Below are 144179 nucleotides of genomic sequence, written 5' to 3'. Positions count from 1 at the left end.
TGTGTATTACGGATTGGTCTGAGATAATATAATACAATATAACAGAAATGTAAGTGTGCGTTAAATAAAATAGAAGTCAAGCTCTATTTCATAGAACTTGACTTCCCTTTTGAGGTGTGGGGGTGTATTTTCAAGGGTCTAATACCATCAATAACACCAGAGCCCAAGGTGACTGCTCCAGTTCCTACCATCATGTCTGTATCCCAGACAATGGGAAAAGGGAAAGACACAGAGGAGTGCATGCCATTCCTTTTAGGAGCGTGACCCGGAAGTGGCACACACCACTTCTGCTCACACTCAACTCGCCAGAACTCTATTGCATAGCCACACCTGACTACAAAAGGGGCTGAAAAATGTAGTCTCTACCTGGGCAGCTGTGTGCCAATACTTGGGATCTGATTGTTAAAATGAAGAAGAGAATGGTTTGATGGAAAACTTGCAGTATCTGCCACAATATATAAAACTGAAACAACATTTTCATAAAATGGTACTTACTCTTAATACAAAAACTGTTACATCTTTCTGTTTTATTTTAGTCGACTCCATTCAATTTCCTTTCCATTTTTAAAAGTACTGGTCTTGACCTACTAAATTGACTCTACCATACTTCCCCAGAGCAAAGTGCCAACTCCTCCTTTGGCACAGCACGGTGGTCTCTTCAAGACATGTCTGCCACTCACTGCAGCCTCCTTGCTGGCTGCTGCCCACCAGCACTGCAGAACCCCACAGAGCTCCCACCTCCCAGACACACCATCGTGTTCCCAACCTCTTTGTCTTTGCACTTGCTGTTCCCTCCATGCGGGATGCCTTCTGCCCTCCCCGGTTTCTTTGCCTCCCCCCTCTACCCAAACTATTGGCCAGGCAAGCCATCTTTATTGTTCAAAGCCCAACTTGTGTGTCCTCTCCTCTAAGAAGCCTTCTCTTACCGGTCAGTCACCTGCAGAGTCGATCCACTCCTTGGTGCTGAAGCCTTTATTATGCTGAATCCCACATCCAAATTAAAGTTCTTAGCTGTCAGCTTCCCCACCTATTCCATGAGCCCCTTAGGGCAGGAAAGCCGGTCTCATTCATCTTTGCATCATTAGCACCTTTCTCAAGGCCCTGCACAAATCCAGATCCCATGCATGTTTGCTGAGTTGACCAGAAGATGGGCGATTTCTTTCAGAGGGGGGAAGCCTGCCCTGATTCCCTTAGGGAGAGTCACTTTGGTCTTTGCTTTGCTCTCCTAATGCCCGAGACTCACACACTGCTTGGTTGTGATTAACTGTAGGGGCCCTTGAGCCGGGCTGCCTGGGTTCAAAACCCAGCAGTGCCACCTTATGTGTGACCCTAGAAGAGTGACTTACATTTCCTGGGTCTCAGCTTTCTTATCCATAAAATGGGGTAAACAATGCAATGTATTTATTTCCTAGCATTGTGCGAATTAAATTAATTCACTCATTTGGAGTAGTACCTAGTAAACACTCGCTCAGCATTAGTTATTACAGTCTATCTATATATTTCTCTCTTACTAGACTATTAGGCTCATCCTAGCTCTCCAAAAATGTTGACTTTAATTGGCAAGTCACCTGGAAATCCAGACCAGTATCATTTCCATATCTGGCTAGCCTGTGGGAATTGTAATAAAGGGCAGGTCAATGAACATCTAGCCAAGTGTAACCTACTCAGGGAGAGACAGCCAGAGGAAACCACGCCTGCCACATCTACTCAAATTCTTTGAGCAATTCAACAAGCATGGCAGACAATGGGAAACTTGTAGACTTGTTTATTAAGACTGCCAACAATTCTCTGACCAAGTTTGAAGTACCCTGAGGTAGTGAGGGGAAATGATTTGTTATGAATAGGGAGTTGGCTCTGTCCTGGGAAACAGAAGGTAAGGTTACACTGGTACTTCTCTGTTTAACGGTGGGTATCCCAAAGGTGAGAGGTGGGTCTCCCAAACCCCCCTACGACTGAGGAACAGCTGCAGGAAACCAGAGACCATTCCAGGTATCTGAGGAAGAAAAGGATTGAATATAAGGAATTGGTTCCTTCCAATGGGGCTTTGTCCTGGGCCTCAGACTGACTCCTGGATGACATGGCTGAACTTGTCTGCCAGGAGAGCTGCTGCCACTACCCCCGTCAGGAAGGTGGGGATCAGGAGGTCACCTTTGGAACTGTTGATTTCCAGAAAATACCACCATCACAGCAACCCAGGGATCAGGAAGCTACAGCTGCCCACAAAGTTAGTACCGACCACTGGAATGTTGCTGCAGAGAAACAGCGCGACTTGCTGACTTTGTTTGCCAGCAGCCGTCAAAGGTGGCGAGGAAGACGGCCTCTGCTTCACTTCTGCCTTCCCAAGGTCACACTCTATGGCCAGTCTCTGGGACCCCAGCTACAAGGGAGTCTGTACCGGTTGTCCACTCTGAGACACAGGACGGTACATTAGAGGGGCTGTAAGGGATGCCCCCCCCCCCAGGCTGACTGTTCCTGGAACACACCAAACTTGCTCCTTCTGCTTGGAATGCCTTTCCCATAGATCTTCCCAGTCCTGTTAAGCGGCACCTCCCCAGAGAGACATTCCTTATGGACGTTCCTCCTAGATCTCCCTCCTAGATGTCCCTCTCCACTGGGTCTTGGGCCTGTTCCTGAAACAGTCAATTACAAGAGGATGGAATTATTAGGAATGGCTAAGTCTCACTATCTGGGCTAAAACTTTATTATATCCCTTTGCTTCATTTTCTTCTTTACACCTATCGCTAGCTGAAATTATGACATATACGCATATGTTTCCTTGCTTATCATTTGTCTTCCCTGTTTACAATGTAAGTTTCATGAGAGGAGGGCTTCATCTGTTTCCTTCACCCCTGTAGTTCCAACATTTAGAATAGAACCTGATGTATAGCGTGTGCTCAATAAACCTTTGTTGAACGAACCACTGAGAAATAGAGATAACGTAGCACTTTGGACTTACCTCTGTTACTTGATTTATTTATTATATTGTAATTACTCCCTCACAGGCTCCCTTTTTGATTCAGAGCCAAGGCTGCATCCGGTTTCTTATTTTTGTCTCACTTCTTAGCTTAATGCCCAGTAAATAGTTGACAAGTCATGCATTTTGAGGAATGAGTAAATGAAGGGAAGAAAGAAGGCATGAATACACATGTTTAAGAAGCATAGGTGTGTTCCAGGATCTCAGAAGGTGGGGAAGGAGGGTGGTTATTGTGCAAAGGTGATCAAATGCTAAATAAAATCATCTCAATCAGGCCAGAAAATGCAAGAGATCCTTAGGTCGGAGGGTAGGGCTGAGGTCAGGGTCACAGTCAGCAGGTTCAGCCTGGGAATCCTTGAAAAGGAGCTACCAAGTATCTGTTTGCAGAAGTGATTGGATCCCTAGTTGCTTAGGTACTTCTTACAAACTTTCTCTCAATCCCTCTAAAGGGATCCTTTGTCCCTTTAAAACTCTGAGAAGCAAGATGGCTTCAAGTTTCATTCTCCACTTCACTCAGAAAATACATCTTGTTAGTGTCATGCTGCTGGGAGGAGAGAAAAACCAAACATCCCTTTAAATAAGATGCATTCTAGAGTTGTCCCTCTTGGGATATATTTCTGAAGGGAAAAGGCAGCCTTGGTAGGAGGCAGAAGGAGATTTGGAAAAATTTTTGACTTTTTAATATCTTTAATATTGAAGTTATTTCTAGTAATCACCAAATAATTGTCTAACTCAGCCTTTTACATATACACAAACATGCAAACACACACATACACCCACAAACACAACATACACAAATCCACATATTCATGTACACAAACATATACAATCACACACACACACACACACACACACACACACACACACAGTCCTTATTTAGGAAACAAAATTAATACAGTCTGAAGGTATTTGTAAAGCCTACTTCCCAGGGAAGAAAATCCTAATTCATTTATGAAAACAAACATTTAAGCATTTACACAAGTTTCTGTTTTTCTAACAACCGGGGAAGGGACGAAAGGCAGACAAGGGGAAGGAAGCTGAGGAAGGTTTCATGAGTGGCTTGCCCAAGGGAAAGGTGTCTGGAGAGTCGGGAGACAGCCTCAGCCAGAGCCAGGTTCTCAGGGGCCTGCGTGAACCACTTGTTGGATGGGCAAATTCATTGGGGGGATAAAAGCAAAGCATCAGTCCACATGTACAGAACACTAGTCAGACAGGACCAAAGCAAGGCAAAAAGGGCTTCAAAGGCCAAGAACAGTAGCAATGGATGTGGGGAGTTCTGGGGGAAAGGCAGAAGGGGAAATGGAGACCTGAGGCCATGAGGAGAAAAGAAGTACAACAGACAAACATTTATCCATCTCGAAACCAATAGGGAGAAGTGAACACAGAATAAAGTCTGTCCTCAGTGGGACAATGACTGCTAGAAGAAATTTGGAGTTGCAGGTGACAGCAGTGAGGTGGGAAACAGTCTCAAAACACTCAGGGATGCATACTGAAGGGCAAGCACCTCCTGGGAACAGCCAGCAGGGGCCGTGGGAAAAGGGGAGCCGCTCTCGTCTCTGGGGAAGTTACTGCCTGCTTGCTTCCTCTTGAAAGCATCAACCCTTGCACAGAGCCCCTTCCTTCACCCTGAGGTGGACATGACAGATAAGAGTTTACAGCGTTACTTTCCCAGGGGTATTTGCACCTTCTCAGGCTCCCACCTGTCCATTGCCTTCCCTCCCTTCTCAGGGCTAAATCCTACTCTCTTCCAGGACTCCGCTTTGTTAGAAGAGGGTCACTGGGGCCAGCCCACCTTTAAGGGGAGGTGATGACTGTGAATGCCAGTTGGCATCATCGGGAACCGTGTTAGAGGCGCCTGCTATAGCAAGGAAGCCATTGGATCTAGTGCCCAGTTCAGGGGACAGGTCCAGGATGGAGAGGTCATACGGCAGTCATCACCACGGGCCTGGGCGAGGAGAGCTGGGAGTGAGTGAGACACAGGAGAGAAGGGGACCGGCGATGGAACCCGAGCACTGCAATGTTTAGAGCTCAGGGAGATGAGAAGGAACCTGCAAAGGTGATGGAGAGGGAAGGCAGGCAAAGGAGGTGGAGCACGGAGAGTGGCAGCCTTGGTGTTCTACAGGCCAAAAGAGAAAACTGTTTTCAGGACAGGGAGGGATCAGCCGGCCAAAGGCCACTGAGAGGCCTGGCAGGAGAAGTGGGGGACTGAACATAGTATTGGGAAGTGTGGAGATCACCGCACACAGTGGAGTGAAGGGGGTTCTAGAGAGAATGGGAAACCAGGAAGTGGAGGCAGGTGCAAACACGTCCGAGAAGTGTTGGTGTAAAGATGCAGCCTTGTATCTGAGCGTTTCAAGTTTTCCTGCATCAGGAAGCTCTTAGCTGAGCTGAGTCTTGGAAGGCGGCTTCTTCCTCCACCTCTTCTATTCACAGGTCTCCAGTATCACAGCCTGGCCCCCACAACCTCAGCTGGGATGGGGAATCGGAAGGAACCCTGGTGTGCTCAGGTTTTATTTTTTGTTTCTGGTACCAACAAGTCACAGTAATGCCTTGTGAGACTAGGGCAGGGACCCACACTATTAGTCCTCAGTCATCAGCTTGAGGCTCCCTGAATCCCAAATCAGCCATCCCTAGAGGACCTGGCCAAAGCGGCAAACAGCGCTAAGCAAAAGCTTATTGCTGACTGCCATCTGGTGGTCATTTTGGGAATTGGCCTGGATCCAACTCGCACAGGGTGGTGGGAAGAATCGAGTGAACTGTTAGAATAGTACCCGTCACTAATTAAGTGTTCAGTAAAAGTGGGTTACTGCCATTATGCTCATGATTGGGGGGAGTGTGGTCAAAACACTGTCCTTTGACTTCACTCCCAACATTTTTGAATGAAAAGGAAATATCCTAAAAGGAGGTCCCTCTTTTTTATCTTGGTAAAAGTAAGAGTGCTTCAGGGAACCAAGTAGGACATTGGTGTATGAAGTCAGATGGTCTGGATTCAAATCCTACTTTTGCTACTGTGTGACCCTGATCGCATCACTTAGGCATCTTGAGTCTCAGTTTCTTTTTTTTAATTAAAGATTTTATTGGGGAAGGGGAACAGGACTTTATTGGGGAACAGTGTGTACTTCCAGGACTTCTTTCCAAGTCAAGTTGTCCTTGCAGTTTTAGTTGTAGAGGGCGCAGCTCAGCTCCAGGTCCAGTTGCTGTTGGTAGTTGCAGGGGGCACAGCCCACCATCCCTTGCAGGATTTAAGGAGTTGAACTGGCAACCTTGTGGTTGAGAGCTCACTGGCCCATGTGGGAATTGAACCGGCAGCTTTCGGCGTTAGGAGCACGGAGCTCCAACCGCCTGAGCCACCGGGCTGGCCCTTGAGTCTCAGTTTCATCAAACCATAAAATGGGAACATCAGGATCAAAACTACACAAGGTGGGGAATGTAAAGAGCTCTCAGTAAAAGATGCTCTTCATCAGTCAACAGCAGTGACATGCCAGCTCTCAAAGCTGGGATGCATTGTTTTAAAATAATCATTCTCGACTGGGGACAATTTTGCCCCCCAGGATACATCTGGCAATAAGATATTTTTGGTTGTCATAAGGATGGGGGTTGCTTGTGGCATCTCATGGGCAGAGGCCAGGATGCTGCTAAACATCCTACAATGCGCAGAACAGCCCCCCCCCCCACAAGACAGAATCATCCAGTCCAAAATGTTAATAGTGCTTAAATTCAGAAATTCTGGAGCTTTCTTCTTGCCATGTTATGAACCAACACGAAGGAACTGCTTTCTGAAAAGTATGAGGGACACAGAGTGAGGCATGATGCTGGAAAAGGGTTCTTTCAGAGGTTATATGCAGAAGTCAAAGAAGGATCCAGGGGAGGCCGGATGGCTCAGTTGGTTAGAGCGCGAGCTCTGAACAATAGGGTTGCCGGTTCGATTCCCACATGGGCCAGTGAACTGCGCCCTCCACAACTAGATTGAAGGACAACGACTTGGAGCTGATGAGCCCTGGAGAAACACCCTGCTCCCCAATATCCCCAATAAAATTTATTAAAAAAAAAAAAGAAACAAAAACCAACAAGGCTCCATATTACATTACTGTGTGTCCAATAGGATAGCTATGAGCCAGCCAGCCAAAGGTGGCTACTGACATTGAAATAAATGAAAATGGAATCAAATTCCTGGGTTGTAATAGCCACATTCCAAGTGCTTAGTGGCCACATGTAGCTAGTGGTCGGCACAGAGACAGAACATTTCTATCCACACAGAAAGTTCTATCGCACAGCACTGCTCTAAAAGGACTCAGCAAGACTCAGCAGAACCAGGCAATTGTGGGCAATCAATTCACAAGAGAAAAATTAGAAACCGAGGACGTGCAGAGAGGAGGGGATCATGAGAGACAACAGCATGCACCAATGAGCTGGCTAAGCAAGCCAAAGGCAGTATATAATTCAATGCGAAAACAAGTCACAGACACACACATGCACAGTAATTGGTCCGCGCAACACTCCCACCCCCAAGAATCACTCTTACGTGCATAAAACTCGAGAACTCCCCCCCCCCCAAAGCAAACAGAATCAATCAACAGAAGGCAGCCGGGGAAAGGGGGACTCCGTTGTTGGAGAGCACTGTCCCCTTCTCTTTCTTTTTCCTGGCACGGTTCAGTTTAACTTGCGGTACAACGTTCCCAGCTCGACAGCTGACCACGAGTAGTCACTTGTACTGAGGGAGGAGCGTCTGTGGCGGCCGATCTTGCCGGAAGTCTTGGGGGCCTTATAAAGGGTGTACGTGTATTTGATGATAAAGGGCAGACAGGAGAAGTGCAGGAGCATTCGGGAGATTTGGAAGATTAAGTGCACGTAACTCAGCTCCTTGAACTGCTCTTTGATGTTCTTGTTGATGAGCAAGACCATGGAGAAGCTGGTGAGCTCGTAGGCGATGATCCACAGGACGTAGCACAGCAGCCCCACGTAGTTCCTGGTGTGGCTGCAATACAGGAGCAAGAAGCTGACCATGATGGTGGAGGTGGACAGGCCAGTGCTGATGGTTTTCTTGTGAATGAGGACCCAGGAGCCTAGCCCAGGCTTTGCGTCCATGTAGATGCTGAACTGGGCCTCGTAGTCAAGGATTATAACCTCGTTCAAGTCAAAGATGAGGAACTGGATGGTGCTGAGGATGGAGAAGATCCCCACCAAAAGGGAGAACATCTTGTCATTCATTTTATACTTGTTCTACCAGACACTCTCCTGCAGAAAGAAACAAAAAACATCGTGGAGATAGGTAACAAGATGGCAGAGCCAGCCCCCAAATTCCCCAAGCCACTGGATATAAATGGGGGAGCTCAGAGTAATCATGGTATGTGGACAGGACATTGGATGGGGACGTGGGGTCTGATCCTTGCTCAGGTGACCACATCACCAGGAAGCTCCCAGCTCTGCTGCTCCGGCTGGCGCTGTGCTTTAAGGGGGCAAGAAGGGTGCTCCTGTCAGCATGGGAATTAGGAAGCTCCTGTATCTGTAATAACGATAGTCAGTCCTGGGCTCCTCTCTGGGATATTTGCCTGTCTGAAGTCAGAAAACTAGCGTGGCTCCCCAGGGGCCTGGAATCATCCCGACCCTCCCCCAGACGCCCTGTCTTTCCTTCCAAGCCCTCAGGAATGAAATTTCCCTGCTTTGTTCCCTGGGCCTGACCCAGACTTGTCCCAAGTCAGGGTTCAGCCAGCAGTGTGCAGAATGGGGTAAGGTTCCGACATTCTATCTTCTCTGCCCAGGGCGAAGGTGCCTTGACAATAAGCCACCACCGCAGAAGTGAAGACCCAGCAGGCAGACCTCGAGCTGCAACCTAGGTCAGACCTGAAGTGTAGAGGCTGGCTCGAGCCATGAGTTCACGGAGACCTAGAGCCCAAGCAGACCCTGCCGAGAGCATGTCTATTACAGAGGGCCCCAACCTGGGACAGGCTGGGCCCCAGTGTAAACAGCCCTCCCAGCCCAAATCACCGTACAGGCTCCCACGTCGGAGAACTCCAGAGCAAAGCTCCCTCCTCTTCACTGACCGCGCTGTGAGGGGAGAGGGAAGGGGGACAGTCACACACCAGGAGGACATGCAGTCCTTGAGTTGGCATGCTTCCAGTGGTGGGAGGCCTGACGTGGCCTCTTCCTGAGGTGACTTTGAACAGGGCTCCTGTTCAGTCCTGTCAGAGCTCAGATGGGCTGCCATCAACCTCTCTCCAGCCTTCTCCTCACTCACTCTATCATTCTCAAATATCGTTTTCTTTTTATTTTGTCATAGCAATCTTTTTATTGTGGTAAAATGTACATAACACATTTTACCATGTAACCCTCTTTGAGTGTACAATGCAATGGCATTAAGTACATTCACATTGTGCAACCATCACCACCATCCATCTCCAGACGCTTTTGTATTCCCCAAGAAACACTTTGTACTCTTCAAATACTAACTCCCATTCCTCGCTCCCCCCAGCCCTTGTGAACCACCATTTTACTTTCTGTCTCTGTGAATGGGACTACTCTAAGTACCTCCTAGTAGGAGAATCACACAGTATTGGTCCTTTTGTGTCTGGCTTATTTTTTATGTCTGGCATAATGTTTTCAAGGTTCACCCTAAATATTCTCATACCTTATTCCTCATTATCCTCCCAACTCTGTGTGACTGCAAAGTTTAGTCCTTGACACACAGACCTCTGGCTGCACCCCAGCCCCCGAAGTGTCCCACGTGGGGTAGGAGAGGCAGGGTGCTGGCGGTGGACAGCTGTGTTGACACTGCCCTGTCTCCACCACCTGAACCTGCTCACAGAGCAGCGACTCCCCCAGGGTGCTCTCCTGCACCAACCCAAAACAGGGCCCAAACCACACAGGCTTAATATTGTTGCAGATTTCAAGTCAATGTCTTTATAAATCCCATTGTTTCTGCATCCCTGCTGCCCCAGCCTTGGTGGTGGTCCTGTCACCTCCCTCCTGGGTCACTGTCATAACCACCTAACTTCTCTTTCTGCGTCCTATTGAGTTCGTCTGGTACATTGTAGTCATTCAGTGCTCATTCTGCAAACATCTACTGAGCGTCTACGATGTGCAGGTACTGAGCTCGGTGCTAGAGATACACAGGTAAACGTTCCAGTGAGAAAGTTAGGTCAATTAGAAAAACAAATGAACAAATGTTTTTTTTTTAAAGTTTTTAAGGAAAAGGAAACTTACAATGCAATGTAAGAAATGCCGTGGAGGAAGTAGTGAGTATCCTTAAGATGTAACAACAAGATCTAACCCAGAATGAGACTCAGAAGAGGCTTTTCAGGAGGAGGCAATCATTGAACTTGTGTCTTGAGGGGTGTGGGTATTAACTGAGAAGAAAGAGAGGAACTTCATCCCCGGCAAATGTGTAACATTTGGGGATTGGGGCTATGAGAGGAGGAATGAGAACCTGGGTAGAGGGGGGCCCATTCACTGAGGTGGGGAGCATGGTGGCAAGAGCACACTTAAGATCGGGGTGGGGAAGATGCGGAGGAGGACAGCTTGGGAAACGGGGGGGTGGGGTCTGAGTTACCCTGGGACATCCAGATAGACTCATCTACTCTGAAGTCACCTCCAGCAAACAACGTAGAAACTCAGAGAATCTGAGCCTTTGTTTTTGAAATACAGCTTTGCTGGATATAGGAAACTTGGTTAACAGTGGGTTCTTGAAAGCACTTTCAACATGTTTTTCTGTCAGCTGGCCTCCAGTGCTTTTGCAGAGAAATCAGCTGTTAATCTTACTGGGATTCCCTTGTAAGTGACAAGACATTCATTTTCTTGCTGCTTTCAACATTTTCTTCTTGTTTTTGACTTGAACGCTTTTACTATGCAGTGTCTGTTTGTGGATCTTTTGTATTTATCCTACTTGGAGTTTGTCAGGCTGACTATATGTAGGTAACAGTCTTTCAATAAATTTGGGAAAATTTCAGTCATTATTTCATCAAATATTTTTTCTGTTCCTTTTTCTCTCTCCTCTCCTTCCAATACTACCTTCATGCATGTTTTGGTTGCTATGCTTAATAATGTCCCATATTCCTCTGAGGCTCTGCTTATTTTTCTTCATCTTTTTTCTCTGTTATTGAGATTGCATAATCCCTGTCATCTACCTTCAAGCTCACTAATTCTTTCTTCTGCCAGTTCAAATCTATTGTTAAGCCTCTCTAGTGAATTCCTCATTTCAGTTATTATACTTTTCAACTCAAGAATTTCCATTTGGTTCTTTTCTATAATTTCTATCTCTTTATTGATATTCTCTCTTTGATGTGACATTGCCATTATATTTTACTTCACTTCTTTTTTTTTTTTTTAAAGATTTTATTGGGGAAGGGGAACAGGACTTTATTGGGGAACAGTGTGTACTTCCAGGACTTGTTTCCAAGTCAAGTCGTCCTTTCAATTTTATTTGTGGAGGGTGCGGTTCAGTTTCAAGTTGTTGTCCTTTCAGTCTTAGTTGTGGAGTGCGCAGCTCAGCTCCAAGTCCAGTTGCCATTGCTAGTTGCAGGGGGCACAGCCCACCATCCCTTGTGCGAGTCGAACCAGCAACCTTGTGGTTGAGAGGATGCTCTCCAACCCACTGAGCCATCCGGGAGCTCAACCGCAGGTCAGCTCAAGGTGCCGTGTTCAATCTTAGTTGCAGGGGGCGCTGCCCACCATCCCTTGTGGGACTCGAAGAATCGAACTGGCAACCTTGTGATTGAGAGCCCGCGCTCCAACCAACTGAGCCATCCTGGAGGCAGCTCAGCTCAAGGTGCTGTGTTCAATCTTAGTTGCAGGGGGCACTGCCCACCATTCCTTGCGGGACTCGAGGAGTTGAGCTGGCAACCTTGTGGTTGAGAGCCCACTGGCCCATGTGGGAATCGAACCTGCAGCCTTTGGCGTTAGGAGCATGGAGCTCTAACTGCCTGAGCCACTGGGCCAGCCCCTTACTTCACTTCTTTAATCATGGTTTCCTTTAGTTATTTAAACATACTTGTAATGGCGATTTTAAAGACTTTTTCTGTGAAATGTGATATCTTCTCACTCTTTACAGGCAGTTTTTGTTGCCTGCTTTTTTTTCTTGTATATGGGTCATATTTCCTTTCCTGTTTCTTTGTATGTCTTGTAATTTTTTTTGTTTTGTTAGAAACTGGGTGTTTTAGATTAGATATTATAGCAATGTTGGTTACAGAGACACCCCAACCCTCCACCAGGCTCGTTATTATTATTTTCTGGTTTAGTAAATGGCTGGATTATTTTAGTAAATTAAATTCTACCCACCCCCAAACCCAACATTGCAGTGTGAAGGTTCTGATGCTGCTTCGTTGGAGATGCAGTTTTGGGTATGCCTATAGTCACTCCAGGATGACAGAGGTTTTGGCAGAGCCCTTTCCTTTCTTTTCCTGACCATTTCCCCACTGTTAAGGTCCATAATTGCTGGCTGATTGATGTGTTGTTTTCCATAATGTCCTGGCATAAATTTCTCTACAGACTAATCCAATCAAATTTGGGCTTTTATGAAGGAATAGTTCCAAAAGTCAATATTTGATATTTGTTGTTTCCAGGAGGACCTCTCCCAGTTGTTTCTTTCCCCAGTTCTCCCCTGAAATAGCTGGCCTACAGTTTAGCCTGTAGGATCTTCATAGGATCTACAAATCTCCTCCCAATTGCCTTTTGCCACAACCTTCAACCTTCACTATTTTTTTTATTTTAGAGGGCCTTTAGGTTTAAACTTCTCCATGCTCTGTTGTAAATGAAGCCAGTTCCTTTGGGAAGATATCACAAACTATGTGTTTTATGGCCTACTTCTCCCATGCCCCAGTCAAAAATCTCTGGGCCAGGACTCAGGGACAATTGTTTGCTCTCGATTTAGGAGTGCTCTGTGAGGGAGGGAAGACAGCAGTTTGAGGTCTTCTTGGATTGTCTTCTCTGTCATTGGAACTACTATCTTATAAGTGGGGGGCGTGGAGGGGGAGGTCAAGAGTGGTTGGGGCCTTGGACTCTCAGCGGTGCCATATCCAACATAGTGCCTCTTGCCCTTGAGTAGGCATTGGGCAGCATAGGGTGAGAAATGCCAGTGTCCTGCTCCTCCTGGGAAGAAAACCCTGATGGGGATGAGGAGAAGGGAGCCTTTGCTCTTGGCTGCATAGTTTGGAGTAGAGTTTCTGCCTGGCTGAGCTGGGAGAGGGGAGGGAGGAAGTGGTCTTGGTCCAAATATCACAGAACCTCACTTTTCTTACCAAATCCTCATTGATTTTCTTGAATAGAAAAAAGGGAGGAACTTCACCCCTGGCAAAGTGGACAACATTCAGGCAAGCATAGAAATAGGTAAAAGCCATTTTAGAAATAGCAAGTTTGGTGTGGCTTGAGCAGAGGGGTAGGCTTGGCAGGGGCTAGAAAAGGAAGGCGCCTTACCTGCCACCTGCCATGTGGATGTTTCATTTACTATATTCATTTATTATATGCCCTTAGGACCACTTCCAGAGGATTTACAGGTGTGTGTGTGTGTGGGGGGTGTGTGTGAATAATTTTCACTTGTTTCACTGGGCAGTTGGTCCATGGAGCGCCTCATGTTATCATACCAGAAATTGATCTCCCCACAATGTTTGTGGACATACACTTGGGTTTTTTTGTTATTTTATTTTATTGGGGGAATATTGGGGAACAATGTGTTTTTCCAGGGCCCATCAGTTCCAAGTCCAGTTGCTGTTTTCATTCTTTAGTGGCAGGGGGCGCAGCCCACCATCCCATGCGGGAATTGAACTGGCAACCTTGTTGTTCCGAGCTCGCGCTCTAACCAACTGAGCCATCTGGCCGCCCTACACTTGATTTTTTAAAAATTGCAATGTATGTCCATTTGAATGCAACTGAAAACACAAATTTGGAGGAAGAAAGGAGGGAAAATGGAAGAAAAGTTTTGTCAATTATCTGGGCATGACTTTTAGCATCTCATTTTTTTAAAATTCAAAACAAAAAAATCAAAGCCTCTTACAATTTTTCCAATTATACCTCAGTAAAGCTGGACAATAAAATAAAATAAAAGAGAAGTAAGGCCTCAGCATGATGAATCTGTGAACCCTGGTGTCTATGATGTTTTGATATGTCATGAATGCTTTGTGTCACACGTGAAAATCATACTCATCTTTCAACACGTATCAAGTCCCATCTCCTTATTGAAGTCATTTGTGACTACTGCAACCCTAACTTCTTATGCAGACTTCTCACAACCCCTCTTTTAATAACTCCTATACCATCTGTAGTTTCTTTTATTCATCTTAGCTTTCACAAATAGAAATGTATAATTCTCCTCTCTTTGAGAAGGACAAATCTGTAATTAGAAATAAAAATCTCCATTTAAGAGAATCAATGTGGATTAAGGAAAATTACGAATCAACTTCTTGTACCTTCTATTTATCTGGGTATACTGCAGTAAAGGTTGTCTACTCCAGAATACTTATAACACCTTGTCAGGTACAAAGCCCCAGACTGCCCTAATTGGGCTAAATTCAAGTATCCTCATTCATATTTCAATGTGCTGTACTTTCTTCCTTCTCTTAAGTTTTCAGTCACCTGAAGGCTTCTCACATCTATGATCCAAGAACAAAAATATTGACCAAAACTAGACCAAGCTGTGCTTATCTCTTTTAGGATGTCATTCCTAAACGCTGGTTTGCATGGATGTCAGTGTTTGTGAAACATATTTTAGGTAATCTCAGGAAATTATAAAACAAGGTTAGTATAGAAGACAGTTATAGTTCATAAATTGTTTCTGCTGTCAATCACTTATATCTTAAGATATAAATGAACTTATGATAAATTCATTAGTTTATATTTTTCCTTTTTTATATTCCCACCTTGGGCTGGATTCTTTGTTTGTTTCACTACTAATAAAAACTCAATATACACTGCTGATTCCACCTAAGATAGAGTCATAGGGACCAGATTGACTCTTCTACCTGAAAAAAACAAAAATGCACAAAATATATGGAACATACTGGAAATCAATCAATGAAGGACATTGATCTCCAAGATACAGGAAACAAAGGAAGTGAGCCCCATGATTACTCCAGATTAATATCTTATAAGAATTTTCAGGCTGCAGTGCAGGGAGAAGAAATCCAGGAAGAATTCAAGAAAGGGAGTTGAGAGTCTGGGGAGACCAAGGTTTCTAGAGTTCACAAGACAGAGTGCCAGAGAGAAGAGATATGCGCAGAGAACTCTGGTGATCTGCAGAGGGTCCCCTGTGAGTATTCAACTGAATAATGATCATTAGGTATACGCATACCCAAAGCTGGGGAAAGACTCGCTCAAAAGGATTAGAGGTAACAATCCTTGGTCTCGTGCTCAGACAGAACCAGAAATAGTGCTTTTTCTTACCAGCCAGACTGGAAAACCTCTAGATTCATGGAGAATTATGTAGAGTACACAAAAAGATCTTGCCGAGTAGTGGGGAATAATTAGCCCTAGACTGACCACTGCATCAGTCCTGACTAACAAATATTTAAAAAGCAAGACCTGCAAAGATAGAGACTGTTTGTCCTCTCTTCCATTGAATGGTCTTGTCATCATTGTTGAAAATCGTTTCACTGTATGTATCAGTCTGCTCAAGCTACCATAACAAAACAGCACAGACTGGTTGGTTTAAATAGCAGACATTTGTTTTATCATAGTTCTGAAGGCTAGAAATTCAGGATCAAGGTGCCAGCAAATTCAATTTCTGGTGAGAGCTCTCATCCTGTCTTACAGATGGCTGCCTTCTCTCTATACCCTTACATGGCCTTTCTTTTTTTAAAAAAATTATTTATTTATTTGGATGACAATTGTTAATAAAATTACATAGATTTCAGGTGTATAATTCTGTATTACATCATCTATAAATCCCATTGTGTGTTCACCACCCAGAGTCAGTTTTCCTTCCATCACCATATAACCCTTACCCTCATCCCCCACGCCCCACCCCCTTACCCTCTGGTAACCACTAAACTATTGTCTGTGTCTATGAGTTTTTGTTTCTCATTTGTTTGTCTTGTTTTTTTGTTGTTTTTGGCTTATATACCACATATCAGTGAAATCATATGGTTCTCTGCTTTTTCTGTCTGACTTATTTTGCTTAGTATTATACTCTCACGATCCATCCATGTTGTCACAAATGGTCCTATTTCATCTTTTCTTACCGCCGAATAGTATTCCATTGTGTATATATACCACAACTTCTTTATCCACATGGCCTTTCTTCTGTGTCTCCTCCACCTCTTCTTTTTAGAAATAGTTTAATGTATTTAAATAGCAAATTTGTAGGAACAGCACGGAAACAGACAACATTAAAAACATGTACTTGCATGCAGGACAAATCAGAAAAGTATAGTAAATGGATGGAATCTACTGTATGGTAAAAATGCTACAAACACCATTTAGTTGCCAGTAATAAGAAATTTAGTTGTTTTTAAAAAATCCAAATGCTGGCATTGTCCAGAAAAAGTTAACAGACTCATTTATAATTGTTATAAACTTGAACTGCTGAAACTTGTTTACTGAACATTTTGACTTGCATTAATGCTTTATGTCCCCGCATTTATATTAAAAATTCACATATAAATGAAAACAGAAAAACTGCCAAGACTGGATTTCTGCCCCCGTTTTTCCACTGGCAATCATATAATTAGGTATCTTTTAACCCCATGGAGAAAAATTATCTAACGTTCAGAACTGCCAATAACAGAAAGAAGAGATTTTTTTTTTAAAGAAGGAAATGTTTCCCATCATAGTGGATTCTGAAGCGTGTTCTCCATGTATGCGGCGAGCTGGCTGAATGTCCTTTGGTGTAATTTTTACACATTTGGCATGGATAGCACACAGGTTGGTGTCTTCAAAAAGGCCAAGCAGATAGGCCTCACTGGCCTCCTGCAAAGCACCAGTAGCTGCACTCTGCAAGCAAAGATCTGTTGTGAAGTCCTGAGCAATTTCTCGCACCAGACGCTGGAAGGGAAGTTTGTGAATCAGAAATTCAGTGAACCTCTGATAACATCTAATTTCACAGAGTGCTGCGGTACCAGGCCTGTAATGATGAGGTTTCCTCCTTCCACCAATAGAGGGCACACTCTTGCGAGCAGCTTTTATCGCCAGTCGCTTCCTCCAGGCTTTCCCATGCGTCGGTTTGCAGGCAGTCTGCTTTGTATGAGCCATGGTATAGAGATCTCCTTACCTATTTCTTCTGCTGCTGGAGGTCGGTGAGGTGGCTCTGGCATTAGAGAACGACGGCCTCCTCCTCTTATAAAGACACCAATCTTATTGGATTAGAATCCCACCCTTATGACCTCAAGTAAATTTTATGACCTCCCTAAAGGCCCGATCTCCAAATACAGTCTCATTGGGGTTTGAAGCACCGACATAGGAATGTTTGGGACACAATTTTGTCCATAACACTGCATATGAAAGAGTTTATTTCTGGGCTCTCTCTTCTAGTCCACTGGTCTATATCTCTGCCTTTATGCCAGACACTCATACAGTTTGATTCCTATAATTTTCTTACACATTTTTAAACGAAGAAGTCTGAGACCTTCAACTTTGTTCATCTTTTCTGAGATTGTTTTGGCTATTCGAGGTCTCCTAAGATTCCATATGAATTTTAGAATGGATTTTTTTTAAACAAAATAAAACAAAACAAAAAATGCTGTTGGGATTTTGATAGGGATTACATTGAATTTATAGGTCACTTTAGGTAATATTGTCATTTTAACAATCTGTCTTCCAATCCGTGTCTTTTCATTTATTTGTGTCTTTTTAAATTACTTTCAGCAACGTTTTCTAGTTTTCAGTGTACAAGTCTTTCACCTCCTTGGTTAAGTTTATTCCCAAGTATTTTATTCTCATTTTTTTTTTTTTTAAAGGAGGGCACAGCTCACTGTGGCATCAAATCAGCCACCTTGGTGCTACCAATACCATGCTCCAAGCAAATGAGCTCACCAGCCAACCCTAAAAAAAAATTTTTTTGTAAGAGTTTATTTCAGCCAAACTGGTGACATATGCCAAAGAGCAAGATCTCAAATGCTCCCAAGAATAACAGTTTGCAGCTTCTTTTACACATTTGAAATTAAGGAGGGAACATAAGGAAAATTATATGGAGGTGGGAGAAAGCAAGGCAGGGTGTGGATTACAGAATAGTTAACAGCATTATGTGCTCTCTTGAGGGTTAATACCTCCTGCAAGGGGTATTATTTCTGGTATTTCAAAGGTGAGTTAACCTAGATGCATGGAAACAATGAACAGGACTTGCTTGAGGCAAAGATAAACCTTTTACTAAAAAGTTATACACCTGGGGTGTGTCTGCCCACCATGACCTGCCCAGTTAGGAATTTATGATCAGGTCACCCTGTGAGGTTACTTTCCATAGAATCCCTTTTTTGTCCACAGTTCCACCTTTTGATTACAAATCAATGCAAAGGAGACATTGATGACCAACCAGTTGATAGGATAGTGTGGTCTCACAGCGCTATTCCTAGAATTCTTTCTAGGTTCATTCTAGGAAGTCTCAGTATTGACGTCATCTTGTTGACCACTTGGGATGGGGTAATACTGTAACCATGAGTTCTGGGTTGAGGCCAAATTTTTCCCCCAATGGGTAGGACCGATAAATGGAAAGCTGTCGGGTCTTATGGCCCTCATTGTGAAAAAGCACTCTGGATCATGTCTATCCGGTGAACTATCGTGATCCGACCTTTGCCTTCTGTCTCAGTTTTCTGTATTTGGCATCTAGTATTACATTTACATAAGCCATGAAAAGAATAGGAACAGTTACCTTATAAATGTTTAGTAATCATAAACAGTTGGACTATATAGAAAAACCCAAGGAATAGGTATCACTTTTATTTTGACTAATATCATTAGCAGACAGATAAAGAAAATCAAACAAAACACTGAGTTCACTGTCAATCCATAGAAATGTAGGCCTTGTTGATGTCTGGGGATAGCTGTCTATCCCTGATGTTGGCGGTTTCTTGTCCTTGAGGAGTCTTTGATGTCTGTACACAGGGGTAGATAGATGTCCACTAGCGGTTAGGCACCTGATAAGGTCCCTTCCAGTGAGGTTGGAGTGTGTCTTATATTTGATATTCTTTCCAATAAACAAAATCTCCGGGTGGCAGTCAGCAATCTTTAAAGTCTCTGTCTCCTGAGAGCTCACTGTGAAAGGAAGCAGTTACCAACTAGGCATTTTCTTGAAGTGAATCTATTAAACCTTGGCAATAGTGTAAGATGTCTCCTTTCAATAATGTCAGCTCATCAGTTCCTTCATCTAAGTCTAGCTTAAATGCAGTACCATGTTTCCCCGAAAATAAGACCTAGCCGGACAATCAGCTCTAATGCATCTTTTGGAGCAAAAATTAATATAAGGCAATATAATATAATATAATATAATATAATATAATATAATATAGTATAATATAATACCGGTCTTATATTAATTTTTGCTCCAAAGGACGCATTAGAGCTGATTGTCCGGATAGGTTTTATTTTCGGGGAAACATGATATGATGCATGAAGGAATTCAAAAACTAAAAAATGGGGAGCCAGAGAGCAGGGAAGAGCCAAGCAGCCATCATAGGTTTCCCATAGCCCCAACTATTAGGTTGGTGCAAAAGTAATTGCGTTTTTTGCCATTATTTTAACCTTTTAAACCGCAATTACTTTTGCACCAACCTAATACTCGTTTAATTTACAGCCATTGTTTCTTACATCGACATTTACCTGGCATAGTCAGCAGGATTCTGAAGAAGCCCACCCAGGAACACCCTGCGGTCCTGGACCTGATGTTAGGTACAAACAAGGGCCCATTGTGCCACACCAGCTCCCCACTTCACATCAGGTGAACTTGGGTGTTACTTGGAATTCTGGGGCTCCTTGCTTTAAGTAGCAGGCCATGACTTTATTTGAGCTGTTTTTAGAAAATCTTTAAGGTGGAAAAGTATTGAGATAACCCAGGGAAAGGGAAAAGAAAGGGTTACTATTAGGCATGGCCGGAGGAATGAGTCGCGGGAGACCAAGATTGGTCTGTTAGGATTTATTTGGTGTGTTTGAGCTGCGGGAGGTCGGGCTGGAGCAGAGGGGGCTGGAGCAGAGGGAAAAGATCAGAACTTCCCCGAGCAAAGAGGGGTGTGGAGTTTTATAGGAGGGGTAAGCGCAGCTGTTCCCCCTTCAATGCTTCAGGGGGTTTTCATTGACAAAGGGTTTCTGGGCATGACCAAGCCTCCAGCTCTACACCCTGGCCCCAGGTCACTGTCCAGGCCCACCCAGGCCCGCCCAGGCCTGCTGATCACAGGCCCCCAGCAGATAAAGCAAGACAGGATCAAGACAAGATGGCTTTTAAGATAAGGTTTCTGCTCCTGGCGTAAATATGGCCTAACAGTTATTACTTTAATTTCAGTTTTTAAACTGGATTGTTTACTGAGAATCTGAAATAAATCTTTGCTGGTTAAATAAGAAACTGAACGCTCTTTAGCTTTGAAAGAAAAAGGACACTTGCTTCCCCAACTCGAATAGCCAATGAATGTGGAGTGGTGGAGATGGGCGCCAGGTGTCATCCATTATGGTAGCGCAGCCGATCCCAGAGAAGCTGGCGGGAGCCCTGGGAAGAAAGGCGGACACCCTGGGATGGGTTCTCCCTGAGAGAGGGGCCTGAGAAAAGGGCCTGTGCTTTGGAAAGCATCGAGGTTCCAACGGCATCCGGTAAGCTCTCGGTAAGCTCTCGCTGGCTCTTGCTCAGGTATTCTTAGGTGACTAAGAATCTGCGTGGGGTTGCCTGAGGAGAGATTTCCTCTAAGGCATAAAGCAGTCCTATAGGGATATCCAACACATTTGGTTCATCTGGAGATGTGCACTTAAGGTTTTCCCTAGAAATTTGTTCAGACTCTACAGATCTCAAAATTAATATGGGAAATTGTGTTTCCCAGGCCAAATGTTTTCAAGGTCACGTGATCAAAGATTAATCCTTAGTAAATGAAAGCTAGTTTAAGTTTGTTGGTGAAAAACAGACATATTTATTTTGCCTATGGACAAATATAAGTCCATATTAATAGTCGACTTTTATGTCTATGAAAAATGATTCTGGAGGTTATAAAATGTCCAAGCTAAAGAATGCTAATTTCTTACTTCTTAGTTTTCACTAGACATTGAGGTTTGAAGGGTTAAAATCTCAACTATAGATAAGAAAACTTCTAGGATATATTGTATGGGTACATGATAAACAATGGTTGTAAATTAAACAAGTAGTTGGGGCTATGGGAAACCTAAGATGGTTGCTTTGTTTTTCCCTGTTTCCTGGCTCCCCAGATTTTAGCTGTTGCATTCCTTCATGTGTCATAATGCATTTAAGCTGGACTTAGATGAAGGAACTGATGAGCTGACATTATTGAAAGGAGACATCTTACACTATTGCCAAGGTTTAATAGATTCACTTCAAGAAAATGCCTAGTTGGTAACTGCTTCCTTTCACAGTGAGCTCTCAGGAGACAGAGACTTTAAAGATTGCTGACTGCCACCGGGAGATTTTGTTTATTGGAAAGAACATCAAATACAAGACACACTCCAACCTCATTGAAAGGAAACTTACCAGGTGCCTAACCGCTAGTGGACATCTATCTACCCGTGTATGGACATCAGACTCCTCAAGGACAAGAAGCCTCCAACATCAGGGATAGACAACTATCTCAAGATATCCACAAGGCCTATATTCCTATGGATTGACAGTGAACTCAGTATTTTGTTTGACTTTCTTTACCTGTCTGCTGATGATATTAGTCATAGTAATAGTTATATCTATTCTTTGGATTTTTCTATATAGTCCAACTGTTTACGATTACTAAACATTTATAAGATAACTGTTCCTACTCTTTTCATGGCTTATGTAAATGTAATACTAGATGCCAAATACAGAAAACTGAGACAGAAGGCAAAAGTCAGATCACGGTAGTTCACAGGATAGATATGATTCAGAGTGCTTTTTTCACAGTGAGGGCTGTGAGACTTGATAGCTTTCCGTTCATCGGCCCTACCCGTTTTGGGGAAAAATTTGACCTCAACCCAGAACTCATGGTTACAGTATTACCCCATCCCAAGTGGTCAACAAGATGACGTCAATACAGAGAGTTCCTAGAATGAACCTAGAAAGAATTCTAGGAACAGCGCTGTGAGACCACACTATCCGATCATCAATGGTCATCAATGTCTCCTTTGCATTGATTTGTAACCAAAAGGTGGAACTGTGGACGAAAAAGGGATTCTATGGAAAGTAACCTCCAGGGTGACCTGATCATAAATTCCTGACTGGGCAGGTCATATTTTCAATATAAATGGATTAAATGCTCCACTCAGAAAACATAGGAGGACTGAATAGATAAGAAAACAAGACCCTTAACATATGCTGCCTACAAGAGACTCACTTCAGATTGAAAGACACATATAGATGGAAAATAAAGGGATGGAAAAAGATATTTCATGGAAATGAAAAAACAAAAAACAAAAGAAGCTGGGGTAGTAATACTTATACCAGACAAAACAGCCTTTAAAACAAAGGCTATAACAGGAGCCAAAGAAGGACCCAGTAATCCCACTTCTGGGTATTTATCTGAAGAAACCCAAAATGCTACTGTGAGGGGTGGACAAGATGCAGAGGCAGCCTGGGTGTTCGTCAATAGAAGAACGGATAAAGAGGAGGTGGTACCTGTATATAGTGGATATTGCTTGACCATGGAAGGGAATGGGTTCTTGCCATGTGCGGCAGCATGGATGGACCTGGAGGGTATTGTGCTGAGTGGAGTATGTCAGATAGTGAAAGACAGAACCAATATGATTTCAGTTATATGTTGAATCTAAAGAACAAAATAAACAAGCAAAACAGAAACAGACATACAAAGAACATTTTGATGGTTGCCAGGTGGGAGGGGGGTTGGGGTGAGGGGAGAAAAAGGGGAAGTGATTAAGAAGTACAAATGGTTGTTACAAAGTAGTCACAGGGATGTAAGGTATAGCATAAGGATTATAGTCAATAATATTTAGTAATTATGTATGGTATAAGATGGATCCTAGATTTATCAGGGTGATAGATGGGATGGGGTTGGGGGCAGGGTGAAAAAGGTGAAGGGGTTAAGAAGTACAAATTGGTAGTCACAAAATAATCATAAGGCTGTAAAGTAAAGCATAGGGAATACAGTTAATAATATGGTAAAAACTATTCATAGTGCCAGGTGGGTACTAGACTCATCAAGGGGACCACTTATTAAATTATATAAATGTCTAACCATATGCTGTACACCTGAAATTAATATAAAATAATACTGAATGTCAACTGTAACTGAACAATTAAAAAGGGGAATAAGGTGAAGGGCAATAAGTGGTCCAAATTTCCAGGTATAAAACAAATAATTCTTGGGGATGTAATGGATAGCATAGGAAATACAGTCAATAATATTGTGATAGCGTGGTACGGTGTCAGATGGTTGCTGGACTTATCATTGTGATCATTCCTTTAGGTACATAAATGTTGAATAACTATTGTATACACCTGGACCTAATATAATATTGTATCTAACTATTTTTTAATAAAAATCTTTACAAAAATTTTGCAGAACAATGCCTATCCATGTTACATGTAACACACTCTGATCTCTTCTATTCCTGTCTATTCTATTTCATTAAAGGTACCTACCATGAAATCTATTTCAATTCTTCAATAGTTGACGAATTGTATTTTGAAAAAAGCTGCATTAGAGAAAATTTTGTACATGATAACTTGTAAAAGAGTGTTAACTGGGCACTGTTTGAAATAAAAATAACTAGACATGACAATTTTTGAGGAATAGTTACATGGTGGAACACTACATCATCATTAAAATGGATAAATCTAGAGTGCTATGTAGCAACAGAATGCTGGATGAAAAAAACACCAGTTGCTGAAGCATATGTATAGTGTGATACTGTTTATAAAGTTTCAAAACATGAAAAACATATTGTTTATGGATATGCACATATGTAGTAAAAGTCTACAACATACATAAAAATGCTGAACACGTAACCCAGGATTATGGCTTTCACTGGAGAGAGGGAGGGGAAGAAGAAAAAGGAGGGGCAAAAGGGGACTGTGTCATAAGGTTTTCTTGTTTCTTAACCTTGTTCTTATATGTTATTTATTCTTTATTCTTTAGGGGTTATCAAACTACTATCCATGAACCAAATCTGTTTTTGGATGGCCTGGGGGCTAAGAATGGGTTTTACATTTTTCTATTTACATTTTTCTATTGTTGAAAGAAAATTCAAAGACTAATAACATGTCATGACATGTGAAAATTATATAAAATTCAGATTTTCATGTCTACCAATACAGTTTTGTTGGAACACAGCCACACTAGTTTATTTTCATATTGTCTATGGTAGGTTTCATGGGACAACAGCAGAGTTGAGTAGTTGTAACAGACATTGTATGGCTTGCCAAGTCAAAAATATTCACAATCTTTCCCTTTATAGAAAAAGTTTGCCAGCCCCTGGTTTATTGTGTGACATATATTTCATAATAATTTAAAAAATGGTAGCATTGAAGAAAAATTCCAGAAATAAAAAGATGTATAATTCTACCACTTAAAAAATGTTCTTACCTTTCCTGTTTTCTTGTAGTCTTTGATAAAACCCATATATTTTTATTGAAATCAGGCAAAGACATTGTGCATTCTGCTCCCCCACCCTTGTACATCCCTTGTTCATAAGCTTTTTTGTTGTGCTATGTAGCATTCAAGTTTGCACATTTTAATGGCATGGCGTGGTTTAGGTTTACAAACCATACAGCATAATTTGTGTAATTCCCTCCTTATGTTTACACCTTTATGTTCTTTTCATTTCCCCCCTATTTATTATTGGTTACAAGGCAGGGGACATCTTTGTACACTTTGTACACTTTGTACACTTGACATCTTTGTACACTTTCCCCACTTGACTTATTTTCTTAAAATACATTCTTAGGAAAGAAATTCTTAATCTTCCCTCCCCCAACTCCAGTCCAGTGCAACACGGGCAGTGAGAGAACGAGAAGGGGCGGCGGAGGGTTAAGAAAGAAACAGAAATCAAGAAAGTTATGAACCAGGGGCCGAGGGTCTCACAGCCTTAAAGGACTGAGAGCCCTGAATCAGGCCACTTTGTGGCTCTCATTGATGTACACACAAGGAAGCAGCATTGTTTCTCCACGGTCTGTGAGTCTCATATATCATACCAGAAAACTGATTCAAGCCAATCACCCTTGTCTGAATCGAAAGTCCCAAGATGTCTTAATAATAGTGGTATGTACCTCTCCAAGAACAAAACCTTTCTGCTGAAACTCATTCTTAAGAATACATGGAGAACGGATGTTATCACATCACTGAATCACTTCCCAAGCAGGTTGTGGGGATGAATACAGCCACAGAGGCAGAAGCTCTCCTTAGACGGGGGAAAGTGAGGATGTATGCCCACCTCTATCAAACCTGGGAGTTCTCCTGATGGTCCACACATGACTGTGCCTTTTTTAGGTCTTTCCACTCTTGAGGAATCTTACCCGCCATTGGCTAGCCAGCCATCCTTTGGGGCCAGACAAGGATAAGGCACAAAGGTGAAGCAATGTCCCTGAAAGGAGTAGTCTCATAGACTGTTCTTTCTTTATGGGTAGGCACGAGGGGCCAGAGAGGTAGGCTGCTGCGTGACAACACATGGACAAGGGTAAGACAGCTCCTATAAGGAGAGATAATTCAGATGATACCTTTAAGATAATGAACTCTCAATTGCCAGTATCCACTGAAGAAAGGATCTAGAAGTCACTGTAGATTATTTCTTCAAGACATCAGCTTTTGTAAAGTCCAAAATGCCCGCAAAAGTTCTGGCTGTCCAGAAATAAAGACAAAACTCCAGCTTCAACAAAACCTCAGGAAACCCCTCTTGGAGCTCAGTGTGCAGTGCTGGTCACTGCATCCTAAGGAAAAAAAAAAAGAAAAACAGCCAAAGATAAAGGCAGCTAAAATCTTTAAAAGATAAGAGAAGCTTTTTGTTTGATGGTTTAAATGCTCACTATGTGAAACAAAATAAGATGAAAGTCTACAAAAGCACGAAAGGTGCAGAGAAAGTAAAAACAGCTCTTTTTATACAATCCCATGATTGTGAAATTAGGGGGCAAAAGAAGCTTGAAAATGGGGGTAATGTCTATGTAGAAAGAGGCCACTGGAAGGCATATAAAAAATGTCCTTTGGACAGGGAGTCCTTAAGTATTCTCCAATATGTGGAAAGACAAGTGGTAGCAGTAAACAAGCCACCTCAACAGTCCTTTGTTGGAATAGATACTATTCTGACTGGTGCGTGCTTTCTGCCCACGCCCCTCATCACTGGTGTACAACCACAGAAACTCAAAAGGAGCAAAAAACACCGACAAGACTATTCAAAGGATTTAAATGCTAATATTAAATCTCATTCTGGATTTAAAACTAGATTGAAAATAAAGTCAAGGGTGAAAATCTTATAATAGATTAATAAGAGAAATTAAGTCTGTTTGGGGTTATATCCTTAATCTTTGTGATTCATGTCATGGAGATATGTCCTCGCAAGAAACATTACTTGGAGGTCTGAATTGGATGAATACTTTGTCAGCATCTGGGTTCTGGTCAGAAAGTGACAGTTATTGGTTGAAACAGGGATTAGATCATTTGAACTTCACCCACAGCACACGTCCTTCAATAGTGTTTAATGAACAGAGGAGAGGAAGATTCCTATGAACCAACCGTTACTCACGTGTTAAACAGTTAGGAACCATAGGCTATCGGATCCGTATTGATCTTCCTTCACAGATTAAAAAAATAAGAAAAGAAAAGAAAAAAAACTGGGGTCAAAACGGAAAGGGAAACGGAGGGTAATAACCAGTGTCATTGAGCTGGGTGGGAGATTTTAAAACGGGCTGCAAACAACACATGCGCCCTTATTTTTAGGTCAAGATTTGTGCATATAAATAAATACATATGCTGTCTCTTCCCAAAAATATTAGACTCAAGAACCTCATTCCCCTCAAAGAAAACTGTACCCTTTCCTCTTCCCATGGGTCCTTTACCTGCTCTTCCCCTCTCCAGGTTGAGGAACTTTCAGCCCCGCCTCCCTGCCGGTCCGAGCTCCGCCTTCCCGGACCACCTGTGTGCCCAGCCCCTGACGTCACCATTCGGCTTCAGCGGCTTGCAGGATTCCGGCTCCTGATTGGTTCGTCCGACTACGGCCGGGCAGTCCACCAATGGCAGCGGCGCTGGGTGCCCATATCCAAGATGGCGGTCCCAGCAGATAGGGGCGGGTGACCGGCCCCGGGGGAAACGGCCTGGGCTGGCCCTCCGGTTGTGGGGTCCTGGGGGCATCTCGCCGAGTACCCCCTGGCCCGCCTACAAGGCCTTCCCCGGGCCAGAGCAATGGCTGCGGAGAACAGCAAGCAGTTTTGGAAGAGGAGCGCCAAGCTGCCGGGGAGGTGAGCCCAGGAGCTGAGAGGAAGAGGGGATCGGACCAAACCCTTCCAGATCCGAAGCATGAATCTCGCGGGCCTGGAGCCCCGCAGACCCCGGCAGGCTGGTTTGGGCCACGTGGGCTGGGGGAGCTGGGGCTGCCTGGTGGCGGCAGGGCAGCTGTCAGGCTGAGGCGCAGGCGGCAGGGTTTGGGGGTGGCTGGTGGTGGGAGCAGCCGGGGTCTGGGGGTGGAGGGCTCTGGGGGGGCTGCCCTCAGCCGGGCGGTGGCCGGAGTGCGGGCGTAAGAGACCCTGGAGTGGGATGAGTAGCCTGTGTCCGTCCTGGGTTAGGAGGGCCAGCCCTGGAACTGCTTCTCACTTTAAACAGAACCCTCTCTTGGGGGGTCTCCCCCACGCACAGGTGGTTGTTTGGACAAGGATGGCCCCTTCCCCTGCTCCCCCAGCTCGGCACGTAGGAACCTTTTCCTGGATTCCAACAAGGTTCTGCTGGGAGCTTGGGACCGTCTGCAGGGGGACAGGAGAAATGAGGAAAAGTCTCAGGGCCGACCTTACTTTATCTTAAGTTGGCCTTTTCCCATTAGGGATTATTACGGGGTGACCCAAGAATGAGGTTATTTCTTTAGCCTTTTGTAAGGATTTATTCAACCCCAAGTGGCCCCTTACCCTCCTGCGTTGTATTGTTCTTTTTGTGCAAATGCACTTAATTTTTTCATTCTTCAGTTGATTGGATGGAGAGCAGACCTTCTAAACGACTTTTTTTTTTTTTCCTTTTTGGTGTATGTTGAGACCCTTAGCAATTGTACACCCATCCATCTGCTGTTGGTTTACAGTATTAATTTGTTTGAAACTGTAACAAATTCTCAGGGCAGAGTTCTGAGAAGTATAAGGAGGAGTGTATGTTTCAGTCCTTTAAGATTTCTGACAGCCATAGTGTACTTGGTGATGAAATTCATGTGGGTTGCCCCATGTGCTACCTTTCCTCATTGATTCAGGTCTTTTCTTTCTGGGATAAACCTTTGAACTTGTGACCTTTTTTTTTAATAGCAAGAGAGAAATGAGGATCCATGGTGGCTATATAGCAGACTTATTTTATTTAGGATCCTATTAGACATATGGAGAATGGTGGGAATCAGCTTCTAGTGACACAGTATTAAAACAATGCAAGGGAATGCAGAGATAGCTTCAGATGAAAGTGCTGTGGAATTACAGTGTTAATGTCAGTACTAAAGACTTCTGTGTTTTTAGATAAGCACCACTTCCTGCCAACTGATTCCTTTTCCTTCCTGGTCTAGTGAGCTCTCCAGTCTCACTGTTGTTCTCTGGGGTTTTCCATAATGATATCATTAAATTTTGACATCCTAAGGTTATGATCAGAATCAATGGGAGAACTGTTAAATCAGGAAGCAGTAATTGAGATGTGGGACATGGCATGGTCTTTAGTGCCTACTGAGTGCTAGTTGTTATTAACAGTCTTTTGTTTTTTGTGTTTCCTATTTTGGACTATAGGAACAGTCACCTTTTCTCAAGGCACTACTTTTGCAAGATAGGAAGAGGAATCTTTTTAGTTTTCTCAAGTTTTTGGCTTCCTTTTTCATTTTGAAGAGGAATATAGAGGGATAGAGGAGAGATCATTTCAGTTCAGAAAGACTTGGGTTATTATTTAGACACTTTTACCTGTGTGATTAAGGACAAATGGTTTGCTCAATTTCTCTAGGCCTCAATTTCCTGATCTATGAAATGAGGTTAAAAATACTTTCCTCAGGGTTACTGTGAGGACTTAATTTAACATCCTATTTGTAAACAACCAGGGACAATGTTTATTTAGTACATTATGGTTGCTCAATATATACTAGTAATTAGTACTTCTATTATTCTTAGAGCAAATAAATAAACCTTTACTCAGATCCTTACCCTGGTGCTAGGTATTTATGTTCATTGTTTATCTTGAGACATCAAAGTGTTGCCATGATTGATAGTAGTGTTTATACCTTGCTTGTTGAGGGGAAATATTGTTTAGTTACGTGCTTTTAGCAGGGAAGCCTCCACGGTCCCCTGGTTATGGGGACACTACTTTTAGATAGTAAGAGCTTTGATTTAAGGAAAACGTTAGGGCATTTTCTCAAGAATAGAATTTTTGCATTTTTACTCTTTCCGTTTTAGTGAAGAAACACTTTCTCCTGGTGGGGAAATGACATAGACAACTGTGTTTAGGCCCATTGCAACCTAAAAGTGACACTAGTTTACTTTTCTTTGCAAACTGAAAGGTAAAAACTCAAAGCTCTGGCAGGTTACTTTCAGTTTCTTTGATCGTGATCAACTTTAATGACAAACAAATAGGAATTTTATTTAGTAAAATAGCCTAAGTTCACAATGAATTAAACGTGTTCTTTTTTAAAACAACAGCTTTATTGAAATATAATTCACATACCATAAAAATTCCTCCACTATTCAGTGGTGTTTAGTATATTCATCTAGAGTATGATGGTTTTGTACAACCATCACCGCTAATTTCAGTACTAATTTTTATCACCCCAAAAAGAAACCTCATATCCGTTAGTGGTCACCTCCACCCCTCCCCGCCCTCCTCAGCCCCTGGCTACCACTAATCTTCTTGTTTCTATAGATTTACCTATTCTGGACATTTCTTATGAATGGAATATTGTGATGTGAGGCCTTTTCTGGATTCTTTGATTAAGCATGATATTTTCAAGGCTCATTCGTATCAGTATTTTATTCCTTATTATGGCTAAATAATATTATGTGGCTGTACCTCATTTTGTTTATCCATTTATTAGATGATGGACATTTGCGTTGTTTCCACTTTTGGCTATTATGAATAATGCTGTGAAATCCATGTGGATGTATGTTTTCCATTCTTTTGAGTATATGTAGGAGTAGAATGGCTGGGTCATATGGTTACTTGGTGGAATTAAACATCTTTTTAAGTTCTCTCAGTCATCTGCGTACATAAGAGCCCTATGTACTTAATACCTCACATGGTACTTGTACGAATGCCTAGGAAGATAGGAGGCAATATGTACCACTTGGTTAAGAATCAGGCTTCGGAAACTTGCAGCTAATAGGTAAGTCAGTCCTGGAGATCTAACGCACAGTGTAGGGATTATAGCCAACAGCACTACATTATAAACTTCAAAGTTGCTGGGAGACTACATCTTAATTGTTCTCACCAGAAAAAAGAAATTATAATGTGACATGAGGGAGTTGTTAGCTACCCTTTGGTGGTAATAAATTGCAATACATAAATGTATCAAGCCCACACATTGTACACCTTAAACTTTCACAATGTTTGTCAGTTATATCTCAAATAATAATTTAAAAAAAGGTGAAGGCGTTGGAACCTGACTGCCTAGGTTCAAATCCGAACTCTGCCAGTTCATAGCTGTGTGACCTTGGGCAAGTTACTTAACCTCTCTGTGCCTCAGTCTCCTCATCTGTAAAATGGGGACAGAGTGATTATCCCATGAAGCTGTTATGTGGGTTAAATGAGGTAATGCATAGTAAGTACAGAACAGGTACTCAATAATATAGCTGTTATGAAAATGATAGTTGTAGTTCAGGTGTTCTTTAGCAGTGAGGAGTATGATTTTGAACAATCTCAAACTTCAGTGAGGGCTCATTAAAACATAATTACCAGACCCCACCTCCAGAGTTTCTGATTCAGTAGGTCTAAGGGGGACCTGAGAAGTTGAGCTCTAAGAGGTTCCCAAGTGACACTGCAGCTGCTAATCTCAGGGCTGCACGTTGAGAACCACTAAGAGCCCGAATTAGACTGAAAGAAACCTGTTCCGGTGCTGGGGGCTTTTGCCACATGGAGCTTGAACAATTAATGCATCTCACACTCAACGTGTCAAAACAGAACTCTTGGATTCCACGTCTGCCCGCTCCTGCAAAACTGCTCTTCCCGTCTCACTTAATCGTCCCACCATTCACCAAGTTCCTCAGACCCCAAATCCTAAGGTCTTTGACTCTTCTCTTTCCTTCCTGCCACATCCAATTCATCAGCAAGTCCTGTTGGCTCGTCAAATAAATCCCAAATCTGAGCTGCTCTCACCATTTCTTTTTTCTCCCCCCTTTTTCTGCCTCCTCCCCGTCCCCAACTCTGGTTCAAGCCATTATTTCTAGTGTTTCTCAGTCTAGTTGTGTAGGACACAGCCCCTGGCCCATGCTGGTATATGAGCCTTTGCTCCCCCCCAGGCTGAGGCAGTCAGTCACCGGTCGTTTGTCAGCCGCTCACAGCAGCTCACAGCAGCTCTCGCCAGCCGCTCACGCTGGGCACCGGCTGCTCCTGGCAGCGCCCAGTAGCCCACGCTGACCTCAGGTTGCTCACTGCAGCCCAGCTCCAGGGAGAGCTGTTGTTCACAATCTCAGCTATAGAGGGCGCAGCTCATGGGCCCATATGGGACCCGACTGGCGACCTCAGTGTTAGGAGCACAGCGCTCTAACCGCCTGAACCACCAGGCTGTCACCATTTCTAACCTTACTACTGTGGATCAAACTGCCCTCTCTTGCCTGGACTACTGCTGTAGGCTCCTAATTGGTTTTCCTGCTTCTCTTCTTGCCCATCTTACAGACCTCCTATTTGTAGTTAGAATAAAATCCAAACTCTCTTGAGTCTTTCAGGCCCTTCATGGTTGGAAAGATAGGCCAAGTTATGGACTTTTATCTTTATCTCAAGAGCAGTGGAACGCCATCAGAAGGTTGATGGGGCTGTGACACGATTGGATTTGTGTTTATAAAAATATCTTCCTGGCTGCCCTGAGGAAAATGGCTTGGACCAGTGTTTTCAACAGTTAGGGGTGGGACACATGGTTGGTGTTTTAGGTGAGTTAAGGCTGGGTTGTACCGGACTATAGGATGTACGTATCCCTGGCCCCTGCCCACTGAATGTCAGGAAGGCCCACCAGTTATGGGGACACGCACCCCGTCCCCCACATACACTTACACGTTTCCAAACACTCCAGCTCCCCCCACCCCACCCCTGACTCTCACCCACTCCCTCACCCCTGCTGGGAATCAGAGTGAGTCTAGTTAGGGGGCGACTGCAGTCAGTGGGGAGAGGACACGATGGCTTGGATTAAGGCGATGACAGTGGTCCGTAGAGGTCAAGTTTGAGAGTATCTGCAGGACTTTACCGTCATGGGATTTGGGGAGTGAGGGAGAGGAGGCGCCGAGGAGGTGTGACTCCCAGGTTTCTGGCTGAGGTGCTCAGGGGAGGTTGTGGTGTGATGGCCTCAGAGACCAAGCCCGATTTTAGGGCAAAGGACTTAAATACTCCATGATCAATCTCCTTATCTATGAAATGAGAGGTTTGGATTAAGGCTCTTACCAGTTCTAAAGCTGAGTGTTACGTTTAAACTTACCAACTCCAGCTCCTGTCATTGGCTATTTCTCTTGCTCTGTCACTCACACCAGGCAGGCTTCATAGGTAAAAGCAGAAGACGGGGTGGGGGGGGGTGGGAGGTGGGCTTTTCTGTCTTGTGCTTTTGAAAGTCCTGCCTTGCTGGCCCTGCTGACCATCTGAGCGTCATGAAATTGTAGGATGTTAGACTGGGCGCTAAGACCCCTGCACTGGGGAAGCTGAGGGCACAGGGGAGGTGACTGGCCACAAATCACACTGCAGATTCCTTGACTCCTGGTCCATCCGGGCTCTCTCTGCTGCTGCTTCCCCTTCCCTCAGTCTGTGCTGAGGTTAAGACGCCCTCTGCCAAAGCACCTCATCCATTCCAGGGGTATGCTCACTTCCGGTGAAAAGATGTGGATGAGACGTGAAATAGGAGAGACACGTGTGAGCCAAGGCCTGGCTCGTTTCCCACGTTCTTATTTCCAGTCTTTCTGGAAGCACTTCTTCCTCTTTTTAAGCAAAAGTCTTTGTTAAATTTGAGGAACTCTGTGTAGCATTCAGTGAAGTTGAGAAAAGTGTCTAAACACTTGACTCACTTAGGAGCCTTCTGTCACTTTGGTCATTTTTCATAACATTAATGAATCTGAGAGTAGACTCGGTGTAAGGGTCCCAGCTTATCTGGGCGGTACATTACAACCTGTTCTTACTTGGAAATGTGTGACGGATAAAGTAAGTGACTAGAAGATACTAAATGATCACCAGAACCCCGTACACCCCAGTTCTGGAAGACCTCCATCCCGTGAGTGTGTGAGCCTGCATCAGTTGTCAGCACGTTTGGTTTTCAATCAGGTCACTCTGTTCCCGTATTTGCTTTAGCTCCTCTGTCAGCACCAAGCAAACACCTGTTGGTTTTCCCTACCAAGGTGTTTGCACTGTTCCAACTACATAAACCAGCTGTGCCCGTACGTTCTGTGGTGTCAGTTTTATTAAAGAGAAATGACGGAGGTTGTTTTTGCTCCTTTTTGTCTCCGTTGCAGCCCATCCTGTGGCATTTTCTGTGTGTCTGCAGTGTGATTTCTCTGTGATGCAGCGTGTTTGCCTCTGGTTTTACGTCTCTCTGAACAATAGTCCGCTTAAAACAGAGGCCTGAGTTCTGTGCAGTTCCAATCATCACTCAGTAAGTATTGTTTAGGTGCCTGTTGGTGTGCGTCGTGCTCTGCCAGGCGGTGAGGGGACTACAGAAAAAGACGTGCCCCAGCCCTGCTCTTTAGAAGCTGAAAATCCACTAGGCAGGTGGCTTCCTGGTGAGGATGCTGTGTGTTATTGACCTTCAGAAAAACGTAAAAGTGGAGCTGGGTGAAAACACATTGTTGAGTGAGAAAAGCAAGATACAGAACGGTATGTCCAGTGTGCAATCTTTTATGTAAAGTTTTAAAACATAAGAAATTATTGTATGTTGTTTATGGACACATGCGTACAAGTAAAAGTATGAAAACAGATGGGAGGATTTCATACCCAATTCAGGATAGTGGTTGTCTCTTGGGGAGAAAGGAAAACAGGATCCCAGGACGCATTGGGACTTCAGTCATCTCTCTAATGCTTTATTTTCTTAAGAAAAGAAATGTGGCAAATGTTACCATTTGTTAGATCAGAGTGATGCATTCATGGATATGTGTTATATTTTTCTCTGTCCTTTTTTTTTGTATTTGAAAATGTGAATTAAATGGTTTCTATACTTTTTTGGAGCTAATATTTTTAAAATTTGTGTTGGAGACATCAATTAGCCAGCCATGAAAGTAATATTTAAAGTAGCATTTATAATTTAGAGTCAGAATAAGTCATATGTACAGTGTGATGCCATTTATATAAAGTTTTAAAAACATACAAAACAATACTATACAAATTGTTTAGGGAAATATACCTAGGAAATAAAAACGTAAAAACAAAAATGAGGGTAAAAAATGCCAGATTCAATAAAATGGCTTTCTAGGAAGGGAGGGAGGGTTTTCCTCTCCATAATGCCTTATTTCTTATGTAGGTGATGAACATAAAAAGCCTTATATTATGATCTAAATATAGTTTAATTTTTTTTAATAGTCTATATTTAAAAGCAACATAAGCCCTGATTTATGTATGTTAGGGAATCAGAGAGGGCATGAGTTAGTGGGCGCTGGGTGTGGGGTCAGAGAAAGTCTCATGGGGGGGGACTCGGGGTGTGGAATTTGAAGGGAATGTTTCAGGATGGACACGATTTTGAACAGTGGGTAGTGGGAAGAGCCTGATTTAGTCAGTGAGGTGTTTGGAAGGTGGAGTGGAGACCAGCCTGCTGGAGCGTTGAGTTTGGCTCTGGGGGTAGAGATGGCACAGGCTGATGGGTCAGTTATAAGTGCCAGGACATTGAGCACGTCAGTCCCAGGCTCTTAGTTTATCGTTGTTTAGTCTCTGAGCATCTCGGTTTCTCATCCTTTTCTAGGTTCTTGCCTGTCCTTTCTGAGATTCAATAAACTGATTAATTATATGAAATGTTCCAGGAACAGAAACAGCATAGTTTGGTTCAAGAATATGTTAACAAATTCTGTTTGGGCTCTGATACCTTTGCTGATAAAATCTGTGACTTGGCCTTTCTGGCTGTGTCAGCACTTTGGGCTGACATTTTTAAAAGAAACCGTCTACCATGATTTTAAATTCTCTTTCCTGGATAGTAATTGACGGCCTTTGGCGCTTAGGCTTGCACAGTTAGGATAGCTTTTTGTCTGCTTGGATTACTGGCCAGTGCTGATCTTTCTTCTAAGGAGAGAATCTAAGGATCCCTTTTATTTTTCTACCCCGTCACCTTACCTAACTGGCCTGTTGCGAACTTCCTGCAATTTAGCCTCTGATCTGTATATTTTACTACAAAGAGGCTTGTGAACTTGCAGACTTCAAGTGTACTCATCTTAGAGTATTTACAAACGTTAAATATACATCAGTCGCCCTTTTGGTGTTTTAGTCTGGGTTTTAATTTATGTCTAAGCCTTTTCCCTGTAAGCCAAACTTACCCATTATTCTTTGAGCCTTCTTATTTTCTTTCTCCTTTCCTTTGCCTAAGAAACTCTGTAAACACATTCAAGTAGCATTGTTTGTATTTCTGTAGTTGTATATATAATTTTTTTTTTTACAAATTACTGAATAATCTTCCAGAGAAACTTAGGGAGTAGAGATTTTCTATCTAGAAAGTCAGGGATCGTATCCATAACTAAAGATCTGTACACGGGAACATTCCCTCTGGAATCTTATTAATAGTAGAAGTCAGTGTGAAAAATGATGGAATTAGCTACATTTTATTTAAAAGCAACTTTAGGGTCACATCTTTATGTCAAATAAGTACATGGTAAAGTTGTTCTATTTTCTAAATGTTGGGTAAGGAATAAGTTGCAAAAATGAGAGGGAAAAAGAAAACAGCCATTTCTTGGGCGCTGAGTGTGTGCTGGGTGGCATTCTAGCGTTGGCAGTTCTGCCTCACTGCCTGCTGGTATTGTCATGCACCAGGAATTGTGTGAAAGGGGCTTTTTACGCACTGTCCCATTGAATCCTCCCAACCTTCTTAAGATTGCTTAATTCATGTCTTGCAAAGGTGATACATGTGCATGTTGCTAATTGAGAAAGGTACGAAAAGGTTTGCTATGAAAACTAAGTCTCTGCCACCGGGTCCTTGAGTCCTCCGGTTCCTCTTCCAAACCACTGCTCCTGGTGTCCTGTGTATTCTTTCAGAGGGACTTTATACATAGACCTAATTATATGTGGACATGTGGATATGTTGTAGTTTTTTACAGAAATGGTGGCATATTACACATACAGCTCTACATCTTTTCTCAATGAATGTTTAGTGTTTTTTTTTAATAGATATAGAACTGCCTCATTCTTTTTAATAGATGTACTGTAATTTAACCCGTCCCCTGTTGATAATCTTTGTCTTTTAATAGGTAAGTTCAGCCCATTTATTTTTGTTGGAATGATTCGTATATTTTGTCTTAGTTCTATTTTAAATATTTTCAGTATAAGGACTGACCTTGCTTTGGAAGGTGTATATTCTGATAATTTGGCAGGCTTATCCTCTTATTCTAGTGATTGTGTTTATAATATAACTGTATGCCATATTTCTTCAGAGAATAATCTATTGACTCCCTACCATGAGCAATGATGAAATTAGTAGTTATATTTCCTGTCCTCTCACCTCCTGCTTTTAGTTGATTATTTTATTTTTCTTAGTTTTTTTTTATATCTTAAAACATACTTATGCCTCTATTACTTGAGCTATCAGCCTTAAATGTCTTTTCAGCTTGGCCAGTAAAAGATGAACCCAGTGTACAGACTCATCGTCCACTTTTTCTTCCATCCCATTTTAATATTTGCCAGTTACATTATTTTTACATTTTCTTCTGCAACCATAAAGCCTCAAATTTAAGACGTAGTCTTAAGGTTAAATTAATTAAATGTTCTCCACCAGTCCTTTTGCCATAATTTCTACGTTTATCTCATTGTTAATTGAAGTTTTTCCTCTAGTAGTTTCTTCAGTAAGGAATTAAGGAAACCATATTCTCTGAGTTCTTCTATGTCGAAACATGTTTTTCTGTCACCTTTGTACTTGAACAACAGTTTGGCTTGATATATAATTATTCTTGGGTCACTTTTTGTAGTCACACAACAGCCTAGACAACTGTCCCCCGTGTCTTTCCTTGAGGAAAGAAAAGTCTGTGAGACTGTGCCTTTTTAGGACTTTGCTTATCTCTATATTTTACATCTTATGTCTCTCTGTCTGGTCCCCAAGAGATGGTTTGCAGCCAATGACGAGTAAGATTCCCCACGGGGGGGGGGGGGAGGAGGGAACCCAAGCCAGGCGGAACCGAGTGGGGACCCCCGTGAGCTGCCTTAGAAGATCCATAAAGGAGCCTTGCCTCCCTTTCCCCCCCGCCTGGGAAAAGCCATTGCTAACTCTGGCTTTTCTCTTGCACCTGTTTGTGAGAGAAGTCGTGAGGGCAATAAAGATCAGCTCTCTCCACTTATCTCAACGGAACTGTTGTGAGAGACGTGACCCTGAGACGGTACATGCCGTAATTAAGACATCACGGGACCTTGTGCTTCGGCTTTTGACAAAGGGTGATTGGAATAAACATTTTTCTGCTATGATGTGAGTCTCACAGACCGTGTAAGAAACAATGTTACTTTCTTGTATTTGTATACTTATCAATAGAAACCTCCAGTTGGCTTTATTATGGGCTCCAGTCTTTCAGAACTGTGAGACCCCTGGCCTTCTGACATTTAACTACATTAAGTCTCTCTTTCTTTCTTTCTTAAAACTTAACCCAAAGCCGCCCCTTCTCGTACCCTCACTGCCCGTGTTGCGATGGACGCGACAACTTGTGTGTGTGTGAACTATTACAGAAAAGGACATGAAACAATTGTGTGGTGATGAATAATCACAAAGTGAACAGCCCAGAAAAGAGCACCCACAGGCCAGCTTGTGTCTGTTCTCTATCACCCTCCCTCCTTCCTTCAAGACAAACACGTTCTTTGTTTTAATCTCTCTGCTTTCTTTATGGTGTTGCCACTATGGATGCGTCCTAAACAATACAAATCATTTTTCCAATGTTTGAAGTGTATATAAATAGAATCATACAGTATTTACTCTTTTATCCTGTGGTGGTTTTTTTTTGTTTTTTTTTTTTAACACATGTATATATATTTTTTTTTTCCTGTAAAATGTCCCAGTTCTTCCATAACTTATAAACATGATTTATACCGAGGGATGGATGGGAAAGTGGGTGGGGGCAGACTGGGGATGGGAAAGCTCCTCTTCTTGCTGCCCCCTTGGGGCCCGGGATGGGGCCCAGGGCCCTTTAGGGAGCGGGGATCCCCAACACCTCCCTGAGGTTGTCTGGCTGCCTCTGCCCCTGGTGCTCAGAATCCGGCGTGCCCCTCATTCCTGGAACCCCTTCCAGGACCCCAGGACCCCTCGTGCTCCGAATCCTGAAGCGCCCATGGTTCCAGAATCCCCCCTCAGCTGCTGGGGTGATGGGTCCCCTCATTTCCGCAGCCCCCGGACCCCCGGGAGGGAGGGAAGAGAGGGGGAGGTGGGATCTGAAGGAGGAAGAGCACGGGAGATGAGGGCCAGGAGGAGCTCAGCCGATGGTGAGGCCAAAGCCACACTGGAACTTGTTCTTTCGGTGATTCAGGAAGGCCCCTAGGGCCAGTGTCAGGGGCAGGGGTGGGAGCTTCTTCTCCAGCGTGGCGCCCACAATCCAGTTGCTATCCACAGAGCCTTTGAAGAGGAGATTGGCCTTGGGCAGGTCCAGCTGGTACCCGAAGGAGACACTTGTGTCCTGCATCCGTGTGCTGGCCTCAAACTCCACGCCCACCTGCAGCTGGTTACTGGCTTTGTGGTAGTATGTTGCGTGCATGCCTGCCTGAGCCAAGGTTACTGTTGCCAACCAGTTGTTTAATGTGTATTTCCCAGCTAGAACATGACAGTGCCCTCCTCCCCGGGCCGCCAGCCGCTGATGGTAGACCAGCTCTCCGCTCAGGGCCAGACATGGCGTGATACTCTGGAGGTAGTGGGCCACGAGGATTCCTGAACCCACAAGGACATCTGGGTTCCCCAGGGTGACAGCTGCTGTGAAGTCAGAACCCCGGTACTCCCCGTCTACCTGCCAGTTCACAAACTTCGACTGCTGGGTCTGGATGGCCATCTTGGACCTGAGGCCAGGGCCTAGCTGGTGAATGACCTGAGCATTGAGGCTGCCACTATTGTTCATATCACCCACCAGCACAGGGAATGCCTCTGTTGGACTCAGTTGTTTTGTCCCCACATACGTGACTCTGAAGTGGTAGTTGGACTCCCCGATTGTGCTGAGGGCTACTGTATGGTTCACCTGGAAGTGGTTACTCAACCCTTTGTTGACTGTGAGCTTGCCACCTTCCATCTGAATAGGAAACAGCTCCTTGCACTTCCAGTGGCACTCCTCCAACGTGCCCGGGTTGGGCAGGCAGCCGCAGGCCCCATCGTCCGCGGTCCCTGCAGCGCTGGCCGACGCAGTCCCGGGGGTCCTTTCGGGACCTCGACCCGCACCAGCCCCAGCGCCCAGGCCGCCTCCCAGAGGTGGCAGCGTGAAGCCCGGAGGAGAGGGCGGAGGCGGTGGCAGTCCCACGAGGGCGGGCGCGGGCGCGGGCCGCGAGCTAGCAGCCAACACGTTCCCCATGGTCGCTGGCGGCAGCGCCTGCTCCCGGCCTGGCCTCGGCTCCCACCCCGTGCGCCACGCACAACCGAATCCACTGCCGCCACCGCCACCACCTATCCTGTGTTTTTTGCTCAACGTGACATTTGTAACATTCATTCACATTGTTACTTGCAGCCCTACTTCACAATTTATGTTGCTGTGTGATAGTCTATTGTATGAACATATTGTATGAACAGTTTATTTCTCTGTTGATAGACTCTTGGGTTACTTCTAGGTTGGGGCTAAAAGAAACCATGATGCTCTGAATCGTTTTATGTATGTCTCCTGGTACAGATATGTGTATATTTTTCTTAAGATAGATTTGGGAGTGAAAATACTGGGTCTTAGGGTATACACATTTCGTTCTTCCTAGATATGGCCAAACTTTTTTTGGTTTTTAATTTTTTATTGGGGAATATTGGGGAAGAGTGTGTTTTTCCAGGCTCATCAGCTCCGAGTCGTTGTCCTTCAGTCTAGTTGTGGAGGGCGCAGCTCAGCGCCAAGTCCAGTCGCCGTTTTCAATCTTAGTTGCAGGAGCGCAGCCCACCATCCCATGTGGGAATTGAACAGGCACCCTTTTTGTTGAGAGCTCGCGCTCTAACCAATAGCCATCCAGCCACCCCTCTGGAAGCTCAGCAGCAGCTCATCGTCTTCAATCTAGTTGTGGAGGGCACAGCTCACTGACCCATGTGGGACTTGAACCGGCAACCCTGTAGTTCAGAGCTCGTGCTCCAACCAACTGAGCCATCCTGCTGCCCCAAACTGTTTTTTGAAGTGGGTTGTATCACTTTATACCCCCACCAGCCATGTGTGAGAGTTCCTCGGTTGATACGTAGTGTTGTTCATTGCCTTTTAGCCCACGTGATCCTTTGGGATAGGTGATATTTCCATTTGACAGATAAGAAAACAGGTTCAAAGTGGTCAAGTATTTAGTGCAAGTTTTTAGAGGTGGTGGATGTCAGAACTGGGATTTGACTCAGCTCTCTCTGGCTCTAAAGTCCGTTACCTTCTGTGCTGCCTTCGTTACAGACAGGACCTCCTGACGTACTGTATGTAAGGCACTGAAGCCTCACCAGGGAAGATGAACGTGCCCAGAGACTTTTTTTATATAGTCGTTTGCTATCTTTGGGGGATGGATTGGATATACTTGCTCTCGGAGGGGAGCTGTTTCTCAGTCCCTTCCGAATCTGTGATGTGGATGGTACTCATCCAACATATTTCGTGTCCTGACAGCTTCCTTTGTTCTGCTTTTAGCATCCAGCCTGTGTACGGAGCACAGCACCTGCCTCTGGACCCTCGGCTCACCAAAAAGTAAGTCAAGATGTTTGCCTTTCATGCCGGTACTTCTTCCACCACCCCCAAATCCTCCCCTACTTTGTTGAAATGACAGTTTCCACTGTGATCTTTTCTAGCTTCTGCTCTGCTCTCTTTTGGATCAAAAGAGGAACAATCTTCTTACCTCTAAACAGTCTGTTACTAAGTGAGAAATTAGGTCGGCCGGTAAAGGAATGTGCACGATCAGGCAAGTGAAGAAAGTTTATTAAGAGAAAGTCTAGTTTATTAAGAGAAAGTCTGTCGGGCAGAGCAAAAGATGGCTACGGCCCGGGCTGCGTGTCTAAAGGAGACTTGCAACCCCAAGGAGGGGGTGAGGAGGGTTTTATAGGGGCTGTGCTGACAGGGTAGCCTTGTTTGAACAGAAAACGCTGACTGCCTGCAAGCCAGTAGCTGTTTTGTGGAATTTTCTGTTATCGCAAGTTGCCTGTCTGCAGGTGCAGGCCAACAGACATTCTGCTGTTTTCTGGCAGACACGGCTCTGTCTGTAAGTCGAGGTCTCTGAGATCCAACATTCAGAGACCTAACATGAAGTCAAGGTCTCTAACATTCAGAGACCTAACACATTGGAAATGGGTGTGTGTAGAGTTTGATGTTGAATTCTCTGTCCTGGTGAAAAGGTCTTTATTGATTAAGTATTGTCCTTAAATTGGATGACTGATGACCTTCTTCTAGCAGGAGAAGTGGTTTCTGGGGCCCATTGCTTTTGAACATAGGTAGGTCTCCCACCTTCTCCTCACTGACACTCTGAGAAGTGGGGCAAACAGAATATAACTCTAGGGCTGGTTTCCTTCTGGTCCTCTTTCTGTTCAAGGAAACCCAGCCATACAACAGAGCTAAAAGCTCCCTGGAGCTAGTTCTCTAGTAAAATTCTAATAAATTATCTTCAAACACAACAGAGTCCCTACTCAATCCAGGACGTGTGGATATATCGATCCCCCCGATATCACTTCATCACAACTTCCTCTAACGGGCCGTCACTGAGCCTCAATGAACTTCAGTGAGGAGACGGTCATCTCAGATTTTCCGAGAACTTTGGCCTCTGTCTTTGGCTGTGCTTAATCTTACAGACTTATTTCTATGAAAGCTGTAGTTTGTGGTGAAAACCGAATGATTTGAAAGGTGCAGGACACCTACGTTCTCATCCTCCTGGGGCCTGGTTAATAATGTCCTCCCTTTCTTCCTTCACAGTCATTAGGGAAGTAAAGATACTTACATTGGAGTATTCTGAATACCTAGAGAAATGCTGTTCTAGTTCCTATATTTGTATATATGCCGTACCGGGGTGCTATCCTAGTTGCAGATTACAAAGCTAGTCTCATATGAAGTTACACCGGTTACTGAGATGATTGGATTTATTTGAATGTTGCTAAATTCCCCACTCATTTCACATCCCTTTCCAGTGTCAAACATTATTTTTCTAAATCAATTTGTGTCGTATTTCTATTAAGTGAGGAGCCATATCAGTAAAACAGTGTAGTATTAATCAGCTTACAGAATGATCTTTGGTTTCCTAACCAGTATAACCGAAGCCACTCTTTTTCAAAATATCTGCAGATGTTTGTGTTAACAGTTAAGTAGTTATTATTCACCAAACAACTAAGTTTCTCTCCTAATAAGTATGCCATTTATATGGTTTTGTAAGTTTTTAGTTTCACCTGCGCTTCTCGAATCCCTTTTTCTTGACCACTTACTAGTTCCATGATCTTGGACAAATAACCTCTCTGAGCTTGTTTAGTTTCCTCGTCCATTAAATGGAAATAATCAGACTCACCTCACAGAGTTGTGAGGATTAAATGAGAAAGTGCTTTTTAAGCTCTAATTTGGCGTCCAGTTGTAAGGAGGGATGGAAAGGTGTCCATCAGAGGCCAGATGGGTTGTAACTTTGATACCGTTTGTTTTAATAACCTGGTTAAACTTCAAGCCCCCCTTGGGTTAGGTCGAATTTAGTTGGGAAATGTTAAAATGAGGCGGCCTATAAAGCACAGGCACCCCAAGCTAGAATTACCTAGATCGATTTTTTTTACCGTGACTACTGGGGTCAAAAGGGAAGAGACGTTTCTCCTCCACAGGCCTGTCCCTCCCTACATGTGGCTTCTTGTCATTCTGGCTGCGAACATAAACAGCCCGTTCTGTGTAGACAGGAAGTTGTTCCTACAGGGCCCAGGAGGTTATTTCCACAAGACGAGAGAGGCAGGGCCATCCGCACACTGGGGAGATTCTAGCTGTGCTGTGACCTGCTCAGTGTGCGTGGCTACTCCTCCTCCAGGCTGGGTATCCTACAAGGCCTCATCCTCCCCTCTTCTTTGTAACAGGTTTTCTAGGTAGAGGCGGTAGAGCGTGCGCGCGAGCTCTGCAGTCAGGTAGGCCTGGTGGGTTGGAGCCCAGACTTCGCTGCCTGCCCATTACCTCAGTCAGCCTCAGTTTCCTCATCTGTACATGGGAATAATAATAATAATAATACCTTATAGAATTATGAATGAGCATTAGTAAGAAAATGGGTATGTGTAAATATTAGCACAGAGCCTGGCACCTAGTATATAGCCTATAAATGTTAACATTTATGTACATATGAATTTATATTAATCTCTTTTGGAGAGAACAAAATGAATAAACGTGGATAATCTTCAAAGCCTTCAAACTTCCCATCATTGTCACTGGTCTATAGATTTGCTGCTGTCTCTCATTGGTGACCCCGGTACTTTTCCCTCTCGCTCTCCTCTTTCATTCTTGTGAGTGGTTCTCAGCGACCTTCTTCTGTCCTCAGACTCCCACCCGTGTCGGTGAGACCAGCTCCTTCCAGGAAGGCCTCGTCCTCAGGACACAGCTGACTTTTCTACCTGGTTGGTTGGGTTTGGGGTTTTGTGGGAGTAGGTGTCCCTAAAATAATTTCTAGCAGCCTCACAATGCTCTGCTTTGACTCTTGTCTTTCTGTCACAGAGAATGGCAGCCTTTCCTCCCTTCTTGTCTCTTCATTGTGTTGGAATGTGTCCTTCCAATTTCTATTTGCAGAAGCCTTCATCTGAGTACTTCTTAATCTAGTTCCCTTACACTGAATCTCCATCTGCTTTAAAAATGTGATGAAATACTTTAAATGCATAAAACAAGGTGTAGAGAAAAGTATAGCCAACGCGCATGGACCCAGCATGCAGCTGACTTACCTCCTTCGTTGTGCAGGAAGCTCAGCGGCCGTGAGAACCTGACCCTCAGCACAGCCGTGCCTGGTGTGTGTTTCAGTTCATTCCAGGCTGTGCATGGGCTCCCCCCAGTGTTACACTGTCAGCACCCAGTCAGTTCTTCGACCTGAGTTAGAATTCAGCTTCTCGATTTGATGGTTTATTTAAAGAATCCTCAAAACGTCAAGAGGATTTTTAGGAAACATCAACCAGAAAACCCAGTAGTTAACCTTGCTATCTAAAGCGCTCCCTGTCACTCTGTAGGATTCATTCATTATGTGCAATCTTGAGGTATGCGCGGCCTCCGAAGAGGAAAACAGTAATAATCAGCACGTCCTCCTGCGCAGTATTTCATCGATGACTGGTCATTCTTACACATCTGCCTGTTTGGCCGCGGCCCCTCCGCGGTGTGTGCTGCAGGTTGGGGAGCCTGGGTCCCCTTTACAGGGGAGAAGCAGCCACAGTGATGAGTCCAGAACCTGCGACCTCAGCAGGTCTGCAGAGGAGCAATTTGCCTTCTGGCTCATGGGGACTTTTGACATGCAGATACTTGTACTGCCTTGCCTCAGTTTTATTTTCTTTGATTCGTTTGTTTCCGATTATTCATTCAGTAGCTTTATAAGTACTCTCACTTTGGGAATTGACGAAAGCCAACAAAACAACATTTTCCACTGAATAAGAGAAGTAATAAGCTCATTGTAAAAATCATGAATAATTCCGAGAAGTATAAAAATGGAATGAAATGTCACCTATAATTCTACAGCCCAGAGATAAGCACTGTTCACATTTTGATGCATTTTCTTCCCGATTTATGCATATACTTCTATGCTTATACTTTTCTATAAATACAGAGATCATTAAAAATGCATCATTTGGTTCCAAGTTTTACTTTATCGGGATCGTTTTCTAGTGTTATTAAATACCTTCAGGATGTGATTTTCACTGGCAGTATAACATTCCATCTGGTGGCTGAACCATAATTTATTTCATCATTTCCAATTTCCGGATGTCTGTGTTATTTTCCGTTTTTAACCAAAATAATACCACTATAAACTTTTAGATCATTTTTGTTTGACTTTCTGATTATGTTCCTATGGTCAGAGATTATGAATCATTTTAAGGCTCACGGTGTGTGTGATGCCAGATTGTTTTCCAGAAGGTTGTACAACATACTCTCCCAGCTGCAGGATTAGATAGCTGGTCTCACTACACCCTGGTCAGCTACAGAGAATATGTCTTTAAATCTGTGCTAATTTAGTGGGTGGAAAATGGTATCTTGTTTCTACCATATTTGAGCCGTTACATCTTGTAATCTTGTGTTCTCTCTTGTGTTAATTAGTGTAATATGTTTTCTTTTGCTCTGTGTGATGCTAGTGTTTCAGGATAATCCCTCAGTGATATCTGACTCCTTTTTTGATGTTAATAACAGGGACATTCGGATGAGCTGTGAGTTACCAGTGTGTATTATCAGTGTTAATATTGTCTGTCAGAATAAATACTGGACTCATCTAGGGAGATGGGACAGGTTGTTAGACTACCTACCTCCACCCAAAGGAAGAAACATCCCTTGGAAATGGGGGAACTGCAGCTCTCTGGCAGAGCCTTGTTTTCACTCTGGAGTTGCCCTCCTTGTTGGGGGAACAATGAGGCATTTTAATGATGTTTTTGCCCATTGCATTCCAGTCCCCAGGTGTAAACTTACACAAGGCACATCCTCCGCTTCCCTGTTTGGGGTCTAAGGGATGCTCGGTGAGACCGAGTTAGAAATGTCCCTGCCACATAGTCCCCTGGGGTCCCCACACCTTAGGAGGGAAACACAAAGAGGAAAAGTTCAGGAAAGTAGGAATGGTCTATATGACTCAGGACTAGGCTCTCTTTCTCAATGAGTTAATCTAGTGTTCCTAAAATCTGCACCATTTTTTTTTCTGTACCATATTCTGTACTATTATTTATTAAATGAATTTGAAAAAATAAACTCATTTACTCAATTAGATTTATTTACAAAAATACCTGTGATCACTTACAAAAGGAAAACCAATACCATTTGCCAAAAATAGAAAGTAACCTTAAAAATAAATACAGTTTAAAACAAAACAGTTTTTATAATTAAGTTCTAAGCCAGGTCCTGTTGCTTGCAAATATGTCAGTCCTGAGTCTGCCCTCACTTTTTTAAAAAAAAACCGTCTTGAAGACAGAGTAGCACTGAACTGAAACCATCTCCTCAAGGTCAGCAGAAGGACTTGAACAGAATAGAAAAGGACAGCTTATTGATTTTGGTACTCAATGTTTAATGCTACGTTTGGACTACCTGAAATGACCTCGTGTTCTACCAGTAGTTTATGTCCTACTCTGAGGAATAGTTCAGGTTATGTTGCCTTACCAGCTTAACTCTGAAATCTCAGTGGATTGACACGACGAAGTTTGTTTCTTGCTCATGTTACCGTGTTTTCCCCAAAATAAGACCTAGTTGGTCAACCAGCTCTAATGTGTCTTTTGGAGCAAAAATTAATGGACCCAGTCTTATTTTACTGTAATATAAGATTGGGTCTTTACAATATACAATATATAATATATAACATATAATGTATAGTATAATATAACACTGGGTCTCATATTAATTTTTGCTCCAAAAGACACATTAGAGCTGCTTGTCTGGCTAGGTCTTAGTTTTGGGGAAACAGGATACCTACCCGTCCAGAGTGAAATTGGGTGGGCATGAAGGGCAGCCTCTGTATTGCAGGCTGAGGAGGCGCCACCCTCTGGAGCCTCTTCCTTTCCCACAGTAGAGGAAAGATTCTAGAGAACGCACCTCTGTTCTTTTGCACTTGGGCTTGGAAGTAACTGCCTCACTTCTCTCCTCAGCTCATTGGCCAGAGCGAGTCACATGGCCTTGCCTAAGTTCAAGGGCCTGGGAAGTAGAGGAGCACAGGGAACATTTGGGGAACACTGCTGTCTTCGCCACATCTGTCTCTGCAGCCGAGGCTGGTCTAGATGCATCTAGATGAGGAGTGGATGTGGGTGTGATTTCTCTGGAGAAGGGAATGACTGTAGGTGAGATGCTGCTAGTACTGTTAATAGTACATTAAGCAAGGAAAGTGGTACGAGGGCTCAGACTATTCCTTGGTAATGGTGTCTCCTTTCTTAAAGCTTCAGTAAAGAATGGTCAAAAGTCAGCGCAGTTCCCCTGAAGAACAAGAAGGCCTCCAGTTTCCATGAGTTTGCCCGGAATACCAGTGACGCTTGGGACGTTGGTGATGATGAGGAAGAGGACTTTTCCTCCCCTCCTTTCCAAACTCTGAACTCAAAAGTTGCTTTGGCCACCGCAGCCCAAGTCCTGGAAAACCACAGCAAGCTGCGGGGGAAACCCGAACGGTGCCAGTCAGCAGCATCCGACACCCCTGCCAGCTACAAGGTCATTGTCATGCAGGGTGTCATGCGGGGCCTCTCGTCCCGCTCCTCACATAAGAACACAGGACACGGTGAGGCCAAAAAGGAACACCCACGAAGCCATAGATGGGGGAGTCATATTCTCGCTAGTGGCTGGGTTGGAGACACAGGAAGCAGGAGCCACACAATCTGCAACCTGCTGTCCACTTCTCTGCAATCCGCAACCCGCACTCCGCCGTGCTAACTGCGATCCGCGCTTGCTAGCCACCATCTTCTTGCTAGCCCCCATTTGCTGCTAGCATAGCTAACAGCAGTTATATTCCTGGCCAATGGCTGACTGGTAATAGCTGATGGCCAACTAGCCACAGCTGATGGTCATCCAATCACAGTTGATGGCCATTTACTACCCGAGTGAGCACTTTTCCACGTGAGGCTCTCTGGGGCTCTGTCCCCACAGTCATAAATTCCAGCTGTGACGCCCAACTGTCCAGAAATGCCAGTAAGTCTATCCCGCTGCCCTTCAGAGCCTCAGTGTTCCCAGGGGAGTGCGTTGTAAATCAAAATCATTTGTCTTTAGGGCGTCACTCAGATTTTCCAATGGATGATAAGTAAGCGAGCAGAGCCTCAGGTCCGACCTCAGGGCGCCTCACTGGGCATGAGTGGCCCTTGCTCCTCCCACCTCAGAGGCTGCCTGGCCCTGCGACCTGGGGCTTCCCTACCCGACACTGAGGGGCTGCCTGCCAGTCTCTTCTTCCTTTCCCTACACGGGGGTCCAGAACTTTTGTGGTTTGATTGCTTCCCATTGCTTTAGGCCTGGTCAGGTTAAAGAATATTAACTAATGTATTGAAAGTTGTTAGCAGCTGAATTTCACAAACATTTGGTGCTGTAGGTTGGCCTCCTCATCGTGGGGAACAGCCACGAGCATAAGGGTGTCCTTTTCCTGTTCCTGAGGGACGGAGCAACATGGGCCTGAGGGCCCTGGGTCCCACCAGGTTGGGTGGAGCGGGAGGAGATGCCCCTTCTGTGTGTCTTCAGGACACTGGCTTCAGTAACTGGTTGGAGTGATGGTGGCTTTATCAGATGTTTGGGGCCCCTCAGGGTACTCTTTTAAATATGCATGGCTGTATTTAATGCTGTCCTAAGGGTTTTATGGGAGCCAGTTATACTGAGCTGGAGGGGAAGTGCCCTCGTTCTAGTGAAAGTTACAACAGGACTGGTAGAGGGGAAACAGGAAAGAGAAGCGTGTCAGAGCCCTGGGGCAGGTCCTGGCGCAGGTTCTAAGAGAACGTCTTTTCCAGTTTCACATGAAGCACGAGGTCGTGGAATTTCGCTGTAAGGCTGTAAAGTCATTCCCTGGTCACTTTCCATCGCCGACTGGAGCTCCAGCCTGAAACTTTCTCAGTGCTGCGCCCACGCGGGCGTGGTGTTGGTCACCCACAGCTGCAGGCTGCGGACAGTCCACGTGGTGACCCCGGGTCTCCGGAGGGGGCCGGCGTGAGGAGGCCCGTCCAGGGTCCCTGAGCAGCTGCCCTGTGCAGTCGGGAGGGACCGAGCCTTCCCTCTGGGGTCGCCTCTGTGAGCTTCTGTCTGGGAGTCGCTGGTGTCAGAGGTCACGTCGGCCGGTCTCAGCTCTGCAGTGTGTGGTCTGCGTTTTCTAGGCTTTGGGTCACACTGGGCGTCCGGCCAAGTGCCTGTGGCAGTTGTTTCTGTAAACCTTCTCGTGCTGCTGCTGGTTTCGTGGTCACTGTTTCATTCTTGTTGGGTCACAAGAATGAAATGACTACTGCTTTCCAACGTCCAGGTATGTAAAGGACATGAAACAGTCATGAAAGGACAGTCAGAGATTAAACTGAGTTTCGTTTGGGGTAGTAAAATAAGAGTTTTGGAGTCAGAAAGATCTAAGGTGGCCTCTCGTCTCTCCCTTGAGAATTACTTAACGTCTCTGAGCTTCAGTTCCCACCTCCGCACAGTGGTGATGACGTCCTACTGTGTGTTGTAAGGATCAGATGAGAGCTATGGAAACGTGACCAGCATGATGCCTCATACACAGTAAGCACTCAGTAAACGCTAGTCCTACACTGCTCATTCTCCTACCTGCCGTCTAGGTTAGAAACGTCTAGAAGCAGGCACAGAGTTTAGCTGGAGTCGTGTTCCTGTTATTTCAGTCCCATCCCAGCAGAATTAAAAGCTGGTTCATGTGGTGGGAAGTGTAGGAGCACAGAGGAGCTGCAGCCACCCAGAGCGGGATTGCTTTAGGCCAGGACTTCTCAGCCGGTGAGCAGGGCACACAGGTGGTCAGGGACAGGTTGGAGCTGGGCCAGGGGCAGCTGTGGGGGCTGGGACTTCAGGAGAGCAGCCACCTCCTTTCACTGCAGCACACTTTATAGTGTCGTTTCTTTTGGGCTCCGTGACGTGTGAAGGGAAGGCAAACAGCGCCTTACACTGCGTGGCCCCCAAACTCAGTTAGGTACCAAGAAAATGTCCAGCTTGGGGTAGAAAGAAAATATCTGCTTGCCCTCGGGAGTCACCAGAACAATTTTCAAAGTTGCTGCGGCATCGGAGTCTGCAAGCACACAGGGTGTGTGGTATGTGTGGTAAAAATGCAGCCTGGCCGCTGGCAGACAGTGGAGCAGAGCTGAGTGTCCCTCCCCCGCTGCCCCTCAGCTGGGCGCCGCAGCCTGTCAGCCGTGGCTCTGGGGGAGGAGCCCCGTCCTGAACAGGCCGCTGTGAGGTTTCTCAGATTCTGTGCTCTTCACACAGTCGCTGCTCTTTCTCTTTCAAATGATCTCAGGTGACACATGCCTGAGGAACGCACTCCACAAACAGCAGTCACTCCCTCTCCGACCCATCATCCCCCTGGTAGCCCGGATCTCAGACCAGAACGCCTCTGGGGCGCCCCCGATGACTGTCCGGGAGAAAACCCGCCTAGAAAAATTCCGTCAGCTTCTCTCCAGCCACAACACCGACTTAGGTGAGTCCTGGGAGCCTGGACGAGACAGGACCTCTTGGTGCCTGGGATTCTGAGACCTGGAAGCTACTGCTCTTTATTCTTCCTTCTTTTACTTTTCCAGCATCTCCTGATCTGGTGCCCACTGCAGTGACATGCAGGTATTCAGTCACACGTGGGTTACTAGGAATTAGGGACCCAGTGAGGTGGGAGCGGACTCGGGGGCCTGTAGACCATAGTGCAGCTACTCCGGTGTTGGTCTCCCCACCTCAGGCGATTGGTATGGAAATCCACACCCACCGGCCTTTCTCTTCCCCTCCAGCTCTGATCTCGGAGCTGACCGGGCCCCTGCGGGCCGAGTCGTGTCCTTGGTACCTTGCTGCTCAGGGCTGTTGTCTGGGGCTGTTTCCTGGTGCTTGTCAGTAGCTGGTGGCGGTGGTTGTGGTCATGGTGACGGTGGCAATCCTCTGACTTGAATGGCGGGAGGCATGAGGAAGTGCCGGCTGAGGTTTGTTTTAGGGCATTTGTAGGAAGAGCTAAATCCAACGACGCTGTTATCTGTTTGCAGATGAACTGAGGAAATGCAGCTGGCCTGGGGTTCCCAGGGAGGTCCGGCCTGTGACCTGGAGGCTCCTGTCGGTGAGTCCCGCCCTCTGTAGGGCAGCGGGGGCTCACTCCGCCCTGCTTGGCTGCTGAGGGCAGTCTGGGCCCGTCAGTCTCGCTCCGGAGACTCTGTGTCCTACTGGGTGTTACAGAACTGGGGGACCGTCCTGTTTCTGTGCGTAAACACACACGTCCTTGAGAGTTTTTTCCCACCCGTGTAGAAGGGCACAAGTGTGTTCCTATCGTCACACTCTCACTTTCTCACCCCCGAGGAGAAAGAATCTGGTGAGGCCGGGGGATCCCGCCCTCGTTTGGGAAGCTCCCACGGTCCCAGTGTTTCACTGCTTTCTCGGTAGGAATAAGCCAAGTGGTGAAACCCAAGTGGTGAAACCCGCTTCGCAGCTGTGAGGAGTTAATAATGGGCCTCCCTCAGAAGCTGCTCTAGTCCCATTTCACTAAAGTGCAGAGCGCCAGGCCGGCCACTACGATAGGGCGTGGATTTCCTAAGCCTGTGGCAGTCATCTCTCACCCAGTAAGGATTTATCGAGCGCCTGCTGTTTGCCAGGCACGGTGCCAGGTGCCGGGAGGTAGGAGAATGAAGACACCGAGGCCCTGCCCTCTAGGCACCGCCGTGCAATGGCGCACAGCCGCCTGCAGGAGGAGGGGTCTCTCCTGACGGCTCCCACGTCCCTCTGGCAACCACATAATCAGTGCCTCTGCCACTTCTAGTCAGTGCGAATGCTGTTAGGAGTCGATGTGATGAGAACGGAACAGGAGATGTCAGCAGTGAGAGTGGGCTCTAGACCAGGGACAAGAATGGAAGTTGCCTGGAGCTCTGGCTGGGGGGGGGGGGGGGCTGCTGCCAGTTATGTGTCTGGGCGTCGCAGCCGCTGTGTCACAGCTTCCATCGGCTTCCTAAGCCGGTCATTCTGAGTGTGACCGTGTAAAGAATGGGAAGTGGCCCACACTTACACGGCACGTCACTGAGATGTGCCGCAGACATGGCCCCTCCCCGCGATTCTCTTAAGTACTGCTTTGCGCACACACAGCCCTCGGAGGCCCCGACGTGGGTCCAGTTCCCTCCGACCGACCTGCATTCACTGCCCGACTGCGCCAACTCCCGGAGCTCTGGCGCCACCAGCGGTACCAGCCCGAGGGCAGTGAGCTCTGGCGCCACCAGCGGTACCAGCCCGAGGCGGTGAGGTCTGGCGCCACCAGCGGTACCAGCCCGAGGGCGGTGAGCTCTGGCGCCACCAGCGGTACCAGCCCGAGGGCGGTGAGCTCTGGCGCCACCAGCGGTACCAGCCCGAGGGCGGTGAGGTCTGGCGCCACCAGGGGTACCAGCCCGAGGGCGGTGAGGTCTGGCGCCACCAGCGGTACCAGCCCGAGGCGGTGAGGTCTGGCGCCACCAGCGGTACCAGCCCGAGGGCGGTGAGCTCTGGCGCCACCAGCGGTACCGGCCCGAGGGCGGTGAGCTCTGGCGCCACCAGCGGTACCGGCCCGAGGTGGTGAGGTCTGGCGCCACCAGCGGTACCAGCCCGAGGCGGTGAGGTCTGGCGCCACCAGCGGTACCAGCCCGAGGTCTGGCGCCACCAGCGGTACCAGCCCGAGGCGGTGAGGTCTGGCGCCACCAGCGGTACCAGCCCGAGGCGGTGAGGTCTGGCGCCACCAGCGGTACCAGCCCGAGGGCGGTGAGCTCTGGCGCCACCAGCGGTACCAGCCCGAGGGCGGTGAGCTCTGGCGCCACCAGCGGTACCAGCCCGAGGGCGGTGAGGTCTGGCGCCACCAGCGGTACCAGCCCGAGGCGGTGAGGTCTGGCGCCACCAGCGGTACCAGCCCGAGGTCTGGCGCCACCAGCGGTACCGGCCCGAGGCGGTGAGGTCTGGCGCCACCAGCGGTACCAGCCCGAGGTCTGGCGCCACCAGCGGTACCGGCCCGAGGTCTGGCGCCACCAGCGGTACCGGCCCGAGGGCGGTGAGGTCTGGCGCCACCAGCGGTACCAGCCCGAGGCGGTGAGGTCTGGCGCCACCAGCGGTACCAGCCCGAGGTCTGGCGCCACCAGCGGTACCAGCCCGAGGCGGTGAGGTCTGGCGCCACCAGCGGTACCATCCCGAGGTGGTGAGGTCTGGCGCCACCAGCGGTACCAGCCCGAGGTCTGGCGCCACCAGCGGTACCGGCCCGAGGGCGGTGAGGTCTGGCGCCACCAGCGGTACCAGCCCGAGGCGGTGAGGTCTGGCGCCACCAGCGGTACCAGCCCGAGGTCTGGCGCCACCAGCGGTACCGGCCCGAGGCGGTGAGGTCTGGCGCCACCAGCGGTACCAGCCCGAGGTCTGGCGCCACCAGCGGTACCGGCCCGAGGGCGGTGAGGTCTGGCGCCACCAGCGGTACCGGCCCGAGGGCGGTGAGGTCTGGCGCCACCAGCGGTACCGGCCCGAGGGCGGTGAGGTCTGGCGCCACCAGCGGTACCGGCCCGAGGGCGGTGAGGTCTGGCGCCACCAGCGGTACCGGCCCGAGGGCGGTGAGGTCTGGCGCCACCAGCGGTACCAGCCCGAGGTCTGGCGCCACCAGCGGTACCGGCCCGAGGGCGGTGAGGTCTGGCGCCACCAGCGGTACCGGCCCGAGGGCGGTGAGGTCTGGCGCCACCAGCGGTACCGGCCCGAGGGCGGTGAGGTCTGGCGCCACCAGCGGTACCGGCCCGAGGGCGGTGAGGTCTGGCGCCACCAGCGGTACCGGCCCGAGGGCGGTGAGGTCTGGCGCCACCAGCGGTACCGGCCCGAGGGCGGTGAGGTCTGGCGCCACCAGCGGTACCAGCCCGAGGTCTGGCGCCACCAGCGGTACCGGCCCGAGGGCGGTGAGGTCTGGCGCCACCAGCGGTACCGGCCCGAGGGCGGTGAGGTCTGGCGCCACCAGCGGTACCGGCCCGAGGGCGGTGAGGTCTGGCGCCACCAGCGGTACCGGCCCGAGGGCGGTGAGGTCTGGCGCCACCAGCGGTACCGGCCCGAGGGCGGTGAGGTCTGGCGCCACCAGCGGTACCGGCCCGAGGGCGGTGAGGTCTGGCGCCACCAGCGGTACCGGCCCGAGGGCGGTGAGGTCTGGCGCCACCAGCGGTACCGGCCCGAGGGCGGTGAGCTCTGGCGCCACCAGCGGTACCGGCCCGAGGGCGGTGAGCTCTGGCGCCACCAGTGGTACCAGCCCGAGGGCAGTGCAGGGCGGTGAGAGGAACGAGCCGGGAAGCGGGGTCACTGCCCACAGGTGGAGCTTGTTGTGAGGAGACGGCAGACCCTGGGTGGCCCAAACCAGAGCGGGCTGACCCTTGTCTGCTGGCAGCTTTCCTTCCGTTCCTTTGATGGTTTCCCAGCCACTGCTCAGGCTGAAATGAAAACAGGATCCTGCCCCCAGTGTGTGTCCCCGTCTGACCGGCAGTCCTGTCCGCAGGGCTATCTCCCCGCCAACACCGAGAGGAGGTCGCTGACGCTGCAGCGGAAGCGGGCGGAGTATTTCGGCTTCATCGAGCAGTATTACGACTCTCGGAATGAGGAGCATCACCAGGACACGTACCGACAGGTAGAGTCATCCCTGCTGCCTTTTCCTTCCTCGTCCTGATCTCAGGTGCCCTGGGAGTGGTGTCGGGGGACAGGTGGGCTTTCCAAGTCCTCAGGCTGTGGTGTGCTGCTGTGGAGCTGCATTTCTTCCTGGGGGTACGTGGAGTAGGTGTGGGGGTCTGGAAACAAATTTGTACCCGGACCAGTTCCCCTCTGTCTAATCAGTCTTTCTGATTTTAGCCCTTTTTAAATAGATATTTTATCCACTGGTCAGTGGCCGTGCTTCTCAAATGTAATGTGCATGCAAATCACCTAGGATTCTGATAAAATGCCCCCTGGGAATTCTGATAAAGTGCAAACCCTAATCAGTAGGTCTGGAGTGAGCCCTTTCCTTCCCATGAGCCCCTGGGTGATGCCAGTGCTGCTGTTTCACAGACCTCACTGCGAGCAGAGAGGGTGATGGGAGACGAGGAGAGATGTGATCCCTCAGGAGTGGTCCAGACCCCAGAGTGGGACGTCAGTGTGTCCTTCTGGCAGTGGCAGTACCTGTTCAGCACCCATGTCTGTCTGTCTGTCTGCTGGAGCTCTAGTGAGCAGCAGACTTGTCAGGGAGTGTCCCGTGATTGCCCGTAGTGGTCCCCACAGCCTGAAGAAACATAGAGGGGGCAGAGAACAGTCTGGTGGCTGCAGAAGAGGGGACAAGACGCGGATCAGCTGTCTACAACGGTGCTGAGAACGGAAGTAGCCCCTGCCGCTGCTAGCGTCGTTTCTAGGATTGTTAGATGGGCCAGTGGGAATCCCAAGGCCGACACCAACTGTAGTGACCTCTTTAGTAAGAGGAGTCAGAACTTCCGGTGCCAGTTACTGGAGCTCAGCTCCCCTCGGGTTTTCCTCTCTTCTTACACGTCATGACTTCATGCGCAGATTCTCTGGTTCCTATCCTGGCACGTTTTTGCAGCTGTCAGAGTTCTTTCAGTTCTTGCAAACTTGAAGAGTAAGATTCAGAAAGAGGGGTACATGCTTTGATCATCACACCTGTTAAAGGTACCAACTCAGAGTGAAACACATCAGAGCAATAGGGAAAAACGGGAGATTCTCTTAGGTTGTGAAGCGTATTGCTTTTTGAGAGAAGTCGTTTTGGGAGGGTAGGTTTCCTCACTGTTCAGTAAGCTATTGCTTCAATGGAAACGTATTGCAGATGGGCAGGTAGGTTTAACCAGCCTTTTTTTATATGTCAGTTCTTTTCCAAGATAAATTATGCTCTCACTCTTACTCCCTTGATTCCTATTTCTTATTCAGAAAATAACTGCTCAAAAGAACAAACTGGCATTTTTGTGTTTTTGGACATGGCTTTTCTTTTTCAGATTCACATTGACATTCCAAGGACGAATCCTCTCATTCCATTGTTCCAGCAACCGCTTGTACAGGAGGTTAGGGAAGTACCTAATGTTGTCGGCTCTTTTCCCGTCGTACCTCTGAGGCACCTGTTCTGTGTGGACGCGTGCTAGCGCCCTCCCTCCACTCACGGGCAGGTTCACGGCTCACAGTGATAGTACCCGATACAGAGTTTGGTCTCTTCGGACCACTTTCTGGTGCATTCTCGTTTGATCTGCTAACAAACCTCGGGGCAGAGTAGGGACTTGCCCAGAGTTTTGAGGCATTTCGTGACAGAATGAAGACGAGGACCCACATCTTAGAATTCCTGGTCCTGTGTTTGCTCTACTTTATCAAGTTGGGATAATGATTTTTTTTTCTATTGTGGTCAATATACATGACATGAAATTTTAAATTGTGACCATTTTTAAGTGTACTTTTCAGTGCTATTAAGTACATGCCCTTGTTGTACAACCATCACCACCCTCCATCCTTAGAACTTTTTATCTTCCCAAAGTGAAACTCTATACCCATTAAACAATAACTCTCCATTTCCCAGCAATCACCGCTCTACTTTCTATTGATATGAGTTAATTATTCTCAATACCTCAAATAAGTGGGATCAAACAGTATTTGTCCTTTTGTGTCTGGCTTATGTCACTGAGCATAATGTCTTCAAGCTTCATCCATGTTGTAGCCTGTGTCAGAATTTCCTTTTAAAGACTGAGTGATATTTCATCATGTGTATATAACACGTACTGTTGACCTGTTCATCCAGCACTGGACAGTTGGGTTGCGTCCACCTTTGGGTTTTGTGAATACTGCTGCTAGAAACGTGGGCACCAGATCTGTTTGAGTCCCCGTTTTAAATTCTTTTGGGTGTCACCAGAAGTTGAATTAGTAATGATACTTTGAGACCTAACAAGTTGGCAAAGCACATGGAAGGTCTCGGTGGGACTATCGCCTTTTGCCCGAGCAGTGACTATAATCTCCTTGAGATGAGCGGTTGCCTTTGCGGCTTCACGGTAGCGAGGATGCTGGGTTAGAGTCCTCTTTGAATTTCCCTTTCAGGGATCCTCATAGTAGAGAGAGGGGGGTAAAATAAGTTTTATTAGCTTTAGAGTATATTCATAATTCTGTTTAATCATAGATATCTCTACTGGTGGGATCCCTCAGGACGTACCCATTGCGTAAAGAAGATTTTGAGGGTGACACCATTATTTTAGCTCTAAGAGTCCGCTCAAAGGAAGTTAAAAACCGTCAGGATCCCTCTGTTTCTCCCATACGCTTTCCCAGGGCTCAGCCCTGCTCGTTCCTCATTTCAACGTGGAGATGTTCAGAATCTTCCACCTGTGCAAGCTTACTCTAAACTTGGAGACAGGGAAAGTAGTTTGTTTAAAACGTTTCTCCTGCTGGTGGAACCTGAACACAAAGAAGGAAAATCAAAACTTCCCAGTTTTTCTAGAATCCCCTTTCCATCTAGCAGATGTAAAATGCCAACCAAGGAGCAGAGAACTAAGTACCCTGAATACTAAAGACTTGCTCTGCAAACCTGAAAGATACGTGAGCATTAACTATAGAAGTGAGCATTGCCCGCACTAGTAGAAGAGGTGTAGAAAATCCTTCGGGGATTATCCTCTCCTCCCCTCTCGCGAGGCAGGACTATTCCAGGCTTTTCTCTGGTGAAGATGCCATGGTCCCCTCTGGTACCCAGGCCGGTGCTGGCCAATTCCGTCCCTTTGGCGTCATCTCACTTGTACAGGGTGAGTGTGTCTGCGCTGTGCCATCCTGACTAGGACGTATCGCAGGTCTCCTGGTTCTGAAGGGCTGGTCCCCACCCCTTGGCCGTTGTTAATGCCAGTCAGCAAGGATTGTGTGTTCACAAGGGGTGATCGGTAGTGTGCAGTACAAGCCCTGGCAGGTCCTTCAGAAGGACTGACCTGGAGGAGCCTTTAACAGAGACATCCAGACAGACACGGGCCACAGGAGGTGTGAGGAGACAGAGAGGCGGAGAATCCTTGGGAACTTACTGAACGTGGAGGGTGTAGCTTGAGTTCCACTTTCAAGGGCGGGAGGGTCATTGAGCAGCAGAGAGGAAATGTGTCGGAGGGCCCCACCATGAGAATGTTGGGTCTCACAGAAGTGAGGATGCCCCGGCCTTCATTCAGCCCCAGGGAGCACGTGGGCAGGTCTAGTGGAGGCAGAGAGGCAGCTCCTTCCGGGCAGGGCTTTGTTCTCACTGCTTGGAGGGGCAGGAGTGTAGGCAGTGGGAGTCTCAGCTCTCTGCCAGCTGGAAGGCAGACTCTACCCCAGCTGGGAAACAGCCTTTATTGTCTTCAGATGCTCCGCTTCTCTCCTACACTAGCCAACAAACTCCAAAACCACACAACCATTTTCTTTTATTGTTCTCCATGTGAGCATTTTTGTCCCTCCACCTGACCTCCAGGAGGGCCTCTGCAGTCTGCCCGGAGCCGGCTGGTTGGGGCTCTGCAAAGCCATGTGCTGGGGAGGCCCTGTAATCTCCTGTCCTTGGTACGTAGTCGCCGTCACCTCTGCCACCCCTCTGGGTGGTTCACAGGGACATGAGCAGCCCAGGAGTTGTGGTCAGCAGGATAAGCCAGGGAAGGAGGATTTTCAGGGTGAGAGAAGATGGGGGGAAAGTTCAGAGGGCCCAATGAAAGCAGAGGGGAGTGTAGCTGACTGGGCCAGACTTTGTAAGTGGACCGTACAGAGCTTTTCTCTCTCCCCCTCCTCAGCCTCTGGCCTCTGTGGCTAATACACTTCATTCCAGGGTCTTTGCTGTGGAGGCCCAGGCTGATGTCTCTGTTCTCAGATTCGCAGCTGTAACGCTCCATGGGATCTGGTTTATGTAACTTCTTATCCCCAGCAAATGTCTGGATTGCATCCTGATATGTGAAGAGACTTCCTGCATTTATAGTCTGTCACTAGTTTCTAGTCAAGCTGAGTTAGAACTCAATCTAGATCTAGGTCTCCTTCTGTCTCAGCAGGGAGAGAGGAGAGGATGGTAGAGAAGGCATTTCCTCTCTAAATCCTGTAATGACAGAAAGATATTTAGAAAAGGTGTCAGAACTTAGATGTTCTGACATTTTGCTCCTGGAAATAGAGACACAGTATCTACAAATGCCATCCTGAATTAATGACATCCATTGCAAACCTTTTTCTAACCGTTTGTGTCGCCATCCTTTTCTTTTCCCAATTTTATATCACAGTTACTAGATACTGAAAAGATAAAGGTCAAGAAATATCTACTCCTGAGTAATAACAATTAGGATCTTAGAAACTATGTTTATACACTTCCTTTTTCCATAGTATTTAAAAATTTTCTCTCCAAATCTGTAGCCACCCTGAGATAAATTGTGAACTAGGTAAATGGAGAGATGGAGCATATCCCCATGGTTTAATAGTCATGTCTTCTTTCTTTCTTATTTTCCCAGATCTTCGAAAGAATTCTATTCATTTGGGCCATCCGACACCCTGCCAGTGGGTATGTCCAGGGCATTAATGACCTGGTCACTCCGTTCTTTGTCGTCTTCCTCTCAGAATATGTGGGTAAGAAGCGTGAGTACCAAGTTGAACAAGCTCTCGCTCTTATCTTCAGTCTGTTCTTCGCAAGAGTGCAGCCAGTAGATGTGTCGTGCTAAAAAAGGACAGTGGCTGAAGCGTACACAGCTAAACTTATTTTAACAGCGGTAACAGCCTGGAATTTCCCTCTCGAGGTGGTCGCTGATCTCACCTGAAAAGACCTGCTTTGTCACAAGAACGACCACATTGATATATTATGTTCTGCCATAAACAGGTGGTTTGATGGTTTATTTGAGGTCATTTTAGGATTATTTTGAACTTGTCGGAAAGACAGGAATCTTAGATTGTATTAGGTTGGTGCAAAAGTAATTGCGGTTTTGCCACTTTTAACCTTTTAAGCCACAGTTACTTTTGCATCAACCTAATACATCAGGCCTTCCCACTTCAGTTCACATGCTGTTTCTTAGGAGCGGGGTGTGGACTTGTAGAGGAGGAAAGGATGTGGCCCCAGCATCCAGCTCACGTTGCAGGTAATGGAGTGGACCGAGGAGAGCTCCAGCACCTTGATCTCCCCTCCTCCCTCGGCTCTTACCCCACCGGTTCTCGTCACTTTAGATGGAGTGATTGGATGTCAGGGTGGCAGGTAGGTGTCCTTACGGCCAAAGCCTCCTCCTCTGGCCGTGCCGCCGTCTTAGAAGGACTTGAGGATCTTCCACTACTTTTGGTTTCCTTAATCACTTGTGCTTAGAGACTCACAGGCAAACCCACCTGTCATGGCCTGAGGCTTTGTTCTCTTAGGTAAAGAGAAGCTCATGTGGGAGTAAGAACATGGAAAGGGTCTTAGAAAACCATCCATCATTATAATCCCCTCATTTCTTAGATGGGTTGTAAGATTCCCTGCCTTTTTATTAGTGGCAGAGCGAGGAATAGCACCCTTTTCTTTGGACACTGGGGTGGTGGATTGTCGTGGTTTGTGCAGGAAGCCATTGCAGGGGGGCAGGGCGGTACTGAGAAGTGGGCTAGAGTACAGACCTTGAAGGCGGAGGGCATAGAAAATGTCTCACTTCATTCATCTCCTTCATGTTCTCTGATGGGGCTCAAAGGGGTGGCGTTTGGTCTTTCATGAGGCAGGTCTCAAATGTAAGGCAACCGAGTGTCGTCCCCCCTGTTCCCCTGAAGCAGCAGCAACCAGGGCCGCACTGGGAGTGAGGCTGGGAGGGCCCTCGGCCAACTCTACCAGGTGGTCCTAAGCAAAAGCGGGACTAGTGGCAATTTAGCCACTGAAAGCATATAAATAAAGCTTTCGTAAAGGACTCTTCGTTTTCTCTTCACGTTAATAGGTCAGCTCTTGGAGGCAGCCTAATTCCGTGTGTTTCATTTCATTAACAACAGTGCAGCTGATCTGTTGGGATTTTGAGGTAGCTTCTTGCGGTAGCACTTCTGTAAAATAGTGTTAAGGGATGAGCCTAGAAAGGTGCTAACCCTTCCATTAATCTACATTTGAAGTCTAAATGCTGGCGTGACATCTTGGTAACAGTATTATGCCAATTAGAAATAGTCCTCAGCAGCTGCAGTGCTAGTGGGATCTTTAATTCTCCTTAGCTGCCATCGGTATTTTGTACCAAAATTTGCTTTACTTTCTGTAGGAGTCCATCCCGTTACTGCCTCACCCTTGTCAGCCCCACCAGCGCTGTGCCTTTTTCTGTGGTTGGTGTGACTACTTTCTGATCTCGGCACTTGGTTTGTCAGCCCCACCTGCTGCCCAGTGAAACCATGTGCAAGCAGCGTGGGTTCCTCTGCCCTTCCCAAGCACAGAAGCCTTTCGTGGCACGGCTGCACTCAGTTTCACCTCTGCCACGGACTTCTGATTACCTTCTCCCAGACCTAGGATGATGGGGGGCACTCATTTTTTACAAAAATTTTAATCATGTTAAGTTTCAAACATATGTAAAAGGAAAATATAATACTGTAAATCCCCATATACTTATCATCCAACTTCAACAGCCAGTCTTGTTTCATCTGTATCTCTCTCTATCCATTTTCCATTCCCCTCAGCTTTGTGAATGACTTGGTAGCAAATCTCAGTATCAAGCATCATGTGATTTCATCCATAAATATTTCCATATGTATCTCTAGAAAATAATGATTAAAGAAACCCACAGCCATAATGCAATTATTACATCTAAAAAGTAATAATAGCTCCATAATAGAATCTCATATACAACAGTATTCAAATTTTCCTGATTCTCATAAACGTGTTTAACAGCTTGAATCAGGGTCCAAATCAAGTCCACACACTCTAACTGGTTGACACGTCCCATCAGTTCCCATCCTTCTCTCTTGTCCGTTGAACTTTGCAGTGTTAGCTCTTATATTTCCAGTTTTCAGCCTAGGGCTTTGCCGTACCAAGCAGTAATGTCACCCTGATTTTTAAAGCGCTTCACCATTTGCAAAGTACGCTGACATACCTGGATTCATTTAGTAGACCCCAATATCTCGTTAAGGTCAGTGTATCAACCCATTTTCCAGATGAGAAATCTAAGGCTCAGATTTATCGAGCTTTCCAAACTGAAACCCAGGTCTTCTGACCTTAATACCTGTGATCCTTACGTTACTTGCTGGTATCTCATCGTAGATCCGTGTCCTGGAGCATCTAACGGCTCTCTCTGCTCCATTCTCTGCTCCAAAGCAGGCTGTGTATTTCTTACTGCTCCTTGCCTTAGAAAAAAGAAAACTTGCAGAAAGACATGCTCATTAAACAAATCAAAACAATTTAGCAGTGTTATTACCCTTCCTCCACCCCCCACCACCAGAGATAACTACCACTGTTGACCTTTTGGTGTGTGTGCTTCCGGACCTTTTCCTGTGAGTGGATACACCTACATAGATTATTTTTCTTTCTTATGTTCAGAAAAATGGGATCAAACTATTCATACTTTCTATATCTTGCTTGTTTTCATTGACAAATACTGTGGCCAGCTTTCTAAGTTTGGACATATCGATCCGCCTCATCCTTTTCAGCAGTTAGGTTTATTTCCATAATAAGGCTTTACTATAGTTTATTCAAAAAATCTTCTATAGAAAGACATTTAAATCATCTATAATTTTTAGCTGTTATAAATAGCATTGCAGTGAATATTCTCGTACATATTTTCTTGTGCATTTGGGTTAAAATACATATTTCTCTGAAAGAGAGTCCCTAGAAGTGAAATTGCTAGTCCTACCGGCATGCCAAATAGGCGCTACTAAATTACACTCCAGCACAGTTTGCACCAGTTTGCACTCCAGCCGCTGATGTTGGCGTGTACTTTTCTTCACATCCTTAGCAAAACTGGGCCTCTTAATCAAATAGTTTACCAATCTGGCAAACAAACTACTGTTTTTGTTTCAATTTTTATTTCCACTTGCTCATCAGTGAGGTTATTTTATGTATTAGCATTTGTTTCCTTTCTGATCTGCTTATTCAAACCCATTTTTTATATTGGATTTTTGGTCTTTTTGTTTTGTAAGAGCTTTTTGCAGGTTAGATATATTCATTCTTTATCTGGTATATATTAAAAATAACTTAAACCATATGAAATTGCTATTATTTAACAATTTTTTACCTTCCTCACAGGAATATTATATGGTTCAACCTAATTTTTTTCTCCCAGGTAATCATTTAACTCTTTAACTTTGTTTATTGTGTTCCCTTATATAGAACTTCCTGATTTTTATGTAGTCAAATCTGTCCATTTGACAGGTATTTAATGCAGTCCTACTACGTGGCAGGGAATAAAGTGACTAAGATTTTGGATCTGGTATCTTGCTTAGGAAGTCTTTCCTTCCCTGCCCCAACATTATAAAAAATACTCTCCCATGTTTTCTTCTAATACTCTTGTGGGTTTGGTTTCACATTTAACTTTTTCAATTTCATTAGTAATTTATTTTCCTGTGTGGTAGGGCTTGAGATTTACAGTTACTGTTCTAACTGGATAGTTTTATTTTCAACACCATTTAAAAATAGTACATCCTTACTTCACTGATGTGAAATCCCTCTTCATAATATAATATAAATTCCTTTACTTCCGTGGCTCTACTTGTTTCTGTTCTATTTATCTCCATTTCTATGCAAGTACCACATGGCTTGGAGTTCTGAGCTTTACAGTGTGTTTCATTATTAGTCCTGGACCACTCACTTCCATCCCCCTTTCTAAGAACTTGTCTTCGCTCTTCTTCCAGATGGAAGTACAGTCAACTTGCCAAATTCAGGAGGTAGGGAATCCGTTAACATTTTTATTGGAGTTGCAGTAAATTTATAAATTGAGTTTTGTGGGTTTATTTTTTATAGCAGCTTTATTAAGATGTAATTAATATACTGTACAATTCACCCATATAAAATGTACAATTGAATACCTTTTAGTATATAGAGTTGTGTAAGCATCTCCACAATTTTAGAATATTTTCATCACCCCAAAAGAACCCCTGTACCCGTTAGCCATCAGCCCCAAGACCCCCATCCCCTCTGCCCCTAGGCAACTGCTAATCTACTTTATGTCTCTTTGGGTTTGCCTTTTCTGGATATTTCATAAAAATGGAATCATATTTTATGTGGTCTTTTGTGTCTGGCTTCTTTCACGTAACGTAATGTTTTTATGTTCAGTTCACTTTTATTATCAGACTATCTCTTCTAAACATAATCATTACACAAACACTTCCAACAGGAAAATCTAAAGGTAAGCCCTGACTTAGTCTTTAGAAGACAGGTTTGAGATTTAGTATTCTAGCACATAGAAGTTCAGCTTTTGGTATCATCCTCCACACAGAGTACATGGTTTTTAGTCTACTTTTTAAGGTAAAGACAGATAAATCCCAAATGGCCTTGGCATTTAGAACAATGTTAATGATTTACCTGTTAATTACCCCTTCAGCTCTCTGATTCTTGGCATCCGAGTTGGATACTCTGATGAATAACAGACCATCTCGTAAAGATGCAGAGAGTCTTCCAGAGCACACAGGGTGTGGCTAAAATGTCAGGAATGGACAATTACAAGTCTCAGTAAGGCTGGTTTATCCACCTCCAGATGTCTCACCTAAGATTGTCCGTGTACAGTTAGTACATGGAGAACACTTCTGAGCCTCTGTGATGGTTATCAGGCTTTATGGAGGGTTAACAACAAAATAATAATAGCTACCATTTATTTATTCACACAAGAATGCTTACCATGTGTGGGAGAAAGTCTTGTTAATCATTATTTTATTTATTCCTCACAATAATCCTGTGAAGTAGGTACTATCATTATCCCCATTTCGTAGATAAACAAACTGAGGATCCGAGAGGTTAAATAACTTGCCCAAAGTCAGATGACCAAAAAGTTTGGGAGCCATTATTTAAATACAATTCCCTTAGCATATTTTTAAGTTTCATCCACGTAGTAGCAAGTGTGAAGTACTGACGTACTTCATTCCGTTTTAAGGTCAAATATTTCACTGAATGGATATACCACACTTTATCTGCTCATCCGTTGATGGTCATACATTAAGTTTCAAAGAAACAAGTCATACCAACTTCTCTCCAGCCCCAAGGACTTTCTTGAACACGGATGCAACATTGTGTGTGACCTTCAAGAATACGTCTCTTGTCTGAGTAACAATGCTTCTTTCTCCCGCTTCTCTCATGGCGTCGCTTCCTAACAGGGCAGCTGCTGGAAAAGGCGTTTTGCTATGACCTTTCTGATAGGACGCTCCCTCGTGCAGGAGGCCCCAGGTATCCTTGCCCATGGAACAGGCCAGGCGTTGTCCTCGGCTCCTGGGCAGTCTCAGCGGGCAGCCTCCCCCTGCGCCCCATCGCACTGAGCTATAACGTGGAGGACCTGCCCTCGTAAAGCTGTGGGATCTTCATGTCACTGGGCCACTGGCCTCTCTCCCACGTCCTCCCTCCTCTGTCGCCTGTCATTTTATAAATTCCTACCTGAGCTTGCTTTATGCTTTGTGTTATGTTTTTTGTAAAATAGTTGAAGACAGGGAGATCCAGTGAGTGATCTGTGAAGTGATCAGAGAAGTTTCTATAGCAAGTCTGGCCCACACGTGGCTTCTGCTGCAGCCAGCTGCTCACATACAGGTGGGTCCGCTCTGGGTAAACCCGCTGTCTGGGTCCAGGGGTGACAGCGCTAGAGGGTCACCCCTGGGGAGATACAGTCTCTGGGCTGCGATCCCTGGGACTGCAGAATACCTCTAGTCTCTGATCTCGAAAACCTTTTGGGCTTAGATGATACTATTGATCTATTTAAGTGAGACATGGGAGGAAATCATGTAGAAGAGTGAGGCTCGTGACATGTCCTATTCTCAAAAGAAGAGTGGTGCCTGGTGATTTCAGTACAAATGAAGCACTGAGTATCAAACAACTCCCCCTCTTCTTGTCTACGTGAAGCAGCACAGGAGGGTTTTCATTTCAGCTTCTATTTAGAAGCTCATTGGCACGGGAACTCAGAGGTAAGGGAAGGCTTTCCCATTTCTGACCCATGTATCTAGTTTCCTGTGTGACATTTCCACTTTTCATAGACAATCAGGATTGGCTGTATGTGACAGGGAACCCCAAATACCTTAAGTATCTTAAGCAAGAGAGAAAAGCTTATTTGTCTCATATTAAGTCAAGAGGTACTGAGTACAGGGCTGTGTGCTGCTCCCGTATATCAGGGGCCCAGACTTCTTCCTCCTGTTACTCGGCCATTCTCAGTGTGTGGTTTCCCTCTCACCATCCACAAGAGCTGTGTGGTCTGCCATCACGTCTGTGTTCCAGCCAGTAGGAAGGAGGACAGGGAGAAAGGCATGCTCCTTCCGTTTAAGGACCGCTCTGAAGTGCATGATGCTTGGGTTTGCTTCTCTTTTGTCTGAACTCAGTCCTACGGTCATAACTATCTGCAAGTGAGGCTGGAAAACATAGTCTGTATCCCAAGTGGTCAGTCCCCTCAGGGTCCTACCAGCAGGGAGGAAGGGCCACAGTACTGTGTGGACAGCTGGCATCCTTGCCACCCTCGGGCTCCTGAGACGCAGTGTTTGACTGACTCCTCCCCACGCACAGCCACCCTTTTCTCTCTGCAGCATTTCCTGTCACCTAAGTCGGAAATGCCAAGAATGAGTCCTTTGTCTCACGCTTCCATCCCCAATCAGGTACAAAGCTCTGATGGTTTTATGTCCTGAACGTTCCTTGAATTTGCTTCCCTCTCCATTCATCCTACGACTGTCCTAGGTCAGGGCTGGGTTGCTGAAATGGCCGGTGTGTGTTCCCATCTCTGGTTCTGTCCCCTTCTAACCCATCTTCACACCATTTAAACACAGACTTGCCCTCTGCGCCTCTGCTTACACCCTTCAGTAGGTCAGGCCTGGGTTGCTGAAATGGCAGGTGTGTGTTCCCATCTCTGGTTCTGTCCCCTTCTAACCCATCTTCACACCATTTAAACACAGACTTGCCCTCTGCGCCTCTGCTTACACCCTTCAGTAGGTCAGGCCTGGGTTGCTGAAATGGCAGGTGTGTGTTCCCATCTCTGGTTCTGTCCCCTTCTAACCCATCTTCACATCATTTAAACACAGACTTGCCCTCTGCGCCTCTGCTTACACCCTTCAATAGCTTCTCATCACCTACAGGTTCAAATGTCCACGTTCTCTGGCTTGTGTGATCTCTGCCCTCCTCAACCCTGGCACTCCGTGATCCAGAATGGACGTTTTTCATCGAAAGCCTCATCCTGCTCCCTCTCTTTATCCCCAGGCTAATCCTTGTGCGTCCTTTAAGGCTGCCCTAAGCCGGGGCTTCCTCCCTGCCCCCCGACCACAGTCGTACTCTTACCATGACCCTGTGCATTTCTTCTGTAGCACTTGTGTTTCCTTCCGCCGTCTGCCACCAGACTGTGTGATTCTCTGAGGCCAGAGACTATGTTAAATATGTTTATATTCCCAGTGTCTTCAGTTTTGGTGTCCAAAATACACATTCCACGCGTCTAGATGATAACTTGGCAAGATATCTAGGAATTCGGCTTTGCTGGGCTTGGCCACTGGAGGGCAGTGAATTACAGTGTTCTGATACTGCGCTGAGTTGGCCACAAGTTCTCTCTCCAAAGGGATGGAGATGGAGTGCCACCCGGTCATCAGCGAGTATTTACTGAGCCCGATGCTGAGCTGGGCACTGCTCTAGGCATTGACGTTGCCACCATAAACACAGTGACAAAAATCTCTGCCTTTTCCTTCTAGTTATTCAAGGAAAATGAAAGGTAATAGTCCTCCAAAGAGTATCAGGATTTTCATAGCAGCTTTATTCCTATAGACAACAATTGTAAACAACCCAAATATCTGTTAACAGAAAAATGGATATTCCTACACTGGAATAGTACTCAGCCATAAGAAAGGACAAAGTACTGATTTGGCAGCAACATGGGAGAAACCACTTTAAAAACCATTCTGTTGAACAAAAGAAGCCAAATGACAAAAAAGTTCACGTTGGATGATCCCATTTAAATTGAGTTCAGAAATAATCGATGTGAATAGAAATCAGAACAGTTGTTTGCTCTGATGGAGACGACTGGGAAGAGGCCTGGGGAAGCTTTTTGGGGAGACGGAAGTGTTCTCTTTCTCCACTGGGGTGTTTTTACACAGAGATACACGTTTCAAAGCCAAATGGCTTTTACGTATAGTCAATTGTGTGTAAATTATGTGTAAGAACGAATCCCTTTCCTACAGGTTAAATTCTGATTACCAGAAACAAATGATAGATAGAAAAACAGGTATTTGTAGGAGGGTGATCAGTGCCGTGGAGAAAAATGAAGCAGGAAAGATCAGAGGTGCGCCCCTTTGGCAAGAGTGGGAACAGGAGCAGGTTTTAAACGGGGCAATGAATCAGGGTAACACTGAGAAGAGGAGTTTGAGCAGAGTCCTGAAGGAGGCAGCGAAAGCCATGCAGTAAGTTTTTAGTTTGTGATAGTTAACACTCAAATTTTCAGACAAAAGGCATTAGAGGGCAAAGGTGAAACTGGCCAAACTTCCACAGTAATGGTGGGTTTTCATTGTTGTCTTAAGAAGACATTTCTTTTGAAATGTAAACTTTACATTGAAGTACAACTTCCTCGTACATTTTTTTTTAGTTTTTTTTTTTTTTTAATTGGGGAACATTGTGCTTCTGCAGGGCCCATCAGCTCCAAGTCGTTGTCCTTCAATCTAGTTGTGGAGGGCGCAGCTCAGCTCCAAGTCCAGTCGCCGTTTTCAATCTGTAGTTGCAGGGGCGCAGCCCACCATCCCATGTGGGAATTGAACCGGCAGCCTTGTTGTTGAGAGCTCACACTCTAACCAGCTGAGCCAACCGGCCACCCCTTGTATATTTTTTAAAGTACATATACGTGCACAGCTGGATAAATTTCCCCTAAAAAACCAGCACCCGTATCAAGACATGGAACATTGCAGAGTCCCCTGTGTTCCCGTCTAGTCCCCTCCCCCCCTTCCCTAGCAGGGGTAACTATTGACTTGTGACATCTCAGTTAGTTTTGCCTGTCTCTAAACCTTATAGAAATTGAATCATGTAGTAAGGACACTCCATGTTCCATTTTAATGCTCTTGTTTGGAGAGAATTGGGGAGTGGAGCTGGTGCTGAATGTTTTAGCACCCACCCTACCTGAGACTCTAACCCTTTCATCGAGATGCCCCCTGGCCCCGCTACCCAGATGCAGCCGCCTCCTGCGTGACAGGCAGGTGAGGAAGACGAGGCTCCTCCCGGCAGGAGGAGGCCCAGTCAGAGCGCTGAGCTGAGCTCCTTTGAGCGGATACTGTGGAGGGCGGTGTGTGCATGTGGTGGGAGGTCCGGTGCTGAACTTCCTGTCGTGTACGAGGTAAATTCTCCAAGGTCAAGTTGCGGCTTGTTGTCTCCGGGACTGTAAGGCCTGGCCTGCTCTCCCTGGCACCTGGCATGAGTGGCATGTCCCTGCTTGCTAACTCGCTCCTTCATTCACTGTCATCTAACCCCAAGAATACGTGAGAAATTCTAACAGGAGAAATTGAGGTAGCCACCACATTCAAGATGTTTGACCCTAGATGGGAGCCTCCGGGCATCTGACGTTGGCATTGGGGCCCCTGGACTCCTAGAGCCTGTTCACATACTCATCTTGGTGACATGCTGCCTGGCCCTGTGGATGGGCTTTGGGTGGGTCCTACAAGGTTAAGTGTGTGCCGTTCCTTTGCCCCCAGAACCTGACACTCATGTAGTTTGGGCTCATACAACCTGGGGTCCTGTAGCCAGTGCCAAGAGGCTGAGTTAACCAGCGGTCACTAACATTTGCTAAGTAACAGTAAAACTAATACAGGAACCTGTGTAAAATAGAGACAATTCGGTGGTGTGTTGGTTTAAAATTCATTTGACCTAGAGTATCATGACACATGTATACCCAGGCTCCCTCACACTGAGGAGCGCACAGCCGGAGTTCAGGTATCATTCTGAGTTAATATTTACCTTAGCGTCACGACCCTGATTGACAGGCGCAGTGCCAGGAAGGGCTCCATGGTCAGCGGCTTCTCTGCATCTGGGAAACAGCACATCTCCTCTCACTCAGTCTGGAACATGGTCTTCATGACACAGAACCGCCTCCCACTGGTCTCTGCTCTGTAGGAACCTCAGAAGAGGACTTTCCTCTGACCCCCGCCCTGGGGGAGACCAGCTGTGCTCACTCTGTCTGTCAGGAATTTGACTTTCCTGGGGTTGCCGAGGGCCCTCCGCCTCCCCCTCTCCATAAGGTTTGCAGTGGGGTCCTTCTCTGGGCTGCTGCCATCAAATACTTGTCTGAAATACCAGGTGAATAATACCCAGCAACGACATTTTTATAGCACTTGAACCACTTAAAAATCATGACACACAGGAAATTAGATGCATTCCTGACACTTCTGTTTAATTTCTCAGGTCCATAGAGTCAATGATTGTGGGTGTGTGAGAGGGTCTGGCCTTCTGTTCTATTTCTTGACCTGTGTAGCTGTAACAGGGGTATCTTAGTTTTGTGAAAATTCATTAAAATGTTCACTAATGACATGTGTTTTATACTTGATTTAGAAAAATAAATGTTTGATCATGTTTGGCACAAACTTGTTTTTATAAATAAATATATTCAAATCATTATCCTATTCCTTTGCAGAAATTTATTTGAGGGGACCCAAACTATTGATGGGAAAACACTTTTCTTTCTAACAGAATTCCAACTAATTAATTCAGAAGGAATGATAGAAACATTGTCCTTTGTAGCCCTAATGAAATAATGACTATAGACAATGATCATCAATGGATACTCTGACAATTAGATAAAAATTGATGGGGGAACTTTATAGTGGTTGGATAGTAGGTGGTCACCCCCGAACCCCTAATCAATGTTAACATTTCTAAAAGTGAAGCCACCGGACTTCATGCTCCTCCTGATGGACATAACGGGGTGGACACAGGGCCACCTAAGAAGTGATATTGTCCCTTATGAAAATTTTAAGGATATAAACTTTGGTTTCTATTTCTTTTACCCCCACATATTGCCAAACACAGAGCAGCGAAACTGTTCCCTTAGAGTTTATGGAGAAATTAAAATTTTTATTGTTTTCTCCTTTTGAATGTCTCCCTCTCTGAATAGTGACTTCATTTTCGTACCTTATCTTTGCTGACTTGTCTTACGTGTCAACTTGTCTGGGCTGCAGCACCCAGTTATTTGATCAAACACTGGTCTAGGTGTTGCTGTGAATGTTTCTGTACATGTGGCTGACGCCTGAAATCATTCGGCTTTATTTTTTAAATTTACTTATTTTTTATGATTTTTATCAAAAAATATAGCTCACATACATTATATCAGTCTCAGGTGCGCAGCATAGTTGTTCAGCATTTATATACCTAACGAAGTGACCACTGTGACAAGTCCAGCAAACACATGACACCATCCCACGCTATCACCCTGTTATTGCCTATATTCCCTATGACGTACATTACAACCCCAGGACTTATTTGTTCTATACCTGGAAATTTGATACTTTTATTCTTCTTTACCTTCCCCCCTTTTTAATATTTTCAATTACAGTTGATATTTGTGGGGACAGAGCCAGGAATGGTTTCCAGGCTCTCGGCCTCATGTGGAAAGGTGCTGCCTCAGGTAGTAAATGGCCCTCAACTGTGATTGGATGGCCATTAGCTGTGGCTAGTTGGCCGTCAGCTGTAACCAGTGAGCCACTGGCCACTAATATAACTGCCGTGGCTATGCTAGCAGCAAATGGGGGTTAGCAAGAGCGGATTGCAGAGAGGCGGATGCCACCAGCGAGACTATAGTTGTATGACTCCCCTATCTGGCTCTGTGGGTGTTCCCTTTTGGCCTCACCATGTCCTGCGTTCTTATGTGGGGAGCAGGAGCTGAGACCCCGTATGACACTCTGCATGACACATGGCGCAGTGATCAGGGTACAGTGTTGGCTGAAACTCCGAAGGGCAGTGGAGCAGTTTGTGCCTAGGAACACACTCAGTCTCAGGAAGACCAGGAGGAGCAGCTGCCGGACAGCTGGACCCCCGTGGAGGGGTGGGAAGAGATGGACGGTTCCCCAACCAGCATAGGCCTGAGAAAGCGAAGGTCCTTGCAGCCCTGTGGGCTGGGAGGTGCTTGCTGACGCCCTCACCCCAGGTTGGGGAGGACTTGGAGCCCTCGCCCTGCGGAGAGGGCACACATTGTGAGGCTAACGCACAGCCCTGGAGAATGACTGTGGACTATGGGGAATTGCCTTCAATGCCTGGTTTGATGGACCGCTTGACTGTCGTTTGGGAACATACCACCATATAGTAGAACTGGCGGATGTTTGCTTTTGTGTCTCGACCAGCCGCCGTAGAGAATGTGTGAGGAAGTCTGGCTAATTCCAGTGCCCTGAGAGCCCTGGCTGAGTCCAGGAAGTCTGGCTGTGCCCAGAAGGACTGGTGGTGCCCTGAGAAACCCTGGCTGTGTCCAGAGGGCCTGGCTGTGTCCAGGATATTGCATTCACCTCTAGGCTCCTCGCACAGGGCCCCTCACGGAAGACACTTGTCACGTAGATTGTGAGGCGAGATCCTATAGGGGTCGAGTGTGGGGACAGAGCCAGGAGTGCAATTTCCAGGCTCTTGCCCTCACGTGGAAAGATGCTCACTCAGGTAGTAAATGGCCATCAACTGTGATTGGATGGCCAGCAGCTGTGGCTAGTTGGCCGTCAGCTGTAACCAGTGAGCCATTGGCCACTAATATAACTGCCGTGGCTACACTAGCAGCAAATGGGGGGATAGCAAGATGATGGCTGAGCTAGCAAGAGCGGATTGCAGTTAGCACGACGGATGGCAGCTAGCAAGTGAGGTTGGTTGGCAGAGAGAAGTGGACGGCAGGTTACGGATAGTGTGGCTCCTGTTTCCTGTGTCTCCAACCCAGCCGCCAGCGAGAATATAGTGGTGTGACTTCCCTATCTATGGCTCCATGGGTGTTCCTTTTTGGCCTCACCATGTCCTGCATTCTTACGTGGGGAGTGAAACCAGAGACCCCGCATGACACCCTGCATGACAATATTCACAATTATTTTATATTAATTTCATGCATGGTGAAATTATTTTATATTTTAAGCACGGTGGTTAGACATTTATAATTTAAGAAGTGATCCCCTTGACGAGTCTAGTACCCACGTGGCACTATATATAGTTATTACCATATTATTGACTATATTCCCTATGTTTTACTTTACATTCCCATGATTATTTTTTAACTACCAATTTGTACTTCTTAATCCCTTCATGTTTTTCATCCTATTCCTCAATCCCCGTCCCATCCATCACCCCGATAAATCTAGTACCCATGTGACATCATACATAGTCATTACATTAACTATATTCTTTATGCTATACTTTATATCCCCATGACTACTTTGTAACAACCAATTTGTACTTCTTAATCCCTCTCCATTTTTTTCTCCTCCCTTCTTCAGCCTTCCCCCCCCACACACACTCCCGCTCACGCCTTTGTTTCTCAGTGTAGTTGTGTAGGACACAGCTCCCTGGCCCATGCTGGTGTTATGAGCCTTGTGCTCTCTCCGGGTGACGCAGCTGGTGGCCTGTCGGTAGTCTGTCAGCCGCTCCCAACAGCCCTTTGCATTTTTCACCTACCCCCTCAACAACCCTCCTATCTTGCAATCATCAAAATGTTCTTTGTATCTATGAATGTGTTTGTTTTGTTTATTTTGTTTTTTAGATTCCACATATAATTGAAATCACATTGCATCTGTCTTTCTCTGTCTGACATACTCCAGTGTGCACAATATTCTCCAGATCCATTCATGCCACCAAGATGGCGAGAACCCATTCCCATCCCTGGCCAAGCCATATTCCTTTGTACTTATGTCTGACCTACTCACAGTCCATTCCTCCAGTGATGGACACCCAGGCGCCTCCACACCTTGGCCATTGGAAACAATGTTTCAAGGAACATACGGATGCGAGGTCCCCTTGAAGTAGCGTTTGGGTTTCTTCAGATAAATAACCACAAATGGCACTGCTGGGTTCTTCTTTGTCTCTTGTTTTAAAGTCTGGTATAACTATTTTGTCTGGTATAACTATTGCTACCCCAGCTTTTTAATTTTTTCTTACATGAAATAACTTTTTCCATCCCTTTACTTTCAGTCTGTGTGTGTGTTTCAATCTGAATTGAGTCTCTTGTAACCAGCATATGTAAGGATTTTGGTTTTTTACCCATTCAGCCACCATATGTTTTTGATTGGAGCATTTAATCCATTTCCATTGAAAGGAATTATTGATAGGTGTGTAGTTATTGTCATTTAATTATTCATACTTGTGATTTGTGTGTGTGTGCGTGTCAGAAAAGTCCCTCTAACATTCTTTGTAATGCTGGTCTGGTGATGGTGAAATTTTTAAGACTTTTCTTGTCTGGAAATCTTTTTATCTGTCCTTCAATTTTAAATAATAACTTTGCTGTGTAGTCTTGATTGTAGATTCATGCTTTTCATCACTTTGAATATTTCCTGCCAATCCTTTTTGGCCTGCAAAGTTTCTGTTGAGAAATCAACAGAAACTGTTATGGGATCTCCCTTATAAGTTACTACCAGTAGGTGCCTTTCTCTTGCTGCTTTAGGATTCTCTCTGTCTTTAACCTTTGCTATTTTAATTATAATGTGTTTGGTGTGGGCCTGTTTGGGTTCATCTTGTTTGGACTCTCTGCACTTCCTGGGCTTGGGTGTCTATTTCCTTTGCCAGGTTAGGAAAGTTTTTAGTCATTATTTCTTCAAATAGGCTCTCAATCCCTTGTTTCCTCTCTTCTTCTTGTCCCTCTCTGATGAAAATGTTGGGTGCTTGATGTTGTCCCAGAGGTCTCTTATACTGTCCTCATTATTATTTATTCTTTTTTCCTTTCGCTGTTCCGATGGGCATTTTCAGCTACCTTGTCTTCCAAATCACTGATTTGATCCTCTGCCTCATCTAGTCTGCGGGCACATTCTTCATTTCAGTTATCGTATTCTCCATTTTTGACTGGTTCTTTGTTATGGTTGCTGTCTTTTTTAATGCTTGCTATCTATTTGTTCAAGTTCCACTGTGTTCATTGAAGATCCTTATAACCAGTGTTTTGAATTGTGTCTCTGGTAAGTATAATGAAAAATATATGGAATAAAAGTAAAGGAAGTAATTAATAAGTCAGAAAAGAAAATGTCTGGGTGATTCTGCAACCAAGGAACTGATTTCCAACTCTTAATTCCTCCACTTAAGTTGAGTTTTGTTTATTTTCAGAACAGACACATCAGCAACATGAAGTCTTACACACTCCTAGTGAAAGTTTAAATTGGCAGAAACATTTCAGAAATCAAATGCACATCATCTTACCTACTGTGCTTAAAGCTCACACCCCTGTACCCAGCCACCCCTCCTGACCGTCCTCTCCAGGGAATTCCTTGCCTTGTGCCCAGGAGACAAGCACACTCATGTTTACAGCAACTGGGATAAGCACTTATGCTTCAACAGGGAAATAGAGAAAGTGTGGTGTCATCATGAAATGTAAGACTTCAGCAGTGAAAACAAATGAAGGACATCCTCACACATGGAGATAACTCCCTACGTAATGCTGAGTCTCAGAAGGGTCCATGCAGTACGAGTTCACTGGACAGGAAGTTCAAAAACGGGCAAAAGTAAATAATATTTGGTTTGGGGATATATATACTTATTGTAAAACCTTCAGAGAATCTCAAGGGAAAAGTAAACACAAGACTCAAGAATGAGGTTACATCTGAAGGACAGGATTGGGGACTCGGCCACGGTGGCTTCTTCATAGGTTCCGTTTCTGACACGAGTGCTGTGGGCCCAGGTAAATACTTCATCATAATTCCTAAACTGACATTTCTCAAACTGTGACTTGTGAACCATTCCTGGTTCATTTTTTAAAGGAAACTGAAAAAGAAATACCAAAGTTTATTGCAATGATTCTTAGAAAGAACTACCTACCTTGGAACAAAGCCACAGCCAATTGTTATGAGCCATGTCAGAGAGAGGGCGGGGGTGTCACAGGAAACAGCTTTGGCTATAGATGGGTCATGTGATCACTGGTGTCTCTATACATTTTCTGGGATACAGTGTTCTGTGTGACCTGCAAGGTGATTCTATCTGTGAAGGACTAGGTGTGTTGTATTTAACTTCACATACAACTGAATTAAGTACTTTTACAGAATGGAAATGCATGTTGATCAATGTACGTTAAACTAGAAAACGCTATAAAGGGGAAACCATGAATAGAATATAGAGTGTGAATGGAAGATACAACAGCTGCTTTGAGAAAACTTCAGGGGTGGCCGGATGGCTCATTCGGTTAGAGCATGAGCTCTCCACCATGGGATGGTGGGCTGCGCCCCCTGCAACTAAGACAGAAAACAACGACTGGACTTGGAGCTGAGCTGTGCCCCCCACAACTAGATTGAAGGACAACGACTTGGAGCTGATGGGCCCTGGAGAAACACTGTTCCCCAATATTCCAGAATAAAAATTTAAAACAAAACAAAACAAAAAAAGTCAGCGACCAGCGTCACTTATCAACAGTGCATTTTAGAATCACATTGGTGTCCAAATCACTTCTATTAAATCTCATTCAAAAACACAGTGAAAGACGTGACATTTATTCTAGGATGCCCACTGGACAGCCCGCTTTGGAACACTTTGTCCCTAGATTGGCGTTTACCATCGCTGCCCACTGCATCACAACACAGTTGTTGTCAGGACACCAAGGTGTATAGACTGAGGCATGAGATTCACAGTTTTCTAACATTTCGAAAAGCAATTTCATTAGGCAAATATTTTTGAAGATGATGTTCAGTAACAAAATTGGCATTGTAGCCAATACTTCTGACACTCTTTTTCCCCAGGGCAAACAGGCAGAATGTTTATTAGCCACTAAATGATTTATGGCACACATACCCCGGCGTCACAATTACGGCATCTTGGAGCATCCAGGGGTGAAAACATGAAACATTTATAAAAATAGGCTTTTGTTGTTTTCCACCCTGCAAGCCCTTTGTATTCCCCACCCTAGCTTTCTCAAGACAGTTTTTTTTTCCTTGAGCTATATTAAAACAAAGAAAAACAGTCCAGATCTAGGGCTGGGATAACTGAGTGGGGGAATCAGGGTCTGGCTCCGAATATTGAAGGGCAACGGGGCGGGGGAAGCGAAGGGGGTCCGGGCGTGGGAGGTTCACTAGGAATCCACAAAGGCCTCTGGATAAGACTCGAGGATGCTCGGCGCCCACTCCGGCTGCGCCCCCACGCACAGCCCCTTCCCTTGCAGTGGCCTCCAGCAACCCAGCGCAGCTCAACAGCGTTTATTTTTTTTTTTAGTCACCCCCGCCCTCAAGGCACACAGGCACAGTACCTTTTTCTAACCCCCTTCTCCTCTCCGTCTTTGCTCCTGGCTGTCCCCGGCTGCCACGGGAGCCTCCCGCCGCCGGCCGCCACTGAGACTTGCGCGCCCTGCTGCAAGCATGCTCACCGCCGCTGGTGCCCTTCGGCTCCGGCTATTTTCCTTCTCACTCCTCCCTCCTCCCGCAGCGGATCTCCAGCTTCCAAAAGAGGGCAGCCTAGAAACCCACTTCTGACATTCTTAATGCAACAAATTTGAAAATTCTAAAAAAAGCAAAGCTAGTTATTGTAAAGGCCTTGTTACGGCGCTCAGTCTTTAAACCGTGTGATCAGCTACTACATGTTCTCAACTTTGTGGCAACTTATTGTAGGAAACATTGTTATTAAAGGGCGTCTGCAATAAAACTTACAAATACTGTGGTATCTTCTTTCTCTGTCTGAAACTTTTAATGGTTACATTGTAAGACTGAAATTTAAGGCATTAAAGAAAATGATCAACTAAAAGAAGGATTATGCTTTATAAAATCCTGAAACAATATTCAGGATTTTAATTGTAATTTTATATGTATGTAAATTCTTTGACACTCCTCCCTTCCAGAGGTGGAGTATTTCCTTCTCGAGTGTGGGCTGGACATAATGACTCACTTCCCATCAGGCTGGTGTAATGGTGTGTGATTCTGAGTCTAGGACATAAATCTGCAGCTTCAGTCTTGGTTGGTCTCTCTCTCCTATCACTTGCTCTTAGGGAAGAAGCTACATAAGTTATTAGCCACCTTATGGAAAAGTCCCCACGGCTAGGAACTGAGTCCACCTGGGACCATCCAGGAAGGAAATGAGGCCCCTTCCAACAGCCCCATGAGTGAGCCGTGTGTCAGGCGCGTCCTCCAGCCCCAGTCAAGCCTTCAGATGACGCAGCCCTGCCTGACAACTTGACTGCAACCTTGAGAGGCCCTGAGCCAGAAGCATCGGGGAAACCTCTCCTGCATTCCTGACACTGAGAAACTAGAAGAAAGTGCATATTGTTGTTTTGAGCGGCTCACTTTTGGGTAATTGTTATGCTGCCATACATGACTAGTATAGTGTCCAAAGAGAGAATGTATTATTGCATTTTTATTTGCTCTAAATTAATTATATTAACATGCCTTTGGTTTGCATTTTATTACTACTCACAGCAATCTATTTACTTGAACTTCATTTCCAACTATGACCCAAATAAACACAAAGGGAAGAACAGGCCCTACTAGGCTGATTCTATGATGGTCCCTAATAACAACCCTGGTTATTCACCTTCTCCCAGTTATGTAGTCAAACATTAATATAGGTGCTGGGAAGGGATTCTACAGATGTCACTAAGGTCTCAAATCAGCTGACCTTAAGACACGGGGACTGTCCATGAGGAATGTCCTGATCAGGTGCAGACTGATGGGTTTCTCCTGAGCAAACATTCCAAGTGAGAGGGATTCAGTGTGAGGCACTTTCTCTACTGGGAGCTTTGAAAATGGAGGGCCACATGGCAAAGACTGCTGGTAGACACTAGGGGTTGGGGCAGCACTCCCCCCTCGCTGACACTTGTCAACGAAACAGGGACCTTAGACCTACAACTGGAAAAAACTGAATTCTGCTAACAGCTCTCTGTAAGCTGGGAGGAAGATCCTGAGCTCAGGATGAGCTCACACCTTTGTGACACCTTGAGCAGAAAACCCATCCACACTGGGGCTGCATTTCTGACTGAAGAACTGTGAGCAAATAAGTGGGTGTTCTTTTGAGCCACTAAGTTGAGGTAATTTGTTACGCAGCAATAGAAAACTAATACACAGGCTCAAGAGTGCAACAAATAAGCACACAGCATTTTTTCCACTGGACTGAATTTGTGAACTGATATGCCCACTAGTTTGTAATAAAATATTTTCATTTTTTGTGTTTTTCAGGTTGTGATTTTACGTGATATAAATTTTAATACAATCATTCATTCATTCAACAAATAATTTAATGCCCACTATCTGTCAGGAATGGCTTCATATGCTTGGGATACAAGGTTGACCTAAACAGCCCAAAGCCCCTGTGCTCATGTGCCTCACATTCTAGAAGCTTCCGAGAGTGATTTGGAGCCATTGGAGTGTTTTTAGTGAAGAAATGACACAGCCTCACTGACGTTAGCAGGATTGCCGATCCCTGTGGGGAGAACAGTCCTTGGCTGGCAGGTGGCGCTAGTGCCACAATCAGGAGTGAGAGGGTGGTGGGGACTAAGGGGGGAAGAGGGCCTGAGGGGTGAGAGAGACAGAGAAGGGCTGTTGAAGCAGGGGGAGGGAAAGGGGCAGAGGTGAAGAATCCTAAAGCAGTGGAACTCTCAGGTTGAAATACGCTGTTTTATAGATCTTTTGTAAATTATCTAGGGCCTAGCAGGATGTTCTGTGGAGCTGCCTAATCTCCTACTTAAGCTAATCAGTTTAAAAATAATAACGTGTCCCAATAAAATATGCACACTACTGAGATGTGAATAATTAATTCATAAAAACAGGCAACACAGGAGCCCTGGTGAAGGGCATTTAACTGCGTTGAACACTTGCAGTTTTGAGGTTGTCCGGGCTCCTCCTTGAAATACACGGTAACAAACTGCTTCCACTGCTTCTTTGTATTGAGGAGGCCGGGACTCAACAGACAAACTCAGGGCTGTGGAAGGAAGATCATTTTACAGTAGAAACATCCGGAGTCACAGGTGTACTGTCTGGGAAAGTGAGACTCAGGAGCTTTGAGAGTCTGTTGCAGGGCTGTTTACACACATTTCTGCACCAAGTGGGACAGATCACGGTTTTACACATTAGCTTCCTGATGATCAGGGGTTTCCAAGGCTGTTCCCCACTGTGGTTAATAAACAACCAGGAGACTGGTCTCTATGAGAATCTCCAGCTGGTGTTTTCAGGCACAGCTTCTCCAGGGTTAAAGAGGAAAGCCCTGTCCTTCCTCTATTCCCAGGGCGAGCTCACTCTGGGGCATCAGGTCCCCTGGGGGTGTCTTCTTCCAGGAGAGTCGGGGGGGGGGGGGGAGAGGTAAAGGGTGGGAGGCAGGGCGTCCATTTCAGGGAGAGGGATCCCGGGAAGAGACGGGGAGGAAAAGGGGCTGAGCCCTGGCTCCTCAGACAGCCCCCGGGTCAGGACTCAGGGTGACAGCGTGACACAGAGCTCAGAGCAGGAGGAGGGGTCAGGGAGAGTCCCAGGTGCCCTGAGGGCGGAGTCTGGGGGGGAAGCTCAGTGTCGGGGAGTCCCCACTCCCCGCGGTTTCACTTCTCCTTCTCACAACCTGTGTCGGGTCCTCCTGCCTGGAAACTCGTGACGCGGCCGCAGGTCTCACTCCCATTGCGTGTCCGGTTCCAGAGAAGCCAATCAGCGTCACCGCCTTTCCGGTTATAAAGTGTCCCCGGACCCGCCCGCACGCAGATTGTCCCCAAACCCCGAGCAGGCGCGTCATGGGCCCCGGGACCCTCCTCCTGCTGCTCTCGGGGGCCCTGGGCCTGACGGGGACCCGGGCGGGTGAGTGCGGGGCCGGGAGGGAACGGCCTCCGCGGGGGGAAGCGCGGGGACCGCCCGGTGGGGGCGCGGGACCCGGGGAGGACGTGTCCCCACCGCCCGCCCCCCGCCCCCTCCGTCCCCCCGTTTCCGTCCCCCGGGCCCCCCCCCCCCCCGGCCCATCGCCCTTGGACCCGGGACCCGCGCCGGGAGGGGGCGCCTGGGTTTCATCCCCCCCCTCCCCGTCCCCAGGCCCCCACTCCATGAGGTATTTCGACACCTCCTGGTCCCGGCCCGGCCGCGGGGAGCCCCGGTTCATCGAAGTCGGCTACGTGGACGACACGCATTTCGTGCGGTTCGACAGCGACGCGGCGCGTCCGAGGATGGAGCCCCGCGCGGCGTGGATGGAGGGGCAGTGGGTGGAGCAGGTGGAGCCGGGGTACTGGGACGAGCAGACGCAGAGAGCCAAGGGCAACGCACAGACTAACCGAGTGGACCTGCAGACCGCGCTCCGCTACTACAACCAGAGCGAGGCCGGTGAGCGACGCGGCCCGGGTCCCGGTCACGACCCCCACGGACGGGCCGGGGTCCCCCCGAGTCTCCGGGTCCGAGCGTCACCCCGAGGCTGCGGGACCCGCCCGGCCCCTCCACCCGGGAAGAGCCCGCGGGGACTTGGACCTGCTTTCGTTTTCAGTTCAGGCGCCATCACTGCGGGGGGGCGGGGGTTAAAGGTCGGAGCTGATGGGGGTTAAAGGTCGGGGTTAAAGGTCGGAGCTGACGGCGGGGCGGGGTCAGGGTCTCACACCATCCAGAGGATGTACGGCTGCGACGTGGGGCCGGACGGGCTCCTCCTCCGCGGGTACTGGCAGGTCGCCTACGACGGCGCCGACTACATCGCCCTGAACGAGGACCTGCGCTCCTGGACCGCGGCGGACCCGGCGGCTCAGATCACCCGGCGCAAGTGGGAGGCGGCCGGTGAGGCGGAGCGACGGAGGGGCTACTTTGAGGGCAGGTGCAGGGAGTCGCTCGGCAAATACCTGGAGAGGGGGAAGGAGACGCTGCTGCGCGCAGGTGAGCGGGGCGCGGGGCTCCTGCGGGGAGGGAGGACATGGGACCCACACCCGGGCCCCCTCCCCGACCCCGGGGGATGGAGGCCGCCCGCGTGTTCAGATCCGGTACCAGAGAGCGACCCGGGGCCCTTCTCTCAGGGACACTTAGGGGCGCGGTCTCGCAGGATGGAGGGGGGACCATCCCAGAAATAACGACCAGCGGGTCCCTGGGACCCCGGCCGCTGCCCTGGGAACCCGGGGACCTTCTCTCAGGGACACTTAGGGGCGCGGTCTCGCAGGATGGAGGGGAGACCATCCCAGAAATAACAACCAGCGGGTCCCTGGGACCCCGGCCGCTGCCCTGGGAACCCGGGGACCTTCTCTCAGGGACACTTAGGGGCGCGGTCTCGCAGGATGGAGGGGGGACCATCCCAGAAATAACGACCAGCGGTTCCCTGGGACCCCGGCCGCTGCCCTGGGAACCCGGGGCCCTTCTCTCAGGGACACTTAGGGGCGCGGTCTCGCAGGATGGAGGGGGGACCATCCCAGAAATAACGACCAGCGGGTCCCTGGGACCCCGGCCGCTGCCCTGGGAACCCGGGGACCTTCTCTCAGGGACACTTAGGGGCGCGGTCTCGCAGGATGGAGGGGGGACCATCCCAGAAATAACGACCAGCGGGTCCCTGGGACCCCGGCCGCTGCCCTGGGAACCCGGGGCCCTTCTCTCAGGGACACTTAGGGGCGCGGTCTCGCAGGATGGAGGGGGGACCATCCCAGAAATAACGACCAGCGGTTCCCTGGGACCCCGGCCGCTGCCCTGGGAACCCGGGGCCCTTCTCTCAGGGACACTTAGGGGCGCGGTCTCTCAGGATGGAGGGGGGACCATCCCAGAAATAACGACCAGCGGTTCCCTGGGACCCCGGCCGCTGCCCTGGGAACCCGGGGCCCTTCTCTCAGGGACACTTAGGGGCGCGGTCTCGCAGGATGGAGGGGGGACCATCCCAGAAATAACGACCAGCGGGTCCCTGGGACCCCGGCCGCTGCCCTGGGAACCCGGGGACCTTCTCTCAGGGACACTTAGGGCCGCGGTCTCGCAGGATGGAGGGGGGACCATCCCAGAAATAACGACCAGCGGGTCCCTGGGACCCCGGCCGCTGCCCTGGGAACCCGGGGCCCTTCTCTCAGGGACACTTAGGGGCGCGGTCTCGCAGGATGGAGGGGGGACCATCCCAGAAATAACGACCAGCGGTTCCCTGGGACCCCGGCCGCTGCCCTGGGAACCCGGGGCCCTTCTCTCAGGGACACTTAGGGGCGCGGTCTCGCAGGATGGAGGGGGGACCATCCCAGAAATAACGACCAGCGGGTCCCTGGGACCCCGGCCGCTGCCCTGGGAACCCGGGGACCTTCTCTCAGGGACACTTAGGGCCGCGGTCTCGCAGGATGGAGGGGGGACCATCCCAGAAATAACGACCAGCGGGTCCCTGGGACCCCGGCCGCTGCCCTGGGAACCCGGGGCCCTTCTCTCAGGGACACTTAGGGGCGCGGTCTCGCAGGATGGAGGGGGGACCATCCCAGAAATAACGACCAGCGGGTCCCTGGGACCCCGGCCGCTGCCCTGGGAACCCGGGGCCCTTCTCTCAGGGACACTTAGGGCCGCGGTCTCGCAGGATGGAGGGGGGACCATCCCAGAAATAACGACCAGCGGGTCCCTGGGACCCCGGCCGCTGCCCTGGGAACCCGGGGCCCTTCTCTCAGGGACACTTAGGGCCGCGGTCTCGCAGGATGGAGGGGGGACCATCCCAGAAATAACGACCAGCGGTTCCCTGGGACCCCGGCCGCTGCCCTGGGAACCCGGGGCCCTTCTCTCAGGGACACTTAGGGCCGTGGTCTCGCAGGATGGAGGGGGGACCATCCCAGAAATAACGACCAGCGGGTCCCTGGGACCCCGGCCGCTGCCCTGGGAACCCGGGGACCTTCTCTCAGGGACACTTAGGGGCGCGGTCTCGCAGGATGGAGGGGGGACCATCCCAGAAATAACGACCAGCGGTTCCCTGGGACCCCGGCCGCTGCCCTGGGAACCCGGGGCCCTTCTCTCAGGGACACTTAGGGCCGTGGTCTCGCAGGATGGAGGGGGGACCATCCCAGAAATAACGACCAGCGGGTCCCTGGGACCCCGGCCGCTGCCCTGGGAACCCGGGGACCTTCTCTCAGGGACACTTAGGGGCGCGGTCTCGCAGGATGGAGGGGGGACCATCCCAGAAATAACGACCAGCGGGTCCCTGGGACCCCGGCCGCTGCCCTGGGAACCCGGGGCCCTTCTCTCAGGGACACTTAGGGGCGCGGTCTCGCAGGATGGAGGGGGGACCATCCCAGAAATAACGACCAGCGGTTCCCTGGGACCCCGGCCGCTGCCCTGGGAACCCGGGGCCCTTCTCTCAGGGACACTTAGGGCGCGGTCTCGCAGGATGGAGGGGGGACCCTCCCAGAAATAACGACCAGCGGGTCCCTGGGACCCCGGCCGCTGCCCTGGGAACCCGGGGCCCTTCTCTCAGGGACACTTAGGGGCGCGGTCTCGCAGGATGGAGGGGGGACCATCCCAGAAATAACGACCAGCGGGTCCCTGGGACCCCGGCCGCTGCCCTGGGAACCCGGAGACCTTCTCTCAGGGACACTTAGGGGCGCGGTCTCGCAGGATGGAGGGGGGACCATCCCAGAAATAACGACCAGCGGGTCCCTGGGACCCCGGCCGCTGCCCTGGGAACCCGGGGCCCTTCTCTCAGGGACACTTAGGGGCGCGGTCTCGCAGGATGGAGGGGGGACCATCCCAGAAATAACGACCAGCGGTTCCCTGGGACCCCGGCCGCTGCCCTGGGAACCCGGGGACCTTCTCTCAGGGACACTTAGGGGCGCGGTCTCGCAGGATGGAGGGGGGACCATCCCAGAAATAACGACCAGCGGTTCCCTGGGACCCTGGCCGCTGCCCTGGGAACCCGGGGACCTTCTCTCAGGGACACTTAGGGGCGCGGTCTCGCAGGATGGAGGGGGGACCATCCCAGAAATAACGACCAGCGGTTCCCTGGGACCCTGGCCGCTGCCCTGGGAACCCGGGGACCTTCTCTCAGGGACACTTAGGGGCGCGGTCTCGCAGGATGGAGGGGGGACCATCCCAGAAATAACGACCAGCGGTTCCCTGGGACCCCGGCCGCTGCCCTGGGAACCCGGGGACCTTCTCTCAGGGACACTTAGGGGCGCGGTCTCGCAGGATGGAGGGGGGACCATCCCAGAAATAACGACCAGCGGTTCCCTGGGACCCCGGCCGCTGCCCTGGGAACCCGGGGACCTTCTCTCAGGGACACTTAGGGGCGCGGTCTCGCAGGATGGAGGGGGGACCATCCCAGAAATAACGACCAGCGGTTCCCTGGGACCCCGGCCGCTGCCCTGGGAACCCGGGGACCTTCTCTCAGGGACACTTAGGGGCGCGGTCTCGCAGGATGGAGGGGGGACCATCCCAGAAATAACGACCAGCGGTTCCCTGGGACCCCGGCCGCTGCCCTGGGAACCCGGGGACCTTCTCTCAGGGACACTTAGGGGCGCGGTCTCGCAGGATGGAGGGGGGACCATCCCAGAAATAACGACCAGCGGTTCCCTGGGACCCTGGCCGCTGCCCTGGGAACCCGGGGCCCTTCTCTCAGGGACACTTAGGGGCGCGGTCTCGCAGGATGGAGGGGGGACCATCCCAGAAATAACGACCAGCGGGTCCCTGGGACCCCGGCCGCTGCCCTGGGAACCCGGGGCCCTTCTCTCAGGGACACGTAGGGGCGCGGTCTCTCAGGATGGAGGGGGGACCATCCCAGAAATAACGACCAGCGGGTCCCTGGGACCCTGGCCGCTGCCCTGGGAACCCGGGGCCCTTCTCTCAGGGACACTTAGGGGCGCGGTCTCGCAGAATGGAGGGGGGACCATCCCAGAAATAACGACCAGCGGGTCCCTGGGACCCCGGCCGCTGCCCTGGGAACCCGGGGCCCTTCTCTCAGGGACACGTAGGGGCGCGGTCTCTCAGGATGGAGGGGGGACCATCCCAGAAATAACGACCAGCGGGTCCCTGGGACCCTGGCCGCTGCCCTGGGAACCCGGGGCCCTTCTCTCAGGGACACTTAGGGGCGCGGTCTCGCAGGTTGGAGGGGGGACCATCCCAGAAATAACGACCAGCGGTTCCCTGGGACCCCGGCCGCTGCCCTGGGAACCCCGGGCCCTTCTCTCTCAGGCCGTGTTCGCGGCCCGCACACAGTGTGACTGAGCTCTGACCCCGCTTTTCTGGGTCACGTGGCCTCCACCCAGCTCAGGACCGGGAACCCTTTTCTCTCCACCGGAGACCTGCCTCTGACGGGCTGTCTCACCTGATTCTAGAACTTTCTAAAGACCAGAGATTATCCCGATGCCTGTGTCCAGTGTGGTGTCTGGTTTTGTGCTCCCTTCCCCTCCCCCCCAGGTGTCCTGACCGCTCTCAGGACGGTCACGTGACCACTGCTGGCGTGTCCCCTGAGGGGGGCAAACGTCCTGAATATTCTGACCCTTCTCCTCAGACCCCCCAAAGGCACACGTGACCCACCACCGCACCCCTGACCGTGACGTCACCCTGAGGTGCTGGGCGCTGGGCTTCTACCCTGCGGAGATCACGCTGACCTGGCAGCGCGACGGGGAGGACGTGACCCAGGACACGGAGCTCGTGGAGACCAGGCCCGCGGGGGACGGGACCTTCCAGAAGTGGGCAGCCGTGGGGGTGCCTTCTGGAGAGGAGCAGAGATACACGTGCCATGTGCAGCACGAGGGGCTGCCCGAGCCCCTGACCCTGAGATGGGGTACGGAGGGGCCGTGGGCACAGGGCCTCTTCTCAGGGAAAGCAGGGGCGTCAGGAGGACGTCAGGTCGGGGCTGAGGCCTGGGGTCAGGGCCCTCACCTGCCCTTCCCTTCCAGAGCCGCCTCCTCAGGCCGCCATCCCCCCTGGCATGGTGGTGGGCGTCATTGCTGGGCTGCTCGTCCTTGGAGCTGCGGTCACTGGAGCTGTGCTGTGGAGCAGGAAGCGCTCAGGTAGGGAAGGGGCGGGGACTGAGGTGTCCTGTCCCACTGGGGGTTTCATCCCTATGTGGACGTGTGTCCTGCCTCGTTTGTGGGGACAACCATCCACACAGACGTGTGAGTTCCCTGTCTGGGGCCCTATTTCTAACACTATTGATGCCCGTGTGAACACGAGGAACAGGATTATCACCTTGATGATTCTGGTGACGGGGACCTGATTCTCAATAGTCACAGGTCAGAGCGGAGGGTCCCTGCTGAGGACAGACCTCCAGGAGGGCGGTGGGTCCAGTCCCCACACATGTACTTTCCTCAGCTTTCCTGATTCTGCTGTGGGTCTGTAGTCACAGTTCTGGAAACTTCTCTGGGGTCGAGGACTAGGGGGTTCCTTTAGGACCTCATGGTCCTGCCTCCTTCCTGGCTTCTCACGTGATGTTTTCTTCCTGCAGGTGGAAAAGGAGGGAGCTACACTCAGGCTGCAGGTGAGTATGGAGGGGGGTGATCCCTGCGACCCTTGGAATAGTGTAGATGGAAGCCCTTGGGGGAGCTCACCCACCCCCATGATTCCTCCTTTAGCCTCATGTGCTGTGGGCTCTGACCACATCCTGTTCTGTTCTCTCCCAGGTGGTGACAGTGCCCAGGGCTCTGATGTGTCCCTCACAGCTTCTAAAGGTGAGACCTGGATGCCTGAAGAGGGAGGGGGGCAGAGGGGACAGGACTGGGTACTGGGGATTCTTAGGGACAGTTTGAGCAGCGGTGGACTGTTGAGAATGTCACCACTTACAGCCACTAACCTGAATTTTTTCATGATTATTTTCTGCTACAGCGTGAGACAGCTGCCTTGTGGGGGACTGATGATGCGAGATTTGTTCATGCCCCCACTTTGTGCCACAGGAAGCTCTGAGCTCTCTTTCTGCAAAGGGCATCTGAGTGTGTCTGCGTTCCTCTCACATCATGTGAGGAGCTGGGAGACTGCCGGCTCCCTGTCCTCCACGCCCCCTCCCCACACTGACCGAGTGTCTTCCCTGACCCTCTGTCCTGTTCCAGCAGAGGCTGTTTCCATCCCCGCCTTTCCTTCATGTTACTCTGAGCAGCTACTTCTTACTTCCTGTTGAAATAAGAATCTGGACATGAATCTGTTTTTTCAATTCTTGCCATGAAGGGTTGATGGGTTAATTGAAGGAGAAAATACTAAAGTTGCAGAGCAAATAAATGGAAGCACTGAGAACCTCCAGGATCCGTGTGTTTGCTGGGCTGAGTCTGTTGTGGGTGGAGACAGAAGAGGCTGTGAGGACCGAGCGTGGACGCGGCCTGAGCCCAGTCGGGACTCAGTGCATCATGGGCTCTGACGTGGTCAGTCCTCGGTGGGGTCACCTTTCTGCCCTTTTGTCCTCGTCCCTTCAGTAGGACCTTGTTCCAGCAGGACCTGTGATCACAGGGACTCGAACATCACTCGGGTCTGGTCATGTCAGTGACGGCTTCGTGTGGCCGGGTCACCAAGGCTCAGGCCTGGCCTGGCCCTCAACCCCATCCTTTGGGTGTTCATTTGTTGTTTCTATAGAGGAATATGACTCTGTTTGTTCTCGTTACGAGACCTGTTCTCGTTCTCCTCTGGGTGTCCCCTGTCTGTCAGCAGCAGGAGGTGTTTTGCCTGTCATTGTCCCCACAAGGCCCGGGGGACCCTGCACACAGGAGTCTGTGGCTTGAGAGGAATTTTCAGGCTCATCCAACTTGCACCTCCTTCCAGCGCTTCATTGTTTTTTCCATCTTTTCCCAAAATATCAGAGGAACCAGATTCTGGAATGAGCAGAGGAGGAATCCCGTAATTTCTCATCTTAGGTTAGGTCCTGCTGGAATTCTGCTCTGCTCGCCGCCCTCTCTCCCTGCCCTGAGCTCTAGTGCTGGCTCCAGTCCAAACTGATTTATGAAGCAGCGTCTACTTGAGATTTATATTTGGTTGGAAAAGAGGACCCATAATCCGGGGCTCACTGTTGCCTGAAGAGGGAAATATAACTGCTGTGGTGAGCAGGAGGGCAGGTGCGGGAGAAAGAAGGGGGGAGGGAGGAGAGCAGCACCTGTGAGAAAAGTGGAGGTGGCCCTGATGCCAGTATTAGGCGACTTGGTGCTGTAGCTGCCACAAAACAGCATTTGACCAGCATAATAAAGATACTGTCCTTAGAACAGGGAGGCGCTGTCACTGGTTATTCACTGACATTGGGCGTGTGCCAGATGTGTGACAGTGTCTGCATCTGGGAACCATCACTGAAGTAGTCAGAAAAATGGCTGCCCTGGGGGAGCGTCTGTTCCAGTGGGAATGTCTTGGAGCAAAGGTCTGAGACTAGAACTTTCTCTGGTACTTTGTAGGCACTCAGGTTTAGCTAAAAGAACAGGGACTAATAAATTATATCAAAGGTAGAGGCTTACTTGTTTACTCGTACTCTCCATTTCTCTTTGTGGGATGGTTAGGGTTTTCCCTTCACCCAACCAATTCTCTCATGCTCTGACACCACCTGGGTGTCCCACAATCAGGGAATTCTGCCACTGCCTGGAGTTACATCAGACCCCACAGGTACGGGCTCCGTCCCACAGACGCCCTCACTTCAGACGCAAGTTATAAGTATCAGGTCCTCAGGTTACCTGTACTTCTGTCTGATGTGGGTAGTAAGTTGAGGGTCCCCCGTTTCAAGTACAATAATTTGCTGGAACAATTCATAGGACTCAGGAAAATGCTAAGCTTAGTATTACAGTTGGTTATAAAGGATACAAGTGAGCACCAGGTAAAGAGGTCCGTAGGGTGAGGGCTGGAAGGGTCTCAAGAGCAGGAGCCTGTGTCACTGAGTTGGAGTGTGTCACCCTGCCAGCATGTGGATGTGATAAGCAATTCGGTAGCTCTCTGAATTCTGTTGATTTAGGTTTTGTTTTTTTTAATGGATGTTTCATGATGTAGGCCTGATTGATTAAGTTATTGACCATTGGTGATTGAACTCAACCTCGAGCTCCTCTCCCCAGAGGTCAGGGAGTGAGGCTGAAAGTTGCAACCTTCTAATCATGGCTGGTCTTTTTGGTGACCAGCCCCCATCTTGAAGCTCTCTAGGACCCCTCAGCCAAGAGTCATCTCATTGGCACCCAAAAACAATCTTTCCTTCAGGATATTTCAAAGGTTTTAGCAGCTCTGTGTGAGGAACTGGGGACAAAGATCAATTTTTTTTTTATTATATCACAGGTCTTTGACCACAAATCCATTTATAACAAAAGGACTGGAACAGTTAAATGATGCTGGCCCATTACAGAGTCCCATTCAGTTATTAACAATTAGTCCAGTCCAGTGTCTTATTGAAGATATTTACATGCCTAATAAATTTACAACAATTGCTCAATGGTTTAGTCAGAGGGGAAATTCAAATTAGCTATAATAAGATATCATTGCACACCTCCCAGAATGGCTAAAGTGAAAAAGTCAGACAATATCAATTGTTGGCAAAAATTTAATTGTATCACTCATATATTGTTAGTGGGAGAGTAAATTGATTCAAATACTTTGAAAAATTCTTTGGGTGTACATTCTAAAGCCAAACATTCACTCGCCCTATGACCCAACATTTCTACTCCTACTTATATACCTACTAGACATACATGTATGTGTGCGCCAGAATATATGAAAAAATCGTTCATAGCAGCATGATTTGTGAAATAACACAAATGCCCATGAACGTCAGAGGACAGAAGTGTGGTCCTGTTCATATAATGGACCCCCTGTAGCCATGGGAATGAATAATCCACAACCACACGTGGCCTTAGGGGTGAGACCTGGGGACATTATGATGAATGAAAGGCAGATACCAATGGGTTTCCCCTGTAAGATTCCATTCTACCAACACCTGACAGAACTCATCTCTGCTGTTAAAAATCAAGCTATGAGTTACTTGGGGAGAGGTTGGTTTATGACTGAATACGTCTCAAGAGGGTTTCCTGGAGCTGGAAATGTTGCTTGATGTGGGTGTTGCTTATCCCAACGTTCACTTTGGGAAAATCCACTGTACACTTATGATTCGTCCACCTCTTTCTATGGGTGTGTTAACCTAAAAATAAAAAAAAGCTTTTGAAGTGAATAGCAGCAACAAACATTTGAGATTAAAAAAAAAAAAAAAAGAATAGCTATTTGGGAAGCATTGATTCAGACAGAAACACACATAATATTCCTGTTAGGATCGCTTCTCGGCCTTTTGGCTAAGATCAAGTGTAGTATATTCCTGTTAGGAAGCCGAAGCGATGGGTATTTATGAGAAAGGGAAGGGGAGCAATTACATTAATAGAAGGAAGACATTTCTATTGGTGCAAATAACAACATAGTGATGCTAATTGTAAATAATTAAAATTTTCAGTTCAGTAGTCAGAATAACTGCTTTCCTGCTATCTTTGCAAACTGTTCTTTGAGACATAATGTTGCTTTAGGCCCAGTGTAAAGGTTATTTACCTGGTTTTAACATTTCAGAGTTTTGAGACATAAGATGTGCAAAGCAGTTCCTCTGGGATGGCAGCTCCACTCCAGTTTAAAGTGGCTCTGTTTAATATTTTTTTGACATTTCCCTCACTTTGATCAACATCTTTCCTTCAAAGCATCACTGATAAATCACTGGAAAGCGGCACTGATCGGTCAGTAAAGCGTCCTTGGCCCTCCATTGTTAAGACGGCTCATTTTCGGGGTGTCGTGCCACTGTCAGTCTCTCATTGCCAGGAAAAGTCATTGCTGTACATCATGTCCCAAGATGGAGGGAAATTGGTTTTCTTTGTTCTTAGGAACTTTAGTTGCATTGGAGCAGCAAGAGCTCCAGCACAGAGGAAGGCTTTGCCATCGTTTTCCTTTAAGGGCAGACACCATCTGTAGTTTCTTGAGGTTTTTTTCTATAAAGTCTCACAGGCCTTAGTGAGCATTTCAAAGATGTTGAGCAACTGTTATCAGAGTGGTGTCCTTATAACATCAAGACGAGCAAAACAAACGGTTTTAGAACAGCAAGTATTTTATAATAGCAAATAGAATGTTAAGTTCAATTGGAAGAATAGAATTGGATCAAGACTTAGTTGAAGATTAAAAAACCTGAGGTGTCAGTGGGCACTGTATTTAGTCATTTGGTTTGTGCCTGAATTTTATTTAGTTCTATTTTCCAGAGGTGTTTCATCCAAGTACAAGAAGTATTAACAACAGAGCAAAGCCCACATGCTCAGCTAGGAGCTGGTCAAGAGCAATTCTGCTGCCCAATATAACTCACACAAGGCAATTTAAAGATTTTTCCTGGTCGGCTATGTTTTAGTGGTATCCAGCAATTTCTTCCAGGGCTTCTGATTTGTTGATAATCATGTATTTTTCCATTTTAAGGAAATGGAAAAATAAGGAAAAACCTATTCTTCCAAATCTGGTGACTTCACAGGGGCTGACATGAGGCATGAAACGTCGTCGTCTATGTGTGTAATTAGGGTGCATTTGGACGTGTGAAGTAGGTTTAAAGATGATGTCCAATGTTACCTGCCCAGATAGAAACTAAGGGGAAAAAGCAAACAACAATGATTACAGTGAGTGACTGACCTCTCATTTTTTTGTAAGATAGGAAGGAATTAAAGTGAGAAGAAAGGTAGGGGAATTATACAGGCTTGGTCCGGAATCTTGGGTTAGCTGTCCACAACAGATGTGATCTGCTTCATTTCCCACTCATTTTAAATTTCAAATGTTCTGTTGGTTGAACTGTCAAGTTTGGTGCAAGAGCTTTCTTTAAATTGAAACTTGAGTCCAAGAGTCAACACCTTTAAATTGTGGATTAGTTAAGAGGACCTGAAATCTGGAGGCATCAGGTAGGAAGGAAAAGACCAATGGTTTAATTTTGTATACAAAGGTATAATTTACCAAATTGCTGTAGGTCATAAGTAGCTTAGGAAAAAATTTTCTTATACCTGAAAAACAGATTAAAAAACAGTGATGTAGAAGTCATTTTGAGTGAGTGCCGGGATCGTGTCTCATGAAACTGAAGAATGGAAGCCTGGACCAAGGAGAGGCAAGGAGTTGTAAAAGTGGATAGTTTATTAAAAAGCAAAGGGTCAGAACTCCTGAGCGGGACGGGGTCCCAAATGGGGTGCTGTCATGAGGGTGTCATGCGGAGTCTCAGCTCCCGCCCCCAATAAGAATGCAGGATATGGTGAGGCCAAAAAGGAACACCCACGGAGCCATAGATAGGGCAGTCATACCACTATGTTCTCGCTGGTGGCGAGGGAGACACACGAAGTAGGATCCACATGATCCGCAGTCTGCCATTCACTTTTCTGCCTGCCAACCAGCCAACCAACCAATGCTGTCACGGCAGTTACAGCAGCAGCCAGTTGGCCAACTGGCTACAGCCAATGGCCAGCCACCACAGCTGATGGCCATCCAATCACAGTCGATGGTCATTAACTACCCAAACAAGTACCCCTCCACGTGAGGCTGAGAGCCGCCTGGAAACTGCTCTATGGGACTCTGTCCCCACACTCCACCCCTCTAGGGTCTCTCCTCACAATCTACCCGATAAGCGTCTTCTATGAGGGGCCCTGTGCCGTATTAGCCTATTGACACCTATGGACGAAAAGAAACGGTAGTCTTAGGAACCAACAATGGCAAATCCCTTCCATCTGGGAGAATATATACTAGCTTTTTACCCTGGGAAAGGAGGGTCACTGCCACTGGCACCTTTCCCAGTTTGTGGTACCAGACCTTTATGGCAGTGCTTGGGGTCCCTTTCGTAGTTTCAACATGTAACAGAACACGAGACCCCATAATAGGCCATAGTGAGAGCACATAGGTTCCCTGCAAAATCATCCCGTATCGGGACCTCCGTATACTACAGTCGCTTGCGGTGGCCACTTAGCCACCACCCCTGGCATCACTTGCAAATCATGAGTCAAACTGGCCCCCCATGGGGCTATCAGGCCCAACCATCGACAGTGGGGGCTTTTGACCTGCCAGGGCCAAGTCCATTGCTGCCGTTTCCCTGCTTTCAAGCACGTGGATGCTGGCAGCAAAATGTTTCCATTTCTGCCGTAGCCTGGCTTTAACAGAGTCTCACTGGTGGTAACTTGTAATTCAATGGGAGTGGCTGTTCGATGTAGCAGAGCTTCTACTGGTGCCGGTTCTCCCTTCCGTGGTCTCTCATTCAGGACTCTCAGGACATCCCATAGACGCGAGGCCCAGTCGCGCATGGTGGGAGGGTGTTTTGACACCCGGAAACCTCATTTCAAAAGGCTGTTGTAGCATTCAATCATGCCAGCTGCTTGTGGATTGTAGAGGGTATGAAACAACCATTGCACGTCCATCCTGGCAGCCCAGCACTGCATTTCTTGCCCCGTAAAATGGGTACCCCTGTCACTTTCTATGACTTGGGGCGCCCATAGAGGGCGCACAGCCGTGTAAGAGCGACCACTGTATGCCGGTGGTCCGCAGCCGGACACGGCCAAGCAAACATCAACCCCGTAGCAATGTCCACTGCTGTGAACGCATACATCGCATTGTGTGTCTTAGGTGGGGTCCAATGTAATCCACTTGCCAGTGAGTGAGGGGCACCCTCCCTCGTGTAATCTGCTGTGTCTCCCAGGGGAGCCTCCGCCTTTGGGGACTGTCCTGGGCACAGACGGCACAATCATAGCAGGCATCTGTGCAAGTATCCTTGCGGAAGGATTGAAAGGTTCACTGCGACCTGTCCCAAAGTAAAAAAAGTAAAAGCAAACTGCTCCTGACACTCGGGTGCAATGTCAATGGAGAAAAAAGCATTGGCCAAGTCCACTACATAGTGATATGTCCCCAGGCTGACAGTCAGACGGTCCATCAAATTGTGTATTGAAGGCACTGCAGCATGCAAGGGTGGTGTCACCTTACTTAACTCCCTATAATCCAGAGTCATTCGCCAGGTCCCATCTGGCTTCTTGACAGGCCATACTGGGGAGTTAAAGGGACTGTGCGTCAGCCTCACAATATGAGCCTTCTCCAATTCCAATACTGTATGACCAATCTCCTCCTGCCCTCCTGGCAGGTGGTACTGTCACACTGTAACCACATACGGGGGCGGGGGCAACACTTGAGGAGGGTGGTGAGCATGCCCTCATGTCACCGCTTTCACCACCCAGATCTGGAGACAGAACTCTCCTACCGACGTCTGTAAGCTGAGGCCATGTAGCACGTCCATCCCTAGAATATATTCCAGAAAGGGGGAGACATACCCTTGTAGGTACGGGGGTGGGGGTGGGGGAACTTTCCTATACCCAGTGGTAAGGAAACAGCTTTTATAGTCACAGTCTTTCTCCTATAGCCACCAGTGCTGATTGCTGGTCCGGGGAACAGTTCTGGGTTCCCATAGACAAGACTGCAGTCTGTACCAGTGTCAACTAGGGCCAAAACCCTCTGCACATTAGAAGGGGACCAATGTATGGACATTACCACATGGGGCCTCCGGTCCCCACTTGTCCCCTATGACCGGGTACCTTGGCCCCACCCCTAATCAAGCTGAAAGGAGTCGGCCTCAAGCGGCCACATGAAATCCTGGAGGGACACGGGTCGCGTTTTCCCGGACTTCTCCTTTAGGCTTCGCCGGAATTGCTGTTCCAGATGCAACTGTTTCCAAAGTTCCAACAAGAGTGCATTGGGTTGTCGGTCTATTATTTTCTGAACAACCCCTGCTGCTACGAGATCACGCCATATCTGCCTGCGTGTTACTCTTTGAGGCCCGCGACCTCGTCCCTTTTGACTTGGGCTTCCAGGTCTCGACTGCTCAGACCTCCTGTCTTAACTTCCTTTGCACCAGTTTTCAACGTCCCCTAGGGTGGCCATGGCGGTGGTAACTTCATGGATCCGCCGCCCCACATAGGGCATAAGAATAGTAACCAAGGACCCAAAAGCACTCGCAGGTGCAGTATCCAAAACCAGATCTCTCCTGCTGGCTGTAAAAAGCTCGTCATCCGGCCCCCGCATATTAGGGTTGAAAATAGCATGTCTCATACCCATTTCACGGGTGATTTATGTAAGTTCCGTATATGACTGCCATTGACTCCCAGTGTCTGGCAGCTCGCCAACCTGTCCCCACACTGTGTGTACTGCAGCAGTGAGCCACTCCGTTAGAGTGTGGTTACCCTGGTCGTGGGCCAACCTATGGCAGTTCTGTAACCTTTGTCGCACTGTCACAAAGGCTAGCTTTTCCATCTCGCCTGGGGAGCAGAGAATGTTGTCGGCTCCCTCATCCCATAAACGTAGTAGCCAAGCCGAGACTGGCTGTCCAGGGCACTGTCGGTACCGCCCCCCCAGCTCCTGCAACTCAGTGGGAGTGTAAGGGGTGTAGGTCGTGAACTCAGTCACAGCTGGGTTGCCGGCAGCAATGCCCCCGGGCCCAAAGGTTGCTCACATTTTACCCTTTGCTTCAAGATGGGCCGGGCTCAGGGGTTGGGAGCTACATTGTTTCCACTCGCTTCTTCCACCTCTGCCTCAGAGTCTCCACTGTGGGGTCCCTCTTCTAACAGGTGGACCTGAGCTTCCAGCCTCCAACCGGGACACCTGGTCCGGCACCTGGGCCATTTCATTAAGTGCATTTTCCATGTTACGACTCAGGGCGGGCGGTGAGGAACATCCAGCCCACGCAGCCGGCTGTACCCTTCGCCTCCTCCAGCAACTGTTCAGCCAGAGCCTGCAGGGCCCTCTCCACGTTGGCTGGAGAGCCATCCATGTCCTCCCACCCCTCCTTTGGGGTCCAACTCCTGAGAACAGTGGCCACCGGGCACCACACACTGTGTGGGGGCCACATGTCCTCCTGCCCAGAGTCAGATGCTATTTCTCCCTGGCCGGAATCTTGCTCGATGCTCCATGTGTCTGAGTGGCTGGTGGCCGTGGTGCAAGATGTCCATAATCCTTGGAGCCTACAGCAACAGCAGATCATCAAAAGGAAGATGACGCCGTTTATGGCCAAGAGGGTGGTGTGCCACCTGGAGGCTTGAGTCTCCCAGGCAGACCATACCTCTGTTCGTGGTACCGCTCCTCACGGGCCTGTTGAAGCTGAGCTTTCACACGTATAAACTGCTCCATTACCCCTCTGGGCATTCTGGCCGGTGCCATATCCTGCTTGCTGTATCATGTGTCATGTGGGGTGTCATGCGACATCTCTAATCCCGCTCCCTGCACAAGAATGCAGGACATGGTGAGGCCAAAAAGGAACACCCACGGAGCCATAGATAGGGGAGTCACACCACTATATTCTTGCTAGAGTCTGGGTTGGAGACTCAGGAAGCAGGAGCCACACTGTCCGCAACTTGCCTCCCACTTATCTCTGCCACCAACCTCACTTGCTAGCTGCAATCCGCTTCTCTGCAATCCGTAATCAACACTCCACCATGCCACGCCTTGCGAGCTTAACCACAGCAGTTGTATCAGTGGCCAATGGCTAACCGGTAACAGCCGATGGCCAACTAGTCACAGCTGATGGCCATCTACTACCTGAGCCAGCAGTTTTCTATGTGAGGCCGAGAGCCTGGAAACTGCTCTCTGGGGCTCTGTTCCCACACTGAGGCCAAAAAGGAACACCCATGGAGCCATAGGTAGGGGAGTCATACCACTATATTCTCGTTGGCGGCTGGATTAGAGACACAGGAAGCAGGAGCCACACGATCCACAATCAGCCAACCAGCCAACCCGCCTAGCATAGCCACGGCGGTTATATTAGTGGCTAATGGCTAACCGGTAAGAGCTGATGGACACCCAGCTGTAGCCGATGGCCATCTGATTATAGCTGATGGCCATGTACTACCCGAGCCAGCACCTTTCCACATGAGGCCGAGAGCCTGGAAACTGATCTCTGGGACTCTGTCCCCACAAACATAGATGGCAGATGGATATATTTTGTATAATTAACAATTATGCAACATCTGTTTACTTTGTTTCTACCTGCTTCCTTAGATTATAATCAGAAATTTGGGCAGTGATTTTACAAACCGAAGATCCAAATTAGGTTTGAGAAGCAATACCTAGAAACAAACCTACCCAGCAACAAGGTATTTGGCCCTCAAGAACTCAGCTACAAAGAAAGAGCAGAAGCATCAGCTAATATATCACAAGAGGCACTCAGGAGAAGCAGCAGAAGCCCCAGCGGACCATCAGGGTCAGTTGTATGAGTTAGGAAAGTGCCAAGGCAAGCAAGCTTTGCTGATATCACAGTCCCCTGGAAGCACTGATGTATTCCAATATTATTTAGTAATTGATTGTGGGGACAGGGTCCCTGAGAGCAGTTTCCAGGCTCTCGGCCTCATGTGGAAAGGTGCTGGCTCGGGTAGTAGATGGCCATCAGCTGTAACCAGTTAGACAATTAGCCACTGATATAACTGCCGTGGCTGCGTTGCTTCATTAGTTGGTTGGCAGGCAGAGAAGAGGACAGCAGATTGCAGGTCGTGCGGATCCAGCCTCCAGGGAGACTCCAGTGGTATGACTTCCCTTTCTATGGCTCCGTGGGTGTTCCTTTTTGGCCTCACCATGTCCTGCATTCTTATGTGGGGAGTGGGACTAGAGACCCCACAAGCCTCCCCGCATGACAAATGGTGCAGTGAGCAGGGTATGGTGCCGGCCACAATTCTCTGAAAGATGGTGGAGCAGTTTGTGCGTGTGAAAACTCAGTCTCAGGAAGCCCATGGGGAGCAGCGCCAGAAACAGGAAACACAATCTGCCTGGGAGAAATGTGACCCCTCGGTGAATTGGTGGTCCTCTCGAGCCTCCGGATGGCATGCCTCCCTGTTGGCCATGGCGGGCATCACCAGCTTTTTGGTAGGCTGCTGATGCCATTGGCTCCTAGAACTGTGGAAGTCTTGCGCCAGGGCCACCACCCACTTGGATGCCTGGTGTGGTGAGCAAGATTCCAGCCAGGTAGAAATGGTGTCTGATTCTGGGCAGGAGGACATGTGGCCCTCACACAGTGTGTGGTGCCCGGTGGCCACTGTTCTCAGGAGTTGGACCCCCAAGGAGGGGTGGGAGGACATGGATGGCTCTCCAGCCAATGTGGAGAGGGCCCTGCAGGCTCTGGCTGAGCAGTTGCCGGAGGAAGCGAAGGGGACAGCCAGCTGCGTGGGCTGGATGTTCCTCACAACCTTGAGTCTCAACATGGAAAATGCACTTAATGAAATGGCCCAGGTGCCAGACCAGGTGTCCCGGTTGGAGGCCCTGGAAGCTCGGGTCCGCCTGTTAGAAGAGGGTCCCCAAGGTGGAGACTCTGAGGCCGAGGCCGAGGCAGCGAGTGGAGACAATGTAGCTCCCAACCCCTGAGCCCGGCCCATCTTGAAGCAAAAGGTAAAACTTGAGCGACATTTGGGTCCCGGGGGCGTTGCTGCAGGCAACCCAGCTGTGACTGAGTTCACAACCTATACCCCTTACACTCCCACTGAGTTGCAGGAGCTGGGGAGACAGTATAGACAGAGTCCTGGAGAGCCAGTCTAGGCTTGGCTACTATGTTTATGGGATGAGGGAGCAGACAACGTTCTGTGCTCCCCAGGCGAGATGGAAAAGCTGGCTTTTGTGACAGTGCATCCGTCCCTGCGACAAACGTTACGGAACTGCCATAGGTTGGCCCACGACAAGGGCAACCATTCTCTAACGGAGTGGCTCACTGCTGCGGTACGCACAGTATGGGGACAGGCTGGCGAGCTGCCAGACACTATGAGTCAATGGGAGTCATATACGGAACTTACTCAAATCATTCATGAAATGGGTATGAGACATGCTATTTTCAACCCTAATATGCGGGGGCCGGATGACAAGCTTTTTACAGCCAGCAGGAGAGATCTGGTTTTGGATACTGCACCTGTGAGTGCTTTTGGGTCCTTGGTTGCCATTCTTACACTCTATGTGGGGCGATGGATCCATGAAGTTACAACTGCCATGGCCACCCTAGGGGATGTTGAAAGCCGGCGGCAAAGGAAGTTAAGACAGGGGGTCCGAGCAGTTGAGACCTGGAAGCCCAAATCAAAAACAAGGGGGTGAGGTCACGGGCCTCAGAGAATAACACTCACACAGATGTGGCGTAATCTTCTGGCAGCAGGTGTCGATCAGGAACAAATAGGCTGACAACCCAATGCACTCTTGTTGGAACTTTGGAAACAGTTGTGTCCGGAACAGCAATTCCGGTGAAGCCTAAAGGAGAAGTCTGGGAAAACGCGACCCGTGTCCCTCTAGGACTTCATGCGGCTTCTTGATGCCGACTCCTTTCAGCTTGATTAGGGGTGGGGCCAAGGTACCCGGTCATAGGGGACAAGCGGGGACCGGAGGCCCCACGTGGAACTGTCCATACATTGGTCCCCTTCTAATGTGCAGAGGGTTTTGGCCCTAGTTGACACTGGCATAGACTACAGTCTTGTTTATGGGAACCCAGAACTGTTACCAGGACCAGCAATCTGCATTGATGGCTATGGGGGAAAGATTGTGACTGTAAAAGCTGTTTCCTTACCACTGGGTATAGGAAGGCTTCCTCCTCGTACCTACAAGGTTTATGTTTCCCCCGTTTCAAAGTATATTCTAGGGGTGGATGTGCTACATAGCCTCAGCTTACAGATGTCGGTAGGAGAGTTCCATCTCTGGATCCGGGTGGTGAAAGCGGTGACACGCGGGCATGCTTGCCACCCACCTCAAACGTTGCCACAGCCCCGGTGCGTGGTTACGGTGCGAGAGTACCGCCTACCAGGAGGGCAGGAGGAGATTGGTCGTACAGTATTGGAATTGGAGAAGGCACTTATTGTGAGGCCGACGCATAGTCCCTTTAACTCCCCAGTATAGCCTGTCAAGAAGGCAGATGGGGGGACATCATCAAAATGGCGGCGTGAGGTGAGCCTCTGTAAAGCTCCCCTGGAATTTACAACTAATCGAACAACAATAACTCCACAAAGGACTCCCTGCACAGCAGACAGACAAGACGAAGAGGCCCACTACTGAATTCACCTAAAGGTGGAAGAATCACGCGAGCGGGAGAGGAAGGAGAGGAGAAGTGCGGAGACGGAGTCGTGCGGGCTAAGGACGCAGACCTAGCTCAGTGCTCCGAGCTCACTGCATCCCGGATCTTCCGCAGTTGCGGGAGAGGGAAGGACTCGGACTGCTAGGGCTCCGCTTATGGCCCACAGGGCTGACGGGGCAGCATATAACACGGCTGGGCCCAGCGCTCACGGCAGAGATCTCGGAGAAAAGACTGAGGGAAGAAGGCTGAAAACAGTGGCTAAGCCTTCACTGCTGAGCAGAGAACTGAAGCCTTAAGCACTGAGACTAGCCGCCCCTTCCCTACCCTCCCAGAGCTCGCCCCACCTGCACCTGCCCGGTGCTAGAAATGGAACAGTAGCAGTGGCAGATCAAAAGAACAGAATATTTGCTGTTCTGAGAACTGTGGACTGCAGACACAGATACGCAGCCCAACTAGTTCAGGCAAAGGGGAGGGAGCTGTGGAAGCAGGACCAGCTGTGGTGGTGGTCGCCACCATTGCTCTGGGCCACCTCTCACAACTCACCCCACCCCTAGCCCCACCTACCTGGGCGGATCCCTGCAGGAGTAAACAGAACTGCTGAAACATATGGGCTCTGAATCTGGTGCAGGAAGAGCTTTGGTACTTCAAAAGCTCTCTGCATACCCACATGGACACTGTGCCCTGTGACCCAGGCAAACTATTAACAGAGGAGAAGCCTGTCTCCCAGGGAATCCCCACATTGTGTGAGAAGCTGGAATAGTGCAGAGAAAACATAGCACTACTGTGTGAGACAGAGAGAAAAAAAAGGCTGCAGTCGGATAGAAAATAAAACATTCTACCAACAGGTACTGGAAAACAAAAGAGAGACTTCTTCCTATCAACCTGTTGCAGAAGCCACTCCTGTAGATGTCTAGGAAGAGAATTAATAAATCAGTAATTGCCGTGAATAACCAAGGCAACAAGACAGCTCAGAAAGAAAGTGAAAAGTCTCCAGAAAAGGAACTTAAAGATATGGAAATATGTGACTTTAATGGCAGAGAATTCAAGATTGGAGTTCTGTAAAAACTCAACGAGATGCAAGAAAATACAGAAAGGCAGTTTAATGAACTCAGAAACACAATCAAAGAACAACATGAGGATTTTACGAAAGAAATTGAAATTTTAAAAAAGAACCAAATAGAATTTCTGGAGATTAAGAACTCAATAGAAGAAATTAAGAATGAAATAACCATCTTAGGTAGTAGAGTTGACCAGATGGAAGAAAGAATCAGTGACATCAAAGATAGAAACCTGGAAATTACACAGATGGAAGAAGAAAGAGACTTGAGACTTACAAGAAATGAAAGAACTCTACAAGAACTTTCTGACTCCATCAGAAAGAGCAATATAAGAATAATGGGCATACCAAAAGGAGAAGAAAGAGAGAAGGGAGCAGAGAATATGTTCAAACAAATTGTTGATGAGAACTTCCGAAACTTGTGGACCGAACTGGATCCTCGAATCCAAGAAGCAAATAGAACACCTAATTACCCCTATCCCAGCAGGCCTTCTCCAAGGCACATTGTATTGAAGCTGTCTAAAATCAACGACAAAGAAAGAATCCTCAAGGCAGCCGGGGAAAAGAAGACAGTAACCTACAAAGGAAAGCCCATTAGATTCTCATCAGATTTTTCGGCAGAAACTCTACAAGCCAGGAAGGAGTGGAACCAAATATTCAAACTATTGAAAGAGAGAAATTATGAGCCAAGAATAAAATATACAGCAAAGATATCCTTTAGATATGAAGGAGGAATAAAGACCTTTCTAGACATACAGAAGCTGAGGGAATTTTCTAATACATGACCTGCACTACAAGAAATACTAAAGGAAGCTATTTGACCACTATCAACAGGGACAATTGGTGGTAACCAAAACATAAAATGGGGGAGCGTAAAGGCCTGAACCGGAATATGGGAATGGAGAAAGTAAGTGTGCTGAAGAAACTGGAATACTCTAAATATCAAACTTTCTTTTACATAAACTTAAGGGTAACCACTCAAAAAACATCCAGAACTGAAATATATACTGTAATAAAAGAAGAAACAGAGGGAAACGTCATAGAATACCACCACACAGAAATAATAGACAACAACAAGGCAAAGAAACAATGGAGACACAGCCTTACCAGAAAACTAATGACAGGAAATCCTCACATATCAATAATCACATTAAATGTAAATGAACTGAACTCACAAATAAAAAGGAACAGAGTAGCAGATTGGATCAAAAAACTAAATCCAACCATATACTGTCTCTAAGAGACACATCTCAGCTACAAGGACAAGCGTAGACTCAAAGTGAAAGGGTGGAAATTGACACTCCAAGCAAATGGCATCCAGAGAAAATCAGGTATATCCATACTGATATGAGATGATGAAGTCTCTAGACTTCAGGGTGAAAAAGGTAACAAAAGACAAAGATGGACATTGCATAATGGTAAACAGGCCTATACAAAAGAAGACATAACAGTCATCAATATTTATGCCCCGAATCAGGGAGCATCGAAACATACCAAGCATCTACTAACAGAACTAAAGGGAGAAATTGACCAAAACACAATTATTCTAGGGTACTTAAATACATCATTGACAGCTATGGATAGATCATCCAAACAGAAAATAAATAACGAAATAGCAGCCCTAAATGACACATTAGATGAAATGGACATCATTGACATATATAGAGCACTTCATCCTAAAACATCAGACTATACATTTTTTTCTAGTGTACACAGAACATTCTCAAGGACAGACTATATATTGGGACATAAAATCAGCCTCAGCAAATTTAAGAAGATTGAAATCATACCAAGCATATTTTCTGATCACAAGGCTTTGAAATTGGATATCAACTGCAAAAAGAAAGCAGGAAAAAACACAAATACATGGAGATTAAACAACATACTTTTAAAGAATGACTGGGTCAAAGAAAAAATTAGAGGAGAGATCAAAAGATAGATAGAAACAAATGACAATGAAAATACATTCTACCAAAATTTTGGGGATGCAGCAAAAGCAGTTTTAAGAGGGAAATTTATATCATTACAGGCCTATCTCAAGAAACAAGAAAAATCCCAAATAAATAACCTCATGTTACACCTCAAAGAACTAGAAAAAGAAGAACAAGTGAAACCCAAGGTCAGCAGAAGAAAGGAAATAACAAAAATCAGAGCAGAGCTTAATGAAATAGAGAACAAAAAGACAATAGAAAAAATTAATGTGACAAAGAGCTGGTTCTTGGAAAAAATTAATAAAATCGACAAACCCTTGGCTAGACTCACTAAGATAAAAAGAGAGGAGACACTAATTAACAAAATCAGAAATGGGAAAGGGGAAGTTATCACGGACACCACAGAAATACAAAGGCTCATTCAAGAATACTATGAAGGACTATATGCCACCAAATTGAATAACCTAGAAGAAATGGACAAGTTCTTAGAAACATATAGCCTTCCAAGGCTGAGCCATGAAGAACTGCAAAATCTAAACAGACCGATCACCAGTAAAGAAATTGAATCAGTCATCCAAAACCTTCCCAAAAGCAAAAGTCCAGGACCGGATGGCTTCACTGGTGAATTCTACCAAACCTTCAAACAGGATCTAATACCAATCCTGCTCAAACTCTTCCAAAACTTTGAAGAAGAGTCAGTACTCCCTAACTCATTTTATGAGGCCAACATTACCCTGATACCAAAACCTGGTAAGGACAACACACAAAAAGAAAACTACTGACGTATATCTCTGATGAATACTGATGCAAAAATCCTAAACTAAATTTTAGCAAATCGAATACAACAATGCATTAAAAAGATTATTCATCATGACCAAGTGGGGTTCATCCCTGGGGCACAAGGATGGTTCAACATCCGCAAATCCGTCAATGTGATACATCACATAAACAAAATAAAGGACAAAAATCATATGATTATATCAATTGATGCAGAAAAAGCATTTGACAAGATACAACATCCATTTATGATTAAAACACTTAATAAAATAGTATAGAAGGAAAATACCTTAACATAATAAAGGCCATCTATGACAAGCCCTCAGCTAATCTCATAATTAATGGTGAAAAACTGAAGCCCTTTGCTCTACGTTCAGGAACACGGCAAGGTTGTCCCCTATCACCTCTGCTTTTCAACATAGTGTTGGAAGTCCTTGCCAGAGCCATCAGGCAAGAGAAAGAAATAAAAGGCATCCAAATTGAGAATGAAGAAGTTAAAATATCACTCTTTGCAGATGACATGATGCTATATATAGAAAACCCTAAAGACTCTGTAGGGGGCGGGTGCCTATAAGGCACCATCACATAACTGAGAAGCATGAGATAGAAGAAGTTACTTTAGATAACACCCACATCCTGTAGGGTGTGTCCGGATGGCTTAAGACTGCTAGCTTGTAGCAACCCTTCTTATGTTAATGCCCCTCCACCCAGCAAAAGAATGTATATAATCCCTGATTGAGCTGCAATAAAGTGAGACTTGATCAGAACTCCTGTCTTGTCTCCGGTCTTTGTGTCTCCCATTTTCCTCCCTTCTAGGTGCTTCGGGGTCCCTCGTGTAGTGTCCCGCGGGTCGGGACAACTGGCGCCCAACGTGGGGCCTGAAGTCTCCTAGAAGACGAGACGTCTGAGTTCGTCCGGTCTAAAGAGCTGCAGCATATTTCTTCTTTGATCACCATAAGACTACCCAACTTGTGGGAGATCTGTACAGGTAAGCGGATGACTCCTTCAAAAAATGGGACATATATTTGTGTTCTAGACTTATGTATAGTCTACAGGCTTCCCCTCAGACACTTAGACTAGGGTTCCCCTTTCCCCTAACCTGTTGTCCCAGTCTCCCTTTTTATCTGCTCTCAGCTCACTTTGGGTTTTAGTCGTTCACCAACGAGACAGTTTTCTAGGTGTTTGGGACCGTTTGAGTGAGATTTTGCCTGCTTACTTTGAGCTCCAATCGTCCACCCAGAGGATTTCCCGACCGGTTGAGTCCCGACTGGCTTTCGCCTGAGGGTCGTTACCAGCCGCGTCGCCTCTCGGGGTCCGTGTTGGCGGATTATACCAACCGATTGCTCATGTAAGGGCTTTTTCTCCTCTCATCCCAACACCCCCGTCGCTCCGGCCCGGGTGAGTCCCAAAAGACATTCGTCTGCGGGTCGTTACCATCCGTGCCATCTCGTTTGGGTCCGTGTTGGCGGATTGTACCAACCGACTGCCTACGTGAGGAGAGTCTTTATTCCTTCTCATAATGGGACAAGAGGTTAGTGTTCATGACAAGTTTATCTCAGGACTAGAAGAGTCCTCACCTAATTGTCCTGATTTTAATGTAAATTCGAGCCCACCTGAGGACGATCAGTTAAGCCTTGAGGATGAGGCTGATTTAGAGGAAGCTGCCGCTAATCCTGACTGGCAGTCTCTGGCCTCTAATCAATTGCCCCCTCCCTATAATCCCCAAATGCCTTCAGCTCCTCTCCACCAAAAAGAATTTTGGATCCTCAGATGCTTATTGGATTCAAAATCTCTCCCCCAATAAGCCCATGCTAGATTTAAAACTTGATGGAAAAACCTTTAAAGGCCTTATTGACACTGGTGCTGATGCAACCATTATTAGACAAGAAGACTGGCTACTTTCTTGGCCCCTTTCTGACACACTTACTCACCTACAAGGCATAGGACAGACAACTAACCCCAAACAAAGTGCCAAGTTCCTAACATGGCTAGATAAAGAAAATAACTCTGGCACAGTACAACCTTACATTGTACCCAACCTCCCAGTAAATCTGTGGGGCCGTGACATATTATCCCAAATGGGAGTAATCATGTTCAGCCCCAATGCCAAGATAACCACCCAGATGTTAAAACAAGGTTTTCTCCCAGGTCAGGGATTAGGAAAACAAGGACAGGGAATTAAAAAACCCCTGTCTACTGCCCAGCGCCCGCCTCGATTAGGCTTAGGACATTTTCACTAGTGGCCTCTGACCAACCTGCACCCCATGCTGACCCTATATCCTGGAAAGACAACTCGCCCATATGGGTGGATCAGTGGCCACTAAGTTCAGAAAAACTAAATGCTGCCAATCAGTTAGTGCAGGAACAATTGGCGGCAGGGCATCTAGAGCCCAGTAACTCCCCCTGGAACACACCTATCTTTGTCATAAAAAAGAAATCTGGAAATTGGAGACTTCTCCAAGACCTTAGGGAAGTCAATAAAACAATGATAATTATGGGTGCCCTTCAACCAGGCCTACCCACCCCTGTAGCTATTCCCTCGGGATCCTTAAAAATCATTATTGACCTCAAAGACTGCTTCTTCACTATCCCTCTACCTGCTAATTCATGCAACATAGCTCTCCCTTTTTTAGTCCAACCCCTTGGCTTTAACAATATACTACAGAGGTTATTTTTAGAAGCCTCTCCTTTACAAATTGCTCCTCCTTCATTAATGTATCCTCTCCTATGTGTGCACCCAATGGATCAGTATATATTTGTGGAAATAATTATGCCTATACCTATTTACCACAAAACTGGACAGGAGTTTGTGCCCTAGGCTCCCTCCTCCCAGATGTATCCATCATTCCAGGAGATGAGCCAGTCCCTATCCTGACTTTCGAACATATTGCAGGACGCACTAAACGTGCAGTCCATTTTATTCCCTTATTAGCGGATCTAGGCATCACCACCGCACTTGCCACCAGGTCCGCGGGGATAGGACATTCCCTAGTACAATACCATAAATTATCTGGGCAACTCATATCAGATGTCCAGGTACTCTCAGAAACTATCCAAGATCTTCAAGATCAGGTTGATTCCCTAGCAGAAGTTGTCCTCCAAAACAGGAGGGGATTAGATTTACTTACTGCAGAAAAAGGGGGCATCTGCCTGGCCCTCAGAGAAAAATGTTGTTTTTATGCTAACAAATCTGGAATTGTTCGTGACAGAGTCAAAAATTACAAGAAGACCTTGAAAAAAGAAGAAGAGACCTCCTTTCCAACCCTCTCTGGATTCAATGGACTTTTTCCCTGCTTACTACCCCTGCTTGGCCCCATACTTGGTGCTTTATCCTACTATCACTGGGACCCATCCTCCTCAATAAACTCATGCGCTTTCTCAGACAACAAATAGAGGCCTTGCAGGCCAAGCCCATACAGGTCCATTATACCCGACTGGAGATGCAAGAGCAAGGAGATCCCTATCTCCAATAACAGGAGTCATAAAACAGGACTCCTCCCCTGTGAGATGAACTGGATAGCCAATGACGGGTAAGAGGACAGCTCTCTAAGTAACATAAAAAATAAAAAACCTGTCACTGTACCAGGTTTCACAGAGATGGACTGTCCCAACCTAAGACAGGCACAGTTCCCTAGGGGCTTAGAGCTCTTTTTTCTTTATTTTATAAAACAGAAAAGGGGGACCTGTAGGGGGCGGGTGCCTATAAGGCACCATCACATAACTGAGAAGCATGAGATAGAAGAAGTTACTTTAGATAACACCCACATCCTGTAGGATGTGTCCGGATGGCTTAAGACTGCTAGCCTGCAAAAGTTACTTTAGATAACACCCACATCCTGTAGGGTGTGTCCGGATGGCTTAAGACTGCTAGCTTGTAGCAACCCTTCTTATGTTAATGCCCCTCCACCCAGCAAAAGAATGTATATAATCCCTGATTGAGCTGCAATAAAGTGAGACTTGATCAGAACTCCTGTCTTGTCTCCGGTCTTTGTGTCTCCCATTTTCCTCCCTTCTAGGTGCTTCGGGGTCCCTCGTGTAGTGTCCCGCGGGTCGGGACAAGACTCCACCAAAAAGCTGTTAGAAACAATCAACGAATACAGTAAAGTTGCTGGCTACAAAATCAACGTACAAAAGTCCATTGCATTCCTATATACTAACAATGAAATTTCAGAAAAAGAAATACAAAAAACAATTCCCTTTGCAATTGCAGCAAAAAGAATAAAATACCTAGGAATAAACTTAACCAAGGATGTGAAGGATTTATATTCTGAAAACTATAAGACATTTTTGAAAGAAATTGAAGATGACACAAAGAAATGGAAAGACATTCCGTGCTCATGGATTGGAAGAATCAACATAGTTAAAATGGCCATATTACCCAAAGCAATATACAGATTTAATGCAATCCCCATCAAAATCCCAATGGCATTTTTTAAAGAAACAGAACAAAAAATCATCAGATTTGTTTGGAACCACAAAAGACCCCGAATAGCCAAAGCAATCTTAAGGAAAAAGAACAGTGCTGGAGGTATCACATTGCTTGACTTTAGGTTGTACTACAGGGCTACAATAATCAAAACAGCATGGTATTGGAAGAAAAACAGACACATAGACCAATGGAATAGAATTGAGAACCCAGAAATAAAACTACATAAATATGGACAGATAATTTTTGACAAAGAAGCTAAAAACATACAATGGAGGAAAGACAGCCTCTTCAATAAATGGTGCTGGGGAATTGGATAGCCAAGTGCAAAAGAATGAAACTGGACTGTTGTCTGTCACCATGTACCAAAATTAATTCAAAATGGATCAAAGACTTAAGCATAAGACCTGACACAATAAACTGCATAGAAGAAAACATAGGTACTAAACTTATGGACCTTGGGTTCAAAGAGCATTTTATGAATTTGACTCCAAAAGCAATGGAAGTAAAAGCTAAAATAAACAAATGGGACTATGTGAAACTTAAAAGTTTCTGCACAGCAAAAGAAACCATCGACAAAATAAAGAGGCAACCGACTGAATGGGAGAAGATTTTTGCAAACAGTTCCTCCGATAAGGGTCTAATATCCAAAATATACAAGGAACTCATGCAACTCAACAACAAAAAAACAAACAACCCAATTGAATAATGGGCAGAGGACCTGAAGAGACATTTCTCCAAAGAGGACTTACAAATGGCAAATAGACATATGAAAAAATGCTCAACATCGCTAATCATCAGAGAAATGCAAATCAAAACCACAATGAGATATCACCTCACCCCAATCAGAATGGCTATCATCAACAAGACAAATAGTAACGAGTGTTGGAGAGACTGTGGAGAAAAAGAAACCCTGATACACTGTTGGTGGGAATGCAGACTGGTGCAGCCATTATGGAAGGCAGTGTGGAGGTTCCTCAAAAAATTGCGAATAGAATTACCATATGACCCAGCAATCCCTCTCCTGGGTATCTACCCAAAGAATTTGCAATCATTTATACATAAAGACACGTGTGCTCCAATGTTCATTGTAGCTTTGTTTACAGTGGCCAAGACATGGAAACAACCAAAATGTCCTTCGATAGATGAATGGATAAAGAAGTTGTGACATATATGCACAATGGAATACTATTCGGCGTTAAGGAAAGATGATATAGGAGCATTTGTGACAACATGGATGGATCTTGAGAGTATAGTGCTAAGCGAAATAAGTCAGACAGAAAAAGCAGAGAACCCTATGATTTCACTGATATGTGGTACATAAACCAAAAACAAGACAAACAAATGAGAAGCAAAAACTCATAGACACAGACTGTAGTTTAGTGGTTACCAGAGTGTAAGGGGGGTGGGGGGATGGAGATGAGGGTAAGGAGGATCAAATATATGGTGATGGAAGGAGAACTGACTCTGGGTGGTGAACACACAATGGGATTTATAGATGATGTAATACAGAATTGTACACCTGAAATTATGTAATTTCATTAACAATTGTCATCCCAATAAATAAATTTAAAAAAAAAAGAAAAACAAACAAAGAACAACACCTACTGCTGGAACCTTAGCATTCACCATTTACGGATGAAAAATGGCATTTGTTCTTGGTAAAAGGAGATTAATTGATAGGAAAAGCAACAGATATGAGGAATATTATTGTGTTAAAGGAACAGAAAACGATCAGAAACGTCAGAGTAAACAGATGGGGACTGTGTCCAGGGGAGCAAAAAATGTGAGGGAGAAATTAAGACAAAAAAAAAAGAAGTAATGACAGTATACTTGATAAGATAATAGAAGCCAAATAGAGAGTAGTTAAGGCAAAATGTGCTCATTTGTTTAAAAAGAAGATAAAGCACAATCAACAATTCATGCATTTTCTTCAAGGAATAGATACTTATTTTGACTTTAAAGGAATTCATACAGAAAATCTCTAGATACATTATTGGAAGCTGTTTTACTGAAATCAATATGAATTAGTAAAATAATTTTGACATCATAAGCAGCTTAGATTAGTTGGATGCCAAATGTTACATCTGAGAGTAAGTTTGTTCTGCTCATTAGGTATTGTGTTATTAATATGGTAGTCAATGATAATTAATCCTTCTAAAAATTCAAGAAAGGGACAAGATTACTAAAGGAGCTTGAAGTCCTTGGCACAGGAAGGGTAGAGGAGACCCTGGGAGTTGGAGGTTTCCTCCAGATTGTGTGGCATTGTGCCAGAGGTGGGGTTTATCTCTGAGTGTGTCTCAACCTTCCCTACCTCTTTCTACATTGTTATTTTCTTGTTTATCCAACGTGTAGGGGTGGCTTAACTAGTTTCTAGATTTCTTTCAGAGGGAATTGCTCCATGTGTAAGTATATTTGGTTTGTCTTTTGGAAGAGGGGACTTCAGGAGCCTCCTTTGCAGCCACTCCTAGTATTTAAATGTTTAGATGTTGATATTGTAATTCTTATGATTTGGGGGATTGAATTTTGTTACGTTCTGTTAAATAATGTTGGATGGTACTTTAGGAGGCATTTGTTTATACTCAATATTTTAAAGCCTTTTAAAAGAAGCATTTTAGGGTTGGTGTAGATGACTATTTATTTCAAATCTAATTTAGCCCTGATAGTAACGGATAACCCTTTTATGACTTTTACTGGATGCTGCAGGTATTTAACAAAGACTCTCATCCCGTTCTTTAGAACTTAAAAGATCCCAGCCTTTGTTAGTTCTAAGAATTATTCATCTTACACCTTCCCATATATTCTTCCTCAGACTCATGGATTTCCACGATATGCATATGTAGCTTAGTTTTCAGCAAAATATTCATGGATGTTCTATGAGCACTTCTATGGTTCTTTCTCTCTGGGTTCCCTTCTTTTCAGATTTCTGCTGAGGGAGATTTCATCCTCCCAAATTTTCCTAAATTCCAATCTCTGTCTTCTCATATCAGTGTGAACCCCCATATTATACTTGGAATCCCATCCTTCAGAGTTCAGATTGCCATCAGGAAGAAACTGAAGCAATGATAATGTCATCTTATTTGTTTCTTTTCTTTCTCTTAAGGATCTCAGTACCACACTACCTGTTGTTTAATGTCAGAAAAGAGTTGTCTCACGTATTTTGTCCTGTTTTCAATTTTTTTATGACAGAAGTGTAAATCTGGTCATAGTTACTTCTTCATGACAAGAAGCCAACATTTTATCAACTACATTTTATTCAAGAAATAAAGAATAATTCATTACCATATAGAAAATAAATGAACAGTAATATTATGTCAAAAATCATTGCTTTGAAGAAATATGAGTCTAGATTGAGAATGAAGGAGTGAATCAGTATAAAATTAAAAAGCAGAAGAGAAATATACTAATTCCAAGTTTGGTTAAAAATATTTGGGACTAAGGACATCACAGTGTAAGGGGAAATATTACAGAAATGGACTCTTCTGAAACTGGAGGACATTTGAAGTATATACCTATGCTTAGGTTGAAACAATGTTTTGTGAGGTTTCCCTGGCCTTCAGAGGATAAAGAAATTTACCCAAGTTATTTTACAATTGCATGAGATAAAGTAAAAATAGATGTCATCTACTTGAAGTCATAGAAACTGCTCAAACCAATTGTTGGATTAACTGCAGTGAAGAAAATCACAGTAGTTTCATGTTTCCCCATCTCAAGTTTAAAAAAATCGTGACACATATTTTGTTTGTTTTCCAAGATATCAAACTGAAAGCAACTCAAAGACATGCTTACTGGCATTTATTCACGATCTCATTAAATTAAAAGGGGAGCAAAACAAACTAACATGTGTATACCACCTAAAAAATGCCAAGAATGTATTTTTCAACCTATATAATGAATGCATATTTTCTATTAATTTGTTAATTTATTTGTTCCTAGTGTTCAAAAAACTACTCTAGAATTGAGAATATAAACATGAATAAGAGAAGTCAAGGACTTACCCTCAGCAAGCTTACATTCTAGTGGTAAATGTGATAGAAAACTCATAATGTAATAAAATAGTTTCAAATAATGATGTCCTACGAAAACAACAGGATAATGTACTAGAACATTATTAAGCTATAGGGAGTAACTACTATAGCCAGTTTTCTTACATGGTGCTTCTCTGAGGAGTTGATATTTGAACTGGTGCTGAAGGAAATAGCCCAGTGAAGGTCTGGGGAAAGAACTTCTAAGTAAAGAAGATTGTAAAAGCCCCGAGATAGAACTAGGTTGATGTATTTTAGAGTTCAAAGGTTAAGAATAAGGCCATCCAAGTGGTGTATAGCGCTGGAGGAAAAAGTGATTAAAGATGAGAGTAAGGAAACCAGCAGAAAAAGGTAGAAGTATGCAAATAATATATGCAAATCATGAATAACTTGAAAATAAATACTGTAAGAAATATGCCTCTCTGATGATTGCTCTCAAACAACTGTATTGAGAATTTTGAAGTTTATTCAAGACTTTCCAGAGAAGAGTGGCTTGCTTACTTGGAAACATTTGCACATACCTTCTGTGTATGGTTGATTATATATAAAGGTTTATACATAGATATAAATTTATATATGTGTAATAAATCATATATATGTATAATATTTTAGAGACATTGTTTACCTGCCTATCCATCCCAGGTATATAATAAATTTCATTGAGCTGTTTTGCAGTAGTATTTGTCACAGTGAAATATAAATTCACCAGTATCTAGTTAATTGTATCATATAATTTTCTGAGTGGCCACATTACGGTGTGGCTAGAATATAGACTTTGGAATCAGACATTCCTAAGTTTGAAACTAGGATCTTTTAATTAAAAGCTGGATGGTGGAACTAGTATATTCTATGTTTGGAGTGTTTGTATCCTTATCTGTAAAGAGGAGCCACTAATATCTCATTTGCAAATTTATTTTGAGAATGTTAAATAACACTTATAGATATTTAGTACTTAGGTTCAAAAATGGTCACTACTATTATTTTATAGCTAAGCCCAAAGTTGTCCATTAACAAGAGTCGGCGTCTCGGAGGAATGAGCCTAAGTTCTCAGTCACTGGCTGTGAGCAGCCCGAGGGAAGCTTGGCTTTGGCCACAAGTCACAGGTGGATGTGGCGAGGTCCCAGCAGTAGCTGCTGGTTAATGGTGCCCCTCCCGCCCCCGTGTGCATCTAATGGCCACATTTTCATAGCTGTGCATAACACTAAGGTAACAATGAGCTAGAACAGCATATTAATAAGTTGTAAAACCATGGTATGGGCACATAACATGTACACAAAGAAAACTGAAACTAAATTAAAAGAAAATTAATTTATTAAGGGCTTATAGAAAACTTCAAAGAAAAAAACCAAAAACACACAACATTTGACCTAGTCTTGAAGGGTGAACAGGATTTCCATAGCACAAGAAGTGGAAAAATGGCTTTCCAAGCAAGGGAAGAAATAAACTGAAATATAGGGCTATGGACAGACATTCAGCATTTTAATGGTCACGATACAGAGTTAGGTGGGAATTAGGTTAGCACAGATTGAAAAGTGTATTATGCATGGCAAGAAAGTGTTAGGAGTTAGTATAAAATCCAGAAAGCAAAAATAAAAAGAGTTGTGTGAGGGGGCTCATTTCCATGTCACCAAAGAGAATGGTTAGAAATGGACAGATGGAGGAGGGAGTAGAAGGCAGCTCTGAAGTGAAGGTGACAGATGATGTAAAGGCACTGGGGATAAGGTCAGGTTGAAGATTGTCACCGTGGGGAGAAACCAGGAGGAAACAGAGCGATGAGTCAAGTTATTCAGGACCCCTGCCTTGCAGGATTATGTAGACACATAATGTAGAAGAGGCAGGTGTTAGAGAAAAGATGTTCAGTTGTACACTTACGGCGTTCAGGACAAGTGTGAGCATTTTGGATTGTCACTTCTTCATCCTAACCACCAGGGTTAGAATCATGAGCACCACTCAACTCTCTGTGAGACAGATCTCCGAAATTCTGTGCCTCAGTTTCCTCATCTGTAAAATGAGAATAATGATAATATCTACCCTTTGGAATTGTTTTGAGTATTAAATCATTGTAAAAGCTATAGTAATCATTGCTGTTATCATTTTATATGGATGCTTAGCAGTAACTTATATTACATAATTGATAGCCTTTCCCAACACAACTCAAAGAAAAAGTAACAATAGGCATTTTTCTTGTACAAGTCTTTATATGTTTATAAATGGACAAAATGTTGTAATTTTATAGTATAAATGTGTATATATGTGTGTGTGTGTGTGTGTGCGTGCGCGCAGTGTGTTTAATTTGAACATAATACTTTTTGCTGTGTAAATGATTCTGCTTTCTCAATTCCTAATCAGAGTTATTTCATATGACATATTTCTGCCTTGCTCTGTAAATGACATCCACGGGAAACTCAGTTGGAATGGTGAGAAATTAAAAATAAATTCTCAAATTAGAATACATAGCTGGTTTGTTTGAGAGAGAGAAAGGATACAGGCCAAACTTTTCTCCTCTCCTCTTTCCTCCTGTGCTAACATGGTGTATTTATAGCTCACTCTCTCACACTTCATATTAAAGCAACACATTTTATCTCTTAGATGGTTATTTTGTGTATGTATGTTTTTATTTCCCAGTGAGAAATATTATCCTCACATTGCTATTTCTTGATTTATAAATTTTAAACCATACCTACTTTTACTTCCTGCTATGATATATTAAGATTATGTGTATTACATTACATATGTAATACATTACATATTATTACATTATAATACATGAAGATTCAGTCCTCTTAAGTAACCCTGCCATTTCCCCTCCACCAATAGAGTTAATCTCTAGGTAATTTTATCAAATGTAAACTATTAGCATTGTTATGAATACATAAATATTGTTAATTGCAGATCAAGTGATACACTCTTTCCTTTCTTTAAAACTTGTTATACTCTAAAATTTTTCACTTGTTTTATTTTTCCTGATTTATTAATTCATTATTACCTTCTCACACCTCCAGATGTCTCCCCTCCAGAGGACTCCATCTTTGTATCCTGCTCCAATCTGTACTGTTTAGTCTCAACCACTGTTAGGTGACTTTCATCCTTCTCTCTTACAATGTATTCATTGCTACTTGGATAGCATATATGTCTTTTTTTATCTTTTTTTTTGTTTATAGCTTCCTTTTTTAAGGAGTAGTCTCCAAGGAATTGCCAGGAAATTAAAGAAAAGAGAAGCTTACTCATTTTTCTGAGTACTGGCTTATTGAGAATGTTTTTAATTTAACTTTTACCTTGATTGACGTGTGGGTTGGACATAATATTCTAGGTTAAAAATAATTTTCCTCCAGAATTATAAAGGCTTCCCTCTATTGTCTTTCATCATCCATTACTGCTTTTAAAATCTCTAATATTCTGATTCTCTTTCTTCTTAAATTTTTTGTTTTTTTGTTTGTTTGTTTTGACGTTTCTTTATTTCTATTTAGAAGTTTTTGTAACTGTTTTTTATCTTAAAGATATAGCATTTTATATTGGTATGGATTGGTGTTGGCATTTTCATTTGTGGTGCTGGGGAAGTATTTGTCCACTTTAAATATGGAACAAGATGCTCTTCAGTTTTGGATAGTTTTGTGCTGGAGCCTCTATGGTGAGAACAAAATCATCACAACAACATTCTGCTGCATGGTAGGAGAGAATTATCAAAATCCCTGTCCCAGGCACTTGTGGGTTAGAGTGTGTCAGTGAGAGCTACTCCAGCGATAGTTATACCCATTGGGAAAATGGTAAACTCTTGATTCAGGATTGTAAACACTAAAAACGACAGCAGTTATCTACCTTCCCAAAGATTCTTGACTTATAAGGTGTGATAAAAAAAAATACAATGAGTGTTTAAATTTAAAAAAAAATTACAGTAAAAGACACATTGCCATTAATCCCCCACAAAATACCCCCCTTACTTCAAACACACTTAACGATGGTTCTTGCCACTTTCTGAGGTAGTTCTGGAAGTCCTCTTTCCTGGTTGTCTTTACGAGTGTTTAAGAAACAATGTGCGTAGAAAACGGCCTGAGAAATGGGCAAACAGTTTCATCCTCCATCATGACAGTGGTCTGTGTCACACATTGCTTCTGCTATGGCAATTACTGTCAAATAAAATCATTATGGTGTGTCCTCATCCACTTTATTCTCCGGATCTGGCACCATACAACTTCTGGCTCTTGCCCAAATTCTAAGTGATTCAGGACATCCAGGCAGCCACAACAGGGCAACTGAAGACACTCACGAAAGAGGACTTCCAGAACTGCTTCAGAAAGTGGCAAGAACAATGGGATAAGTGTGTTCAAAGTGAGGGAGTGGTATTTTGAGAGGGATTAATGGCAATGTGTCTTTTACTGTAATAATATTTTTTAAATTTAAACATTCACTGTATTTTTTGATCACACCTCGTATAATCGCTGTCAGGTAAAGTCAAGAATCACTCACTTGGGCTGTTGAGACTTAGCAGTGACGTACCTTGAGGCTTTTAGATGCCAGATAGTTTCTGAAAACCTCCAGCCTCATTACTACAGACAGTGTCTGTAGTGATTGATGCCCATGAGAATTCTGAGACTCATAGTGGGTGCGAAGAGAGCTCCTGGCTTTCTCATCTTCTTTTATCCAGTTTCCTGTACCTTTGTGCTTCAACTGCTTTCAAGCATTGTGTCCAGCTCTAATTTTCTTTATTGAAAGTATCCCTACTTGGAATACCAGGAACAGCTTCTCTTTCATTTATTTATTTAGGTGATTACAGTTGGCAGTCAGTATTATTTTATATTAGTTTCAGGTGTATAGCATAGTGGTTACACATTTGTAAGATTTTTGTAGTGATTGCCTCAATTCGTCTAGTACCCATCTGGAAATATACATAGTTGTTGCAACATTATTAACTATATTCTGTATGCTTTACTTTACATCCCACGACTGTTTTATAGCTACCAATTTGTACTTCTTAATTCCTCTTCTTTTTTGACCCAGCTCCCCAAACGCCCTCCCCTTTAGCGACCATCAGTTTTTTCTCTGCATCTATAAGTATGTTTCTGTTTTGTCTGTTCACTTATTTTGTTCTTTGGATTCCACATATAAGTGAGTTTTTATGGTATCTTTTCTTTAGTAAACTTGGGGGAGGTACCTTATTTGGCAATTTCCTTGATAGTGTCCTCCTTTTGATTCTATCTACCTACACTTTCTAGAACTTCTATTCTATTATGGAATAGAATTCCATTAATAGCTATTCCATTAATGGAATTCTTATATTCATGCTCTTTATTTTATTTTGTATGCTATTTTTTTTCCTTTTTCATCTTTTGGTTGTACACTTAGGAAGATTTCTTGATTGTATCCTTTCATCATTTTAGTGTTTGCTTTATTTAAGCTTTCATATTTTTCATTTCAAGTAGTTATTTCCTGATCTCAGATTGGTCTCTTTCATAGCTTTCTATTCTTTTATAAGTGCCAAATCTTTTCCAGAAAATTTAATTGTTATAATTTTTATTTGTGTTTACCTTTTGCTTCCTACGTTGCAGTGTGCATTTATCCTTACATATTATTATTATTATTATTATTATTATTATTATTATTATTAGTGTCTATAGTATGGAAGACATTCCACAAATGTTTTATGATCCTTACATATCCATTAAAGAGTTAAAAAGCTCAGTAGAAGCTGCAGTTGCTGGGGCTGATGAATGGATACATTTTGACAAAAGCTGCTTAGTTTCAGAGCCATTTTTTAAAAGCCCCTTAATTGCCAGTATTCCGAGAGCTGCTTGAAGCCTCTTGGTTTTGCTGAAGAATAATTTCCCATTTCCCCCAATGCCAATACCTGGCTAGAAACATTCTGTGAATTGCAAGGGAGAAGCCTGGGGTTCATTTTCATGTATGCAAAACTTAATTAATCTCCTGTTTTCAATTCCATAACACATTCCTTCCATTTGCTATGTCTGATGTGCCTGAAAGAGAAACATAGGTTGCTCAATTTCTGTAGAGAAATAAACTACTAGTCTCAAGTGTAGGGGTGGATACTTCTGTCCAAACTCCTGCAATGTCTGGTATTTGCAATTCATAAGTCTTATTTAGTGTTTTCTTAAAAACTATAGTTCATCTATTTTCTGCTCTGCCTATCTTTTTATCACCCTCTTTCTCTTTCTAACTTCTACAAATGTAGTTATCTCTTATCCACTGAAGTCACCTTTCCCATTTTATTTAAACTTGTAGTTTTATATCTTTTAAATTCTATATTGTCATTTTTATGGAGGGCTTGGGTGGGGAAAAAGTAATACACGTGGTTAATCTTCCATGTTTAGTTGGAAATCCCAAGGCCACTGTTTATTCACTATGATACACTGCTTCACAGCAGTTACTTATTCTGGGGAGCAGAGAGGAGGGTAGAAGAACAAGGACTGAATGGAACGGAGGTTAAGCTTGACAAGTAAATTCCTCTTCCACTTTTCCATTTCAGACCTTCTTAGAGTAAATGCACAGTCTTACAGAATTTCTCCTTTTATTCTTATTCTATAGGGCAACTGGGCATAAGGCCGCTGGGAGACGAGGCTTATGCGATTAGTGTCTATTCCGTTGTGCTGTATTCTCCGCACCTAGTTAACTGTGTGGTGCTGTCTCTTGTTCCCGCTGTGTATCCAAATGCTGCTGAGGTCAGAACACATGAAATCTCGGTTGCCCTTGTGCATCGCACCACCGGAACCGCGAAGGCCTCACCCGACCCGCACCACTTTTCTAGGTGGCTGCTGACCCCCTTGTAGGGATGTGTGGACCTTGGGCAGCAGTTTCCACCTAGATTCCCAAGTAGGAAGTTAGAGGAGGTCTCCCTTTTTTAGGTTTTCTCCAGGCCTATTAGGGTTTTGCACCTCCCAATGGAATCATGAACCTGGCATCTCACCTCCTTAGAATACTATTCTTTGATCTATTCATCAATAGTAGAAAAATAGAATATTTACCTCTGCTTTCTTTTCTTTCTCTTTTTTTGAGTGGGCTCATATCTTGTATTTTATATATGACGGACAATCGTGCCCTTTGTTCTGAGCTGTCCAAGACTAGATTAAATATGTACGAGTAAGAGAAACTGAGCAATGTGAAAAGTGACAATGAAATAATATAAAATAACATAAAATAAGTTATACCCTTCTCGTCCTGGTGTCACATGTTCTCTTGCGTGTTCCTGAGTCCCACCTGCGAGGGCAATCTGTGAGCATATATTACCTCCTCTAACAACCCAATAAGGCTTCCATGCTTGCTTCTGGGTTTTCCTTCACCTTAGAGTATTCCCTGAGGTCCTACAGTCTATAAATATTTGCCAATACTTTTTTTGTTTTGTTTTGTTTAGATGGAGTGGGGCAGGAGGTTAGAGGTCTAGAGGAAGTGATAAAAATTACTCTGCAATTTGCGTTACATTTTAATTATATATAAAATGTTTTTATATTTTACGTTAGAAGCCAGTTATTTGGCATTTGAGTTGTATGATTAATTTTGACAACTGCCTGTCGAATATATCTCTAACACTCTCAAATGAGAGACTTGAGGGAGAAGAGCAGAATTATCAGTGTTCTGAAACCATTTCCCAACCACGTGTCTATAAATTTTCTACAATCTGTACTGTAGAGTTACTACATTAAATTCCATTCCTTTATTTTCAATTTTAAACCCATTTTTATTCCATACTGCTAATGTGTTACAGCTGAGTCACATGTAAGGTAAATATAAGGAGGTCAGAAGTTATTGTACTGTAACTTCCTCAAATTAGTTGATGTAAAGGAATAAATAAAAATAGTTTCCCAACTTGAAAATTCTTTATAAACCACTGTATTATGCATCCAAAAATATATAATAGAATATACAATGGTTACAGTGCATGACTTTATACTGTTAGTATTTAAAACATATGCATATGAACACCAGGACACATTTTCATTTTCAATTTTTGTGCAATTTTGATCAAAGTAAATTAAATTTCTTTCCATATTTTCCCTTGACTTTCTAGTGGCCAGAAGACCAATATTACAATTTACATAAGTAACAAAAAAATCTTTCCTTAAAGTAAGAAAATCAGAAATACATGCTGTGTCTGGTGGCAGAATTGGTCTTTTAAGTGTAGAAGTTGAATTGCTTCTTTCCTAATTACATTATTAAAGTGTGTGCAATTATTAAGTCGCAGTGGAATAGTTATGAATAGTTTCCTTACATCAAACACCACCTGCAGTGTGCTTGAGTAGTTGTTCCTGAAGTATTATGCAAAAAGGACATAAGTTATTTATTAAATTTGTGAAGCGTTTTAGAATTTGGACAATAGCAAGCTAATATCATTGATTCACTGCTGTCAATTTGGAATTATTTCAAGGGTTAATTATCCATTTTATGATTTCTCTCTTTCTGTCTTCCCATTGGTTATCTTTCTGTCTTCCCGTTGGTTATCTTTCTGTCTTCCCGTTGGTTATCTTCCTATTTGATGGCATCTGAGCCATGGCATGGTAAAGGCACTAGTATTAGATGAAATGCAACATGCCCCTAGGAAATGCCTCTATGAAAATGTTGAATAGTACTAGAACTATTTTTCTTTTAGTTTGTACCTGAATTAGTCTGTAATCATTTGTTCTATGTCATATCCATGTACATATGAGTCAAAAATGCTCTATGAGAAGAGTTTTTTATCCTAATAATGACAATCAATAAATTGCATTTGTTTTCAAGAACAGACATGCATCTCTTTATATTAAAGCACTACAAGAGTAAAACAAGCAATTTAGTCATTTAAAATTATACATCACAACTCAAAATGTAAACAAGTTGCTACAGTACATATATTCCCTTACCTATGTATTGGAAGTTTTATAAAATTTAGGAAATTGTTTTATGTATAAGGGAAAATGCAATATAAGGTGAAATTCTTTTTTTAAATTAGTTTCAGGTGTACAAAACAATGTAATAGTTAGACATTTATCATTTATATTCCTCACAGAGTGATAACCCCCCTCCCCCACTCTACTACCCCTCTGACATTGCATACAGCTGTTACATTTCCACTGTCTGTATTCCTAATGCTGTACTCCACTTCTTGTAAATATATATATTATAATTATATATATAATATAAAATAATGAATGTGAACTATAATTATATATATTATAATCATATGTAATGATATATATGATTATAATATATATAATTATAGTTCACATTCATTATTTTTTTAAATTAAAGTTTATTGGGGTGAGAATTGTTAGTAAAGTTACATAGATTTCAGGTGTACAATTCTGTATTACATCATTTATAAATCCCATTCTGTGTTCACCACCCAAAGTCAGTTCTCCTTCCATCACCATATATTTGATCCCCTTTACCTTCATCTAACACCCCCTTCCCCAGTTACCCTCTGGTAACCACTAAACTATTGTTTGTGTCTATGAGTTTTTGTTTCTCATTTGTTTGTCTTGTTCTTTTGTTGGTTTTGGTTTACATACCACATATCAGTGAAATCATATGGTTCTCCGCTTTTTCTGTGTGACTTATTTCGCTTAACATTATAATCTCAAGATCCATCCATGTTGTCACAAATTGTCCTATTTCATCTTTTCTTACCGCCGAATAGTATTCCATTGTGTATATGTACCACAACTTCTTTATCCATTCATCTATTGAAGGACATTTTGGTTGTTTTCATGAAAATTATGTGTCCATATTTATGTGGTTTTATTTCTGAGTTCTCAATTCTATTCCATTGGTCTACGTGTCTCACATTCATTATTGCTCAGCTTCAGCTCCAGGTGTACAGTGCAGTGGTCAGACATTTACACCATCCGTGAAGTGGTCCCCTTAATCAGACAAATGTCCATCGAATACCCTATAAAATGTTTACAACACTATTGATTATATTCCCCAAAATGACTTTTGAATCCCTGTGGCAATCTTGTGGTTAGATTGTGCTTTTTAATCCCCTCACCTTCTCCCTCATCCCACGCCCCCGCATCTTGCAACCCTCAGTTTTTCCTCTATGTCTCTGAGACTGTTTCTGATTAGTTTGTTCATTTATTGTTTTCTTTAGATTCCACATATACGTGAGATCATATGGTATTTGTCTTTCTCTGTCTGACTTATTTCAATTAGCATAATGTTCTCTAGGTCCATGCATATTGTTGCAAATAGTATGATTTTATTCTTCTCTATGGCTGTGTAACACTCGATTGTATAAATGTACCACAGTTTCTTAATCCAGTCATCTACCGGTGGGCATTTCGGTTGCTTCCATGTCTTGGCTGTTGTGTATAGTGCTGCAATAAACACAGGATGCATAAATTTTTTCGAATTAAAGTTTTTGTATATCTCCAGATAGATACCTAGGAATGGAATTGCTGGGTCATAAGGTAGTTCTGTTTTCAGTTTTTTTGAGATACCTCCATACTGTTTTCCATAGTGGCTGCACCAATCTGCAATCCCACCAACAGTGCACAAGGGTTCCCTTTTCTCCACATGTTCACCAGCACTTGTTGCTTGTTGAGTTATCGATGATAGCCATTTTGACTGGGGTGAGGTGGTATCTCATTGTGGTTTTTATTTGCATTTCTCTAATGATTAGTGAGGTTGCAGCATTTTTTCATGTCTGTTTGCTATCTCTATGTCCTCTTTAGAAAAATGTCTCTTCATGTACTCTATCCGGTTTTAATTAATTAGTTAATTAATTAATTAGTTTCAGGTGCACAAGACAAAGTAATACTTAGACGTTTATCATTTATATCCCTCACACTGTATGAACACCCCTCCCCCATCCACTACCCCTCTGACATCGCACACAGCCATTCCATTTCCACTGTCTCTATTCCTAATGCTGTACTCCACTTCTTGTAAGTATATATATACATATATATACATATAATTATAATTGGCATTTATTATTGTTCAGCTTCAGGTGTACAGTGCAGTGATCAGGCATTTACATCATCCCTGAGGTGGTCTTCCAAATGGGACAATTGTCCATCGGATACCCTATAAAATCTTTATAACATTATTGATTACATTCCCCAAATTAATATTCAAAACCCTGTGGCCATCTTGTGGATACTGACTGTTTTCTAATCCCTTCACTTCCCCCTTATCCCCACGCCCCCTCCCATTTAGCAACCTTCAGTTTTTCCTCTATGTCTCCAAAACTATTTCTGATTAGTTCATTCACTTATTCCTTTCTTTAGATTCCACATATAAGTGAGATCATATGGTATTTGTCTTTCTCTGTCTGACTTATTTCACTTAACATAATGTTCTCTAGGTCCATCCATGTTGTTGCAAATAGTAAGATTTCTTTCTTCTTTATGGCTGCGTAATACTTCATTGTATAAATGTACCACAGTTTCTTAATCCAGTCATCTACCGAAGGGCATTTCGGTTGTTTCCATGTCTTGGCTATTGTGTATAAGGCTGCAATAAACATAGGAGTGCATACAGATTTTTTAATTAGAGTTTTGGATTTCTCTGGATAGATACCTAAGAGTGGAATTGCTGGATCATAAGGTAGTTCCATTTTCAGATTTTTGAGATACCTCCATATTGTTTTCCATAGTGGCTGCACCAATCTGCAATCCCACCAACAGTGCACATGCGTTCCCTTTTCTCCACATCCGCGCCAGCACTTGCTGTTTGTTGAATTATTGATGATAGCCATTTTGACTGGGGTGAGTGGTATCTCATTGTGGTTTTTATTTGCATTTCTCTGATGGTTAGTGAGGTGGAGCATTTCTTCAAATGTCTGTTTGCTATCTGTACGTCCTTTTTAGAAAAATGTTTCCTCAAGTCCTTTGCCCATTTTTTAATTGGGTTGTTTGTGTTTTGGGGGTTGAGTGAGTATTATTTTTATAAATTTGTGATATTAACCCCTTATCAGATATATCACTGGCAAATATCTTTTCCCATTCAGTAGGATCCCTTTTTGTTTTATTGATGGTTTCCTTTGCTGTGAAAAAACTTTTTAGTTTGATGTAATCCCACGTGTTTATTTTTTCTCTTACTTCCCTCATGCGAGGGGATACATCAATAAAAATCTTACTCCGGGTAATGTCTGTGAAGTTTCTTCCTATATTTTCTTCTAGGAATTTTATGGTTTCACATCTTACATTTAAGTCTTTAGGCCGTTTTGAATTTATTTTTGTATATGGTTTAAGGAGATGGTCCAGCTTCATTTTTTTGCATGTCTCTGTCCAGGTTTCCCAACACTATTTATTGAATAGACTGTCTTTACCCCACCGTACATTCTTGCTTCCATTGTTGTTGATTAAATGGCCATATAGGCATGGATTTACGTCTGGACTCTCTATTCTGTTCCATTGATCTATGTGTCTGATTTTATGCCAGTACCATGCTGTTTTGATTACTGTAGCCTTGTAGTATAATTTGATGTCAGGTATTGTTATACTTCCCACCTTGTTCTTGTTTCTCAAGATTGCCGAGGCTATCCGGGGTCTTTTATGGTCCCATATAAATTTTAGGATTATATGTTCTATTTCTGTGAAAAACGTTGTTGGTAGTTTGATAGGAATTGCGTTGAATATGTATATTGCCTTAGGCAATTTGGACATTTTAACTATATTAATTCTACCTATCCATGAACATTTGTGTTCCATCTATGTGTTTCCATGTATTTGTATCTTCTTTCATTTCTTTCTTCAGTGTCGTATAATTTTCTGAGTACAGATCTTTTACTTCTATGGTTAAATTTATTCCCAGGTATTTTATAGTCTTTGAAGCAATTGTAAATGGGATTGTTTTTTTAATTTGTCCTTCTGATGTTTTATTATTGGTATATACAAATGCAACTGATTTCTGAATATTAACTTTGTATCCTGCTACTTTACTAAATTCATCTATCAGCTCTAATAGTTTCTTGGTAGAGTCTTTAGGGTTCTTTATATATAGTATCATGTCATCTGCATATAATGACAATTTTACTTCCTCCTCACGGATTTGGATGCCTTTTATTTCTTTTCCTTGTCTGATTGCTGTGGCTAGAACTTCCCGCACTATGTTGAATAGAAGTGGAGAAAGTGGGCAACCTTGCCTTGTTCCTGATCTTAGGGGGAATGGTTTTAGCTTTTCCCCATTGAGTATGATGTTAGCTGTAGGTTTATGATATTTGGCCTTTATTACGTTGAGATATGATCCTTCTATTCCCACTTTCTTTAGGGTTTTTATTATAAATGGCTGCTGGATTTTATCAAATGCTTTTTCTGCATCTATTGATATGATCGTGTGATTTTTATTTTTCATTTTGTTAATGTGGTGTATCACATTAATTGATTTGCGGATGTTGAACCACCCTTGCATACCAGGGATGAATCCCACTTGATCATGGTGTATGATCTTTTTAATGTATTGCTGAATTCTGTTCGCTAATATTTTGTTGAGGATTTTTGCATCTATGTTCATTAGAGATTTCGGCCTGTAGTTTTCCTTTTTTTGTGGTGTCTTTGTCTGATTTTGGGATCAGGATGATAGTGGCTTTGTAAAAAGTGTTTGGGAGTCTTCCCTCCTTCTGGATTTTTTGGAAGAGCTTGCAGAGAATAGGATGAGAATTCTGTTTTGAACATTTTGTATAATTCACCTGTAAAGCCATCTGGTCCAGGGCTTTTGTTTGTTGGGAGATTGTTGATTACTGATTCAATTTCCCTGTTGCTAATCAGTCTATTCAGGTTTTCTGTTTCTTCTTGAGTTAGCTTTGGAAGGTTGTATGCCTCTAGAAAATTTTCCATTTCTTCCAGATTGTCAAATTTGTTGGCATATAGTTGCTCATAGTAATTTCTTAAATTTTTTTTGTATTTCTGTGGTGTCTGTTGTCATTTCTCTTTCATTTCTGATTTTATTAATTTGGGTCTTCTCTCTTTTTTTTTTTCTGATGAGTCTGGATAAAGGTTTGTCAATTTTGTTTATCTTCTCTAAAAACCAGCTCTTGGATTCATTGATCTTTTGTATTGTTTTTTTGGTCTCTATTTCATTTATTTCTGCTCTGATCTTTATTATCTCCTTCCTTGTACTTCCTTTATCCTTATTTTCCTGTTATTTTTCCATATCCCTTAAGTGTAAGGATAAACTGTTAACTTGTGATTTTTCTTGTTTCTTTAGGTAGGCCTGCATTGCCATGAATTTCCCTCTTAGGACTGCTTTTACTGCATCCCATAGATTTGGGGTCATCATGTTTTCATTTGTCTCAAGATATCTTTTGATTTCTTCCTTGATCTCATTGTTGACCCATTCATTATTTAGTAACATATTATTCAGCCTCCACAAACACAAACACTCCTCGTATTTGTGTGTCTTCCAGTTTTTCTTACTGTAGTCGATTTCTAATTTCATAGCACTGTGGTCAGAGAAGACAATTAGTATGATTTCAATTTTCTTAAATTTATCAAGACTTGTTTTGTGGCCTAACATGTGGTCTATCTTGGAAAATGTTCCATGTGCACTTGAGAAGAATGTGTATTCTGCAGCTTTGGGGTGAAATGCTCTGAAAATATCGATCAAATCCAACTGGTCCAATGTATCATTTAAAACCTCTATTTCCATATTGATTTTCTATCTGGAAGCCCTGTCCCTTGTTGTCAAAGGTGTGTTGAAATTCCCTACTATGATAATGTTACTGTTGATCTCTGTCTTTATGTCAGTCAATAGCTGTTTTATATATTTAGTGCTCCTATGTTGGGTGCGTAGATGTTTACTAGGGTTATCTCCTCTTGTTGGATTGATCCCTTTATTATTATGTAGTACCCATCTAAAAGAAAAAAATTCTTGCTGTAGCACAGAGAAAGAAAAAGTAAATGATTTTTTTGTAATTAAAGTTTATTGGGGTGACAATTGTTAGTAAAATTACATAGATTTCAGCTATACAGTTCTGTAACACATCACCCATATATCACATTGTGTGTTCACCACCCAGAGTCAGTTCTCCTTCCCTCACTATATTTGATCCCTTTTTTATGTGACACAAATGAAGGAAATAAAACAGATCGTTTCCAAGAACTAGCTAAATCATTTTAGACAACTCACTGTCTATATGGCAATAAATTGAAACCTGGAGATAAAACATATCCTTTTGACTCATGAAAAGTTGTCATTTCTCCATTTATTTGCCTAACAACAAGGACAACAAAAACAATAGCTTAGGTTGCTGTGATTTTCTTTTTTTTAATATATTAAAGTTTGTTGCTGCTGTGTTTGTTGGTGTTTCAAACATTGATTAACTTCCTACTCGATTCACGCAGTTCAGTTTGGTATTTCAGCTTCAATTGTTGTTAAGTTGGAATATCAGAGAGAATGGGCAAACACACCTAGTTTTAGCTGTTATATTTGGGAAAAGAAGGTGATTTGAAATCTTAGCAATTACATTTCTCATGATTTCAATCTTCCCTAATGCTAGGAAATAGTTTTTACCTTAATATTTATCTGTTTATTAAATTATACATCCAACCAAGAATTGTTATATATCAGCTATGTACTGTTATTACTCCATTAGAAATTAGCTTATATGAGTTCAATATATATCTTGAGATTTGATTATTAGTTAATGTGAGGAATGTCATTCTTCAAAATTATTTTGATTAGAGAAAAATTAGTGCCAGTGAGACCGACCTTACCTCTCTTTCTTCCCCTACCCTTGAAGTCATATTTATTGGGATAAGGCACACTTTTATACTTACCTATTCTACATTTCATATTCTTCAACAGTAAAATTAATAAAGTCATAATTACTAACTGCCTAACTTAAAGAGTGTTATATAAGTTCATGAGATGAGAGCCTTAAAACAGTTTGATCTCTTTATATCAAAAGTGCTTCATAGATATGAAGTAGTTTTCTTTTTTTAATTAAGTTGAGTAAGTGAGCAGATATGTAAAGCAACTACTCTCGTCACTTACCATTCCTTGTAAATACAAAAGAATCTAATTAGCACAATGCTTCCTTCTACTTGAAATTGCTCTGTGAGGTATGAATAGACAAGGTTACCCTTCAGCACACATAGAATTAAGCTAGTGAGATTTTTGAGGGGAAACAGCACTGTTCTCTCAGCCCTAGTGGGTCTGTGAGATTTGCAGTTAAGCAAATCTCTGGTCCTATAGCATTAAAGCAAATGAAAGGGGAGAGAATATTTTACTAATTAAAATAAAGGAACGTATATTTTCTTTACCTAGTTAAAAATATATCTCCCTAAAATACATGAAAGGAACTAACAAATAATTTCAAAAGCCATTTAGTTACAGTTGAACAAAATAAACTGATTAAAGAAAAAAACTGTAGAAATATTAGGAAGTTCAATTATTACTTAAAATGGAGGAAACGTGGCTGTAGTGGTTCTTCGTCATTCTTTTGGTGGCACAACATCTAAGCCTTCTCTGACATTTTGGGCATTCTCCCCTGTGTGAGTTGTGCCAGAACACAGTGTGCCAGCAGAGAGTTGAAAATGACAGAAAGTCACTTTCTTACCATCCCTTGCAGCAGACTCAAGCACACCACCCAAACTGTGCCAACGAAATTCATTCACCCCCGAATTAAAGTGGGAATCTAGTGTGCAGGTGTGTGTGACCTAGGAATTCTCTCCAGGAAGTAGTTTCCTAGGTCATCAGTGGCAGCACTGGTGTCCAGAAATGTAGACTTGGCCAAGCCAGTTGCAGTATTTAGCATCATATCGGCTGTGGCAATTATGTCCTCAGATGAGTAATCACAGTGAAAATTTGGTGTTTTTCCCATCTGTGTGTCTTCAAACATAATTTTCTAGTTATCCTGGCAGTTATGTGAAGTAATCAAATCCACTTTTAGAAGCATTTATTCTAAAATCAGAGATATGGTTCTATGCAGCTTGTAATTTAGATTCCTAACTGGTTCAAAATTGCATTAATAGCTGTGTGGGAATATTAAGCATATTAAAATCCATTTATCACAAAACATTGACAAAATATTGTTATTTTAATAGAATGAAGAAGTCAGCAATTTATGTTAGTAAAATAACAGGAAATAATTTGGATTATCTTAATTAGTACTTAGTAAAAATGTTGTATTCAAATGAAAGCTATTTTGGCATTTATTATAGCGGAAAATATTTTGTATTTTATAGTGAGAAAAAAAAGATGAACTCCAGAGCCTGTCCGATGAATTGAAATCTGACTTTTCTACTCTTGAAAATGTGGCTTTGGGTAAGTCATTTAAACTCTTTGACTCTTGATTTCCTCCCTCATATGGAGAGGAAAAGGGATACAATTTATAGGATTGCTCTGGATTAGAGGTAATATATTTTAAATGTTTATTACAGTGTCTAGAGTATGACAGGTATTGACCAAATTATATTCTGTGATATGTCACTTGATATTAGTGAGTTATTTTCTCAGGTTGTTCTGTTTTGATTTGGATTTTAGCTCGGTGTCGTTCCTAAATATATGAGGTGTATTCTGAGCATAACTGATACCTCTTAATAATTGCAGCTGAGGTCCTTGCTGATGGTTTGGTGTCTCTACAATATGATTATTATATATATATATATATAACATATATATATTATATGTGTGTGTATATGTATATATGTGTGTATATATGTGTGTGTATATATATATGTATGTATATATTTGTATCACTCTTGGTCATACAAGAAGAGACGGAGATTTATTAGAAATCTGGTTGTTTAAATTCTATTAAAAAGTAAGAAAAATACTTTTGTAAGTAGTTTCTCTTCATTCAGGTTTGTGCTTTATATCTTTGCTGACTAACTGTGACAGGCACTGTAGGTTGGCCGTCCTACCTTATTTTTTCACTTTACTTTGTTGCTTAAGCTCAAGCTAAAGATATATGAAAGATATCAATATATGTTATTTGTTCCTAAACCTTCAGCATCGCTTCTCCACATTGACTTTAGATACCTTTTGATACAGTACCAGTCTTTGATAGTTTTCCTTCTTATGTGGTCTGAGAAGATGTTCTAGATTTATTTTATATTTTCTGTCCCAGATACATATATATCTCTTTATTTACATGATGGTTCTAGCTTCCAAGGACAGAGAACATTACAGAATTAGAATTTCACATAATTATTCACTATTCTCAATTAACCATACCAATACAACTACAATAATTAATTCAAAAAAGAATGCATGTATTTGTTCACATGCAGTCGTCATTTCATCCCATTTTTAAATAGTCATATATCTACATTTTAAGAACATATAGACTGTAAGTAATAGTTTTTCAGTTTTAAAATCCTCATTTAGTTTTGTGCTAAATGCAAATTTTTACATACTATTCACAATGAGTCTTTATGTTGGTGTCTGCCTAGTCATACTGTTTCTCTGAGATCTGAGCTCTACTCGATTTATTTTCCCAATTGTCTGTAGCTTATATCGCTCTCATCAGAGTGATTTGATCTCTTTACTTTGGTATTTAAATGATGTCTGTCTTGCTCTCCCTCTTTCTTTCTCCCCTACCTCCATTTTGCCTTCCTAACTCTTGTCCTGCTATTTCTGCTCCTCCTCCAGACTTTGTTCTAAATGTTTGTGTGTGTTGAGGAAGGAGTTGTTGTTTAGAAAATTATTTTGTTTAATGACTTTCAAGGTACCTGTGGGCCACTTATACAATAATCCTCTGAGACCAGACCCGATGATAAGAGTTGCTGCTCTAGAACTGCGCTCAATAATGTCAGTGGGAGGATACTATTCTGGAAGAGTTGAGAGTAAGTGATGGCTCTAAATACTCAGAAGCAAGATGGGTTTACTAACTTACGTGGATCCATGGTGTTCCTAGGACATAGTAAATTGGCATCCCATGGCAATGTTAATTTATAAAACAAGAATATCAAGAGTCAGTTTGCAAAATACTGAGGCAGGTTGCTCTAATGGAAACTCATACTCTCTCAGATAATTTCCAGATCTAACTGGTTCTTAATCCTGGAACTCATTGCTTGAAAGGGAGGCAAAGTTCACTTGAGAAAGAGCCCTTCAATGTCATCACAAGTAAATATCAGCCCAAGTCTTCCCCATAGGGACCTGAAATTTTTCTCAAAGTTACTACACTTGAGGAAAAAGGAAACCAAGGTCTTTTGCAAACTACAGGGTTCAGCTGACACAAAACACCATCATGGTGCTCTCCTCTTAGTGTGGAGACGTGAAAAGGCCAGATAAATGGCATGCTGTTACAAGTCCATCTCCTGGATGTCTTATGTTTATGCAAACCAAACTTTTGGATATTTCTCTAGTCTGTATGTGTACAATTGAGATGAATATAATTCATAGCTGGCAGAACTATCACAATGGCTTTCTGGTCCAGGAAAGGAAAATCATTATGGTGAGAAAAGCCAGATGGAAGTCTCTGAAACATCACCCCCTCTACCTAGAGAACATAGTAAATCAGAATCAATGTCATGTCCCATGTGGAATATCAGAGATGCATTTCTTAAAGGATGCAGTGTTACTGGTCCTCATCACATTTTATTTAATTCACCAATAAAACCACTGCAAAAAAACCAAGTAGATATTGACAGAAGACAGTGGACTGCCTAAACATAAGGAAGTGGTAGTTCCAAAGCTGGCTGCCGTGGTGGGTGTGGTATCTTTATTAGAAAAGATATAATCAGCTCTGGAAATTGGTATATAGCTAATGACTTCAGAACATGCTGTTTTCAATCTCCATTAGGAAAGAAGATCTGAATTAGTACACATTTAGTGTTTTGCCTCAAAGCTATAATAACTTTCCTTTAATTTTTTAAATAGATCTAAAGGAAATTTGGTCACCTTAACATTCCTTAGCTCAGATTAGTTAACTCTATTGATGAATCACATCAAAGGGACCTGAAAAATAGGGATTAGCAAGTATTTTCACTTCCCTGGTAAGATTCATGTGCAAGGAAGACTAGAAAATAAATCTCGCTGTGATTCACAGACCTGTCACATTGTTGAATCTTTAGGGACTCCAATTATCTGGAGACCCCAGGACATTCCTTTATTGGAACAACAAATTATTACATTTTACCTATCCTACTACTAGTAAAAGGGACAGCATTCTGTTTGCTTTTTTGGATTTTCCAGTAGAATATAGCTCTTTTTGGAATATAGCTTCAATCAATTTTTTAGGTAATTCAAGACTCGCAATTTTCCATGGACCCAGAGCAAGTCAGGGCTCTGGGGCAGGTACAGTCTCTGGTACAAGCAGTTTTCAGCTCACTTAACATTATGTGACAGACGCAAAAGTACCAGAGGTAAATCAGGATGTTGTATGGAGTTTCTGGAAACAATAATAGAAGAATAGCAGTGAAGACTCCTCCAATTCTGGAGAAAGTTTGTGATTTATGTAGCAGAAACCAGCAGTTTTTGACATGCTTCTAAGTTCCAGGAGAGATTGAGTGCCTGACCACAGGGCAGTGAATGACTGTGGGATCAAAGCCGACCCTTGTGAACTCAGTGTGTCAGACACGACAAAGTCTCAGTTTGGGCACGGAAGTAGCAATCTATTTCATCATGGGAATGATACATTTGCAATGGAGTCTAACCACATATAGTGTACAAGTGATAGAAATAATTATGTGTGTCTATGTCTTCTCACTTTCGTTGACTAAATAAATCACCTGCTAAGGTTCAGCTTGGAATGGCAGCTATTCATACTGCAACCTCTACCCTTCATTCTAGCTCTGGAAGCAAATCTGAGGGATTTCTTTTGTTCTTTTTTTGTGTTCTTACAAGGAAGTAGGAAAGTAGGTTTCCATAGTACCTTTCTCTGGGACCTGAAATAGGGCTCAAGTAGATCTGGTTTTGAGGGGTGATGTGTGGTGTGTGTGAGGCTGGAATAACAATGTTAAAGCCAGTGAATAAAGGCATATGATGGAGTATAAGGGGTAATAAATATAGTGACCCACGGAGTTCATGAAGTAATATGGTGATCTTTATTACCATTTTCTTCCCCTTAATCTTGCCACTGTTAGATTACCACAAATTAGATATTGACTTCTCTCAGAGATTGTGAATATTAGGCAGAAAAGTGGTTTTGCACTGAGGACATAAGTACTTTTTATAATATTGATTGTGTGGGAGCATGCATTTCTGTGCTCAAATAAACTGAACAAATAGAGTAAACAAGAACTCTCGGTATGCAACTCATTCACAACCTGAGGACTGCATATATCAAAGGAAAGTTCTTTGACAATATTTTTCAGTATTGTGTATCGAAAACATCTGTAATTCATGGAAAAGCAAAGAAAATATATTCTCTTTGAATGCAAAGATATTTTCATAAAACAGTGCTTTTTATACATTATAGAAATCTGTTGGATTTACTCCAGATAAATTATTAATTTTTTTCTTGGGCAATACTAAGATTTTAAAGTAATGGCTAATTTTTGTTTCATTTCCATAAATAACTTTTAAAATGTTTCAAGTTATGCTTTTTAAAATTTATTTTAGTTTTTAGGAGTCAGCAATAGTAGTAACTCAGGAAATTGTTGAACTTCTTAAATATAATAAATCATTTTAATAAACCATCCATTCTTTTGCAGTTACAAGTTTATTATCTTGTAGCACAAATATACTTGAAAAAATGTTACGTACGTATAACCTGAACTTCCCAAGATCTCAAGTCTGTGGATTACATTAGCAAAATTAACCTGAAACCCATGGGCATTTACCCACACTTTTTCATGGAGATCCTTTGTATCCTTTATCTTTCCCCTGAAATGTTTCTTTGTTATTCTTGCTCAAGGACTTTTAGAAGCCCCAGGAAGTGTCCCATTTGTCTTTTACAAGTACAATTATTTTCTGCTAAGTGCTATTCTGTTAGCTCCCTACTAGTGTCACCATTCTTCAGCAGTGATGGCACAGTTCACCCTGGCAGATGTGGGGCCACCCGGAGTATGTTTGTCTGTGTCCACATCTCCACTCAGACACTGTTGATGCTGCTTAGGAAGTGCATACTTTGACAGGTGCTGCCACTGCTCTGAGTACCTTAGTGTCTCTGCTGCTGCGGTGGCTGTTGTCCCCCAGACACCCCAAGAAATGTGTTGAGGTGGGAGTGGTTCCAATGCTGCTTCCCTCCACCACTGGCCAAATTCAGGAGAGTGAAACATTCTCTTAGACTTAGAGACTTTCACAAGAAATACTTAGTGTACCTTGCCTTAGATGGTGTTAGGCAGACAGTCTTTCCTATGTTCCTTTTGTTGTTTTGTTTTTTTTTTTACTTGATCTTCTACCTAGTTCTTATAGTTCTCAAGCATGAATCCTTTAGGAATGATGCCATAATACAAACCTCAGCTAGCTTCTCTGACAAGTAAGGCTTCCTCTGGTCATTCTCTTAATGCAAAAGGCTTTTGGTATAAGCAGATCATAACACATCTTCAAATTCTGCTTGGAATCATTCAGTGCATGCTCAAAATCCCCACCACAATTGCAACCAATGTGCAGAAAGGATGACATTTTAGAAAGTTCTCTTATTTCTAAGTTCTTATGACAACAGTAGTTGGCTTGTGACAACAGTAGAATTGAAATGCCCTATTCCAAAAAAGACAATATTGATTAAGAAAGAAAAAGGCAGAAGGCAATACAATACAGAACATACCACATAAAAATAAATCAAAAGCTCGTGTATCTTATAATGCAATTTATATCACAGAAATAGATCTTGAAAATCAAATGGAGACTGCTTTATCTATTGTTCATTGAAATCACTGAAAACTTTAACTTAATTGAAAAAAGGAACTAGTAAGTTATATAAAGTATAAAATATATTGTAATGATTTTAACAATTTATTCACTGATTGTGCACTCACAATCAGCATTTTTAAAGCATATAAATTCCCTTAAAATAGAAAGTACAAAGTACTATGTTATGATGCAAAATAAACACAAAATATTAATTACTAAGAAATGTTTTTTGACATCCAGATGAGAATATTTAAAAAAAAAAAATCTAACTTCAGGAATTTATCCCAACAGCAGTTACTAAAATAGCATCAACCAAAGCATTTTAGAAACTCCATGACATTGGTCACTACCTGGAGTTAGGTCAAACTTTACAAGTTAAGAACATATTCCTCCACAAGACTTCCCTCACATCAGACAGCAGATGAAATCTTGGGGATTCTCAAGCACCCACGTCACCAGCTGGTTACACATTTGAAAGTTCTTGTTATAAATTCATGTTAAATAATTTGCTAGAATGACTGACAGAATTCTTTGCGAGCACTATACTTACAAAGAGTTGTATTAGAGAAAAATTACATGAATCAGAACCAGCAGAAAGAAGAGATGCATAAGTCAAAGATTACAACATGAAGCTTTCATCTCCTCAATAACCTGTCACTCTCCTCTCATTTAAATATGTAGCAATATACCTAGAATCTTGTTCATTAGTAAAGTTATCTGAGCTTTGGTATCTAGATATTTTTACTGGGATTTTGTTATGTAGCCGTGACTGATTAAATCATTGGCCATGTGATCAACTCAATCTATATCCCCCTTCACTCCCTTAAGTGGGGATGATACCAAGATGCTCAAAATCCCAACCTTCTGATCATAAGTTGGTCCCTCAGGCAAGGCCAACCACCTTGAGTCAGCTCATTAACACAAATCATCAGGGGTCCCCCGTGAGTCACCTTATTAACATCAACAATTAGAGAACACCAGGAATAACAAACACTTCTAACATTTGGGAAATGACAAAGATTTAGAGTCTCCCTCTCTGGAACTAGAAACAAAGGCCAGCCAAATTCTTTAGTATACGCTGGAAAATCTGCCCATGCCATCTATTTCTTTTCTTTAGTCTTTCTTTTTCAAATTTCATTATGTCAGCAATTTTTAAGTATCTCTTGCTTTATAGTACATTACTTTACTCAGGTGGAATTTGTTATATCAAACTACCTCAGACATCCTTTTTTATCTCTTCATTACCATTTTTATTATCTTATTCCTATCAAACAAATTTTAATGCTACCATATTATAAATTGGTAGTTTCCTAGCAGAAAACATCTTTATCATGTATACAACAAACAAGATAAAGCCAAAGAAAATTATAGCAAGACACATCTTAACTAAATTATTGAAAACTAATGACACACATAAAATCTTGAAAACTGTTGGGGAGAAATTATACATTATATGCATGAAAAAACAATTCAAATGAAATCCAGTTTCTCATTTGAAACCATGAAGGCCACAAAGAAGTGATGCTTTGTTTGTTTACGAGCTGAAATAAAAGAATTGTCAACCATGAATTCTATATCTGGTGAAATTATCTTTTAGTAGAGAAAGATAAAAAATATTCTCATACAAAGGAAAGTTGAGAGAATTGGTGACTAGCAGAACTACCCTTAGAAAAACTGGCTAAAGGAAATTCTTCAAACAGAAAAGCAATGATAAAAGAAGGAAGCATGTATAGTAGAAAGCAGAATATGGGTACATACACTGGGCTATTCTTTTCCTTATGTTATATATGAGTATTTATAGAAAATACTCCTTATAAGTTAATTATGCATATGCAAATATGCGATTTAGAAGTCATGTTTTATGATAGAAATGAAAATTGTGATACCATGTGTTCCTCAGCACAATCTTTAACTTTGGGGAAAGTAAGAGGAACTAACTAGACGTGACTTTTCCATACTTCTCTCAAAGTGGTTAAATGTTGGTAGCAGCAGACTGTTATAAGACATATGTGTGTATTATAATACACTGAGTGAGACTGAAAATTACTTGTGAGTTTGATCAGAGAAGTAATGTATTGTGGCTTACATTAAAAAAGAACAAAACACTCACGCTGCTGGGTGGAGAATTAATTCCACAGCAATAGGGAAACTAGTTGGGAGGTTGTTAAATTAATTTATATGAAAGACAGCTTGATACAGAATAGCAGTGTTAAAGATTGCAAGAAATGGTAGATTCTCGATATATCTTGAAGGTGGAACTCAGTATTTGGTAGTATAATGAATGGGGATGTGAGCTCATAAAAGGGTAAAGGATGACCAAAGATTCTTAATCTGAGTCAAAATACGTAGTTGCCATTTATTCCCATAGAATATTTGTGACAATATCAAGACTTAGGTTTTGGACATTTTACTCATTACTATTAGATGGCAATTAGATGTAGAGGTATATAGAACTTTTTAAAATATACGTATACATCAAGAGTCCAGAGTATAAAACAGATCAAACTCTACAAAGCAGTCACGCAAAGACAGGAATAAGAGACTACCACAGGTATGCTGTTTTGTATTTGAGTCTCCATGTTCCCTCCATCTAAATAAAATGGTATAAGCAAGCTATAAACGGACAATGCATCAGAAGCCATAAAATTCTGGGGTTTTTTCTGTCTCTCACACACACACACAATCTATCATTTGTCCCTGACAGAGATCCATATACTATAAAGATGCAAAGATTCCATCTCAGTGAAATGAAGCAGTGCTTGATAAATAATGACTGGTTAATGGGAATTGTATACATGAAAGTGTAGACCTAAGAAGTGAAGTAAAACATCATTCAGGGAGATAGGTGATGAGATCAAGGATATGTGACTTCCCACTTTGCAATACTGATTCTGGGTAGATTGTTTCCAAGCATGTGATTTGAGGAAAAAATCCTGCAGAAGTAGGATCAGAATCTCATTCTGAAAACACAGTGATACGTATCAATTGAAAAACACAACTCTGGAAGTGATCTACAATAGAAACCAAAAAATAAATAAATGATTTTTACTTAAAAAATGGCAGATCGTCATAAGAAAAATGAAAGCTCAAGACAATATGCTGAGGTAAGAATATAATAGGGTTACAATAGGATGAATTGTATGAAAAATAAAATTGTAAAAGGAAAATGTATACTGATAGTGCTATAAAATAACTGAGAAATGCTATAAAAAGAGTGTCACCATATTACTGCAAAAATGAACAGAAATGTAGACATACAAAGAACTATGATAAAAAATTAACATAAAAAATTAAATAAGTATCCTATAAATAAAAAAATTAAAATGATAATAATAATGATCAAATTCTACAGTCACTGAGCCCTCAAAAGAACAGACACTAAACAAACATCAAAACCAGATTAGAGGTCTTTCTCTAAGTGACCAAGAATCATTATAAATCTACAAGGAGTTTTACTCAGTCCCGAGGACCGTAATGCTGCTCACCGGCCTTGGCGTTCCTGCTCCTCTTTCGGGGAAAGCCCTGTAGATTTGGGCCTCCACGAATCGAGGGGGAAGGACCTTCCATTCCTTGAAGTGAAATGGCAGGAAACGTTACTTCGGAAGGTCGTTTGTGAACAGGCTGGAAACAGGGTGGCACTCTAGAACTGGGTTTGGGTTAGATGCCTCCGACTGGGAATTGAGGAGGGAGACAATCCAATCTGTGTGGTTAAGAAAACTTGGGAAATTGCCACCGTCAGGTATACAGTTTCGTTGCACATGACTAGGTATGTCGGAGATTTAAAAGGGTTATATGTTAACTAATTGTTAACATATCTTTTCAGCTTTTGTTAAACGTAGTACTTTTTCCAGTGGGCTCTGCGTACAGGATTTTTTTTTTTTTTTACATTTTTGGTAGTATCACTTCAAGTTACCACTTGAAAATAACAAAAATTGCCAAGCGCTCCAGTGTATTAACAGTTTGGTTATAGCCTCCCACTCTGCGCCCAGTAGGTTACAATATGAGCGCTAAAAAGTATGCACTGATTTCCACGGAATTAAAATAAGCCTCAGAGTGGGCAGGTTAGTATGTTCTCAGCAGCAAACGTTCCTGTAGTTAATCAATTTAAAGTTCCCTGCTTCAGATTCTGACCACTTCCACATCAACTCACCTGTGAGCCCTCTAATGCACAGCCTTTGGTATTTTTCAATGGAATGATACTAATACAGAAATGGGAATGGGGAAGGTGTTCATACAATTGACGTAAGAAATACAAACAGGAAAAAATCCTTATACTAATAAAAACATAAATAAGCAAAATCAGCTCAAAATGTGGAAATTCTGAATAGATTGATTACATAAAAAACGTAGTCAAATATATCCTCACTAAACCAAAAAATAAAAAATAAAAAACCTATAAGGAAAAGAAATTTGAGTCAGAGAATTTTGTATTAAAAAAATACTTTTTAGAACATCTAAATACATACTCAGATAATTAATGACTCAGAAAATTGATCATACATGCTTTATTTTCTTTAAAGCCAGCAAATAAATACAGGCTTATACACACACACACACACACACACACACACACACACACACACACACACCGTGTTTCCCTGAAAATAAAACCTAGCTGGACAATGAGCTCTAATGCATCTTTTGGAGCAATAATTAATGTAAGATCTCGTACTATATTTTATTTTTTATATTTTATATTATATTTCTTTTATTATATTACATTATTATAAAGACCTGGTCTTACATTAAAATAAGGGTCTTAAGTTAAGTTTTGTTCCAAAATATGCGTTAGAGTTGATTGTCCGGCTAGGTCTGATTTTCGGGGAAACACGGTATATACATATGAGCTGGCTGAGAGTTGGATCAAAATTTACATTTTAGGATTAGGGGGCAGACATTGCAAAGAATAATTGGTATTAAGCAGTATAGTCCAATTAATACTCAATATGTTTTTACAACTATATATGAATTTGAAAATCACATTTGAAGCAAAAAGCCAGAATATGAATTTTGAAAGTGTCACGAGAATCTCAGCTCTGAACCTTAGCTTATATCAACACAGAGGTAGTTCGGATACAGTCGTTAATAATAGAGGCTTCTGAGTGAGACAGACCTGTTTCAAATTCCAACTCCACCACTTACCAGATTTCTATTGTAAAATGTCATGCGAATTTGGTGATTAAACTCTAAATGGGGTAAATTACCCCCCCAAAATACCAAAATGGTTACCACCAATATCAGAATCAAATACATGGTTTTTTGTCGGGAATCTATTTTTTATCACATCTGTGTCCCTTGGTCATGCGACTTGTTTCTTCAGGTCATTCTTGATACCGTTATCATATAATCCATCTCCATTTAATAAGGATGTGCTACTTTGTATGCCCAAATGTATGGTTTATTGGGTAAGATGTTTTGATGGGCAGCTCTGGTTGCATTGTAACTTATTTTCACCTGCCCAAGTTTTCAGCCTCGACTAAGATCTAGTATTAAGCCTTCTCAAAAGGGGAACAGTTAACTGCAGTGGATGGAATTGTTTTGTTCCAAACCTTGAAGGTTTGTGCTGTGCTGTGCCTTGAAGGTTTGCTCTCTGCAGTGTCTCCTTCTAAGGGCTCCAGGGCTTTCCTAGCTGCCATATAAACTTCAGGTACTGAATCTGAGTCAGATGGCCCAAGTGGCCAAGAAGCTTTCATGGCAGTCCAGAATTGAAGCAGATACGCTCTTGTTGTGGGCCCCCTCAACACTAGGTGCTTCTCAGGTTACTCAAAAAATAAATTATGAGAGCATGCCTAAGTGAGTTATGTGTTGCCTCAAAAATGCAAAGAGGCCACAGGCATTATTAGTTGTAGAAAGGACCAGATTTAGCAACTGTTCTTTTCTTTTGGAGGGGCTATTACATATGCCCCATACTGTCAGCAAATCATAGCCTGTGGGCCAAACCCAGTGCATTGCCTGTTTTGTAATGAAAGTTTTATTGGAAAACAGCCGCATTTGTTTTACTTTACATATTTCCTATGTCTGTTTCATGTTACCATGGGAGAATTGAGTAGCTGTGATAGAATTGTATGGCAAAGCCTAAAATATTTACCATTTGCCCCTTTAAAAAATACTTTGCCGAACCCTGTCCAAGACATCTGAACACCTAGAAATTTTATTAAGTGTGATAGGCCATTGTATTTTCCCCCCACATTCTGGCAGGCATATGTCTTACCAATGTATCTATTGTAGTTGCTATTTCTTACTCATCAGGGTCCAATCAGCTTGATACCATCAATTTAATACACCCACTTGATATCCTGTGGAACAGACATATAATTTCTCACGAGTAGATTATGCTATAGGCCTGATCTGTTGCTATATCCCTGAAGCTTAATAGTGAAGGTTTACTGCTGGCCTTACCAACTGACAGCAAATTGTTTCTAATGATGTTTATTCACGGGTATAGAGGGGAAAAAGTTTTTGTGTTCAGTAGCTGCTTACATGTGTCAGAGAATGTGTTCATTTGTTTAAGCAATGAAACTATATCTGGGTCAGCAACTGCAATTGAATTTACTTATTTAACTTTATATAATTTGTTATTATTATCCAAAATACATCTCTCCTCTGCACAATTCAAATAGACACATTACACGTGAAGGTAATAGGAATTACTACCTCCTGTCTCTTTCAAATCTTTGGTAGTGGCACTGGTATCTATTTTTTTTTTCAGGAGTGCAGGCCTGCTTTGACTTATTATTTTGGTAGAGTGAGGAAGTTTCTTTGGCATCTGTTGGGTTTTCACTATAAGATTATCCTCTTGACAGGCATCAAGGAATTTATATAAAGATTTTGACAGTTGATGTGTACAGCTGTTTCTATTAAGCATTTCAGATCTAGGATAATCACAGGACAGGACCAGAGATGCATTCAACTCAGTGAAAGAGAAACCTTAGACAAAACTTAGATGGATCACCTGACTGCCTTCTGCTACATGTCTCACTGGTGGACCACAGTGCTGTTTGGTGTCCAAAAATCTGTGTAATTTAGAGACAGGGTATAACAATCCCAAAAATGTCTAATTATTTCCCATATACCCGGTACCAGTGCTATGGACTGGACTGTGAACCCCCAAAATTCATATGGTGAAGCGTTAACCCCAACGTGATGGTATTTGGAGATAGGACCTTGAGAGGATACCTAGATTTATATGAGATTACAACGGTGGGGGCTCATGATGGAGTTAATGCCGTTATAAGAAGAGACACCAGAGAACTTGCTCGTTCTCTCTGCCATATCAGGATACAACTAGAAGGTAGCCATCTATCACCAAAGAAGGGAGCTCTCACCAGAAATGTACCATGCTAGTCCATTGACCTTGAACTTCCAATCTCCAGAATTGTGAGAAAATACATTTCTGCTGTTAACCACCTAGCCTGTGGCATTTGTTATGGAAGCCCAAGCTAACTAAGACAGATTTTGCTACTGAGAATAGGCTACTGGCGTAATAAATACATAAACACGTGGAAGCAGCTTTCAAACTGGGAAAGTTTTAAGGTGCATACTAGAAATATGGATGTTAAGGGCAATTTTAGTGAGCTCTAAAACAGAAATGAGGAACATGATGTTGGAAACTGAAGGAAAGATGATACTTGTGTAAAGTGGCAAAGAACTTGCCTGAACTGTGCTCTAGTGTTTTGTGGAAGGCAGGACTTGCAAGTAATAAAATTGTATATTTAACTGAGGAGATTCCTAAAAAAAAATAAATGTTAGAGTGCCTTGGTTCCTTCTGACAGTTTATAATGAAATGTGAAAGGACAGAGATGACTTGAAGAATACATTGTTGAATTAAAAGG

The 144179-nt window shown here is 44.5% G+C and overlaps 3 protein-coding genes and 1 pseudogene across 4 annotated transcripts; 2 read left to right on the top strand and 2 right to left on the bottom strand.

Moving 5' to 3' along the window:
* Positions 1 to 7624: 7624 nt before the first annotated feature.
* TMEM217B (transmembrane protein 217B) lies at positions 7625 to 8215 on the bottom strand (the record flags this gene model as incomplete). The annotated part of the gene is made up of 1 exon (XM_081039353.1): positions 7625 to 8215. Exon 1 carries the CDS (start codon positions 8180 to 8182, stop codon positions 7625 to 7627), a length of 558 nt encoding a protein of 185 aa, XP_080895479.1. The 5' UTR covers positions 8183 to 8215.
* Positions 8216 to 27257: 19042 nt separating this feature from the next.
* On the top strand, positions 27258 to 78260 carry LOC308496054 (TBC1 domain family member 22B-like). The gene is made up of 8 exons (XM_081044657.1): positions 27258 to 27464; positions 41328 to 41384; positions 47729 to 48060; positions 50761 to 50940; positions 51485 to 51555; positions 54955 to 55083; positions 59891 to 59940; positions 75748 to 78260. The coding sequence occupies exons 1-8, from the start codon at positions 27409 to 27411 to the stop codon at positions 75767 to 75769; spliced, it is 897 nt and encodes a 298-aa protein (XP_080900783.1). The 5' UTR covers positions 27258 to 27408; the 3' UTR covers positions 75770 to 78260.
* Positions 38548 to 40055, bottom strand: LOC308494946 (mitochondrial import receptor subunit TOM40 homolog; annotated as a pseudogene). Its single transcript has one exon. The product of its transcript is annotated as a mitochondrial import receptor subunit TOM40 homolog (transcript).
* A 2849-nt stretch (positions 78261 to 81109) lies between the features above and the next one.
* LOC308493836 (class I histocompatibility antigen, Gogo-B*0101 alpha chain-like) lies at positions 81110 to 88713 on the top strand. Its single transcript, XM_081040654.1, has 8 exons — positions 81110 to 81383; positions 81612 to 81896; positions 82155 to 82430; positions 86992 to 87267; positions 87383 to 87496; positions 87931 to 87963; positions 88106 to 88153; positions 88308 to 88713. The coding sequence occupies exons 1-8, from the start codon at positions 81320 to 81322 to the stop codon at positions 88310 to 88312; spliced, it is 1101 nt and encodes a 366-aa protein (XP_080896780.1). The 5' UTR covers positions 81110 to 81319; the 3' UTR covers positions 88313 to 88713.
* The last annotated feature ends 55466 nt before the right edge of the window (positions 88714 to 144179 follow it).

Source organism: Rhinolophus hipposideros (assembly GCF_964194185.1).
Source record: "Rhinolophus hipposideros genome assembly, chromosome: 3".
NCBI lineage: Eukaryota > Metazoa > Chordata > Mammalia > Chiroptera > Rhinolophidae > Rhinolophus > Rhinolophus hipposideros.
This window is presented reverse-complemented; position numbering and strand designations above follow the sequence as displayed.

Excerpts from the sequence above, each read along its gene's own strand:
- LOC308496054 (XM_081044657.1), top strand. The coding sequence starts at position 27,409 with ATGGCTGCGGAGAACAGCAAGCAGTTTTGGAAGAGGAGCGCCAAGCTG. Across the intron at positions 27,465-41,327 it reads AGCGCCAAGCTGCCGGGGAG|CATCCAGCCTGTGTACGGAG; the intron begins GTGAGCCCAGGA and ends TTCTGCTTTTAG. Across the intron at positions 55,084-59,890 it reads ACCAGGACACGTACCGACAG|ATCTTCGAAAGAATTCTATT; the intron begins GTAGAGTCATCC and ends TTATTTTCCCAG.
- LOC308493836 (XM_081040654.1), top strand. The coding sequence starts at position 81,320 with ATGGGCCCCGGGACCCTCCTCCTGCTGCTCTCGGGGGCCCTGGGCCTG. Across the intron at positions 87,268-87,382 it reads GCCCCTGACCCTGAGATGGG|AGCCGCCTCCTCAGGCCGCC; the intron begins GTACGGAGGGGC and ends CTTCCCTTCCAG. Across the intron at positions 87,497-87,930 it reads GTGGAGCAGGAAGCGCTCAG|GTGGAAAAGGAGGGAGCTAC; the intron begins GTAGGGAAGGGG and ends TTCTTCCTGCAG.